The 144,179-nt window shown below is 37.1% G+C and overlaps 1 protein-coding gene across 1 annotated transcript; it reads right to left on the reverse strand.

The window, feature by feature from the left end:
* Positions 1–25,403: 25,403 nt before the first annotated feature.
* Positions 25,404–109,262, reverse strand: ELL2 (elongation factor for RNA polymerase II 2). The gene is made up of 12 exons (XM_037802061.1): positions 109,019–109,262; positions 91,996–92,043; positions 58,146–58,267; positions 53,238–53,401; positions 45,708–45,967; positions 40,687–40,811; positions 40,443–40,533; positions 37,624–38,194; positions 35,094–35,160; positions 31,382–31,553; positions 29,300–29,344; positions 25,404–29,207 (listed from the first exon to the last, which is right to left on the reverse strand). Exons 1-12 carry the CDS (start codon positions 109,163–109,165, stop codon positions 29,091–29,093), a joined length of 1,929 nt encoding a protein of 642 aa, XP_037657989.1. The 5' UTR covers positions 109,166–109,262; the 3' UTR covers positions 25,404–29,090.
* Between the last annotated feature and the right edge of the window lie 34,917 nt (positions 109,263–144,179).

A 144,179-nucleotide genomic window follows, 5' to 3' on the forward strand; every position in this document is an offset into this window, starting at 1 on the left:
AGCAGTTTATCCTAGAGATCCTAAGGTGATGGGATCTGGAGGGTAGGAGGTTGGGGCTGTCACAGCCTTTCTCCCACTCACATTTTCATCTAAAACTTGCCAGGGGAAATGTGCCCAAACTGCTTGCATGTTTTGATTTGACGAGACCACTGTGTGGTTACCCAGGATTATTTTGGCACAATTGTAATCCATGGTTCAAGCTAGGGCTGACGTCCTGTTTTGGAAACTGACAGGAGCTTTCCCCTCTGCCAGGGCTTGGGGTTTACCTTCCCTAGAGCATTGAGCAAGGACCTCATGTTTACAAAAAATCTCAGGTCCTATGATTTCTTCCTGTCAGGGCAGGAAGAGAAGGACAAGGTACATAATGTCAAGTAGATCTTGCCCCTTCTCTCTCTTTGTTCTTTCTTGCCCAGCACAAAGTTACCAAGGAAGGACTAGGTGGGCCGCTGGAGGTGGGGGGATGTATTGGTTGTTTGAGTTCTGAAAATATATCTTAAAATTCCACTGTAAATCAAATCACTATATCTTCTGCATATAGTTTTATGTTTTTCAGAATTATTCCTAAAAGCTATATATAAATTAAATTTAAAAACCTATACTACATTTCTAAATATTTTATTTATCAATATATTTATATATATTTTACTGTATACTATGTTTTAAAATTCTCCAGGGATATAGGTTTTTGTTTTTTTCCTAAGAAGTGCAGTTGTTGATTCTTTTAAATTATGTGCACTCTCCACTCAATTTATTTTTGGGAAAATTCATATTTTTTGCGTATCAAGTTGTTTTTTTTTTTTTTTTAAATCAAGTGTTCACACAGTATTTGGCAATATCAAATAGCTACTAAATCAACCGTAAATCTTCTCCAGGTTTTTCATGCACCTGGTATTGCCTCGAGCAGAAATGGTCCAGCCAATCACCAGAGCAGCCATATGCCACTTCAAATTGACTCCTGTGGATGTCTTGTTGGCAGGCTTGTCCACCTTGATGTGTAAACTGCTTCTCGTGTTTTATTGAGAACTCAAGCTCCATAGTACTTCTTGAAGAAGAACATTTTTTGTTCTTATTACACCTTCTCTGTGGTATCATCGCATAGGTCTTAAAATAAAAATATTAATGCCTGTTTTATATGGTGGGTCTTGTGGGATCTAATTAAAATATGCACATGACTTTTCTAAGAAGACATTAGAGCTTGGGGATTCTGTGATTCCTTGCATGTGTGAACAGAAAAACCATATTGGTTCCAATATATGGAACTATATATGGTTTCGTATATGAACCAATATGTATATATGGGTTCATCAACTCCATGAAAGTGAGAATTTCAAACCACAAACAAGATAAGGAACAAACGTTCATTATTTGGCCTTGAAGACTATGAAAGCACAAGGATTCTACAATTTCCTTAGGAAATTGGGGCTGTTCAAGGGTGAAACAATAGGAACTAAATGATATTTGTTAAGGCAGATTGAGGCTCAACATCCCCAAGTTTCCTGCAGGCTTTGATTCTTTGAGTCACATTGACTTTGGGTGGAAGATTCATGGGGATTAGGTGTGGGGTGGGGAGGGATGGCACAAACAAAATTATAGGACTCTAGAAAGCAAGACCTGATAATGATCTTTAGAGTCCCCACAAATCGAAAATATTAAGATATCATTCTCCTCCTGCCACTCCAACAGATATATGTATAATTTAAGATAAATACTACACAAAGCAACATCTATGTAAAAAATTCTCCCTGGAAACTACCTGGTTGATGAAAATGTTTTTAATTTTTTCCTTTCCCTTTGTGAATTGCTGCAGCCCTAAGCATGGCTCATTCTGCCTATTAGCACATCTAACAAGAGTGGACGAGATAGGGCAGGACAGCTGTGGAGGTGGTCAGTTGGAGATGTAGGTGCAAGGCTGGGGACAGCTCTAGCTAGAGGTTCAGCGCATCTGTCTTGCCAACGGCCAGAGAGAATAACGGAAAGCCCCAGCAGGAGCTCTAGAGTGCATTTCCAAATGTATAAAACAGCTCCTTGTAGGTCCTGAGTGTTGGATACTTAGTTTATGATTTGCACAGCTTCATCTTCTGGCTGGAGGCTGGAGGCAAATAGACAGCTCATTAGGAAAATAACCAAAGAGCTAAATATAATAGAGGAAGAACGTGGTAGATCCCAGACAGATGAACATGGCTCACTGCCCTTCGTGGGAGATCAGAGGCCACACCAAACCAACGCATCTGTCCCTCAAAGGTCAGTCGTCCAGGGCTGTGTCAGACCAGGAAGGGAAAGGAATTTCAAATGGCCTTTTGTGGAACACATAGAGCTCTGGTCCCTGAGATTCAAATTGGGATTTGGAAATTTGTGTAGCAACTGCCTATATACACAACATTTAGAGACCAGCCAGAGGGCCCTCCATCCTCTTTCTATTTAAAAAAAATTTTTTGTGAGGACTACAGTTTCCCTGTAGTTGGCAAAGAGATCATTAAAAAACAAATCAAACCCAAACAAAAATCCATCCCAATTGCCATATAAAATAACCAAAAGCTGACGTTATTTACTTTTTGTTTTTGCATAGGACCAAGGAATGTGATAATATTTCTTGTTGGATGTTATTATGAAAACTATATAGGAAGTGTGTTAAAACCACATTCTGGATATTATTGTTTGCATCATAAATCATAATGCCCAGTGGCAGCATGGGGAACTCATTAAATGTGTGTGTGTGTATGTGTGTGTGAGATAATCTCAAAACAAAAAAAACTAACAGATCAGCAGTAAATGTTTTTTTTATCAGAGAAGTTGTGGGTTTACACAAAAATCATGCCCATATACCATCCTATTACTAGTAACTTGCATTAGTGCGGTACATTTGTTACAACTGATGAAAGCACATTTTTGTAATTGTACTATTTACTGTAGTCCATGGTTTAGCTTAGGGTTCACTGTGTTGTACAGTTCCATGCATTATTTTAAAAAATTTTATTCTAGTAACATATATACAACCTAAAATTTCCCCTTTTAACCACATTCAAATATATAATTCAGTACTAACTACATTCACAGTGTTGTCTACCTTGACATCTAACTTTAAATGATTCTCAATTGTTTTCGATCTCTAGTTTCTTGTGTTGGAGCCTACCTTCTAGGCATATTATCTTTGTGTGTGTGTGTGTGTGTGTGTGTGTGTGTGTGTGTGTGTGTGACAGAGAGAGCTTAGAATAACTAATGATGCTTCTCTCATTTTCTTTCTTCTCTGTGTGTTAGAAACATTAGGGACTCTTTCTCAGAAAACCTAGGAATTGTGCTTATATTTACCATTTTGTTCCTGAGTCTCATTTAGTTTTCAATCATCACACAGTTCTTGTTTGTTTGCATTGCTTACTTACTTTTACTAGAGGAGCAATCTCAAGGTCCCTGTGCTCTTGAGATTTCATGTTGTGATGACAAGACCATGCTCTGGTTCCCATGCCCACTTTCTGGTCTGTGACCTCCTACTGGTACTTCTCCAAGAGTCAGCTTTTGCATCTGCTTATCTCATAGAGTTGTTACGGACATCAAACTGAATAATAACTATGAAAGCATGACTAGAATGTAAGTGATGTGCTATTATTACTGAAGTTTATATTTCATACCAAGACAAAGGAACCCTGGTAGTCATTCATTTGGCATGTTTTCTTTTTATTCCTATAATTCATTTTACATGTTTTTTCCTTCTATTCCTGTCCATGGTTGAATTTTATAAGTTTAAAATGATGTTGCCATTGTTGAGTCATGACTGAGTCAGGCATTGAGAATATGAATCAGCTGAAACTCAAGGAATAGTCATCTCAAGTCTGGTAGGACCTAACACTATGAAGTCAACTGCTGTTGGAGACAAAGAACCATCCTTCAATATAAAGTTCTAAATGACAAAGTAATAAGTACCAAAGCAAGAACTTCCAGGGCAAATAATCAGGGAACTCAATGGGCAATAAATAGAGGAATTTACGAATAGCTGCAGAGGGCAATTTTGAACCTACAGGCCTAGTAACCTATAATCATCCTTGAAGACAAGCATATCGTAATCTCAGCAAGGTGGATAAAGGAGGCCAACCAGTGAATCAAGTCTATGGTTGTGCAATGGCTTGCCTTGCAGTTCAGAAAGTTTGCTGACAATAAGCTCTCTTTCTCTCCACCCTTTCATTGAAGTTTCTTGGCCCAGGAGGTTGAACACCTGTTAGAAACCCATGTCTCAATCAAATTCCTAAGCACCAGTCATTATCATCTGCTGTGTTTCTATTATGATTGTTATGTTTATAAACCGGCAATTCAAGTTCATCCGTGAAACCCTAGTGCAGGGAGACTCAAACTTTGATTTTGAGCCATGGTTCCCTTTGGAAGTCTGGTAGAGCCTATGGATACCTTCTCAGATATTTTTAAAAGCATAAAACAGAGTATATAAGATATTATTGAAACCAATGATATTGAAGGATAGTTATCAAATACATTTTAAAATGTGTGACATAGTAACATCGATGCTTCTTTATTAGTACATTAAATAAGATCTATTGATGGGCTTAATGAGCATCATACTATCAAAGTAGTGAGGAATATGAATTGTATTTCAAAATATTGGTAAAATTGTTGGTGACAAAGTCAGAGATAACTGTTGTGGTTTGTTAACCTATCTTCATAATTGAAGGAAATGCCAAAATTCAGTTATGGGTTAACAAAAATAAAGAATTTTTTTTTTTCCCCTAGCCAAATTTATAGATCCCAGAACTCTATACAGGAAACCCTTGGGTGTCTGTGAATCCCAGGTTAAGCACTTTACCAGAGTGGCTTCTTGGCTACTGGCCCAAAGGACAGTCACATGGACTAATAAGAACATCTTCTTGTTGTATCTACTTACAAAACCCAACTTTCACAGTTCATCCCTAACTGGCAGGCTTCTGTAGTATAAGTTTAATGGTGAGAAATGAAGGTGAAATTCATTTTGGGAATTAGAGTCAATGTAATACTTGCTTTGTCGTTTTGCTAAGGTGACCAGATATCCGTACAACAGATAGTCAAGATTTTAGACCACTTTTCAAAATAAACTTTTAGAATTGTCTTGACTTCATTTTAGGGCTTCCAGGTCTCTTGAAGGAAGCTGAGACAGCTAGTACAGAAGTGGTGTAACAGCCAGATGAAGGTAAGAGAGGGCCTACATCAAGATGTGGCATGCGAGTGGGCATGGGATTGGGAGCAGGGAGAGGCAAGAAACACTGGAGCTCAGGCATGGCAATGAGCACAGGCCCAGCAGAGTTTAGCACAGCTTCATCCCCCTCAGGCCTGGGGCAGCCACAGAGTGTGGGCCAAGCAAGGCAGTTTTACCCATTTCACACTGGATACCTTTGCAACTACTTCCCCAGCATGAACTGAAATACCACATTAGTAGAAATAAAAATGCAACCTACCCTTTTGTGGTTTTGGGGAACTCGTTTTATTTTAGGGACTAAAAGGAGGCAAAGGATATAGTGATGTCCACAATTAGACAATATCTATATAGAATGTATTTTCAATAAAACAAAAGAATTTAATATCTTAGAAAAAATATGTTTTAATCTTTATGTTTTAATCTTTACAGTGTAGTTTTTAATTTTGGCATCATTTTTTAAAAAGTGACATTGCAATATATTTTTTAAAATGTGTACAATTTTTGTAGTAAATTATATTGACATAGGCCAAATTTTATAAATGTATATATATATATAGTTTTTTGTATAAGTGCTGTTTTTTAGCTAATGGCTAGGTAAAGAAGCATCACTTTTAGCAAATAAATTAAAGGGATGGTAAACTTGAAGGGATGATACCCAAGTGTTCATATTTACTTACTTGTTCCTGAGTCAAATACAGAGCATTTCCAGACAAATGTCTAAGGGCACTACACATGCTTTGATAAAGGTTGAGTCAAAGCTTGATGAGGGAACTGCTATGAATAAAAAAAAAATAGGAATTCAAATTGTGTTGTAGGCTTAGGAAATGTGGAAATGAGATCGTATCAGAGAACAACAAATTTACTTTTACTTTTGAAAATAACCACTTTTCTGAAATTGTAAATAACATATAATACAGCTGGTGGAAAATACTCAGGCTGATGATCAGCCACACTCAATACCACTTCCTGAGCTCGCCTGAAGTGACACTGGCTTGTGGAACTCTCATTTTCTAGTCCCTCTCACAGAAGTTTGATGATGACAAGTCCCAGCCATGGGTTTATCCAGGGATGTAGTTTAAAATTGAACTATGGGAAATACACCACTACAAAGATTCCCTAGAATTCATCTTTGCAGTGTTTTAAATGGAACTGTGTAACATTCGGGGTCCCTTGCTTCCGTGAAGAATTCATTCCCTGCTTTTCTTTATAGGAAGCCATTTCTTTCCTGGAACATTTAGAAAATGGCACACAGCGATCTGGGAGCTGTAGGAGGATTAAGAATGACCTTTAGCTGAGGAGACCTGCAGCACATCCCAGGAGATTCTGACCTATTTTCTTTTTATATGTATAAAGTTGCACCTCTAAGGAAAATGCTGGCAAGGTTCCAAGCCAGCCTTCAAGCAGATGCTAAATATTCTCAGAGAACAGCCTTTAATCAGTAGATAAATTGTCTAAAAACACATCAAGGTAAATCCCGGGTCAAATTTGCTAAAGGCGCTCCCATTCAAAGTGGGGCTGGGATTTTTTTTAAAGGAGGGGACAAAAGGTAAGGTTGTATATTGTGGCAACACTTGTTTCTTACACCTGTTTATTATGCAACAGGTTGCAGAGCACTTTCACATCAATTGTTTCATTTGATTTTTTTTTTTTTTTTGGCCATAAGTTTAATAGAGCAATGATATAGTTATTAAGAGTTACACAGTTATATAATAGACATAATTAACAAGGGGGAAGAACACTCTTTTTTTATTCTCTTCCTGTGTGTTAAATAGTTAATACAGCAGATGTAGCAATTGAGGGATAAATCATGTTCCACAAATAGATTTATTTGGAAAGAAAATAAACATTGATGGAGTATCTATTATGAAACAGGCTTTGTGCAGGAATCTTGACATGCATTATCCTACTTGATCCTTATAACAGATTGGTGGTATTAGAAATCTTACAGAAGAAAAAAACCCTGAAGTTCAGAGAGGAGTGGTTTCACTAAGGGCACACAGAGAGTTAAACCTGTGTTTGCGTAACTCCAAAGTCCATTGTCTTGCCACCATACCACCCTACCTCAAGTAATTTACAATGAATATTGCTTGTCATTTCTTCTCTTCCTTTTTGAATTTGTCATCCTTTCAACTCTTTTCTTAATTCTCTGTAGCACCTTTCATCATCAGCATCATAAGAATGGTGATCATATGGTTACTTCTAGATTTGTCTTCTTACTCATGTTATAACCAGATGTTTCTTGAAAGTAGGTTTTGAGGCTTACTCATTTTTATAGATAGCTGCATATAAGTAGTGTCATCTTACATGCTGACTGACATCTAATATCTACTCCATAATGTTTTTGAATGGAACTAAGTGAAGCAAAATTTTCACAATTAAGGGAACCCATAAACTAGAGAGTTAAAAGAATAATATTCTAGTTAAAAGGTGGTAGTGTAAAGTTATTTTTTCTTTACCTCCTTCCATGAAAACTACCAAAGTTATTTTTAAAAGGATGAAATTTTGATATGAAAAATTCATCCACAATGAAACCGGGGAAATAACTAAAATCTCAGATAACATTATCTGCCAATTATGGTCAATCTCAGCCAAGTCAAGAGAGGCTATAGAAAGCTAAAACACATTCTAAATTACAAGTAGGATACAGATTTCTCTGAAACTAAGCAATAAAAGGAGCCCAAGTTATGTTCTTTTACTTAGAACATGGATTGAGTTTGTAGATGGGACAAGGAGAAACATAGAACATCCCTCTGTGGGCTTGTTCTACATTGCACAGTAGAGAGGATGACCAGATAGGTGGAAGGAAGTTATTGGGCAGGACAGTTATATTCCCTGAAAATAGAATTCCTATGCAGGAGATGAGGCAGAGAGGATGAAAAAGGGGAAATGGCAACTAAGTGGTTGATCAGATTCAAACAAGTCACTATAAATACACATTAAATGGCCATATAAAAGTTTATTGAGTTGGGAGTCTCCACCATGTTCCTTACTGGCATCTTGCCTGGGAGCGCCATTGACTTGAGAGGTCACAGCCTATGGCAGATGTGGCTAAAACTATTCTGAGCAATCAGACTCAATTTGATGCCTACATCTGCCCCAGCTCACCCCTGGCTCTTCTCCATAATTTATAAACAAATACAAGCCAGAGAGAACCACCTCCCTCCAGATCTGAGAGAGTCTATGTTTTCATGTAGACTTAGGCATATCAACAACATCCAAAGCAAATTAAAAAAAAAAAAAAGAGGAAAGAAATGCAACAATCAAAAGGCAGATGAAGAATAATACTTCTAAGAATTATTCCAGCAAATCAAAGAATTTCAGATGTATATTTGCTTACATTCTGAAAGGATTTAAAAAATATACATAGTCTTTGAAAAAAGAATTTAAAAGTGAGCTATAAGAAATCAAAGAAGAAAAGGCAAAAGAAGATAAAGTGAGCTAAAAGAGCTGATGAATGAAATTGAAGATAATAAAACCAAATAGAAAGGAAAATGACATTAGAACAGTTATTGTTGAAAACATGTTTGGTGATACAGAGGTCAGACTAGAGAGAATTAAATAGAGGTTAAAGGATTATAAAAATGAAATTAAGGAGAGCAAAGACAGCATTATAGACATCCAACAGTCAGCCGGCATATGGAATAATAGGTGTCCCTGAAGTAGAGAAAAAAACAAATGGAACAGGAAAAAAGAAATGTCAGGAATAGAAAAAACTCCACTGCAATAAAGGATGATCTGACTTGGCAGATTAAAAGAGATTTCAGGGAAAAAAAATACAACTGATCATGGAATGATCAATACGAAGACACATAATCCCAATGGACATCTAGATATAAAAAGCAAGTTTCCTATAAGTGGGGGACAAAGAATAGGCTGGCCTCAGATTTCTCAACAGAGATATTCAATTAGAGTAACAAGTAAACATCAAAATCTAGTTAACTAAGAGATAAGTAAAAATAAAGCCTCAGAAAAGGGAAGGCTCAGTGTTAGAGACTGGGGAAGAGACTTAATCCATTTAAGTATAACACTAAATTAAATGCACACAAAATTATAGTCAAAGAACAGAATTTAACTATTATAAATCCTAAACATATAAATGTACAATATAATATAAACATGTAATATAGCATAATATAATAGTCAAGATTGTGGGTAGAGAAACGGAAAATTAGCTTGTTTTCTTCTCACCTCATTTACCGCATGGAGCCAATAGGGACCATCAAAAGTTGAACTAAAGAAACAAAATTTACTTACTCACTTTTAGAAATTAATCATGTACAATATTTCAAAATTTTGTATTTGTTATGATTTCTGAACAGCCTCTAAACATCTTTGTATTTTATGGTTTTCTTAAACTTTGCAAGGATTTGATGAGTTAGGCAAGGTAAAGTAGAGATTGTGAACAGGGATAGTTATTAAAAGTTAAACCATTCAATTAAGAAGAGAACCTATCTGTCTATTGTTGGTAATTTCCAGTTTTTTACCCTTAGGAATAATCTGAATCTCAATCAGGAGTGATTAAATTGTGAAATTATGATATAAATAAAGGAATATCTTGCAGCTATTAAAAAGAATGAAATAACTCGATATGTACTAACAGGGAATAATGTTCAAGAAATGTTGTTAAATAAAAAATTTAAATGACAGATCTATAGTTTATCCCTAACAACAACAACAAAAAACTTGTGCATGGATATATTTTATATGCATATATGTATATATATATGTTTGTATAAACATAAGAAAGGATAAACATAAACTTCTTAGTGGGTCCCTCTGGAGTGTAGGGTTAGTGATAACAGGGGCATATATTTTTACTTTATTTACTGCTATACTATTTGAAATTTTTGCAAAGAGCAGAAATGAATTTTTTTAACAGAAGATAAAGAGATATTTTCTATTCTATTCTATTCTATTCTATTCTATTCTATTCTATTCTATTCTATTCTATTCTGCATCATCAAAACAATCATGGTCAGTGAGTTAGAAATATAATCTGGTGAAACTGGTTTGTTTATATCAAAGCATTTTTAAAGGATTTTGTTTATTTATTTTTAATTCAATTTTATTGATATATATTCACATACCATACAGTCATCCAAAGTGTACAATTGTTCACAGTACCATTATGTAGTTGTACATTCTTCACAATTAATTTTTGAACATTTTCATTACCACAAAAATAATATAATAAGAAGAGTAAAAATTAAAGTAAAAAAGAACACCCCAAGCATCCCATCCCTCCATCCCTCCCTATTATTCATTTACTTTTTGTCCCCAGTTTTCTACTCATCTGTCCATACACTGGATAAAGGGAGTGTGAGCCACAAGGTTTTCACAATCACCTGGTCACACCATGTAAGCTATAAAGTGACACAATTGTCTTCAAGAACCAAGGCTCCTGGGTTGCAGTTCAACAGTTTCAGGTATTTCCTTCTAGCTATTCCAATACACTAAAAACTAAAAAGGGATATCTATATAATGCATAAGAATAACTTCCAGGATGTCCTCTCAACTCCATTTGAAATCTCTCAGCCACAGAAACTTTATTTTCTTTCATTTCTCTTGGTAGTCCCCAGTGCTTGTGGGAATATCAGTAATTCCCCAGGTGGGGAAGTTTAATATTTCCACATTTTTTCCCCAGTCCCTGAAGGGGGCTTTGCTAATACATGTTTATTCTTTACCCAGATTACTCTGGGATGTATCAGGGCTTCACAGTAACCTGTACAAACTGACCAGATCTCACTCCCTATTCAAAGTTTCATGTAATTATGGCATTTGAATAAACTGACCATACAAGTTGAATTATGTAATGTGCTATAGAAAATAAAGATTTTGCACCAAACAAACATCACTTCCTTTGGTCGCACACAGAAGTTGAAGTTTTAAAACACCATTAATATTATTCCTTACCCTTTAGTCTGATTTACCTTAGTCCTAACCAAGTCCATTTCGTTCATATCTCTGAAGTCTGATTTCTTTTTCAGCATCTTTAACATTTGCTGAATGGGGTAATGTGACATTCATAGCGGTCTAATTCTAGATCTGAGTCTCAGGTGTCATGTCACACAGATACCAGAAGTTCCAAGGACTGACCCAGTTATACACAAAGAGCTCAGCATCTCAGAATTTAGAAATAATCATTACAACTCAGGAATAGATGTAACTACTGAAAGAGCTTATAACCTAGGCACCTTCCCCTGATAACCTGTGCTCTCAAATTCAATTCTCAGAGTTTGCACATTATAGTTAGTCCATATTAATGAGGCATTATAATGTTTGTCTTTTCCTTTCTGGTTTATTTCACTCAACATACTGTTCTTAAGTTTCATTCACCTAGTTGCATGACTCACAATTTCATTCCTTCTTGTAGCCATGCAATATTCCATTGTATGTGTACACTACGGTTCACTGTTCCATTTATCAGTCGAAGTACCCTTAGGCCACCTAAATCCATTGTGAATTGTGACTACTACAACCATAAACCCCATTGTGCAAGTGTCCATTCTTGTCCCTGTTCTCAGTTCTTTCAAGTATATACCCAATAACAGGGTTGCAGGACCATATGGCAACCCCATACCTAGCTTCCTGTGGAACCACTATGCTGCCCTCCAGATGGGCTGTACCAGTCTACTTCCCCACCACAAGTGATTAGGTACATCCCTCTCTCCACATTTTCTCCAGCACTTGTACACCTCTATTTATTTTTTGAACAGTTTTATTCACATACCATACATTCCTTCCTAAGTAAACAATCAAAGATTCCTGGTATATTATGCATTCACCACCAAAATCTGTAAGAGGACATTTCCTTTTCTTCTGTGAAGAAGGAGGAAGAGGAGAAAATAGAAAAAAGAAAAAAGTAAAAGAAAAAAAATGACTAAAAAAAAGAAAAGATAAAATAAAAATAAAATAAAAGACAGTATAAAGGTCAGACAACAACAGCAATGCGAAGAATCCCATACCCTTCCCTTATATCCCCCTCTTATAGACATTTAGCTTTGGTATATTGCCTTTGTTACATTAATGGAAGCATATTAAAATGTTACTGTTAACTAAAGAGTTTAGTTTGCATTGGTTGGATTTTTTTCCCCAATACCATCCCATTCTCAACACCTTGCAAAGCTGACATTCATTTGTTCTCCCTCATGTAATAACATTCTTATATTTGTATGTTTAAACACATGCATTGACCATTCTAGGTGTCCCTGAGTTATATAGTGCCAGCCTTTATCTTCTATCTTTCCTTCTGGTGTCATACATACACCTAATCTTCCTCTTTCAACCATACTCACAGTCATTTTTGTTCAGTGTACTTACAGTATTGTGCTACCATCACACAGTATTGTGCTACCCATTTCTGGATCAATACAATCAATCCTCTTGAACATTCTATACTCCTTCAGCATTAAATGCCCTATCTCCTGATATCTTCACTTCTACATTCTTCTCCTAACATCTCTCTCCTGTCTTTTCCTATCTCTCTGTAGATTCCCTTTAGTATTTTGTGTAGAGGAGGTCTCCTGTTCACAAACTCTTACAGTGTCTGTTTATCTGCAAATATTTTAAACTCTCCCTCAGTTTTGAAGAAGAATTTTGCCAGATATAGGATTCTTGGTTGGCAATTTTTCTCTTTCAGTATCTCGAATATATCATACCACTGCCTTCTCACCTCCATGGTTTCTGCTGAGAGATCTGCACTTAGTCTTATCAAGTTTCCCTTGTATGTGATGGATTGCCTTTCTCTTGCTGCTTTCAGAATTCTCTCTTTGTCTTTGATATTTGAATATTTGATTAGTAAGTGTCTTGGAGTAGGTCTATTTGGATCAGTTCTGCTTGGGGTGTGCTGTGCTTCTTGGACCTGTAATTTTATGTCTTTCATAAGAGTCAGGAAATTTTCATTGATTATTTCCTTTGTTATTCTTTCTGCCCCTTTGCCCTTCTCTTCTCCTTCTGGGACACTTATGACATGTATATTTTGTGCTTCATGTTGTCATTCAGTTCCCTGAGACCCTGATTATATTTTTCCATTCTTTTCCCTATCTGTTCTTTTGTGTGTAGGATTTCAGATGTCCTGTCCTCTGGTTCACTGATCCTGTCTTCTGCCTCTCCAAGTCTGCTGTCATATGTCTCCATTGTGTTTTTCATCTCTTCTATTGTGCTTTTCATTACCATAAGTTCTGCTATTTGTTTCTTCAAGTTTGTGAATTCTTCCTTATGCTCACCCAGTGTCGTCTGTATATCCTTCAACACTTTTGTCACATTTTCTTTCAACTCATTGATTTGTTTTAGAAGATTTGTTTGAACATCTTTAATTAGCTGTTTCAACTCCTGAATCTCAGTTGACGTGTTATAGTTTGTTTCTTTGACTGGGCCATATCATTGTGTTCCCTGGTGTGGCTTATGATTTTTTTGCAGTCTAGGCATCTAAATTTCTTGATTAGTTTATTCTGGAGGTTGTTTTCTCTCTTTTGCTTAGGGTTTTCTTGTTGGTTGCCTTTGATCTCTTTCTTTTCTTTGTTTCTCTCATTTGCCAGTTGTCAGATTGGCTCTGCCTCCCAGTTTTCCCCCCAAAATCAGATGCCCACCATGGCCTGCCACAAGGATGGGAGATAGGCACTGGGCACCCCAGTAAGTTCACTGTGTGTGGTAATATAGATCTGCTGGCTTCCAGTGGTGCTCTGTTTTTTGCTGACCAGCAAGACCTGGGTTTATTTTAGAAAACTGCTTTAATAGTTGGGTCTTCCATATTTCCCAGCCAAAACAGGGCTGGGTTTCCATACAGGGCATGTAGACCAACTCGTGTCATCCTAAGAAAGGGTCTGGAACATCTTTTTAAAAGTGTTTCAGTTCCTTTGCACCTTCTGGACTATCCAGCATATAGCATTGTTCAGTAACTTGATCGTCCTCAGAAATGGCTTTGCCTGAGCACAGGCTGTGTCTGCACAGGTGAGCTGGAACTGTGGGATTCCTATGCCCTCACTTTGCTGGCAAAAATCTGGCCCTATGTGGGGCTCCACCTGTGGCAAAGTACTCCCTCAGCTGACCCAGTACTCCAGCTGTCCCCAAGACAAGGAAATGGTTGCCAGCTACTGTGTCCCTCAGGGGTGGGGGAAGGGCTTTCAGACTCAGGGCTGGAAACACAGTCTCTGCCAACATTTTCTCAGTCTCTTTGTCCCTCACTGATGTGGGCCTTTAAAATGTCCTCCCCTGTTCCCCAGGTCTTTGAATGGTGGGGGTATGTCACACTGCTGTGAGAGATTTTATAGCTGTGTCCATGGTGGGAGGGGTCCCATCTGCTGATTCCATGCCTTTCCCACACTGAGACTGAGTGTGTGGGAGAAGAGAGGGCTGGCTGGTCTTGGACAGAAGATTCCTAACTGATATTTCTTCTCTTTCTCTAATTTGGCATTGCAGGGTCCTTCTCTAGTCTATATCTTCCTCCAGAGTTTCAAACAATTAAGAATTGCCCTTTTTTAATTGAATCTTTGGAGAGAAGTTTTCAGTAGGTGTTTACATTGCCATGTTGATGACATCTCAAAGCTATATAACTTTAACTTCTAAAAGAGAGGTAGGTGGTAATAAATACTATTGAGTCATAAATCTATTAAAACAATGATAAACTAATCAAGAAATTTAGATGCCTAGGCTGCAAAAAATCACTATCTACAGTTGTGAGGAGGTTAGAAAGAACCAACAGAAAGCCCAATTACAAATGAGCACAAAACTTAAGTTTTGAGCTTCCTGGCGAACAAGCAAACAACATAGCATTGTGGACTACAAAGTTCTCCTTATCTATTTGAAGAAACACACAGGTTAGCCAGGAGAAATAAACTTTCTCCCGCAGCATAAACTCTAAGAAAACTTTATTACATGGACTTTAAAGGATGGTGGATAACAAAGTGTTGTTGAAAAGAATTATACAAGAAACAAGAAATGTTTCCCATATGGCCTTTTCTTATAGGGACTGTGGTTCTACAGAGGATACAGAGAAGGCTTAAGAGGTGAGATAGCAGAGCAGAGGTTGATAGCATTCTAGTGAAATGAATTGCTTCAGAAATAATTTTTAGCATAAAATCTAAAGCAGTATTTTCAAAATGTGTGTTCTTGGAATATCGATTCTACGAGAGACTCTGATAGAATGGACATACCATGTACTCTACTCCCTCTTGGAGAACACATTGACATATTAAAGGCCCTAAAAAGTTAACTTTGTTAAATCTAGCATTTTCCAAATGTATTTAGCCACAGAATTCTTTTTGATTAATGCTGACAAACATTACCCAGCATCTATGTTCCAGAGAGTATACTTTGGGAGATGCCAAAGTCTTACCTAGAACTGTGAGCCTCACCCTTCACCACTCATATGAATAACGTGGTGAACTTTTAAAACATATGTAGGCCCTGTCCCAAGAGATTCTGGTTCAATTGGTCTGGGTGGGGGCCGGGGCACCCAAAGGTTCAAAAACTCCCCAGGTGATTGTAATGAACAGAGAGTGTTGAGAACCCAAACCTTTGAATATGCATCAGTATCAGCTGGAGGGCTTGTTAAAACTCAAATTGCTGAGTCCCACCCTCTAAATTTCAGATTTAGTAGGGCTGAGATGGGGCTGAGAATTTGTATTGCTAACAAATCCCCAGGTGACCGCTGATGCTGCTGGTCAGTGGACAGATTTTAGGAACTACAGCTTTGAGGAGCAATTGCTAACATGGCCCAGAGGTTATTCTTGTTGAACATCAGTATCAGTTATCTTGACCTGGTCTTTGAATGGTGTCCAATCATCTCAATTCAGAGTGAAGAACAGGACAAAAGTGCAGCATGGTGCAGATTTCCTTTTGTTCTTGGCAGAAAGGCTATCCACATGCTGCAGCTATCAGGAATGCAAGCAGTAATGAGCATACTTTGCACTGACAGGTAGAAATTTAGATGGATGCATCCCACCTCTGGGCAGAATACAGGGGGAGGGAGGGTTACAGTGGTGGATGGGAGCCTGGGAGGGCCAAAAGCGATCTGTGGAGTGGCCCGAACTCAAGATGGTCTTAGCAGAAAGGGAGGCATTTTCATAGCAGATTGGGGTGTTTACCTGGTTGCCTGGGCAATGAGGAGGAAAACCTAACTCAGAGCACAGGTAGGGGAGTGGAAATTTTACCTCCTGTACAAGGGGATTTATTTCACTCCTATAGGAAACACTACATTTCAAGGAGGCAGAATGTGAGTGGGCTATGAGAAGATGTTGCCGGGCCTCCTCAGTCACCAGGTAAATCTTGGGGATTAGCACTAAGTCAGAGAAATTGAGCCCTTGAAGCATGCTGGCAGGAAGTGGGGTACAGTAGAGTGACAAGACTTGCATTCTTGTCCTAGTGCTGACATCCTGTGACCCATCTGGACCTCTTTCTTCCTGGCAAGTTGTTTTATCTCATGCAAAAAAGGGTTTACAAGGGAGGATCAGTTGAGAACATGGTGAAAATGTTTGGAAAAGGCACAAAGTGTTGGGCTTCCCTAATTTTACTCATTTTCTTTCCTAGAAAGTCCCCCTCTTCAGCTTCTTTCTACTACTCCTCTTGTTTTGATTTCTTGATTGCCCACCCAGAATCTTGTTCGAGTAGTACACACAGATCCTTTCCTGGCTGCTGACAACAGGGAAAGCTGGTTGGCAATTTTAATATGCAAAGGCTTCCTTTTTTCCTTTTCTTTAGAGAAACTGCCTCTGAGTGGTAGGGTTCTCTTAGGTGGCCTAGACTTCCTGCTCTAACCTAAGAAACCTCCACCAGCAGAGGGTACCTGCCCATCCTGGTTCTCTGTGCACTCATTATGCACCAGCCTCCATCTCCTAGAAGGCAGAGGGCTCTAAAATTCCTGGGAGACTCGCTACTGCTTCCTCCCCGTGTCAGACTTTCCCCTGTGAAAGCACATGGACGGGTTTGAGAACCACTGGCCAAAACAATTTTATCTTGCTATTTTGGAAACTTTCCTCAGAACTTATTAGCAACATCAGAAGGCCACCAGATAAGAAACTTGAGTACCAAAATGCCTCTGATAAGGCAAAAAAAAAAATCTGAAAAGTCTGAATCTGAGAAGGGAACCAGAAATGTTGAGATAGGACAAGCAGCAATCCAGGGGAACAAGTTCAACAACAAAAAATCATGACCCTAAATGGTTTTTATTAATGAGAAGCTAGTAGGATAAACATAAATATACATTCAATAAGTGCTAAATGCCTTCTTGTCTCAGAGCCTTTCCAACATCTCTTTTCCTGGTACTCTCTCCTCTCAATCCACCCCCACTCATCATTTAAGGATTAGCTCACCGGACACCTCCCTAGGGAGGCTTTACCCCATTCCCTCACTGGGCCACAGCCCTTTACTAGTCATTCTCACAGATGCCCTTCTAATCTGCAGCATTTACCACAATTGTGGTCAAATAATTTGTGGAATTCATGTTTGTCTTGTTCAAGGGTATATTCCCACTCCTTAGCACAATGCCTAGGTGTGCATAAATATTTGTTAAATGAATGGATGCATGCTATGAATGAGGAACTCACAAACAGGACCCTTCCTGTCAGCTTTCGTTGAAGGCACAAGACAAAATGTATTCAGGTGCTGAAGCACATACTCAGGTCTCAGGACTTGCAGAGGAGGTATTTAAAAAGAAAAAGCAAAACAGTTTCTCTCCTTAACTCCTTGTTCCTCTCGCTGGTATAAGAGGTTGAAGTTGAAGTCTGCTGATGTCTGAAACCAAAGGGTTTTTATGGAGTGTTGATGTGATTAGCCCCTCCCACAAGGCTAATAAGAGCCTTGTTTATGACTGGGGTGGGAGGGTGGGTAAGGACCAGATATAACACCTCTATTTGGCATTTTGGCTCTGGTCATTCTAAAATGGGCCCTAAGCTACCAGCTTCTTGCCTGAAGCAGCCTGGGGTGTGCTACTGGGGGCAGATGCTGAGGGGCTCTGCAAGGGTCAGCCAACGGAAAGGCCCTCCAACAGCCTGAGAGGCTGGGGGAGCCCAGAAGGGCATTGGCCAAGGCACCCAGGATGGGCTCTGACAAAGCCCAGATTTCAGAGTTGTTGGTCAAATAAGACCTTTCCTGCTTCTCATCTCTTCTCTCTACTCTGTTCCTTCAACCCTGGGGAAACCAGAGGCAGCTGAGTAGTGGGAAGAGGGGGAGGACGGAAAGAAGCACTTGGCTTCCAGCCAAAAGCAGTCCCCAACTTAAAGAGAAGAGAAACTTTGATTATTAAATTATTAATGACAGGCATAACTTGGCAATATTGTGGGTTCAGCTCCAGACCACTGCAATAAAGTGAATATTGTAATAAAGCGAGTCATACAGATTTTTTGGTTTCCCAGTGCATATAAAAGTTATGTTTACAGTATACTGTAGTCTATTAAATGTGCCATAGCATTATGTCTAAAAAATTGTATACCTTAATTTAAAAATACTTTATTGCTAAAAAATGCTAACTATCATCTGAGACTTCACTGAGTTGTAATCTTTTGCTGGTGGAGGGTCTTGCCTTGATGTTGACGGTTGCTGACTGATCAGGATGGTGGTTGCTGAAGGTTGGAGTGGCGGTGGCAATTTCTTAAAATAAGAAAACAATGAAGTTTGCCACATTGATTGACTCTTCCTTTCATGAAAGATTTTTCTGTAGAATGTGATTCTGTTTGGTAGCATTTTACCCATGGTAGAACTTCTTTCAAAATTGGAGTCAAATCCTCTTCAACCCTGTCACTGCTTTAACAACTCTGTTTATGTAATATTCTAAATCCTTTGTGGTCATTTCAACAATGTTCATAGCATCTTCATCAGGAGTAGTTCCCACCTCAATAAGGCACTTTCTTTGCTCATCTATAAGAAGCAACTCTTCATCCATTCAAGTTTTATCATGAGATTGCAGCAATTCAGTCACATTTTCGGGCTATACTTCTGATTCTAGTTCTCTTGCTATTTCCACAGCTGCAGTGACTTCTTCCACTGAAGTCTTGAGCTTCTCACAGTCATTCATGAAGGTTGGAATCAACTTCTTCCAAACTTCTAACTTTGATATTTTGACCCCCTAAGAATCTCAAATGTTCTTAATGGCATCTAGAATTATGAATCCTTTCCAGAAGGTTTTTAATTTACTGTGCCCAGATCCATCAGAGAAATCAGTATCTATGGCAGCTATAGCCTTATGAAATGTATTTCTTAAATAAGACTTGAAAGTCAAAGTTGCTTCTTGATCCATGGGCTGCAGAATGGATAGTGTGTTAGCAGGCATGGAAACATTAATCCCACTATACATCTCTATCAGCACTCTTGGGTGACCAGGTGCATTGTTAATATTTTGAAAGGAGTCTTTTTTTCTGAGCAGGAGGTCTCAACATTGGCTTAAAATATTCAGTAAACCATTTTGTAAACAGATGTGCTGTCATCCAGGCTTGGTTGTTTCATTTATAGAGCACAGGCTGAGTATATTTTGCATAATTCTTAAGAGTCCTAGGATTTTTGGAATGGTAAATGAGTATTGGCTTCAACTTAAGGTCACCAGCTGCATTAGCCCCTAAAAAGAGATTCAGTATGTCATTTGAAGCTTTGAAGCCAGGCATTGACTTCTGTCTAGCTAAGAAAGTCCTAGATGGCATCTTCTTCCAATCTAAGGCTGTTTCATCTACAGTGAAAATCTGTTAAGTGTGGCCACCTTTATCAATTATCTTAGCTAGATCTTCTGGATAACTTGCTGCAGCTTCTGCATCAGCACTTGCTGCTTCACCTTGCACTTTTATGTTATAGAGATGGCTTCTTTCTTTAAATTTCATAAACCAACCTCTGCTAGCTTCAAACTTTTCTCCTGCAACTTTCTCATCTCTCTTAGCCTTCATAAAGTTGAAGAGAGTTAGAGCCTTGTTCTGGATTATGCTTTGGCTTAAGGGAATGTTGTGGCTGGTTTGCTCTTCTATACAGACCACTAAAATTCTCTCCCTATCAGCAATAAGGCTGTTTCACTTTCTTAACATTCATGTGTTCACTAGACTAGCACTTTTAATTTTCTTCAAGAACTTTTCCTTTGCATTCACAACTTGGCTAATTGTTTGGTGCAAGAGGCCTGGCTTTTAACCTATCTTAGCTTTTGACATGCCTTGCTCACTAAGCTTAATCATTTCTAGCATTGATTTCAAGTGAAAGATGCGTGAGTTTTCCTTTCACTTGAACACTTAGAGGCCATTGCAGGGTTATTAATTGGCCTAATTTCAATGTTTTTGTGTCTCAGTGAACAGGGAGCCCTGAGGAGAGGGAGAGAGATGGGGAACAGCCAGTCAGTAGAGCAGTCAGAACACACACAACATTTATCCATTAAGTTCACCATGTTATATGTATATGGTTCATGGCACCCCAAAGCAATTACAATAGTAACATCAAAGATCACTGATCATAGATCACCACAACAGATGTAATAATGAAAAAGTGTGAAATATTGACTGAATACCAAAATGTGACATAGAGACACGAAGTGAGCACATGTTGTTGGAAAAATGGCACTGACAGAATTGCTCGATGCAGGGTTGCAATGAACCTTCAATTTGTAAAAAATACAGTATCTGCAAAGCACAATAAAGTGAAGTGCAATAAAACAAGGCATGCCTGTACTGAAATGAGACCCACAGTAAAAGTGACCACAGGACTCATCATCTAAGAGTAGCTGTCTTGAGGAATTATGGGACCAGCCAGAGATTTCATCCCTGAGGCCAGAGAGGTAAGTTCCCAAAGTGAGTTTGCAAGGGCAAATGTTAGAACAAATCGTGATGCTTTATGATTTTGCCCCATCTATTCCTTCTAGTTCAATCAACAGTCTTTATTTAATCCTCACATAACCATGCCGTGTAGGTGTTATCCTCATTATTGGAATTGATAGGAGGAAGGACCAAGGGTTTGGATGTGTTGCCCTGGGTCACAGGTTGGTGAGTCCCAGAACTCAGGGCTCAAATCCAAGGTGTAGGGCTCCATGTTCCATTCTTTCGCTCTCTATACCACAAAGCATTTTCAGTTTTACTTCCCAAACTTTTCATGCCGTGCTTGTAGGACTGTGGGTCTGAACGGGCCTTCTCACTGCTTATGAACCAAGTTATCTTTAGCGAAACACAGGGGAAAATGGTAAGATGTGTACATTAACAGAAAGAAGCCAGGCAAAAATAGTTCATTCAGGCAAGAAGAGTGAGTAAAGAGAAGGAAGGAGCAGGTGGGGTGGTGATAATTGGCTACCACAGCAGTAAAGACTTGTCAGCAGGGGCAGAGATAGGGGAAGGAAGGATGAGAGTGGATAGGAAAGTGGCTTTGCCAGCAGTCCCCAGTGTCCCCTTATAGTTGTTCTCAGCTGCAGAGTTCTGTAGCTCAGGTGGCCCTGAGACCCCTGGAGACCCTCTTGGCACTTCTCTGACAAGGCTGACTTAAACGAACTCCATCCTTGGGAGGAGAAGGAAAGCTTACAGATGTAAGAGGGAGTCATTTTCACTGCAGCCTTTTCCCCCAAAGCATTTTACCTGTACTTAACCATGTCAATCTCCTATAGTAACTAGGTGGCAAGAGGACTTATGCTTACAGACAAAAAGGCTCTTTTAAAAACTCTCCGCCATGAGCCAACTGGAAAAGAAAATTAATAGAGAAAATATTAAAAGTTAAGATCAAGTTTGGAACAAATGCATCAGCACTATGTGTAAGTTACTGGTAGTCATAATGCTAAGAGAAGTGTCAAAAGATTCAGAGAGAAAACTTATTTCAAAAAGCAACCAGAAGCAGGGCCTTAAAAATGTTCTGGGTTGTGTCTACCCACCATGGGAGCTCAATTGCTGTTATGCAAAAATCTAAATTAACCCAATTGGGTGTATAGTTCTGGTTGGCTGTTTATCAGTTATACTGCTGCAAAACTTTCCATGTCCAAATAAAAGAAATAAACAAGAATAAACATAGAAAACTTGTGCCAGTTATTACTCTACATATGTGTTTCCACAACAACCTTATGAGGTAGATGCTATTCCCTTCATGGATGGGAAACCAAGGGGCAGAGGGGTTTAGAAACTCGCCCACGGTCTACACTTTGTGAGTAGCAAACTACTACTAAATTCCAGTCGGGCCGTCTGGCTCCACTGTATTCTTAGCCACTCCATGCCACGGCCTGTGGTATGACGCATCTTGTTTGGCACTTTTAGCATTCCCCATCTTTGTATTATTTTCCAGTAGTGGCCGCTGGGCAGTTCTCAGCCTCTACCTAGTAAAAGTGTGTAAACTCCTGGTGTTTCGTCCTTCTCTGCCATGGGCTGTCACTTAAACACCTTCATTTCATCACCTTTAAAATGAAGGCAATTGATCTGGATGCTGTTGACGGGCTCTGCTAGCTCTATCATTATAGGAATCCCAACGTCCTTCAATTAGTCTCCAAGTGTGTATTGCTTGTAAGGTTATAAAAGTGCTAGGCATAAAGCAGTAAACACACATGAATAAAAACACATGTTGTATTAAAAGAAATGTCAGGCTAGAGATGCTTCGAATGAAGATGGAAAAATCATGCACAATATTATTATTCAGACTGCTGCTCTCAACCACGTCGTTGAGAAGGGAGAGTAAAACTACTGAAAAAGTATATTAATAGGAAATAAAATCAGAGCTTACTGTAAGTTATGATAAACAATGGAAGTAACTTTTTTTAAAACATTTCATTTCATATTCCAAACTATTATAGATACTGTTTAGATGCTTAAATCCTAGAGGTGACTCGAGGAGTGAATGCCAATGTTCGAAAGAGATGTTCCCTTTGTAGATGCCCAGTTTGTCAATAAAGGCAAAAAGACCCCAAAGTGGAGACAGTCTGCCATGGGCCTGCTGGTAACTAGTTCCTAAATCATTACTTTGGGGAGATAAGGCAGCAAGGCACATGAAACTAAATTGATATAGTAGGCTCTTGCAGTAATTCAAATCCTGTCATCTGCATTTTGCTATAACATTTGAATAGTTTGCCTCATTTATTCTTTCAATAAGTTATAATTGAGCACCTTCTATATGCCAGGCATTAGCTTAAGGAACTGGGAACACTGATAAATAAGATAGCCTCTACCCTCATGGTACTGATTTAATTACAATGCAATTAGTATTTAATTATAATTGCAATAAATGCCATGAAGGAATAGTGTAAAATGGAAGAGAGCATATACCAGGATGACTCGAGTTAGTCTGGGAGGTTAGGGAAGGCTTCCTTAAGGAAGTGATGTTTATGCTTAAGATGAGAAGGAATTAGCTAACTGAGGAAGTGGTGGAACTGGTGGTATAGAGGAAACAGCTAAGTAAGGCTACAGGATAGGAGGTGCAAGGGGCACTGGAGAACCTGAAGTAAGGTCTGTGTGACTGGTGGGAAGAGTGGGTGTGGCATGGAATGAGACTGGTAAGGTAGATCATGCTGCCTGTCTACACCACAATGGAATTCTGTAAGCCCATCTAGAAACATGAAGTACAGAAGGGCAGTCAGCCATTGCTCTAGAAGGTCCAGATTTGGAACTTAAACATGGTGGCTAGCTAATTATGTGGGCTCATCTTTAGGAAGCACTCTCCTGTGTTTTATAGACCTAGACATGGAATTCTTATTGTCCATCTACAAGTGTCCACATTGTACCAAGTAACTAGTTATAGTAAGCAAAACCGGTCTGGCCAGCCCAGTTGATTAGGCAGGCCGGAGTTGAAAATGACACATCTCCACCATCACACATAATCGTCTTGACCCCAACTTGAGAGAATTAGGCAATCATAAAAATGTCAGCGCCACCTGCTGCACTGCCAGCCTTCCATCCCAGACTTGGAAAGGTAAAACCAGTAGAGCAGGTATGTGTAAGTCTAGCGTTTAATAAAACAAATTCCAAGTACCCCACCTTGAAACCTCAAGCCTTTCTCTGCCTTTGCCCCCTTTGCAATCACTCAAAATGGACTCATTCTCACCTGGAAAATAACTCACCAACAAACTGTCCCTATTGCGTTTGGCAGATAATCCCTAATTTAAATATTGTGTATTCATGGATTGCAAAGTGCCTTATAAACAATAATTAAACCTCTTCCATATCCTAGTAAGGGGGCATAAATTCACTTTACAGCTGAGGAAAGAGTCAAGGTAAAAGACATTTACAATGCCCAAAGTCTGGTGGGTGGAGGGACTGGGGAATACTGCCAGTACAATGACATTTCAGAACTTTATCCTTCTTTGAAACTCCTCACAAAACTAACCACACTCCAGGGTCACTGCTGGCAAAAATCATTCTGTTTTTTTAATATCTATGCTTAACTGAGGCTTTCTTCCTTCCTCTTACATTATTTCTTTAGAAAACTTTTACAATCTGGTGGTTAAGGATTCAGCTAGTAAATCATTTGTATGTCTAATTCAGACTGGATGGATACCCCATTAGAGATGAAGCCTGTTACCAAGATAGCCTTAAATATTAACAGAAACTATGTGATCACAAAACTGTGCTCCTTCTCTTACCTCTACTTGCCCTGGCCCAATTCCTTTCAAATACTCCATTGTCAAGACTCCATATGTTAGAAAATAAAGGCAACATAAGAGAAAACAAATCTTTTTTAGAGTCATAAAATTTTTCTCAAAAACAGAAGTATTCTAGCCTCTCTTCAAATTTATTCTATCATTTCTGACAAAATTAACTCACTGAGAATAATCCACTAGACATCAACCCCATCCCCCACATTCTAGTCTCCTTTGAAGCAAAAGAGTTTGTCTAGCCTGTTGGTGTCTAGCCTACAAAGGGACAATTACTCTTATCCCAAATAGATGCAAACACACGGGGGGCAGTATGGAGTGGTTAACAACAAGGATGCTGGAATCTGGCTTTCCAGGCTCTACCATTTACTAGGTGTGTGAGGGTCAAGTTTCTTAACTTCTCTAAGCCTCAGTTAATTCACCTGTAACACGGGGATAACAGGGGTGTGGTGAGGAGAGATGGACGATGCAGGTAAAGCATGTAACATGGAGGAAACCCTCAATAGATGGTAACTATGATCATTGCTCCCCTAGTAGATGATGCCTCTGGAGGGCATGCCCTACACTTACGAAACAGGCAGGGTCCTAGAGTCACCAAGTAATATCTCTGTTCTAGGAGGATTCTTTACATTAGGGTATCAGAGAGCACTTTGTCATTTTTTTTTTTTTTAAAGACAAAATTAAGTGCCTTGAAATGAGACAAAGGAAAAACAAGTACCAGAATTGCAAAGTTAACATTTTTATTGAACTGAAGTTGGTGTAGAACAACAGGGGGCACCATGGCTGCTGATCTCAGTAGCAACTGATAAACCCCTGTGACATTTTACCTTTGAGAGTCCTAACATGGTTTGGGTGGAACAACTGAGAAACAGCATAGATTTTTTTTAACACTTGAAAATATTTAGAAATGAGCCTCACAGCCTTGTTCAGTTTTCAGGTTACAAAGAACATTGATAATATCATCTATTGCCTTCCTTTAGTAGTGTCAGTTAATAGCCTCCCCCAAAACGTTCCCATCTGGTACACATAAGAAAAGGATTTAGTAACACTTAGGCAAGTAATAAATTGTAAGAACTTTAAAAGTAGTACAGGCAATATGCCAAGCATACATGACTCCACACTTACACTGCTAGAAAGACAATGAACTGGCTAACGAGTTTCCATCAAGTTCTAGAAGCAAAGAATGCATTAATGGGGAGGGTAAGGCAACCAAGTAGAGTATGAACAGATGGATCATTTTTGTCTAAACCTCATTTCAAAACCTTGCTATGCAAGTAGGCATTTGTTTTACACAATAAGGTGAAACACTTTAAGGGAAAAGAGAACTCCTATAAAGGTTACAAGATCAACCAGAGATGAAGGAAAATTAATACTGAATTTATATAGTCAATGCATGTAGCAATGATATAACTGACCACACCAATTACTTTTGAGAGAGCAAGTACTGAACATCTACCATTACTTAAACAGTTGAACGTTAACCCATCTACTAAATTATTCCAAGGGAAACACATAACTAACAAGATAGGAAATGAAATTGTCACTTAAAAACCAAAACCATATCTAGTTAATGTTATTCTAGTTTGTTTAAAATCAGCTGAATAAAATTATGGGTGTTGGTAAAACTCTTCAAGAGTGCTTCAATTTATTTAAATGAAATGTGGTGATAAAACAACACAGTTCATTCTCTAATCTTGACACTGCTGTCTTACTGGTTCTCTCAAAAAAAACCTAAGTAAATACTGCAGAATAACTGATACTAAGTGGCCACCCATTCCTGCAGCAACCATTTGAGAGAATATAAAAATCTTGCAGTAGGACATGAATAATAATTATAAATATTTTAATAGGATTATGCCCATCTTCAAAAAGGGATGTAGCCTTGAGTAACAGCAGATTCAGAGATGTACAACTCTCAAATTTGCAACTGATGGACAGACACAATTTTGCAAGGATCTGCCCTATGTATATAACAAACATCCAAATTAAGGCTTTTACAGGTAGGTGGTCAAGTCTACGGGTGTGCAATGCTGGATTTCCAAAAAGCATCTCCAGATTTCATTGTTACCCAACTTGTAAACTAGAAGATGTGCTGATGTAGATGGGTAGGAGCTTCAAGGGCTAACAATGAACCAACTGGAAGGCTTGTTTGTAAACAGGATCTGAAATAAAAGTTGGCAGTGAAACAACTGAGGGGGTGCCCCACATCATGCAGAGGGATGGGCTTTTACAAGAACAAAAAGTCAATAGCTGAACTTCGGTTCTCAAGATTTAGAGACTTTAAGGTTTAGAGCTACATACAAGCCAGTGGTTCTCACACTTCAGCTTGCAAAAGACACCTAGAGGATACTTGTGAAAATGCAGATACCTAGGTCTTATACCCAGAGATTCTAATTCAGGTGATGCAAGTGGTCCAAGCACCTGCTTTTGAGAAACATTGCTCATAGCAAATAGCAGCAAACAGTCTTTGATTAAAAAGCCAAGATGTCCAAGAAATTACACCAATGAGGTCATTACCTACCTATAAACCCTTCAGGAGACTCCACCATAATAATGTGAGGACCACACTTATCCCTGATTAGATTTTCTTTTCTGTCTTTTTCAACTGAAAGTTTGAAATCAATTAACATTTAATAATGATTGTACCAATTCTGAGGTAAAAGGAAGAGCACCAGGGATCTTAATTCAAAAATAACAAAATTCCCTAGGAGGTCCATGCTACATAGAAATTAAATTTTACCTGCAGTAATGTTATAGAGCTGTAGTGCAAAGGGTCTTGTTTCAGTCTTTGTATACTCTGTATACTTTTACTGTATGATCTAATCTTTCCAGTTAATGTTCCAAAGAGAAAACATAATCTACATACTCTCTCAGGTTTTTAGATACCAACATTTTCTGGTTTACAGTGATACACAACAAAGTTATTAATTTATTTATTTTTGGATGTTGGAGACAAACATCTTTATTAAAGATACTACCAAAAATTTGGCAAACATTTCAAAACAGATTTGTAAACATAATGCTTCCCTTTTCAACTGGCAGCACTTTGAAAAGACAATACGATAAGACAACACAACTTGAATTAACATTAGTTCAAAATCCTTACATTTTTGACCATATAACTTATGTTCCCACATGATAAAACAAGTGATAGTTTAAATCAAAGTCAACAGATAAACTCCGTGAAATGAAAGTTTGTGCTGTTTGATGAATCACAGTATGTTATGGTTAAATATATCTGTTCTTTTTAATATTCCTGGCACCCAGGATGAAAAAAAATCTTTAAATATACATTTCATGTAGGTAATAGCTTCTTTGCATATCTCTCTTCAAAAAATACTTTATAGCAGTATATAAATAGGTTACCTACACATTTAATTTTATAATTTTGTCCCAAAACTATAGATCTGTTTCATTTTCATAACATATCGATTTTGCCCAACATTAATAAAGCTGACAAACTGTTGAAATGGAAATGCTTTTGTCTTCCACAATAGAAGTAGCAATTTGACAGAAAAAAAAAAAACCTACAGTAACACTCGTCAGTTGTTTAACCTGAGCGTTTGGCCTACTAAGAGTAGCAGCTTTTTTTCCCTTCATGCATGCTCACATCCACACAACCTCTGCACACACACAGTTCGAGCACACGCTTCAGACGCTGGTAGGCCACAGTGTGCTTCCCATTGCTCTAATCAAGTGGGAAGCAGTGTAGCTAATGACTAACCACACTATGTACACAACTAGCAAACACCTTAAGGCAACCATTGCAATGGGGGGTTAACTTGTAGGGCAGATTTACTGTTCTAGATCAAGTCAGCCTGTATATACATATGTGTATGTGTATCTATATACGTACATACACACTTTTCTATTTCTTAACCCTCCAAAACAATGTTTTAATTTTTTTTTTGTATTTTGTGCAAATTTCTAAATATTCTACCACTTAAGGCAAAGAGTTTGCATTAAGAAAGGTCAGAAAATAGGCTTATGTTTATCCAAAAGCATTTCACCTTGCACATCACTTTTTTTTTAAGCACACAACTTTGAAGTGTGGACACTGGGTCCCTAATATTTAAAAAAGTCATTTCTAAAGACAAACACAAGTTTCTGAGGAAAAAAAATGATGTGAAGTATAGATATTGGATTTCCAATATCTATCTAAAAAAATCATTTCTTATTGACAAACAGAAGTCTTGAGGGGAAAAAGGGACCAGAAAAAGCAGCTTCAAAATTGCAAAGAAGCAAAGTAAAGTGAGGAAAAAAAAAAAAAAAAAAAAAAGAACTCAAGTTTACTAATACTGAAACTTTCAACAGGCAAAGTTTCATCTTTTTAGAATCTTAGAGCAACTCATTTGGAATTTTAAATAAATAAGCTTAAGTTTATTCACATCTTCTGGTCCCAGCAGAGTTTTAGTGCCATGACTCTGCTTGCTGTTGGTCAAATTCACCTATTAGTCTTTTGATGTGAGCCAGCTTGTTATGAAGATACTCGCATCTATATTTTTCTTCATGGTAATTGGGACTAGACTGTGGATGGAAAAAAACAGTGGAGAATTAGATTGAAGAATTTTTAACACTTCCCAATTACAGGTCACAAAACCAACAGTCATGATACCTACCTGCTTGATCTTCTGATATTCTTGTAAAACTTCTTCATGAACATTCTACAAAATTAAAGACGAGAAATCAGAAGAGAATGAGTTCTTTTTTGGGGGCATGGCATGAAAATAGCTAACACATTTGGCAAGGGTGTGGGAAATGTTGATCGTGGGAATGTAAAGTGATACAATCTTCATAAAAGACAATTTGGCAACAGCATCAAAACAGCAAATGCAAAACTGACTCAGAAATTCTATTTATCCTACAGGTTTACTTGCACATGAGTGAAATGATGCATGTCAAGGTTACTTGCTACAGAAAAAAACATTAAACAAAATCTAAATGTCTATCAACCAATACAAAGAAATACTAAGCAGCCATTGGAAAAGGGGGAAGTGCTTTATGTACTGATAAAATTCTCTAAGAATATACTATGTTGTTTTGAGAAAAAAGCAAAGTACAGTTTGATACCAGTTGTTTAAAGGGAGTAACTATAATACTAATATGTTCTAAGAATTTCATTGCTTCTAAGATGTACCCTTCTTCCCATGTTAATGAAATTAGGATAAATAATGGTATATCATAGTTTAACTTACTGGAACATAAGACAATGGTGCATTTTATAATTTAAGACAGTGTCCAATTAAATATGTATATATGTGAATTTTCTTGTGTATATTTATACACACACACACACACACACACACACACACCACCACATCTCTAAAAGAATACATTGGAAACTGGTAATACTGATTGCCTGCAGGGAGGGAAATCTGGTGGCTAGGGGAAAGGAGCTAACTCTATGTACCAGGCACCAGGCACAGTTTTAAGTACTTTACATATGTTAGTATTTATTCCACACAGAATCTCTGTGATCACCCCATTTTATGGATGAGGAATTTGAGGTAGAGAGGAGTTAAGTAACTTGCCAAAGGTCACACAAATATTCACCAGGAAACAAACCCAGACAGTCTGGCTCCAGAGCCTGCTCTTAATCATTAAGCAATTCTTGGAATTTCATTTTAGCTTAAATATAATCATGTATACTGGTAAACAACTATATAGAAAAAAATAAACCCCAAACCACCTTATAACTGACCTCCTGCACCCCCAGATACCAATTCCTTTGGCAAAGTCTTCTATAACTAACTCCAGACAGCTTGTTTAAAAGATTAAGTGCCACTAACATAAGACAAAATGAATTTCTAAGACACAGATTCTCTCAATCTGTTTTTTTCATTGTGGGAAAACCCGTCCATTCTCTCACATGGGTCTTGTCAGAACAATGGTATGGGGCCTGGAGAGAGGTACCATCTAAGGCTGTGAAAGAGACAAAGTTATCAGGCCTATTCAAGGAGGGAAATATTCACTTATATCAACTCTTTTGCTAAGAACTATGAAAAAATTTCCTCAGCATAAAATCAGGAGGCAGGTCAGGCATCTAGTGCTCTTCATCAGCTACACTAATATTACCACTTAAAGTAGGAACTGAAAACAGATTAATAACAGTTATTAAATAAATAATAGGCTCTGGGAACAGCTGGAAGGATCAAGCCTATCTTCACCCAAACCCAAACCTCTGTGGTATTAAGCCCCGTTTATGTCTTTTGCCTATGTCTTCTCTATTCCATGCCAGACTGAGGTTTTTAAAAAAATCATTTTATTTATTTACTTGAATTAATACAGATTGTTGGGGAACAACACCAGAATAAGGAGCTGCAGTCTGAGTTGAGTTGGCAGCAGAAGTAAATATTAGGTTTGGTGAATCCCAAGATAAAACTTTTCTTCTTCTGTTTAGTTGTGTTTGGTATTTTTGTCAATACATTATATATGATGCTATAACGGCACAAAATATTTTCACACTTGAGTTTTTTCCACTGGTAGAAACACAGGTAAACTATGTTTGTTTTTATTTTCAAGAACTATTTCAATAAGTAAATTTCCTAACCAATTTTAAATTAAGGCCAAAGCAGCAGAGAAGCTGGTCTGAGAGAGGACTTGCTCTAAAGGTGCCACTGGGATGGCTGGAGATGGGTGGGGTAGGGAAAAAAAGAAAGTAAAATATGAAAGTGAGTTGATCTAGGAACAAATGCATTTACCTGATACTCCTTTGAGCCTGGAGAAAGGCGCTTTCGTTGTGCATCCAGTTTGATAAATCTGCTAGCTACAGTCTCCATCCTGGCATGCAAGGCCCTGTACTCATCATATTCAGCATTGAAGTCATCCTTGTAATTCTGGCGTTGCTCATAGGAGACAATAGCAATATATTTTCTAATAAGAAAGAGTTAAAAGAGAAAAGATAAATGGAGAGCACCTACAGAGTACACAAGACTGCATGGGTCAGAGATTTAAACCAAATATTTAGAAGCTATATCCAGGCATTTAACACCAGTATTTAATGCCTCTCTGCCACTGGTTTGCTGCCATGTCCCTTCTGAAAAGTACTACTTCAAAGACCTCCCAGGTGAAATTATCACACACATTATTGAACTAATGAGCTTCAATAAAGGAGAGTAGTAAATGTTAAAAAAGATGTGATAATAGAATCAAAGTGCATCTACCTAAAAAGAAAATAACACTTAAATACATCTAGCCTCTTAAACCTTTCTCTATCTGAAATAATTCACTACTACACTAAGGGCAGAAGCCAACCCAACTGTCACATCCAGACAGGACGACTGCATGAGTAACATGAAACCAGGAGAAAGTCACGTAGTCACTAAGTGCTGAAGTCAAAGCTCTCTCTGGACCTGCTGCTTTATCAGAGGGTGTCTGTCCTTTGGCCTTTGAGACCTCTGCCAGCATTAGTCTTGGATGTAGTGCCTTGGGTTTACTTCCTCTATCCTTTCCTTACATTTCTGACAAGGCAAATATAAAAGATATAAAAGGGGACTTGTTTATAATCTCCTAAAATTAGAGTCAGACCACAAAAAGTGTGCATTTTTCTAGTTCTTTTCAAACACTTAAAATGTCATCCTATGTGTAATGGAAAGCCAGTGTTGTGTGATTAGTCTAATTTAGTTTTGTAACAAAATGACAAAATTCTGTCATTTTTACTGGGGTGTGAAGACAGTCAGGGACCTGTTGAATGAAGTCCATTTCCCAGAACATCAGTTTATTCAGTGGTAAGTAAATCAAAATGACTTTTTAATATTAAAACAAACATTATTTGCTTATGTATCCGGTCACTGAGATCATATCAGGGCCTGGGGCCTGGTTCTTTGCACTCTGTGCTTCTGTCACAGAGGGCAAAATTTCCTTGACTTTTTGAGATTAAAAACTGAGAATTTCAAAGCAATTTCAGGCAGGTGGCAGGAGATTTGGGATGTTCCCCTGGAGGTACACATATATTCTTCACTGTAGTAAGAGACACACAGAGCAGAAATCATCATGGAGTTCAGTTCTCTCCAAAATGGTCTTATGTTATCTTGCCAATTTGGTCTAAATTGCTGTTCCACAGCTGCCTAGTTGCAAATGTGAGAAAAGCGATGCAGTGAGCATATTTAATGCCTTTGTTAATATTTTTATTCATGCTGAGTTAGACAGTATGGAAGTTTAATTTTCTTAGTGAAATTGAGACAGTGGTGGTATGCTGATTTAAAGCTTTTCTGCTGTTGTCTTAGCTGTGAAAGGAACACTGCCAACCAAGCCACAAATCAGTCTTCTCTACACATGGCTGTCTTGACTGTGCAACCAAGGGGAGCCCAGGGGAAAAAAGAGGTTTCTGGGGAAAAGCAAATATAAGCAAAATGGCTGAACCAATTTTGAAACAGATTTCATTTGATACATAAAATATTTATCCCACTCTCAAAATTATACTGGTGCAAGTCCATACCAGCAGCATTTTATTTTATTAGAGAATAAAGTACCAAACTGACACAACAGTTGTACTACTATTATAGAAGACTATTTGGTTATACTGGCATTCTAACTAAAAGCATTGCACTATTTTTAACAAAAATTGTTATGCCTGTTAACATAGCAATGGAATAAAATTTTAAACAGTTTGGAGAATTCAGAAGGCCAAGTAACAAAAGTATTCTTATTATATAAAAATTAGGAATATTGTGGTTAAGTATGAATTATTCAGATGTTGATCAAGTTTTATGCCCTTTTGGTTTTCTTATGAAGCAACTTAAGTTCAGGACTTTTGGAGATTTTTTGAAAATTTATGCTTTCTCACCATTTTTAGAAAATTTGATATATGTAAGACTTAGTTTTTGTTTTATTTAAATAAATTAAGGAAACATATTAAGAAAATGTTTGAAACATAGCCAGTCACATAGTTTATGTTCTTTAGTGATTTTTAAGAGTTAGAAACAAGATAAACATACAGAAACGCACTTAGGCAGATGTGGCAATCATCCTTAAATCAGTAACTTATTTATTTATTTTTTAAATATAGAATTAACAGATTAAGTTGGCAAAACACTGCAAGCTTTTTAGGCAACTTAAAATAATACCAATAAAAGCAGCCTGAATCCATAGGGCAAAAGGTTAGAATTATTTTTTAGTATCTCTACATATTTTATTGTATATAAAAGTAAACACTATTACAAAAAAGATGAATTCAAAATTCATCACAAGAAAATGAGAGCACAGTAGTGATGGTAGTTGTTTGAGGGGGCTTTCAAAAGGCTTTTAGGAAATGGGTTTACCAGTGGAGAAGCGAGCCTTCTCAGCAGAGGGGCCAGGTGCTGTCGCTCCACACCTGGATGCAGACAACTGACCCTACCTAGGCCAATGCAGTGGGGAGCTGCTTTTCAAGCCCCTTTCCCCACAGAACTCTCAACCATATACTACCACAGATGAGAGAGTCATCAGCATGTTTTTTTGGATTTTTTTTAGTTAAGAGACGGTAACCAGTATTATGGTTTCATACCATTTCATCTCCCAATAAACATAGATTTCACACTACTGTTAAGCAAAGTAACATGTTTTAAGAATGAAACTGTTCTCTACCCTGGGAACAAGCATTTCATGGGACATGGAAAGCTAAACATCATAGTTTAACTTTGTCCAACATGAGATGTTCAAGCAGCCCAGATTCCATTTTCTGTTCTATGTTCTATTTATTTTGCACATTTGTTCATTTTCAGAGCTATCTGCAGTCAGATCTGTTTGCTCTTCAGTCTCCATTTTTCCAGGTTCTTGCAACTTAATTATTTTCTTCTTACAGAAGCCTTTGATTCTGCAAAAAAGCTAGAATTATGTGTCTAAGTTATAATTTCTGTGATAACCAGTTACAAAATGTCCCCAGCTTAGCATTTGGCAACTTGTTGTCATAACAGGAAAAATATTATAATTAGTACTAAATTGAAATGATCAAATTTTACTATTCTCTCCTCTTAAAATTAACTTAAGGGCAGAGTTTTATTTAAATAAATATATCAATATATCTCTACTTTGTATTAACTGCAGATATTCAAGCACTTAGTAATAAATTGTCCCATGGGGGTGGGGGAGGGTGGTAAGTGAATGACTGCATTGATAAGACTGTCAGCTTTGAAGAGTCAGATCCCTGAAATCTTATAATCAAATACTTGGCCTGACCAGGGAACAAAGGACACGCTTCTCTATACTTAAAGGCTAACAAACACAGCTCTGAGCAGGGGCAGGCACAACCTGCTCAGACAGAAAAGGGTGGATTTGGGACCAGCAGGCTTAATGGCAGCCTTTCAATTGCAGGGGTGGTTCCAGCACTCCATTTCTGGATCTTCTTACTTTTCTGATTTGCAAATTATGAAAAAAAATTTTGCAAACTTTCTAAAATTAAACAGTTCTTTCCCACTGGCAGACATCTAAACTTACATCAAATAATCTGGGAGTTCAATTGTTGAAGAAGGCTCCATAGAGGCAGTGCAACTCTCTTTAACTCCTACAAAGAAAAAAAAAAACAAAAACTGTGTTAATCAACCATTATAAAGTGCCTATAATTTAAAAATAGATCAGAAACATCTGGAACATTTTTCCTCAAAGTCTATTCTTCCATCTCAAAAAAGCAACAGTGAGCAAGGAATACAATTGAACACGAACAATAGAGGCCCTATGACCAGCGCCAGCAGAACCGAGGCCAGGCATTTAAAGCACCCTGACTACTGCAGCGTCTGCACAATAAAGGAATTCCATCTTAACCCAAGGTCAATCTTCTATTCTTTCAACAATAACTGTGGCATCTGCCCAGCAATTCAAAGACTGTGGTGGCAGATGCAGCCTGACAATGGGAAATACAAATTTTACATCAACATCTACTTTTCATGGGATTCAAACAAGGCAGATGAGACAATAAAATCAGGTAGCAGACTGCTTCCGTCACTATATTTTGCTGCTACCTTTTTAGTATGCAGACAGTGGGAATGGGTAGGAAGTTTTCCCACTGGTTTAAAATCATTTAAAATAAGGTATCATTGAAACCTGATTAACACTCCTCTAATCTCTAGCCCTCATAATACTAAACACAGATTTTTAAAAAGGGTAAGAAATAATGTGCCACTCATTCAGGACTAGGCTGTTAAAGTGTGTAAAGTCCCTCAGGTACTCCATTTGTTTGAATGCACCATTTTCAGAGGGTGTATAGTTAGACATTTTATTAAGGTAATTTTTTATCATTCAAAATAGAGTTAAACTAATAAATCAAATGCTAACCCTGCCTGCTGGCAAAAGGCACATGGTCACTATAAAACAAAAGTAAATATTTAATAATTTCTCATTTTAACATGTAAAGAACACAAAACACAAATTATACACAAAACAAATTATACAGACTCTGTGGGTTTATTGTCCACCTGTATATATTTGACTCAGGCTTGGAAAAAAAAGCATGTTTTTACAACAGTTTAAAGGAAATGGCATCAAGAGCAGGTGACCTGGCAGCCCCTTTGCCCCAGATTCCAGGTAAGTTGCACACAGATGCAGGGGGTGTGGGTCTGAATCTATCCTCGGTTTGCTCTAATCTCAGCTGACTTTGAAGAATCCAGTTCTCCAGGCACTAGCCTTTGAATCAGGATCACTCTCTGAGGATGGGAAGCATAGAGAGTGGAGTAAACCCAGAAACCTGGCTTATGAATTCTACTATGGGGTGTTGCTATCTCAGGCCTATAAATTCAAGTACAACCAGTGTCTGATGGAAAGAATTTACACCTACGTCTTGGATCATTATATTGTATTATATTGATATAAATATATCAACAGATAAACTTTAACATTGCAATTTACCCAGTCCAGATCAATTGTACTAGTCTACTATTCCTTTTTCAGAAGTAGTACTAAAAGAAAACAATCAAAGCTTCTTTTAGATGGCAAAAAACGAGTAATTAAATCTAAGGATTAGAGACTTTCAGTGTTACGGGCAAAATACAGAAAGCAACATTCATTAAAACTATTTATTAAAGTACTTTTTTCTAAATTGTTTTTTACTGGGGAATTTTGTCTTAGTTATGCTAGTTTTAAAATGGACAGCAATGTTAAATGATGGATTTGGATCTTTTATGTGCTGGCATATGAAACATTAAGCTTTAAAGGACAATTTTTTATTTAAATGAAAAAAATCTAATTTTGTCATTAGCAGGCTTTAGAGAGCAGTATACCTCAGGAAAAGTAGTCCTACTGATAAGCTTCTCTTTAGAGGTAAAAAATTATTTTAAGCTTTTTTTTGGAATCTAGATATTTGGTTTTTAAGCTTTCTAAAGCCAGGAATGGTTAATTTTACTAATAACAATTGACAATAGTTTACTGTAGGACTCTCAAAATTGAAATAAAAATCCTTAAGATCTAACAAGCTAAGAGCCAAGAGTCTTTCAAACTACAAATTGCTTTCACTCTGAACGAAGATGATGTTATGCTTCCGCAAATGTAATTTTACCTTGCCTGTTTTATAAAGAATTTGACATTTCCCCAGTGCTAATATTAATTAAAGCAAGAGTGACACTGTTTCTTTGGGAAAGAAGGAAATAAGTATTTTTATTGCTAATGGTGTGTCTGGTTAAATCAGTCCAAGAATGCCATATGATATTAGGTCATGCTGAGGTTGCACAATATAACAGTTCAGGCTTCTCAAAGGGGGTCTCTGGAGGATGACAGGGTCATTTTCAAATGTCTTCTTTTTATTAACAAATTTGGAAACCATGTTTAAGAGTTGGCTAAAAAGAGACTGAAAATGATTTCGAAAATACAAGACAATATCTGTTCAAAAGCACAGTACTAAGAATAGTAACTAAATAAAAGGTCATCTGGAAAAAAAGCATTAATAATTATAAACAGAATAATTTCAAACTCATGATAGTATGCTCTTCCACATCATTTAACACATGGAGTCAGTTTTCTTACAAATATAAAATAATACCTTCATTGGAATTTGGACTGGAGTTATTTAGCTTGGCAATTTCCTCTTCTCTTTTAAGGTCCTCCTCCTTTTCCTCAGCAGTCTCAATGTCATGCTTTTTTATTTGGTCCTTTTCCTTGTGTTTTTTAGATTTCTTTTTGGACTTTTTGTGAGATATTGAATGGTTTTCTTCCATAGGCTTTGGACACTTTAGTAGAACTGAACCAGGGGGTAAGGTTTCCAGGGAAGTCCTAGAGGTATATTTGTCTTGTTGGTCCTCATAGATACTACCGTTTTGACTAAAACTGTCAACAGGTAGGTCTTGAGTCCCCCGGCCTTCTGGAGTGCTAGGGGAATTGGAGTTAGAAATTACAGTCTGAGGAGGATTTGAGACGGGCAGGTGGGTTGAAGGCAGCGGTGGAGCGGTGGGGATGGCAGCAGCTGCAGAGGGCAGTGGGAGACCCGCAGCAGACTTTTCACTGGTGGGATTCAAATGATCATTTAATGTTGGTGGTACTCTATTTGTCAGGTGAGATATTCGAGCTTTTTTATTCATTAAAGGATCAATGAAATCGGAATCCAAAAGTCGTTTCTGGAAGTACAAAGAAGAAAAATGTGAGTTGGTATGCACTAAAACTCAATAACTTCGATATATGGGTGACTGGTTAACATGTGAACAACTGAGTAACCTTGCCCATACTTAAATCTATTACCAGGGCTGTGTTAAAGCAAAACCTAAAAATAAATAAATAAATAAATAAATAAATAAATAAATTTTCATGTCTAATGTCAAAAAGCAAAATTTGGCAAATATTTATTTCTTGGAGTACTTACTCAATGCTGTCTGATCATACTACCTCAACCTAAGCTCCTAGCCAGACTGTGCCAATCTATACCACTCAGAAGGGTATTAAATAGAGGTGGCCACCCTCCTCTGCTGGCTACGGTTGACCTAGATATATTAATTAAGAAAGAGGAGGCAATTTGTACAATTTCATTCTGGGAGAACTAACAAGGGTAGGTAAAGGGCAATAAACCTATACATGTTTAATCTCCTCTAATGTGCTGAAATGTTCCAGTTATGAATATTTGAGTTGTTGCTTATTATTTCTGCTGTCCTAGAATGGGAACAGCCAGCACTTTCAGAGTAATTTCTCTAAGTATCTCTGTCATTATTGAAATGCTATTTAATATTTTTTTTTCCCCTTAAATATCACTTCACCAGAACTGAAGATGTCTTGATAACTCGTCCATTAAAAATGATGTGGAATTACTATTTCAGAATTGGAAAAACTCATGCTAATACCAGCCCAATATAGCAATAATAATAGCATTTAAATTGAAAAGGAAATTCAGATATTTGAAAAGTCTAAAACAGAAAATGTAATACTGTGGCTTATACTTTAGTTTGAAAGAAAATAATAGTTAACTCAATTCTGGTTTCGATTTAGCACCATTTATTTGGCACTCAGTACATAATCAGATCAGTATATAAGTACCTTCATAATAGCTGGGATTAAAAGTAAGACTTCTTAAATACCTGAAACTATCAAACCCCAACCCAGTAGCCTTGACTCTTGAAGACGATTGTATAACAATGTAGATTACAAGGGGTGACAGTGTGATCGTGAAAACCTTGTGGCTCACACTCCTTTATCCAGTGCATGGACGGATGAGCAGAAAAATGGGGACAAAAACTAAACGAAAAATAGGGTGGGGTTGGGGGGATGATTTGGGTGCTCTCTTTTTTACTTTTATTTTTTATTCTTATTCTGTTTCTTTCTGGTGTAAGGAAAATGTTCAAAAATAGATTATGGTGATGAATGCATAACTATATGATAGTACTGTGAAGAGTTAACTGTACACATGGATGATTGTATGGTATGTGAATATGTGTATGGTATGTGAATATAAAACTTAATTAAAAAAAAAGTATGACTTCTGCAGACAATGTACATTCAAGAACTGAATTGATTTTTTTCTGCTCCCCCTCTGTTGTTCATAATAGGTTTCTAACATTTTCTAATGGTCATGAAGGCCAGGATGATAATCTTAGAATACAACAACTAATATGTGAACAAGCCCTTTCCCCAGACATGCTTATGTTTCTCCACACTTCTGTCTGCTTCTCTCTAATTCTTGGAAGGAGGAGGCATCAGGAGAAGTGCTAGGAATGAGGAAATCTGTCCCATGGTCAGTCCAAAAGATCCAGGAGATGGAGAGAGTTTCAAGGCTGTCAGGGATGTCTGAGAAGCAGGTAGACTTGTATTCTAATACTGCCCAGGATTTCCACACCTTTTCCCAGGATGGGTTGACTCTCTTGGAAGAACGGATTGGGGGTATTCTGACTGGGATCTAATTGAAACATGCTTTAGGAAAACATCTAGGAAAATGGCGTAGTTTTGTGTGTGTGTGTGTGTGTGTGTGTGTGTGTGTTTGCTCACTGCAAATACATTTTTCACCAAGAATATTTTTCTGGAACATGTTTCAGATAAAATAAAAATCTTCAATTTTCCAAATAATGTGACGGTCATGAGACTGGGTAAGTCTTCCAGTTAGTGACCAAATGGAAAATTAGATAATCTTACAACAAAAGATAAACTTTATAAATGGGAAAACAAGGTACACATTAAATACTTTGAGGAGCAGTGCTGTGTAGTGGAAAGAGTTCTGGGCTGGAAGCCAAGAGACCTGGATTCTAGACCAAGCTCTGCCACTAACTAGCTATGTGACTGGGGGCAAACTGGGTTTCGTTTCCTTCACTTATAAATCAGGGGGCATGACCCTAAAAGACACCTAGGTCTATTTCAGGTCTAAGATTCTATAATTTTATGAAATACCTGAGAAGGAGAAGATGCAGCGTTTCTACTAGAACATAAGGGAGATTCTGAACGGCTGGTGCCAGCAGCATTCTGAGATGGATTTAGTTTTCTGTAAAGGATACACATATTCCAAAGTTATGGAGAGAATTTTAAGGTGTTCATGAAAGAAGGCTTACCCTTGTGTCTCTTTCCCACCTCAACACTAAAATAACAGTGAGACTAAAACAATTTGCATCATTTTTAAAGAAAAAAAAGAACCTACCTAGAGAGCACTGACTCCAATGACCGTCTGTCTATTTCACTGTATCCAGGCCAGTCCCTTTGAAGCTCTTTAAAAACATAATCCTTTAAAGTATATGAGAGATCCTTAGGATTCAGATTGGCTACCTGGTACATGATGTAAAAACAGATCATTAGATCTTTCTGTTAACCATTTCCTAACCTACAACAACCTTTTGGAGTTACACTGAAAATAACTATACCAATTGGTCCTAAAAGAACTGCTAATTTTGTATAGGCCAGATTTCAGTAAATGGCATTTAACTTCATTCTGGGAACTGAAACTTTATATATATATTTTTTTCCCAAATTAGAAAAAAAGTGGAGGAAAATGTCTTTTTCCCCTAGGCAAAAGAATCTAAAACAGCTGTTATCAATATCATTTCCTTGTGGTCATTAACTCAGTTTCTTTTGAAAGAGTTAAAACAAAAATCCTTGATCACTCGTATTAAGTAGAAACTAAACAGTGCCAAATGTTGGGTTACAAACTTTTCTTTCAGTTTTCAATAGAAATTATCCCCATAAAGAGCATCAATTTTGATAACCTAAGTCTGCCATTTTCTTGCAAAGCCAAGCTTGCTCCTTGTACCAGCCAGTTCTCCCAAAAAACCTAAACACAAACCAAAAGAACCACCCCCCAAAACTGTTATTAGTCAGCAAGATTATTCCCAAGTGTAATAGTTTCTTATCCCTTAACTACAATTCTTAGATTGTCCAGGCTTAGATTCTATTAACTACACAAATGATGGCTTCACATGCCAAACCAGAAGTAATTTCTAAGGCTAGAAGAAAGGTATTCCTGTCTGTGACTTTTTACTGGAATGGTCTTCTTAATGACTATATTTCTTTCTGTGTCTTTTTAAAAACTATCAAATATATCATGATAGTTTATGCTTTTCTTACAGCTCAGCTGAATACTACTCTAACATTAAAATTGTTATTAAGTAGAAAATGGTATGTTTATATTAATATTCAAATTTGCAAATAAATTAATATAAAAGATAAAACCACACTCGTCAAAATGGAAAAAATACAAACTCTTAGATTTCTATTACCCTTGGCACAACTCATACTAATACCCTATATCAATTCCTTCTCTAGGCTTCTGTAATATAGCACATTCTCCTGGTTTTCCTCTTCCTCCCTCAGGACCTTTCTTTCTTAAATCTCCTTTGCTAACTTCCCTAAATGCTGAGTGCTCAGGGCCAGTCTTCTTCCTGTTTTCTTTATTATCCTCACCTCCTCCTAAGATTATCTCATTCATCACTAAGGCTCTCAATATCTAATATATATGCTGCTAATTCCTAAATTTGTAACTCCAGCCACAACTGTCCATGGAACACTAGACCCTTATATGTAACAACCTATTGAACACGTATCTCCATTTGGATTTGTCTAATAGACATCTTCCAAAAAGAATGTATGTAAGGCTTCCTGATTTCCCCCATAAATCTGTGTCTCCTCCTTTCCTCTCCACCTCAGTCAATGGCTCAATATCCATTTAGTTGCTCTGGCCAAAAATCTAGACATAATCAAAGATTCCATTCTTCCTCTAACACCCTCTCTACATCCAGTCCATTAGCAAGTCTCGCAACAAAATATACTCCTGATGTGATAAACCTTCTCTACTATTCCCACCAGGTTCAACCACTAGTACTTCTCACCTGGACTTCTATAATAGATTCTTCTAAGTTATATTGTTTTTCTATTCTTGCCTCCTAGATCCATTCCTGCCACAGGAGTCTGAGTGATATTATTAAAGGTATAAATCAGATTACATCATACCCTTGCTTTAAACTCTAAAATGGAGGGCATATGAAAACTCTACACTATCTGCATTTTTCCATAATGTACAACTGCTCTAAAAAATAAAAAAAATCAATACATAGGATTGGCAAGGCTTACCTTCCCTATTTCCTACCGTACCCAGAGAAAAACCAGGGCCTCTGCATTGCCCAACTCCAGAGGGTTATTCATATCCATTCACTTAATATTTATTAAGCACTTACTTTGTGACAGGCACTGTTCTAGCAGCCTAGCATACATAAGTGGACAAAATAGGCAAAGATGCCTCCCATGTGGGGTTTATGTTGCAGACTGGAACTGTGCAGTGTACAGCCTGTGTAGCTGTACATGATCTACAAGGTGGCCCTGGAGAAACCCCAACCCTGGGATATGCCTCCTACCCAAAGAGCAAGGACAGAGTTCATGATACTCTCCAGGCCTGAAAGCAACAGTAGACTATGGACCAACCTGCAGACAAACAAATAAACAAACAGAACTCTACAGTGATTTCCCATCATATTCAAAATAATCAGAAATGATTTCCCATCATATTCAAAATAAAATCCAAACTTCTTGCCCATGACCTAAAACGTGTCCTCTGTGATTTGGCCTCTGCTGCCCTTTCCTCTGCTGCTTTCTCTCCTGAACATACCAAACCTTCCCTTTATCCTAGCCTTCACAAGTTCTGAGTCATCTTCTTGGCTTTTCCTCATCATTTCAGTTAAAATATAATCATCTGACAAAGAGGTTCCCTGACCTCCCACTCAAGGTAGCTGTTCCCCAACCCAGCACCTTCCAAATCTCCACTCTATTCCAATACTGTGTTTTATTTTCTTCACAACAGTTTTGTCTACCTGAAATTATTTCATAGAATAAACTCCATGAAGACAGAGATTGTCTGTCAGGCTCACTTTGGTACTCCAGCATTTATAACAGTAACTGGTACATTCTAGGTACTTACAAACAGCATTCAAATGAATGAATATTAAGCACAAGTCAAATATCAAAATGTTAAGCTTGAGAAGAATATTATTCAGCTTTTTCTAGTTGTTTTCTTATTTATTTCTTCTAAGAAAATGGTTATTTAAAGAACAAGGACAATTTTAGAAATACATGCCAATTTAATAAGCCAAATTTTCTGGGAGATTTTAGGCATTTTTTAATGTAGGTACAATCTTTCAAGTTTTACTGTGAGCCAACACCTTAGTTATTTTGAAACCCTATTAATTAGGTGAATTAATGTTCACAGTGTGCTGAAAACTAATGTACAAATAAATCAGCAAATACTTATATGGCACAGGGAAAGCAGGAGTGATCATTTTAGGTAACTTATCTGTCAACTAATTTCTCTGGGACACAGCAATCAATTTTTGGATGATTTGTGTACCTTGCTGCTCTTATTCTCTCTCTCTCTCTCTCTCTCACGCCTTCTTTTGGTCAGTTTCTTTGGAACACAACTCATCTTATTTTCCTTGTTAGCTCCTTGTTAGGAATGTTCAAGAAAGGCAGCTCATGGATAATTGGTTTAAGTTCTGAATGTGTCTCTCTTATCTTCCTCGTGAGGACTAAATAAGATAATGCAGGTAAAATGCCCAGCACAGTGCCTGGCACATAGTAAGTGCTCAAAAAATGGTAAATGTTATTAGCCCTTCTACCTATGTTTCACCAGGCCAGTGGTTTTCAACCCATATTACATATTAGAATCACCTGAGGAGGATTTAAAATATTGACGTCCAGGCCCTGCCTTCAGATACTTGCATTCTGTTGGTCTTGGGGTGGAGTCTAGGCACTGGCACTTTTGAAAAGCTTCCCAGGAGATTCTAACGTGTAGTGTGAATGAGTCCACAACCCAGATTCTACCAAATGATCAACACCTAATGACGTTCATGGCTCTCTTGCTCAGGGGTTTAGTATACTTATATTTTTAGATATGAATGTCTTTACACATGTACATAATTACATAACTATTGCTATATTCAGTGGTAGCCTCTGTGTGAACTGCTTCTGTCATCATTCTGCCCTCTCCATCCTCTATCCAAGGAGGGAATTCACAACCTTTCTAAAGATTCAGTCACCAAATATTTTATGATTTGTAACATGACAAATATACAACTGAACATATACACACACCCTCAACACCTCATTCATTCTTTTATCCTGTCCCTTGGGCTCTAAAAACTGCTATGTGACATATGAATTTAAATTAAGTGTTTCCAAAAAGTGTTCAAATGATTTAATAAGCTCCTTGAGATGGCTTGAGATACCATGGGGAATGGCTAACCCATAACTGGAAATTAAGGTTTTTATTCTTTTACAACATAGAGCATGTCTTGAATGTAAGAGATAATGGATGAAAAAAATAGACTTAAAATGCCATTCATTGTATAGGAAGAAAACCTGCATGTCTTTTAAAATTTAAATGAGGAAATTTAAGAACAACTTCGGAAATGTTACAGCTTTATAAAAAAATAGAGATAGCACACCCATTTATGGCAGATCTGAATGCTAAGCAACAAGTATTACCTTAAGTCAGTATGAAAAATATAGGAAGCTACAGTCTGACAAACCACTGACTTTAATAAAATCAATGACCTACTTATGAACTGAAGCTTGTGATCATAAAATAACTGATCACATCTGATCATTTACACATTCATATCCTTGAAAGCAGACACAAGTGACTGATCTTGGCACATCCAGTGGCAGAAAAAAGGCAGAGCAATAGGGTCAATAAGAGTAGGCAGGGCAAGACACATTTTAAACTGTTTAGTAGGTAAAAGTATTCTAGCTATATCAAACCAAAATCTGATACAATATATTGCAACATTGCACCTTAAAAAACCCAGCAAAAATTAAGGCATTAGTTGAGGTGATTTCAGGCTAAAAACAGACGATAAAAACTTCTTGCCTACTTTTATGGGATGTCAAAGCAAATTTTGTTTAGTCTGAATGAAGAAAATGACTTGAAACATTTACTTAATTTTTTTCATTAATGTGTCAGAAGGCTAACTTATTTTCATGCATGCTTAAAATATGTGTAATTTTAATTAAATGGTTAAAACAAGATGATTTAACTGAACATGTAGGAGTTATATGCCATCAATTAAAATGATCTTAAAATTTCTCTATTTCAATAAGTATAACAAAAGCAAGATGCTTTCTTAAATGAATTTCTAAACTTGAAGGGAAGTGGAAGGACCTCTCTCCAATTGTCTTCACCTGTTGCAGAATTGCTCCGAGGGAGTTCTTGTCTTTTTGATTGACGCCATCTTTCTGCAATCTAGCAAGCAGCTCAGGTTTCTTGTAGGCCTTCAGTGCCAGTAAGTGAATCACCCTGTCCCTGTATGGCCGTTGAGAAACACTGCTGCTGCTGTGTGTCTTTCGAATTGTACTTGCAGGGTTCATGGGAGTTGACCTTTTCCTCTCAGGCACTGCATCTGAAACAGCTTGAGGTGCTTTCCGAATTTGCACTCTTTTCCCTAAAGTTCAGTGGAAACAACATTGTTATAGGTTTCTGGGTTACAATACAATGAACATCTTAGCTGCAAGCAGGGGAGTCAGGCATAATTTGAGTCAATGTTCACTAGGGCTTCTACTAGTGATATTCCTTTAACAGGCCATAACAAATTTTAAGAGTGAAAAAAAAAAAAACCTCCAGAAAACAAAACCACACACGACCACCAAACAATGCATCTCAGAGCGCCAAACAGATCTCTCCTCCTCATGACTACACAGGCGAGTTAGAGAAATGGAAAATGGTAAAACGGTGGCTTTTTCCCATTTCTACACAGGCCAGTGCCATTCATGTTTTGACTTAACACTGACATTTGGAAAGTGGCTATTTCTAGAAAATGTAGTAGGCTGAAATGAACAGGATATTATGTGTATGGGCAATTCTATCAGGGCATGGCTGGTCGCTGATGACAACTAGTAACAATTCCCTGTTGAAGGAACAGAAATTAGAATGAAACTGTACAAGAACCTCACTCTGTGATTCCTGAGGTGGGATCAAACAGATCATTTACTACATTCTAAGTCCCCAACTCTATATCCTCTGAGTTAAAGCAGGGAAACAACTGGTAATGATAGCTAATGCAGGGCAACTACATTAGGAACAAGAGTAGCAACTTGAAACAGTGACTAAGTAAAGCATTTCAAAGTGCTGTGATCGTGAGTGAAAACAGATCAATTAGGCAGAAGAGTGCTGAATAGTAATTCTGTCCATGTTGGGCTCCTGAGGCCTGGCCGGAGGGGCTATTTATTCTGATACAACTCTACCCAGAGTAAGGGAGATCGGATGAATGCTTTCAGAAAATCTCCACCAGTTTTTATGTTTCATTACTATCTGCGCATATCAGATCAAAATATTGTACGACAAAGTCAGTCAACATTAAGGGGAGAACTGCCTAATGAAAAGAAAAAGTATTAAATTAAGGTACAATTAGACTTTTGAAGGAAGATTTAAATCTGATTTCTGTATTTTTCTTAATTTGGAGTCAGCTGGATCAATCTTAGATAGGATGGGAACTAATATTTATTATATGGACTTTCTATGTGGGTAGCACTGTGCTATGAGCTTTAAATACATTATCTCATTAAGTCTCACAACAACCTGGAGGAAGACATTGTCCCCACTTTACACATGAGAAAACTGAGGCTTTCAGTGGTATACACGATAACAGTAAAGTGCTCGTTTAGCGTCTGTAAGGTTCTGTGATCAGTACATGAATTTTCCTACTTGTACTTCTTTGCATGTGGGAAAGGTTTTATGAAAAAATGTCTAATGTCTGTTGTTGCTTCATTTTAGGCGGTACGCTCAGCGAGGGTACCATGGTACACCATTGTCTACCAAGAGACCTTGAATCAGTATTTGATGACTAAGGGAATGATAGCAAGAGAGCAAATAATTACAGGAGCAGGAATCAACCCGGTCCATTCATATTTTCCTACATCATCAGGCCGCCAGATTCTGAAGACACATTGAAATCTCTAACATGGCAAGTGCAAACCTCCTAATTCACTATTTCCAATCACAACAGTTCACAAGAGTAATATTCCTTGAAATTTTATTAGGAATTCATGAAGAAAAAAATAGGATTCAGGATCACAAAAATTTAGGAAATAGTATAAATTCCACACTCCTCTTCCCCTTGCCCAGTCTTGCAAAAAAGAAACCTATCTAACTCTTTCTACCCAAATTGGCTGACTGTGAAGTCCCCTCTCTTCCTCTCTTTTGGGGGAGAGGGATGGGCAGAGAATACATTTTAGCTAAACTCATACACACCATGACTAGCTATTTGGGATGAATGCAAGCCAACAAGGAAGGCCAATAAAAATAAAAAAACAGAAAATGTCAGTACTGCCATTGTGTTCCAGGCTGCCCCACCTCCTCTGTTAACTTTGATCCTTGGCCTCAGGAGCGCTCCAGGATCTCCTGGGTTTATCTTTCCCCTCCTGAAGCAGGCATGTGGCAACAAATAAGGGGGGCTAACTTTGTCCTTAAGAAGGGTATAAGTATGTCTGACATGAGATTAGATCTGTCAGGAATAGGACAGGGTTGGAATTTTACCAGAGGCCTAATGTTAGGCTGTCATCTCCCCATGAATCCCCATACCCCCAAAATACCTACTTCAACGTTACCTCATTTTTCTTTTAAACAGCCAGGCACAGGATAACCCATTTCTTTCAAATGCTGAAAGAGCAATCCAGCCACACTGAGCCACTGACTTCTACTCAAAGATCACTTGCTCGCCCTGTCCCTATCCCTTTTGTGCCTATTCAAACAGAAAGGAGTCCTCAGTTTTAAGGACAGACAGGCTAAAGATGAAGAAAACATCAGTGACAGAAAATATTTACAGAAATGGGATGCTAAAGAAAAAAGCAAAGCAGGAAAATATCTGGTTCAAAGGAGCAGAAAAAAGAATTTTAATTTTATTTTTGCTTCAGAAAAGTCCTTTTAATAAAGCCTATGGGGGAACCTAATTTTCTTCCCAGTCCCAACTGCTAATCAATTCCCTGGGCTCCTTATATAAACAGCAGCAGTGAGTCCGACGGGGTTGGGTAATCTAAGACTACATCAGAATCGTTGTTTCATAACAAGGAGTCCACTTCTAGCTTCTGCATTTACTATGTAATGGTCAAAGTATTTATTCCTCAGCCTAATGTATCCTAGTAGACAATCTGATAGGGAGGTGTTTTAATTTATTTATTTTTACTTTATTTATCAAAAAATTTAAAAAAAATCAATTCAAACAAAACAAAACAAAGGAATAAGAAAAACAAATAATTGCTTCCAACATGTCCCTACCCAACCCCAAGAAAATTAACCAACCATAACAAAAGAAAGGAATAAAAAAACAAATAACCTAAAATAACTACATTTCTGTGAACTTGTTCCTACCATAACCCCCAGGAATTAATAAACCAAGTCATTCGTGAGCATTCCCATAACATTGTTTACCCTCCATAATTTATCTCTTCTTATTAGTTATCATCCCCCCTTCACTATTTGCTGTCTATCTCTAGGTCCCCTACATTCTACAATATAAACCATTTATTTTACATCTCTCACAGAGTTCACATTAGTGGTAACAATACCTCTCTTTTTGTGTCTGGCTTATTTCATTCAGCATTATGTCTTCAAGGCTCAAGGGAGGTGTTTAAACAGTACAACAGAAAAGACAGTGGCGACTGCAGCCCTCTTCTGCAGTTGTTTGTCTAGAAGCCCTGGCAACACTGACCCAAGGCTTTTTTTTTTTAATCTTCATTTTATTGAGATATATTCACATACCACGCAGTCATACAAAACAAATCGTACATTTGATTGTTCACAGTCCCATTACATAGTTGTACATTCATCACCTGAATCAATCCCTGACACCTTCATTAGCACACACATAAAAATAACAAGAATAATAATTAAAGTGAAAAAGAGCAATTGAAGTAAAAAAAGAACACTGGGTACCTTTGTCTGTTTGTTTCCTTCCCCTATTTTTCTACTCATCCATCCATAAACTAGACAAAGTGGAGTGTGGTCCTTATGGCTTTCCCAATCCCATTGTCACCCCTCATAAGCTACATTTTTATACAATTGTCTTCGAGATTCATGGGTTCTGGGTTGTAGTTTGATAGTTTCAGGTATCCACCACCAGCTACCCCAATTCTTTAGAACCTAAAAAGGGTTGTCTAAAGTGTGCGTAAGAGTGCCCACCAGAGTGACCTCTCGGCTCCTTTTGGAATCTCTCTGCCACTGAAGCTTATTTCATTTCCTTTCACATCCCCCTTTTCTGACCCAAGGCTTTAAAAACACTTAGAGGGCCATGACAATGACATGGTTCTATCATGCTTAAGTACACAATCTAATGAAGTGGATTCACCTTCAACATTTATCATTTACGATCTCTTTTTCAAAAGGTTTCCTATCAAAATATATACCTACAGAAGTCACAAACTGTTAAAACTATGTAAGACCTTAGATACTATCTAGTTCAAATATCCCTTATTTTATATTTGAGAAAACTGAGGTCCATAGATATTAAATGATTTGTCTAAGGTCACTCAAGTATGTGCTAACTCATAAATAAGTAGGATACAGGCAGAGGATAGGAAAATAGGAAACAAAATCCTAGAAATTAGATTGGTTGGGTTATTTTACAGACTCAAATAAATATTAGCACATACAAAATTCTGAAATTCAATGAAATTTCAGAATTTAGGTAAGCAGTGAGCGGATCTCAAACACTGCAGTGGTAATTAGTGATAACTTTTTTTTTTTTTTTTAACAAAGGGGAGCCATTATAACCATATAACAATACTCACCACTGAAACAAATGTCATAAATACAAGTAGAAATATTGCAGAAGAAATAATAATAATGTTTTCTGGGTTAAAATCTCTTCTGCTCCTTTCCAGGCAAAATAGCTTTTGCGTTTTTCAGCTCACAAGAGGGTTGCAAAAGATCATATTCCTGGGTGACCGCACCAGCCAATTCCTAGGAGCACCATCTACATTTCCTCAAGCTGGGCTTGTGCCCTAGTACAGTGGTCAGGGACCTGGGCTGGCCCCCACAATGGGACCAGTACTGTTCCTATTTGTCCTCCATCTAGGCTGACTTCATTGAAAGAAACCTTGTTCTGTAGGTACCTCTAAGCCGGCATAGGTGAGCTTTTAGTTTCATTTTATATGATATATTCAGTTATGAACTAAAGATATACTTCCTACTATATTAAGAAAAGGACACAACTTGTTAATGAGGTCATACACAAATTATTTGCTACTTGCTGAGATTAACAACTTGATATGAAAAATGGAGATGATAATCATAATCTACCTTGCAGGGTGATTGTGAGATTTAGATGAGTAACTGCGTATGAAGTGTCAAACAGTACCTTACACACAGCAAGCACTCAACACATGCTATGTAATATTAGTATTGAAGGGCAACTGATCAGCATCTTAAAGAACTGAAAGAGTCAGATAGTTTAGAGACATTGAAAAACAGCAGGAAGATACAAACTGAGTTGCTTAGAACAAAACATATGGTAAAGAACTGGCAATGGATAAGGTTCAAAGAAAAAGATCAAAGCATGATATAACAAAGTACAGTAAAAAATCAGAAACAAACAACAGAAAAGCCAATCAGAATACTAAAGCCTTTTGCTCCCTGTATTTAGAATTCGTCAGACTTTTATTAAGAGTAGCATGTCCAGTTTTGAACTGAGGTGAAGAACTGGAGAGATTCCAGAGTACAGTAATAAAAATAATTAAAGGGTTGGGATACAGGCCACATTAAGAAAAGTTAAAAGGAGCTAGGATTATTTGGCCTAGAGAATAAAAGGCTGAGGAGGTTAATGACAAGATTTAAAACCAGAGAAGAACACTGCGCTGGGATGGTAAGTGCTGGGATGGTAGACGGCCAGGGTGCTAAGGACAAAACAAAGAGGAAATGGCTAAATAGAGCACTTTGGCTGGAAGAAATCACTTCCTGCAGGGCTCAGAGTGGGGAACCTATGTGTGGAGAGATGGTGGCCAGCTTTTCTCAGAATGACAGATGCAATTTGGTTCAGAATTAGACTAGATGATCTCAAATTTTCTGTGGCCGAAGAGTCTTCACCTCCAAAATGCCTATAAAAATTATTTGTACCATTAAGGGGTGTATGGTCTGTGGGATTCTGAGTGTTGAAAAGTCTGTTGTGTAAGCTACAAACGAACTGTAACTGACCCTATCAAAATAAACAAAAACACATGAACATAGGGGACAACCAAAGATCATTCAGTGGAAAAGTGTAGTAATCATCATTGATTTTCAAGCTTTGGAATAAATCAAGGTGAGTGTTTACAGCTAGCTGTACTGGAGGGGAAAAAAATAATTTTGATGGCTTTAGTTTTCCATTCTTTTATCAAACATACCAATTTTGCTTCACTGTTTATAAAACGGTATGCTAGCCAGAGTGAAAAAATACTCTCAAAGCAACAAGAATAGATTATAATTCATAATTTGTACTTAAGTGTAAGTGCAGCAGGTCTTGTGCCTTTTAAAAACAATCTGAGATTTAACCTACTAGTATAGAAAGTTACTTAAATTACTTGTGAGGGTAAAGGAGAAAGAAAGGTTGGAAGTTGTTACCTCACTTAGCAGGAAAGGGAAGGTGAAAATTCTCACTGCTGGTACCTTGCTGGGCAGGGAACTGAACCCCATGGGTACAGATACCTGGGGAAGCCATGAATTGTTGTTAAACCAAACTAAATGTAACTAAGCTAAGTATCAAGTCCCAGGGGAGCATTGGCTTTATTCAAAAGAAATCTTTATTAAAGACACTAGTGAAGCTTCTCAAAGCTGAATGTATCATATGTGGATCAGCAACAGAAAAACAAGGTAGAATTGTACCAGCCCATGCAATGATATTGGTTAAGTGGTTTGGTTCTTCAAGGGACTGTTTTGAGAGCAAAGTAATACACCCTTACATCATTTACTACACAGTGACTTCTGTTATTAAAGTGACCAAAACCTCATCCTCAACTCTTGATAATTCTATTACTGTTAATAGTCACTGTAAATTTCTCCTTAAAATATGAAGGAAAGACTTATCCTGCTGTTTTTCTCACTTCCCTTCAAAATGATGGATATTTAAGTGAACTGATGATCAAGATGATGGGAGGAAGGGTGGGCTCAAATCAATGGGTGGATAAGGATGAGGGTCTATAAATGACATCACAATTGAGAAGCCAAAGACGCATCATTCTAATACTCTGTTATAAGCACATTTTATACTTTTGCAATAAAAATTACTTGTAAAAAATCCTCTGAAATTATAAGCAAAACCTGCAACAATAAGGTTTTCAACTCATATATATCCTACTAATTTTACTGTAAAAATAACCCTACGAAAGTGCAAAACAAGAACCATACCATCCATTATTGAAATTACATCACCCAGTGAGAAAGAAAACAGAATGGTACCACTGTTACACTTCTTCTAGTAATGTGACCAGATCCCAATATTGTAAAATAATAACAAAAGCCAACAAAAGAGTCAAGATTTAGGAAAGAAGTAAACCTTTAAATCTATTCAGCAACTTATCAGTAGTCCAAAGAGAACAAATGACTAATTTTCTTTTACCGTATTATTCAAAATGTTCTGAAAGCTAATTTCTGTGTTTTTATTAACAGAAATGTTACTGGTATTTACCTACAGTGATCTTGAATTATCCCAATGAATCAGCGAGAGGAAGAAAGAAATATATACAAACCTACATATGGTCCACCAGGTTTGATAACTTTTGTGCTACGGTTGCGGGATTCCTCCTCTGCCTGGGTCATTCTTTCTCGTGTCATCTGGTACGAGTCATTTGTTGCACAAACTGTTATTTTATCTTGTATAAATCCCAGGCAATTGAGCTGGGAGGCTCCAGAGCTGTCAAGTAAGACAGTGCCTTTGTTAGAGGTGACCCTCATTTTGTACAGTAAAGGCAATCAAGAACTGTATAATCTTAAAATCAGCAGCCCAAAGAGATGTTTACAATCCTAAAATAACTAACAATCTTTAAATAATAGACTATTTAAAATATTTAAGCTTCTCTTCCTTTTTTCATATTGCATTTTTTTCATATTCTGAACAGAATGGGTGATATGAGCTCTTAAAGACCAAAGCCCCAATGGGCACTGCAGTTGTACTTTCATTTGACAGTCAACTCTTTTTAACAACTACCTACCACTCATATGAGTAATGTTTAAAAATTTACTTTTAGTGGAACCACAGCATGCATGCTTTAGAACTGACTAGAATAAACAGACCCACTACAATTCTTTTTATTTTAATTATTTAAGGATTAATTTTAAAGCTAAAATACTGACAAACATTATGGCTTACTTAAGTATTATTACTCCAAAGTTCATAAAAATTGTTGAATATGCTACTTTATTAAATATTTATATAAGATATTAAAGAAAATACTGAGGAAAAATACTGAGCAAGATATGTTTGCAGAAATATTTTTAAAAAACTTTTATTTAAACAATCATGAATATTAATATTGATCTCAAAGATGGCTTTATTTCAAATATGTTAAAATTGGGGAAACATGGTAGCAGTCATAATGTATTTCAAAAAGAAATTACTATGGCCTTAAAACAGACTAGAATATATAAAAGTAATGAAAATACCATTACTGCTCTGATACTTTTATTTCCAAACTTAACTGGAAGCAGCTTTGTTATTATTCTAAGAACTAAGAGTTTAAAACATTTTTGGAAATTGCTAATAACTTGTCTTTACAAAAGCATTTTTTTTTTTTTTTTTAAAATCAGTTCATTTACTACATAAATATATATTGGGCAGGGATTCAAGCCAGGCAATGTGCAAGGCACAGAGGCTACGGCAAGGACTAAGACACATTGGTCTCTACCTCAAGGAGCCCTCTGGTTAATGGTTTACAAGAACAGAAAAACTGGAAAGTACAACACAGTGGGATAATGCCATGGCAGGAGGAGTTCAGGAGGGCAGGGGCCCACCCAGGAAGGGTGCCTCACCTGGACCTGTGGGGGGTGGGGTGGGGGGGCAGAGGCCGTCCAGAGGAAATGTTGCTCAAGCTGATCTAGATTGATAACTGGGCAAGTGGGAGGAAATTAAAAAAAGGTGTTCTAGGAGAATAACCAACCTGTGTAGACTTGGGGGGTAGAGGGGGAAGCAGGAGGGGAAGGGGAAGGTTCTCAGTTTGGCCAAAAAGAGTTGGAAAGAGATGAGGCTGGGTAGGAATGAGAAGCCCATCACACAGGGCATTGCAGGTCATATGATGACCTGAAAACAGGGAAGAAGATATTTATTTGTATTGTAGAAAGATCAATCTGGATGGAGAATAAATCAGGGGACTTGGACGTGGGGCAAGAATGAAAGCAAGGAGGCCAGTGAAGAGCTTGAAGGATTCTAGGTGAGAAGCTATGAATAGAATCAGGGTAAGGCAGAATAGTAGAAACATTCCAGAGATAGGGAGGAGGATGAACTGACAGGATTTGGTCAGTGACTGGCTGTAAGGGGAACGGTGGAGGAAAGTTAAAGATGATGACCAAGTTACGAGGTATGTGGAGCTGCTGTTTATTGAACACTGGACATAGGAAGAAGGGCAGGTTAGGGTAGGGTTGGGAGAGAGGAAATGAATTCAGTGTTGGACATGGTGACTTTGAAAGACTGGGAAGAGAAGAGGTCTCAGGCTTCTTTAAGCAACAGACAAAAGAAAAGAAGACCACAAGAGACTGAAAAGGCACAGACAAAGGGATAGGAGGGAAACCAGAAGAGTAGTGTGTCATGGAAGCTACTGGAATAAAATGCTTCAAGAAGCAGAGAATGGTCAACTGTGTTAAATATTGGCAACAAGTAAATAATAACGAGGGACCTATAAGTATCCACTGGATTCAAAGCCATGGAGGTCATTGGTCACCTTGGCAGAGCAGTTTCAGTGGAATGGTGGGAAATGAAGCTAGATTTTGGGTCAAGAAATCAGTGCAAGAGAACTTATTTGTTATTATTATTTTTTTAATGAAACAGCCTTGAGTATGTTTAATGCTGAAAAACAGTGAAAGAGGGTAAGGAGGAAGGGAGGGAGCAAGAGAAGGAGAGTTGGTTAAGACTCGGGGGAAGAGGGATGGACTAAGTGGTGGGAGGAAAAGAGCAGTACAGTGAAGATCTGGTGGCAGGAAGTTTGTTTTCCAACATCTCTCCATATTATTTACTTAGTAATTTACATAGTGAGAACAAGCTCATATCCTATTGCCAATCACGATGGAGTTACTGCTTATACCACTCAAGGTGAGACAACAGATCTTTATGTGAAAAAAATAATGGAGTTAAACATAGGCGAAAAGGTATTCTCCAGATTCTCTGCTCACTCCTTCTCAACTGAGTTACCTTAAAAGTTTAAAACTTTTAACAAATATATGGAAATTTTCCATTAGTTTCTCTCTAACCTAGCTCACTGTTTCCTATACTTGAGTGTGCTTTACTGTACAGGATTGTATGTCCCAAACTATGTATTTTCATGAAGCCTGTGAATAGGCAGATTTAAGGGAGTTTTGAAAGGTAATTTTGACTATATGGGATTTCCTCCAGTTTACATATGAGAAAAGTGAGGTTCCAGAAGGCTAAAAAAAAGATAAGAAAGGAAGTAGTTTATATGTATTTTTTGAACATCTATTTATTGAATACCTTTTTGAACTCAGACAGCATGTTTAGACTAGAAAAAAGGCATAAAAACGTCCCTGCTCTTGAGAGCTTGCATTATTCTTGGAGAGACATGATCCACAGGTAAAACTTAAAAGTTAAATTGAATAGAAAAGATAGAGCCAGATTATGGAAAGGTTTTCTGCCAGGCTGAGAAATGAAAATTTGAGTGCTTTGATTTTATAGTGGCTGGTTCTGACATATTTAAATATATACCCATACCACAGCATTTTATAAAGCACTGTAGATCATACCAAGGGTTTACTAATGTATTTGCTCCAATTTTCTCACAATAACTGTTTCTTTTCTCTTGCTGCATCATGTATAGTTTTGTAAGTGACCTTAAATCCTTCTCCAAACACATGGGGGTAGAAATAGATACAAAAGTTATTTATGATGTCAGGGTGAAACCATATTACCTGATGATGATATGACTGGTTTCGAGAAGGGGATTAAGTTTCTTAATAACATTCCTAAGAGGATATAGTTCAATTTGATGTAAAATGTTTTCACTATATAAAATAACTATTTAAAGATAAACATTACAAGTGATAACACTACAATAAGAAATTGATATGCCCTGTGATGTGTAAAGAATATTGGAGAATATTAGGAGAACAAAATTCTCATTCAGCCCTGGCATTGCTATCAATAATACTTTCTACAGTGGTGGAAATGGTCCAAATCTGTGCTGTTCACTATCATAGCCACTAGCCCCATGTGGTTATTGAGCCTGAGAAATGTGGATAATATGAAGAACTGAATTTTAAATTTTATTTAAATTTAATTAATTGAAATTTAAATAGCCATATGTAGCTAGTAGCTATTGTAGTAGACAGGGTAGAGAATACTATATAATCTATAATATGTGCAATTTATACCAAAAATATAAATGGAAGGGAAGAGGGACAATTTTATTTCAGAAAGCAAAATTAAAATAAAAATCATTTTAGAAAGCAAAATGGCAGTTAAAGTAAATGAAACAAAAAGTTATTTAGTCACCATAAATGGGAAGAGACAGTGAAGTGTTTTATTTTGCATTTCTGCCTCCTATGCCCACTTGAAACAGCTTTCTTTTCCTCTTTCTCCCATGCACAGTAAATGCTTACACAGTTTCAAATACTGAACAGATAAGAGATATAGAGATGGATGGGCCTGGGTACTTTGGACCAATGTCAAAGAGCACACACTGAGGAAATCAGGCGGCCCACCCTTGGAGGTTGGGGGCTCCAAGACCTTGTCTCCATCCATGGGCAGAACAAACTACCCCTACTCAAGGGGCCTATTCTTTAATCAGAAACAACCACAGCAAAGAAAATGAAACAAGCAGCTTATTGTTTATGGAGGACCTAAGTAGATAAGGGTTCCATGGTACATGGGCTGTGGGTGTCTTCTTGTCTTCCTCCCTCTTTTTTTTTTTTTTTTCAATTTAAATTTTAAATCAGGAGTGGCAAAGAAGGAAATACTATCCTGGGGTTTATTCTTCATGGAATAAAAATTTTAAAAAACATCTACCTTAAGACAAGGCTTGCACAAGGAAGGAGGACAGGACATGCAAAATATATGTACTTTTCTCCTTTACTTTCAAGCGTGAGCCTCGAATATGCTGTAAGGCACTTTTATTTAAAGGCAGTGGATAAAACCTTTAAAAAAATCCTCAAACTTGTTTAAAACAAAACAAAACAAAACATGTTTCATAGGTAAAATATCTTCTGCACCTTTAAAGACCCTTAAGACAGGAATCTTAAAATTTTTTATATCTTATTCCACAGTGACAAATATAATTTATAGCACAATGATGTTCAATATTTTTCAAATAAATAAATGAACTTTGCAAATTCAATACATAAGTATTTATGGAATGACTACTATGCATTTTTTTTTAATTTAAAAAATTCTCAAATAAAAATTATTTTTCTTTCTTCATACCTTGAAAACTACTTACCTGGAGAATGTTTGCTGGATGCAATCAAAGCTGCCTTGAGGGTTGTCCTTTCCCACATTTGACAGATAGAAGTTAAAGTTATGTACTTCATTGTGGGGATCACTTTTGGGAATTTTGACAAGCTAAAAGGTGGGGGGAGAGGAGAAAATATTTCAAATTATAAATTTACAATAGAATGATCTAATGACGGACTCGTTTTTTAAGTGACTTTCATTTTATACCCAAGTCCTCTTGATATACATCTTTAGGGCATTTAAATCACCAAATAATTCAAGCTTGCCTATAATTCACCACATTCTTATTCTTCCACCCTGAACAGTCAGTAATCACTTCTTCTCACCCTCTTCATTTCAAACTGGAAAATGACTGCAGTTTTCATGGAAGAGTTATTAGTGAATTTGCTAAAAAGCTCTTCCTCTTCTAAGATATTCAAGTCCTGTCTTTGGCCCACACAACACCCTGCTGAGTTGCCTCTAAATATTTAAGTAGTCTCTGAGCTAGAGTCCATATCTTATTATGCTTGCTTATTTTATATATATTTAATAAAATACATATTTTTAATTTAACTCTTGCTTCTTTGAGTAATATTTTTGGAAAAAAAAAAAAAAAAGACTAGCTGCATCAACTGCAGCATAAGTTTAAGGTTGTAATTGTAATCACAGCCAAAATACAGCTGGGTCATTTCTCTGGGCCCTTTGATTCATTCATTCATTTTTTGTTTACAAAACCAGTCAGTAGCCTAGAGAGATAATTTTGCAGGGCTGAGCCCCAGGCAGTGCTGTGGAACAGGCAGATGTTTTCTATTTTCTTACACAAAGGTCTGGTTTCCCTTCTAGATGGGAAGCACATAACAGAAGGGACAAAATGACTGAATCTGTACCCAGCACATGGCAGGAACTCAATAAATATCTGTGAACAAATGCCTTTCAACTGCTCCACCTTTTCCATATCCCAGGACCTTTCTTGGGTCTGCAGGGGTCACGGCAGTGTAGGTAGACTGTGATGGTTAATTTCATGTGTTAACTTCAGTAGATTATGGTGTCCAGTTATTTGGTCAGGCAAGCACTGGCCTGATTGTTACCGTGAGGGAGTTTTGTGGGTTTAAAGCATTAGTCAGTTGACTGCATGGATGATTACAACTATAATCAACAAAAGAGGCTGCCTTCAGCAATGAGAGGAGTCTCATTCAATCAGGTGAAGGCATTAAAGGGAGAACTGATGATTTCAGCAGTCAGAGAAGAATTTTTATCTCTACTTTAGCCAGCCAGCTTTTCCTGGGAAATGCATCGAAACTTTCATAGCATTCACAACTTGAGGCTTGAAAAGGACAAAAAGTATGACTTTCTACCCAAAACACAGTCTTAGTTTTTGATTTAGTAAGCACGTAGGTGGGGGAGAAATGTTGTACAACCCTCATTCTTCTCCCCCCAAATCTGTTCTTTCAATTATTGGAATATTAAGACTCAGAGCTAACAAGCATGTATGACCCCTGCTCTGCTCTGCAGGACACCCTGCTCAATCTAAAAGACTCCCAATCCTTGAGCTACAAAAAAAGAAATTAGATCCATCAATTCATACCTCTCTCCACCCCCCACCCCCCAAAAAAGTAAAATACGGTAAGTAGAGGGACAATTTACAATTCCTGGCACAGAGCAGACATGCAATAAATGTTTGTTGAAGTAGTGAATGAACAAGGAAGAGAAAAAAGAAAGCAAAGAAAAACATCTTTTCAAAGGAGATTAGGACGATTCATCATAGAAAGCTTGAAAGGTCAAATTTCACCAAATATCCCGAGATAATTTTTCATAGCGCCTCCATCATCCATGAGTTTAAACTATCCTTGCCTCCCTATTTTAAATTAGTCTCAATTCCTAGAGTAACATGTTTCTACATTCATTATCTATTTTGTAAATAATAACTATTTTGGCCCCTAAAGTTACCCTTTTATTTCCAAAAATCTTTTCTAGTTCTAAAATGCTGGAATTTTGTGAACAAGTCTTAATTTATGTCTGTAAGTACTCATCAAATTATCTTAAGCAGGTGTGCAAATTTAACACCTAACAGTTATGAAGTAAAATTGAATGTTTTCCTTTCTAATCATATAGAAATCAGGAAGAGCAGGAATGCTTACACTAGACACAAGGAAACAAAGTCCATCTGCAGCAGGTGTAATAGCACTCACTGACATCTGCTTGGTTTTTCTGAGGTAGAAGGGTTCTGCTGACAGAGAAGGGATGTGCATTGTGGTCTAAAGCCCCCTTAAGGCCTAAGACAGAGGTGGCCAGCTAGGAAAGGTATGGACACCTGAAAGGACCCCTTCCCCAGTCAGGACTCACTTAACTTCCACCCATCTCCCCACTCCTAAACTTCAGCTCCTCACTACCCCACCCCCATCCCCCACTACCCAATCCAGACCTGCAGAACCTGGTTGGGGAGATATTTTACATTCGTTGAAGTCTCATCTCCATGGCAGCTTCTAGTCCCAATTTAGGCCTAGATCTTCCTTCCTATGCAACTCAGGTTTGGGAAATCACAGTACTTTACCAACCAGAGTATGGAAGACTGAACTTTAGGGAGGTTCTAAATTTAATTATTATTAAAAAGTAGAATCATAGTGTTTTTTTCTATTTTTCAAGAGTAGAGTCTGCACACAAACAAATTCTGAAATGTGCAATATTCTTTCACTGAAAAATTTTAACTTAATTACTTGAGTCCTTAAGCTTGGATGTCAACGTACTAAACCACTATTAAACAGGGTATTAAAGGAACATTCTTAAGAACACTTTGTATTACTTAAACATAAATTCTTCCTTTCTCACCCTCCAAATAGTGATTATTTTTAAGTAATAGTCACATTTTTAAGATGAAAAATTTATCTCCCTATATATATTTTTTTGTTTTAGCTTTTAAAACACACACAATTAGAAATTAGAGTCTTGTCTAAATTTGAAGGGCTCAATGACAAAATGTCTTGTATGAACTAACTGCTGTACACACCCCTCAAAGTATTAGAGTCTGGCCTGATGGTGGGCACAGAAGACTTTCATATTCTTGTTTTTTGAAGACTTCCATATTCGTGTTTTTAAAAAGTTTCTTGAAAAGAAAGAAAGCTACAATCACTTAAAAGAAAAAAAAAAAAAAAGATACATGATCATGACCAGAATAGGAAAGAATCAGATTAAAAAGAAACAAAGAAAAAGTTAAAAAATAAAAAAAAGCATAGACGACCTATGCTATATACCCACTGAAGTGTTCTGAAGGCTGTTACACATAGATTACAACGGTGGTTCTCAATAAGGGGTGATTTTGTTCCCCAGGATACATTTGGTATGGGAGGGTGCTGTGGGAGACCAGAGATACTGCTGCAAACACTACAGAACTCAGGACATCCCATACAAAAAAGAATTATCTAGTCTAAAGTGTCAGTTGTAGTGAGGTTGAGAAACTTTGGACTAGAAATACAGGTAAGTTAGTCCCTTAGAAGAGAGGCCAGAGACTCTTAAAAAGCCAATGAAGACGTGGAGGGAAAAAAAGGCTTTCTTAAAAGAAATAAAAGTATTCCTTTTATAGCAAATAAAAGGAGTCATTTTAACTTATTTGAAACACTTTTTCAGGAGACACTGAAAAGTAATTAAAATAAAAGCATATGAACCAAACTTAGAGTATATTTAGCCATAGAGACAATGTGAAGATTAAGTAACTACTGCAAATTGATTTCTGCAACTTCTCCTGAAGATCACAAAACCAAGAAATAAACAAATGGCTTAATGGGAGTTGAAATAAAAATTCTTCTTTTGGAATGCCTATTCTGGATATCAATTTAAAAAAGGAGGTCTTCAAAAGATACTACTGCTATGAATACACTTACAAATTGAGAAAGGATCATTTGATGATGAGGAAAGTGAATCTTTGTAGAGCGATATTCTCCAAAAATTCTGTTCCCCTGGCATATTCTAAAAACTTCATTGGCAGTAACAATTAGAAAACACTAAAATAATTTTCAGCTTTCTTTTTTAAAAATACAGAGCACTTCTTAATTGGAGAGTGCTTTATAAAAATTTATTTTTTTATTAGAGAAGTTGTAGGTTTACAGAAAAACCATGCAGAAAATTCAGAGTTCCCATACACTACCCCCCGCCCCACCTCCACAGTTTTCCTTATTATTAACACTTTGGATTAGTGTGATACTTTTGTTACAACTGATGAAATATTATTATAACCATACTATTAACTACAGTCCATAGTTTACATTAGGGTTCACTGTTTATGTTATACAGTCCTATGGTTTATTTTAAAATTTATTCTAGTGACCTATATATAACCTAAAATTTCCCCTTTAAAATTCAAATATATAATGCAGTGGTGTCAATTACATTCTTAATGTTATGCTACCATCACCCCATGGAGAGTGCTTTTAATCCCTACCCCTCCTTCCTTATTCTTACATATACCACATAACCCGATAAGATTCTCAGGACTGACTATCAGTGCCAGACAACCTTTGTCCTCAGTTCTGTGGAAGAAAGGTAGTATGATGAGTAGTGATGGCAGGACTCCTCAACAATCTCTTCTAACCACTTGTAACACTTTGTGGGTGTGTGCATGTGAGTAGTATGCAGAGAAGGGCAGGCACCAGGGCAAATCATTCATTTCAGGACCCAAGGGTGAATCTTGATGCATATCCCAGTATTTTTTCCAACTGTGGGGCTGGGATGGGGGGTAGGATTTGGGATGATAGAGGGAACATGGAGTCCTCCAGACCAATCTGAACTTCTACAACACCTTTCCTCAGCAGTTTTCAGTTAAGTAGCAATACGGAGAGGTACACCCCGAGACAACCTCAGGCATTTCCTGTAAAAGATTTTAAAGGAAGATGTCCCAGGCAATTGCAATATCTTTAAAATTTCAAAAAAGTAAGTTACACAGTCTATAGATTTAGTATAACTCAAATTATAGTCTATAGATTTAGTATATCTAATTTATAATAGTACAAATTAGAAAGTTTATTTGTATCAACATCCAAATATACTCTTAAGAATTAAATGGATAGGCAAAGTAGCACTACTGTTTATAGCTGGTAAATCTGCATAACAGTTCGCCCCATGGATAACAAAGTAGGAACCTAATAGAAAAAGCAGACTGTACATGACAATTAGGGTAGGCAGGAAGGGGAAGGGGGCTTCAGAACTAAACTGTGTGTCCTCAGAGCATACCACCGCCTATGAAACTGTTTAAGATCATAAGTTAAAGTGGTCCTAAAAGAACTCTTCTGACCTAGAGCCATTCAGAGAGCTCATTTCCAAGGAACTTGTGGACACTCATTCCTTCCCTCCCTGATATATAGGAGCCTATTCCACAGCTTGTCTAGATAGTGAAATGGAACTCATTTTCTTCTAGAATGGTTATAAAGCATTTTCTTATAAAGTTGTCTTGAATTTGTGGAATTGAGGGAGAGGGAAGTAAAAATGTATTGACTTATTGGTGGGCCTAGGATCAGCTTCTGGAGACTGGACTAATCACAGTGGGAAAATAGATTCTGAGGTTAATTTAGAAACAATCTTGGAAGAGCATCCCTTTGCAAGATAGAAACTTTTCAATTTTAATTATAGTGAGTATTTTAAATATAGTATAATATAGTATTTTAATTTCCTATAGGTCAGTGGAAAATATTTAGGGACCCATGGTGTACTTGAAATGTTTCACTAAACGCCTTGAGAATGAAATATTATTTTAAAAGTATTGAAGAATATGTTTCCAAACAGTTTCTTATCAAGAGAAACGATATAAAATATACCACCATGTTCTGGACATCTGGAAAAGTAGATTTTAATTTTCATTCCAAAAATGAGAGACAGAAAATCAAAGGTTTAGGACCACAATCCACAGCCCTCCTCCCAAACTCCAGTCTGTCTTTGATAAAAAGCTACAAAGAAAAAGTTTCAGGAAACTTTCAGACATTTTTAATTAACATAAACGCTGTATACTGAGTATGTATAAGTCAAAGCTTCTAATTATTCTGAGCTTCAAGCTAAGGTATAAGGCAATGGTAGACGGTTTGAAAGGTCATTTCAACACCAAGCCATGGACCTATTTAGATAAATATTTAGGGCAGAAGCACAATGTGCACACTGCTGCAACACTGTCATACATGTATGCCAACATCTGCTTAAAATCTGTTTGTACCTTTACTGCAGAGGTTTCCTACACCCATGTCATATACTTTCTACTCAGTATTGAAATAAAGGCACACACTAGATTAACAAGACTGGTCATCTGTAAAAAATATATTTATATAAAATTAAAAATAAACTAAAATTTATTTTACATGCTGTGTTCTTTTGGGGGTATTACAAATCATTTAAACTTGCAGCATCATGGTTCCATATGACAAATCCTGGTCCTTAAAGCAAACCATAAGGCTGGGAGGGTCTCTGAGATCATCTCTTTTCTTCGTTTTATAGATTAAGAATAGAGAAAGGCTCAGTGACTTGCTTAAGGTTATGATCTCATTTAAAATTGCAATCCCTTCACTCCCACCCCACTTCTTTGTTCCACGTTTGGCTAGACCACTTCTACATTGTAATACTTACATATTATGTTTATTGTCTGTTTCCTCCACTAGAATATAAGCTCTGCAAGGACAGAGGCTTTTGTCTATTAGTTCCTTGAATATACTGCCAGCATCTTGAATAGTGCATGGCACAGAGAAGTCACTCAATACATGTGGGTTGAATGAGTGAAAATGTTGATCAGTGCCTGAGCCAAGACTAGAACTGAAATGTCTGCTTCCTTTCCACCAGCATTTCCAAATCATGTTGAAAAGGATCCTTATGTGAAAACAGCGTTCTACCCTCAAACAAACCTCGGAAATGCCAGGTTAAACAAAATGAGTTTCTTTGCTGTTGGCCCTTTCATACTGAATAGTTGTTTCCCAATTTTTATGACATCAGAACCACCCCCTTTATCCCTCCAGTATCTCAGGAGGTCCGCCTGCCTCTAACATTATTTGACTACCAATTGTATTATCTGACTATATATAGACTATATCTTAGCTTGGATATAGATAAGAATTGTTGCAAACATTTAAATACTAGAATCACCTGTTCTCAAATTCTTTCCAGAATTTGTGATTCTGTGATTTCCTAACAATCTAGAAAATTTATTTTAGACAGAGAAATGTATTTGCATGTACTAGCCAGGCTCCAGAGTTTAGGGGCAGAATAAAGAATCAGAATAGAAAACGGAAACTTCAACCTGAAACCCACAAGCCCTGTTTTTCAAAGTAGAGCTGCAGTTATGGCAGTTGTGTTAACCTTCAGTAACATTATGGGTTTAGAGATTAAAAAAAAAAAGAAAAAGGCTCTCAGATCAGCTCAGATGTGTAAACCAGTGCTGGAGCATGGGGAAGTAGGGAGGGGAGGGTATATTTTACTGGCAATAGAAAAAGCTAGATATTATATTAGAAAAATCAATAAGAGCTAAATATTGCTACTGACAGGGAAGGAAAGGGGGTGGGTAGCATCCAATCCATGCTAGGAACAACTGAAATTTCCACACGATAGACACTTTACTGAGGAAAGTAGTGCAAAATGCCAAATTTACCCAGCACAGAGAGAAATATTGGCAGTTATCCAAAAAATTCAGGCCACGTAGCAATTAACATGAATAATTCAGGACAAAATTAGTCCATTTGTTTCCTTGAATTCTTCCCCTTTAGCAAGATGTATATTAAAGAAGGAAAAATATAAAGTAGAATAGCTTTCCCTGCTACTCTTCTTGCAGCACATCTAGATCCAGTATCAGAATTTTTTTAAATAGTTCTGGATTAAAGGCTAGAGCAAGCCCATACTGAGCTTTCCTCATTCTTTAACTTCTGTGGGATAAAGAGTTATCAGAAAAATCATTATGTTAAATGTATGACCATTTCAAGAAAAAAAATCATGATGGCAGCACTGCAAAACTAATTTTAATTGAAAGAAAGTACTAATTGTTAACTAATTGTTAATTAAATACACCCAAGTTGCTATACTATTGAAAAAATTTAAAAAATTGTTGAGTCATTTTTAGCTCTCGTAATATGGTTTCTCCTAATGGGAAGTCAGCCTTCTAAATGTTGGTGTGCTCACTAAGATGGCATTGATTGACTCACTCATTCATTTAATCAATTAATTCCACACATTTCTACAAATATTAACTGAGCGTCCACTGTGGCAGGCACTGTCCTAGGTTTCTGTCATACGTTAACGAACAAAATCGACAAAGATCCCTGCCTTTGTGGCACATCTGTATAGAAATCCAGGAGTGAAATAATGGAGGCTTGAACCAGGAGATGTGGAGAAGTGGGTGGAATTGGGATGTATTTTGTAGGTAGAGGCAGCAGGATTCCTAGACGTACTGAATGTGAGAAATGAAAGAAAGGAGGAATCAAGGATGACTCAAAGGTATTCTGGTCTGGAGGAAAAGAATGGAGTTGCGTGTGTTTATGTATATGGACCCATAAACACACACACACACATACATATAGTTTCTTGAATATGATGAGTACCTTAATGAAACTGAATCCATTAACTAGCTAAGTACACCTAATATTAAATACAAGTGACCAACATTTGGTTTCACCAGCTAAAAAGGGAACTTCAACGTGAGTTTTGTTATGACTCATTTTGAAGCTTCATTGCCAAAAATTATTTAGAATAATCCAGGTGGCTGGGTGTAGTTGTTGTACTTGGGTATTTCCAGGAAAAGGGGAGGGGGATAGAAGTTGTTGGCAGGGGAAAGATGCAAATAGCAGATACTAGAGATGCTACATCTGGGAGAAGACAGACTAACTATGGAGCATAAAATAAAAGAAAATTTGTATTTAAAAATGAATGCAAAATTTAGCCAGATGCCCAAGTTGTTTTGGGAAGAACAGTGAGCGAACCATCAAGAGAATGTGAAAAGTTTGTTTAAAATGTAGTCATGACTCGATTGTATAATAATGTAGATTACAAGGGGTGACAATGTGATTGTGAAGGCCTTGTGGATCACACTCCCTTTGCCTAGTGTGTGGATGGATGGATAGAAAAGTGGGGATAAAAACTAAATGACAAATAGGGTGAGATGAGGGGGATGGTTTGGGTGTTCTTTTTTCACTTTTATTTTTTATTCTTATTCTGATTCTTTCTGATATAAGGAAAATGTTCAGAAATAGATTGTGGTGATGAACGCATAACTATATGATCATACTGTGAACAGTTAATTGTATACCATGGATGACTGTATAGTATGTGAATATATTTCAATAAAACTGAATATAAAAAAAAGTAAACAATATAAACATTCCATGTAATAAAAATTGTGAAATGAAATATAAGAACTATATATGGTTCATTGTACAACTCATCTAAGACACAAATCAAGATTGTCAGTAAAATGTGTAAGACATTATACCATATGATTATGAAAAACAGCAAATCTTGCATCCCTATATTGATATCAAACTGAACATTAACAAAAGAAAAAAAATAAAGATAGATCAGGGTGATCAATGAACAACTATATGATGGTAATGTGATCAACTGTATATTCTGGATGCTTGTATGGTGTGTGAAAAATCTTGTTTAAAAAAAGTAAATGAACAATGGGGGGAGAAGGGGAATGGCATGTTTTGGATGTTTTTTTATTTTATTCTTTGGAGTAATGAAAATGTTCAAAGTTTGATTGTGGTGATGAAAGCACAACTATATGACAGTACAGTGAACAACTGATTGTACACTGAATGATTGTATGTTATTTGATTATATCTCAATAAAATTGCATTAAAAAATTCAAACAAACAATAAAAAATGTAGTCATGACTGGGCTAAGCCACAAGTCATTCTTTGGCAGCAAAAATTTAAACTTCCTATTGAGTTCAGTAATTCCTATCATAAAGCTGCACTTTATTTTTATCAACCCAGTCCCTTTCAAAATTTAAATATATGTCATAGAATCAATGTTTATATAGCAATAAACTAAACTATCATCTTATCCCTAAATTTTTCGGCCCTCCCACACCGTCTATCTCCCAGTTAATAAACCACCATTCATCTAGTTGCTGCAGTTACTGACATTCTGGGTAGTCAACTTTGACTCTTCTTTTCCACCATCCCACATCCCTCAACATCCACATTCACAAGACCTACTGTTTTTACCTCCTAAATAATTTCTCAAATATATGTCCTCATTTCCATCCTCTAAAGCCTTTTATCTTTCAACCTCTACTTTTGCCCCTTATAGATTCCATCCTTTGATCATTCAGCTGCCAAAACTTTTCACATAAAATGCCAATCTGAGCATGTCAGTCCCAAGTGTTATTCATATCTTCATGGCTCAATATCACTTCTCTACCGTATAGTCTAAGCACCTTAATAAAATATATAAGACTCTTTCCAAGACAGACCAGTACCCTGGTTACTAAGCCAGTTAACCGGGCCTCACTCTTCCTGTATTTTATGTTCCAGCAGCAACATTGTGCCACTGGGCACTAGAACACACCATGCTGTATCCCTACTTTTTGTCTTGGTTCATGCTACCTTATCTGTTATTTAAGATTCAGCCCAGGAACCCTTCCCTTTGGGGAGCCTTTCCTTCCTCAGTGGATTAAAAACCCCTTCTCTGGGTCCTCATAGTTTTTTGGGCTTTCCACTATTGCTGCCTTCACTACACTGTGTGCTGAATAATTTCTTATGTGTCTTTCTCCCACACCAGACAGTGAGTTCTTTGAGGATTAGGACTATGGTCTTACTCACTTTCATATGTATCTGGTACACAGTGGAGTAGAGACCTAATAAATATTTGTTGGATTCATCTGAAGAAGCTGTAACTAGATTTAATTCACTCAGAAGTCATCTTATGCCAGGGATACTCAAAAATTAGAAATGCATCTAAATAGATCACTTAAGAGTCTGAAGAAAACCAGAGTTCCCCAGAGCAGGCAAAAATAAATATCAAAATGAAAGGAGGGGGAAAAAAAAAACCCACATAACTCCTTGCTATGTGGTAGAAACGTTAGGATAAGTTTCTGACCTTTCTTGTGCTATGTTTAGCTCTAAAACCTAAGCCAAGTGGCTTCCTTGGTTTGAGGACCTTAGATTTATATTATACATTTTCTTTTTTTAAAGTATCTTCATCGTTACTGAGAATACTCACAGAATATTCTGGTCTCACCAAATTCCATCTGAAAATGTGACCAACCCTCTTTAAAACCACTTTGTATTTTAAAGGACCTAAAGAGAGACTACACACAGACTAAATTCTAAACTTAGGGATTCTCCTGGTAAAGTAGGAAGCAGAACTTTGTTTAAAAAAAAAAAAAATGGTTTCTCGGAAACAAAGCCCTAAACCTGAATTCTTCAATGAAAAAAAATCCTAAATTTGAATGTCAGCTTCCAAGTCATTGCCAGTCTTCTCTCCTTGCTTTTCTGGACTTCTTGAGGAAAGTTCTTTATGCATTATGCTAGGAGGAACTGCTGGTGAAACACAGGTGGACCAGAATTCATGAATGGCAGCCAGTAACAGATGTGTAAATCTAGGGGAGAGACTGGTACTTGACAGATGTTGAATCCTCAAGATTAAAAGAAGTTGCTGAAAGTGGCCCAGGTCCTAGATTTTTTCCTAAACACATGGGTTTCACCCCAATGCAATCAATGTTATCATGAAAACTTGGTAAGAAAATAAACAATATTTAAGTAAGAAGAATATTTCCACACCGATTTGAAAGTATATTAAACTCTTAATTCTCTGTTTTCAACATCAATAGTTTTCAAACTTCTTCTTTTTTTAGGCTATGGAAACCTTTTTTCAAGATAAATCTTACAGGGGAAACCACTGTGTATTATTACAGATAGAGTTGGAGCTGCTCTGGTTAAGTAAAGAGGCGACATGGGACTGGGACTGCTGAGGCAGCCACTGTGGTAACATCACAAAATCCTTGGGCTCTGGGGACCAAAGACACAAAGCCTTGGCCTCTACAGTAAGAAAGGAGAAACTTAAACAAGATGCACAACAGTAAAGGATATTGTTTTATTAATTAAAATTTAGTTACATATTAAATAAATGACAATTACAAATTAGTGTATACAAAATATACACCCTTATGTGCCACTTTTTAATGGAGTTAGTGCCAACTATTGAAGTATATCAAAGATGGGTAAATGGTGTCTTGCCGCTTTATTCTCTTTCCCTTTTTAAAACGTTTTCTTTAGCAGTTTCTTTCTAGTTCTAAATGTTTTCTTTCCAGTTCTAAACTGGGTCTCCCTCAATGGTTTGAGGAAAAAAGATGAGCACTTCTCTTTTATATACAGATGCCCAAACAGATTACATCTACTGCCCTAGATAGATTATAGGCTCTGGAGCAAAACTGTCCAGTTTCTAACCCTTGCCCCAGAAACTACCATCTGTGTTACCTTGGGCAAGTAACTTAACCTCATTAGTCCTCAGTCTCCTCATCAGTAAAATGTAGATAATGTTATTACTCAACACATACGATTGTTGTGAAGTTTAAAGAGATAACTGATCTAATGTGCTTGGCACAATGCCCAGCACAGAGTTATGTACCAAAAACTGCTATGATGATGAAAGGACAATATTGCGGAGCTCTCACTCAGATTTCAGCTTGATTCAAGCACACACATGTCTTCCTTAGCAGAAGGAATATCAATGACAGGTTTGCTTTTTAAAGTAATTTCCAAATGGTGAAGGACTGGTAATAAGCCCCCTGTGGATAATCAAAAGTTGACCATACTTATTCTGAAGCCCTGTTGTTTACCAAAAGTAAGGGGCTAGAGGAAAATTTAAGTGCTAGCCTAAGTGGAAGCAGAAAGAGCAATCTGGGAAAACAAACAAGCAAAAAGACCAGCAATATTTCTAATTGTCCCAAACTCAAAATACAGAGATAAAGTGCAAGAAAGAATCAGCCACAACAGGTGTACATGGAAAGAAGAAAAATTACAGATGCCTGCTGCTACTCTAGAAGGATAGCAAACATTGCTTTCCCAAGTGTCTTATCCATAAAAAAAATAGGCTGCCTTCAGAGCCCCAGGGCACTCCAGATACTAGATACAGCACAACAAAGAAACAAAGAAAATAGAATTAAGGGTTCTCATGGGAACCACAACTTTATGACTTTAAAGCATTCAATCTTCATAAATGCAAACGTTTTTGTGTTTTTTTTCCTGTGTCATAGCTATAGGTAGCACCCGAAAATGCATAAAAACTTACAGGATTTTAATTTTTATAGATCTCTTTCCAAATATCTATTCTGAAAACACATTCCTAAGGTAGAGGTCTAGTCCACACAATTTATTTCTATTTCAACTTCCATTAGTCAAGTTGACTAAATTTTCTTCAAGTCTATAGGGGAAGTAAAGTATTTCTGATATTACATGTACAAGTCTATTGATATAAACAGTGCAATGAGAGCTAGATTAGAAACTGCAGTTCTAATTTCTAAGGGACATGGCAGGTCTGATGTAAATAAGAGGGCCTGTCAAGTCTCTTAGGTAAATTGATTTATGATTTATGATTAAGAAATACAGGACTAAAAAGATGTTTGAGGATGGTATGACAGGGCTATTACAAAGCCATCACACCTGTGCCTTCACATAGAGAAAGAGACAAGTTTTCACAAAGAGAAAAATTTACATATGGATAGTTAAGGCAATCACTTTTTTGGGTAATTTATATCACAAAACTTCGGTTTGATTATCTTCTAAATAGTTACCTAATTTTGCTATAAGGCAGAACTATATACCACAGGGTCCCCCTTCATTAGAAGTTTTTAATGTTCTTTTAGGAAAACAGGTATCTAAAGATGAGGGTGGAAACTCAAAAGCACTAAATTATTAGGAACATAAGGGGAAAGAGAAATGGCAAAATAGCAAAATGTGTAAAAAGTTAAGAGAAATAGAATTATTTCAAAGCAAGTCCATAAGTAAATAAATAAAAACCTTTCCCCGCTATATAGGGAAAATTACAAATAATATTTTTAAAAAAATGAAAAACTCAAGACTACTCCTAGCAATATTAGAAGGAGACTTCTAATATGATACTTTATGATATCTTACATTATTGCACTGTTTTACCCATGCCAGACATTGTCAAGCAAATCACATGATCAACAAACAGTAAAGTAGTCAATTCAGAAATAGGCTTTAAAATCCTGGCTTCCCTACAAAGAAAATATGAAATACTGTACACCAAAATGACATTGCTGGTAATTTGCTAATTACATTATATTTGTGTATCTCTATTTCCCAACTGTTCTGTAAACACAAAAGAAGGTATTAGAAATGCCATGTTTAAATATGACAAGAATCTGGAAGAAAGGCTTAATATTAAAGGTGTTTTTTTTTACAAAGAAAAAAAAAATAGGCCAACAAGAAAAATAAAGAAGGCAAGTCTTGAGAAGTTATCTACAGCTAGACACCAGCTAGTATCTTGCTTGTCAACTACTTAATAGAGTTGCTTTGTCATCTATCAGTGGAGAAAGTTTTCTCCCTGTCTGTGATCTTTCTTCCAAATGGAAGATACAGGCCGAGTTGCTGGTGTTATCAAAAGCGTGGGAGGAGAGGCCACTTTCCTTGCAAAGTTAACACTTGACATTTTGGCACAGCAGTTTTGTGAAGTGCCCAGGGAAAGAGTTCAATCTAGAAGGGACAGGTTGGAGAGAATGTGCAGTAGGTTGAATTTCGAAAGATAAGTTCTTAGGAGGCCTCAGGTAATAAAACATGGAACGCAAAACAGAACTGATTAAGGGGAACCAAATTGGGTTTAGGTCCACAGTAATAGAGCCTTGGTACTTAAGCAGCCAGGAGAAAAGGGCAATCATAATTTTATAAGACTTAAAAAGCTTCAAGTAAATAAATCATGTTGGGGGTATCTTATTTTAGAGTTAGAATATAAGGTAGAGCCATATTTATGAATGTAGTAATACTTTATAATCAATACTAAGCTATTATCTCTTATGACTAATCTGAATTTTTTGTAGTTTTCTCAGCACATTCATTTCTATTAGGCTGCCATTGTTCTTAATTAGCATTGAATGTTTTGTGTTGGTAATTCATTAAAGGCAGCCATCACAGACAAGGGAGGAAGGGACTTGAGAGTGTTCCGTTTCCACTGAACAGTAAGATGATGCTGATCTTTACATCCACAGCTATTTGAAAGTTTTATATTTGGCTATAAAAGAAAAACTTCCTGCTAGGGATGCTCGTGTTTTGCTTTTGTTTTGTTTTATTGAAGATAGCGTTCTGTGTCTTCCCTAGAGAACTTAAGAATGGGATAACATGAATCTAGGATTAATTCTGGATAAAGTCTTATTATTTTAGTTTCTGAACAGTAGCAATAATATTATATCTGCTCCTCTCTTCTCCCTTCTGTCTGCTTTTCCTTACCACAGGTAAGCACTCTTCCAACTTTTGTGGGTGTCATTCCTCTTCTAAAAATAATTTTAATTAATGTATGTATAACTACACAATATATTGCTTGATTTTTTCCCTTATTAAAATTAAAAAAAAAAATCTCATACTGTTTGTAGCTTTCTGCCCAATTAGGGTTTTTCCCTGCCGTGCTGTATAGAGCTATAATTCTGTTTCCCATTGTCGTAATATTCTACTGAATGAATATATCACAATACATTCATTTCTATTAGGCTGCCATTGTTCTTAACTAGCATAAACAAAATCTGCCAAAAGGAGCTTCAAATTCTCTAAATATTAGTAATTAAAAGTAACAACATTCATAATTTAAGTATTAATATGCAAACTCCGTATTTTTAACAACTAAAAAAAAATAACAATTGTAAATGTAGCTCCATACCAGAATTCATCTTTAAAACACCTTTTCTTCTCATTACTGGGTTTCTAGGTATAATTAACCCCCCAAAATGCCCTTTGGAGTTGCTTCTTGAAAACTCTTTTGTTGTAGATCTCCATTGCCAATGCCTCCTGGACAGCTCCATCTTGATCAAATGAGGTGCAGGGTATTAAACGAACACCTCACATACAGAATGTCCCAAACCAAACGCACTCATGTGTCCTGCCCCAACCTGCTCTTTTATCTATTTCAGATCTTGAATGGCTTCATTATCCAACTAAATGCTCAAGTCATAAATAATCATTCGAGACACCTCTCTATCCTTCCTTTCCATATATAAGGAAACTAAGTCAAGGTAATCACAGCATGTTAAAATGCAAATCTGGCCACACAACTCCCTGGCTAAATTTTTAAAATAGATGATAATTTTCTGCAACATTTTTAAAAACCACAGATGGTTTAGAATTAGAAAGTCATTAAATTAATTTAGTGGATTATGACCAGGATTCTTTTAAAATAAAATAGAAAATAGAGTACACTGATGAAGTGAGGGTAAATATTGTGTTGTGAAACTTTTGTTTCAGCTGTGTGAATGTGTACACATATATGTGTAAAATGTCACAATGTAAAATGTTTTTTCTTACTGTGGATTGTTTTTAAACATGTTTGAAAGCCACTGATCTATTGCAGTGGTTTTCTCCCAGTTGGGAGGTCAGAGGTCCCACTGAGAATCTGATGAAAGTTATGTGCCTTCTCATTAGAAAAGAATGTATAAATGCTTATATTCTTATTACTTTTTTATTATAGTGAACTTAAGTTATCATAAGAAAACCTGGGGGGAAATATTTAAAAGTACAGATTTCCAGACTCCCACCCTAGATTTCCAGGGAAATTCTATAAATAAGAAGCACAGATCTCCAAGGTGAAATTCCCACTCCTTAAGGAGGTGGGAACATTTGCGATACCCATCTATCCCTTTGCTCATATTTCACTATATGCCTGAAAACCATTTTCCCTCTTCTTTGATCAGACGTCTCCCAATGATCCTTCAAATGGCAGTTCAAACATTACTGCTTCTCTTGAGGCCTCTCCTTATTAGTTGAGGAGGTGTTCAATAAATGTTTATGTAAATGTGAGAATGAATAAAATGTTCATTCAGCATTTTTTATAGGGAGGTGGATCAGTGAAGTGACAAGAACAGGCTTTGGAATCAGACGCCTAGAGTTGAGTGCAGGCTCCCTTGCTACTAATTATGTGAGCTTCAACAAGTAATTTAGCTTCAGAGCTGTAGTTTACACATCAGCAAAATGGGAGTATCTGCTTCATAGCATCACTGTTGAGAATTAAAGGAGAAGAATATATGTAAAGTGCTTAGGAAGGAATCTTAACATGTGGTAAGCATTCAATACATTTCAGATGTAATTAATGAAAAATAATTGGAATATGTAAAACATAGAATAGACAATTGTGGATTTTATTAATATTAGTACAAATTATTTATAACATTTTAGTTATAGGGATTTGATAATTCTTAGCCTGACAAAGGCAAATTCAATAGCCTCAAAGCATGTCTGAGGATTTTTTTAAGTCCTTAAGTTAGCAAAATGCTATTCTTCTAAATAATGTTTTCAAAACATTAAACATAATACAATTACTATTTTATAAATAAATGTATTTAGCTCAATGAAAAATATAAGAATATTTTAATATCATACTCTTGTCCCTTCCAGTTTAATCACAATTCAAGAATGGCTACAAAAATATAGCTTCCTTGTAAATTCTCCACATTAACATATAGAGCTAAAAAGCCAGCAAGTCAAGGATGTGGTTGTCAAAGAAAACTTTTGAAAAGATTCTATTTAGGCAAAATATTATTATAAGAACTGTCTAAATACCTCCACTATATTCCTATAGTTCACTGAATCAAAGTTGCAAGAAATTAAAAGCCAATCCATTTTATGTACCACTACAAAATATAAAATGCTGACAAAATGACAATACTAAGATGCCAAAGATGTTAAAACAAACAAAACAAAACAAACTTGTAATTAATGGCATATAGTATTAGTTTGTTGTGTTAAATATTGTTTGGACATTTCCTGCTAAGATATTTTTTCTTGCTTTAAATTTTGCCTCTTCTTTTACTAAAGCCCTTAGAAGTACATCCTATGTGTCTAGGATAGGGTGTGAACATTGAAAAAGGTAATAGATAAATTGAAGTAATGTTCATGGTTCAAATTTAGGGAATGATTTATCTATAATAACCATGAAGCATCACAGATTGGTAAAAGATTATTTTCCAAGCTAAAATAAGTAAGCATTATCAAAGTAACATTGTCTGCAACACAGATGACTCAATTTCACAAGTTTCGGATTTTGGTGGGAAACAAAAAAAGAAAAGCCATCAGTGGCAGATTTTATTGACAAATAGGTAATGGCAGTTAGAAACAGCTGGCATTTCAAAGTCATATTTACTTTTGTCTACTCATGTCTACTGTGGTGCATATAGACTGCATTCATAAGTGCTGGCTGAATGAAGAAAGTAGACTTAATTCATTGCTAAGAAAACAATTTATGGTATTTGTGGCAGCTTCAGATTTCAGTCAAAGTTCCCAGATTTCAAATGTGATTGAGTTTGGTGAAGAATAAAGCAAGATGATTTTGCTTTCAACACATCTGTGCTCACATATTGGGGGGCTTATCCTGCTGCAGCCCAAATTGGTGGCTGTGTGAAGCAACAGTCAGCGAGATAGTTTCCTTAGGCACTACAAACCTGACAGAGTCAAAGTCACCCTTCCACCCTCTACTACTCAGAGCTCTTCAATTAATGGCAGAGTAGGTCTGGATCTGGTCTCCTTTGCATGGTGTGTCTACAGCGGTGTCTATAGTGGTACATGGCTGTGGTGTGAACACAGGAATGGTGAGGTAACTCACTGCTGCCTGTTTAGAAATCCTGCATCTAGTCCTTATCCAGAGCGAAAAGGTGATGGCAGTGAATAGAGACATAAAATAGAGTGGTCAATTTACAATAGCTTCAAAATATGATTCATCTCAAGTACTGTTTGAGAATTGTGAGTCTCCAGAATGTCAGCACACACCTCTGAGGAAATGAGATTAAAAATATATATACCAAAGTCAAATATATTTTTAAAAATTAGGCAATTTATGATTTTATTAATACCTTAGTAAATTAGCATGTGGTTAAAAAGTTGTAATTCAATGCAAATATTAAAATAGAACTACCATTACCAGTGGATATAATTTTAACATCCTTCTAGTATTAGTTACATTGAGAGCCAAGTGTACAAAGATAGCCATTAGTCAGCAACCTTCTAAACAGACTGACCAAATACAACCATTGGCAAAACCAGTGGGCCTGATAAACTGAAAATGGCAGATGGGAAAAGTCAGAGTGAAGGCATATCATCTAAAAAGGAATGGCAGCTTTGGGAATTTATTTTTTATCTTTGCTGCTTGCTTCAAGCTGACAGTTAACTCTCTTTCTCAAGTACCTAGGTAAGTTTGGGAAGGGCAGACCATGGGGAGCCTTTTCAGACCAGTTGAGATTCCCTAATAGTTTCAAATAATGTTAATGTGGTTTTTCAGATCCAATTTTCTCTCCAGTCCCCCAAAATAAAATAAATAAATAACAAGGTATTTCTGAATGCTTTGCTAAGTTTGGGAGTTAAAAAAAAGAAAGAAAAAGTCAATCCGATCTTCTTTAGGTTAATGACTGTACTCTAAGAGTTTTATAAGACCATTCAAGCTTTTAAAGTTACCAGTTAAATGCCTATTGAACCTTTAGAAGGTCACTGTGCCTTTTTGGAGGGTATACATTTAAAACTTCTTTGGTTGAGCTCTGCAAATAAACACACTACCTCTCCCCTACATGGGACATGACTCCCAGGGGTGTAAGTCTCCCTGGCAACACGGACATGACTACCAGGGATGAGCATGGCCCTGACATTGTGGGTTTGAGGATACCTTCTTGACCAAAAGGGGGGAAAGAAATGAAAGAAAATAAAGTTTCAGTGGCTAAGAGATTTCAAATAGAATAGAGAGTTCATTCTGGAGGTTATTCTGATGCATTATATAGATATTCCTTTTTAGTTTCTAGTGTATTAGAATAACTAGAAGGTAATACTTGAATCCGTTGAACTGTAATCCAATAGACTTGATCTCGATGATGATTGTATAACTACATGGCTTTTATCATGGGACCGTGTGATTGTGAAAACCTTGTGACTGACACTCCCTTTATCCAGTGTATGGAGAGATGAGTAGTAAAATAAAGACAAAATATATATAAATAATTGGGGGGGGGGGTTAAGGGGTACAGGATGTTCTGGGTGTTCTTTTTCAATTTTTTATTTTTATTTTTTTCTTTATTTTGGAGTAATGAAAATGTTCTAAAATTGACTGTGGCATGAATACACAACTATATGATGATACTACGAGCACTGATTGTATACTTTGGATGGAATATATGGTATGTGAATATATATCTCAATAAAATTGAATTAAAAAAAAGTTGTTTGGCTGGCTATCCCTTGTACATTCTTGGGAAAGTGTTTGTGACTCAGTGTTTCACAAGAGACACTACATGGTACTTATAGAAAATATTTTCTATTTTCAGTCTTCTTCTTAAAAATTATTCCTAAAAATTACATATACAAAACTAACTACTATTTTCTAAAGTCTCTGTGACTGTTGAGCGTAAAAGTAAGCAATTAAACTACAAGGAATTTTGGAACAGCATTCTCTCATACCAAATACTGAGTTAATACTGGTGTCTGGAATCCAGTATATTGTAACAAAGTTAATGTTGTTTCTCATTGCCCTGGAGCAATCATTTTCTGGATATGAGTCCCTGAGGCTATAGGCAAATCCACACTGTGAGGTCGCCGCATACCAGCAGATGTGGCCATTATTTGCTGTGAAAACCTTGCCATTTCAGATTTTATCTGAACTATAAACATACCACAGATCTACTGTTACGTGTGCATGAGTATGTGTGCGTGTGCACACATAATTCTTAATCGGCCTTCCAGAATTTTGCAAGCCCATCAGCAAGATATAATATTTTGCATCTATGAAAATCCCTGTTTAAAACACTGCTTCATACCAATCAGAAATACACGATCCACCTTGTTCCTGACAGTCCTCTATTTCTACAGAAGTTTTAAGTGGAGGGTTTTGGATAACTTCTACAGCATTAATTCTTTGCTGGGTATTGGTCAGTATGTGTTGGATTCAGTTCCCTGTGGACAGAAACCATGTCTTATCCATCCCTGTATCTGTGAACACTAAGCACCTAGCAAAGTACTTGACATCAGTAAGAACTAAAGAAAACGTTTGTTCAATGAATAAGAAATAAACAGAATAAATTAAGCTAATAGGACATTCACTAATTAGTTTATTGTGAAGAAAAGTTATGTTAGTGGATAAATTTACATTAGTAGCAACTGTGATTACATGGATATTGAGTTAACTTGCTCCCAGACTCTCATCTTTTCAAGTTGTGCAGTACAGCAGGGAGAACTAGTATGAAGACTTAGATTGTAGTTACAATTTTGCCTCAATCAGCTGTTTGACTTTAGACAAGCATAAAAAATAGAGTTTCATTTATAAAATACCACTAGAACATAAATCTTTGGAAAATTTTCCTGCCATCTTTTAGTATCTGGTTAAAAAAGAGACATTTATCCTGATTTTTATAAAAATTACTAGATGATGAAGAAGTAGCTTTTGGAAACCAGGTACATTATACCAATGCACTCCTTTAAATGTTGTAACTTGAGCATTTCAATACAGTAACCTATATGATTCTCACCAGCTACCCTTTCTTTTATACATATTGCTGAATATTACAAATTAATAACTCCAATAAACCCTTAGTTATGTGTATCCTGGATATGGAGTAGAATTGGGAGGATAATTAGTTGGCCCACTTGTTTTTGTTTCTGTTTTTATTAAAGAAATTCTGGGTTTGGAGAAAAATCATGCATAAAATATAGATTTTCATATATGACTTTATTATCAACACCTTGCATTAGTTTGGGACATTTATTACAACTGATGAAAGCACATTTTTATAAATTGTACTATTAATTATACATTCCATGGTTTAACTTATGGTTCACTGTGCTGTGAAGTTCCATGGATACTTTTTTTTTTTATTCTAGTAACATACAACCTAAATCTCCCCCTTTCACCATATTCTAATACATGATTCAGGGTTATCAAATACATTCACAATGCTGTGCTACCATCACCACCATCCATTACCAGAACTTTCCCATCAACCCAAACAGAAACTCTGTACAATTTAAACAATGTTAACTCCTTATTTCCTACCTCTTCCCTATCAGCTAGTAACCTATATTCTAGATTCTGACTCGGTGAGTTGGCTTATTCTAATTATTTCATATCAGTGACATTAAACAAAATTTGTCCTTTTCTGTCTGGCTTATTTCACTCAACATGATGTCTTCAAGGATCAACCAGGTTGTCATATGTATCAGAACTTCATTCTTTTTATGGCTGTATGATACTATATTGTGTGTAAATACCACACATACTGTTTTTATTTTATTGCTTGATGGATACTTGGGTTGCTTCCATCTTTTGGCAATTGTGAATAATGTCACTATGAACATTGGTGTGCAAATGTGTGAGTCCTTACTTTCAATTCTTTTGGGTGCATACACAGAACTAGGATTGCCAGTCATTTGATAATTCTATACTTAACTTTCTGAGGATCTGCCAAATTGGCTTCCAAAGTGGTTGCACCATTTTACATTGCCACCAGCAATGATGCTCCACAGCCTCCTCTCAACACTTGTAATTTTCTTTTTTTAAAATAGTAGCCATTCTAGTGAGTGAGAAATGGTATCTCATTGTGGTTTTGATCTGCATTTCCCTGATGGCTAATGATGCTGAGCATCTTTTCATGTGCTTTTTGGCCATATGTATATCTTTCTTTGGGGAAATGACTATCTAAACCTTTTACCCATTTTAAAAATTGGGCTGTCTTTTTCTTTCTGAGTTGAAGGATTTCTTTATATATTCTGGATATTAAACCCTTACTGGATACGTGATTTCCAAATATTTCCTCCCATTGTGTAGGTTGTCATTTTATTTTCAAGATAAAGTCCTTCAAGGAACAAAAGTTTTTAATTTTGATGAGGTCCCATTTATCTATTTTTCTTTTGTTGCTTGTGCTTTGTATGTAAAACCTAAGAAACACTGCCTAACACAAGGTGCTGAAGAAGCTTCCCTATGTTTTCTTCTAGGAACTTCATAATTCTATGAAACTTATATTAAGGTCTTTGATCTATTTTGAGTTCATTTTTTGTATATGGTGTGAGGCGGGGGTCCCTCCTTTTTTTTCATAAATTGAGATCCAGTATCCCAGCACCATTTGTCGAAGAGACTATTCTTTCCCAATTGAGTGGTCTTTGCCACCTTGTCAAAAATCAGTTGGCCATAAATGTGAGGGTTGATTTCTGAACTCTCAATTTGATCCCACAGACCTATGTGTCTGTCTTTATACCGGTATCATGATGTTTTAATTACTGTGGCTTTGCAATAAGTTTTAAGATGGAGAAATATGAGTACTCCAACTTCATTCTCCTTTTTCAAGGTGGCTTTAGCTATTCGGGGCCCCTTCTCCTTCCATATAAATTTGATGACTGGCTTTTCCATTTCAGCAAAGATTATTAGAATTTACACTGGGAGTGCATGGAATCTATAAATCACGTTGGGTAGAATTGATATCTTAACAATATTTAGTCTTCAATCCATAAACATGGAATGCCTTTCCATTTATTTAGGTCTTCTTTGATTACTTTTAACAACGTTTTGTAGTTTTCTGTACAAGTCCTTTATATCCTTGGTACATATCTATTATGTACTCCATAAAAATATCCTTTATATTCTTAGATATTTGATTCTTTTAGTTGCTATTATAAATAGGATTTTTTCTTGACTTCTTCTGATTGCAAATTACTAGTGTATAAAAACACTACTGATTTTTGGATGTTGATTTTCTACCCCACCACTTTACTGAATTCATTTATTTGGGCTTTTTGTGGATTTTTCAGGTATTTCTGTATATAGGATCATGTCATCTGCAAACAGGGAAGGTTTTACTTCTTCCTTTCCAATTTGGATGACTTTTATTTCCTTTTCTTGCCTAATTGCACTTGCTAGAACTTCCAGTACAATAGTTGTTGAATGACAGTGCTGCCAGTGGGAATCTTGTTCCTCATCTTGGAGGTAAAGCTTTTAGTCTTTCACCCTTGAGTCTGAGGTTAGCTGTGGGTTTTTCATACACGCCTTTTATCATGTTGAAGAGGTTTCCTTCTATTTCTTGTTTTCTACTTTCTTTTATCAAGAAGGTGCTACATTTTGCCAAATGCCTTTTCTGTGTCAACTGAGATGAGCAAGTGTTTTTTTTTGATTCATTCTGTTAACATGATGTATTACACAAATTGATTTTTTCTTCTGTTGATCCACCCTTGCATAATCAGGATGAATCCTACTTGATCATGATGTATAATTCTTTTAATTAGCTGTTGGATTTAGTTTGAAAGTATTTTCTTGGGGATTTTTGAATCTATTGTCATAAGAGATATTAATCTATAATTTTCTTTTCTTGTGGTATCCTTATCTGGCTTTGGTATGAAGGTGATATGGGCCTTGTAGAATGAATTTCATTCACTTTTTGGAAGACTCTTCAATTGTCTGGAAGATCTTGAGCAGGACTGGAGTTAAGTATTTGGGAATTGTGCTGGTTTGAATCTGTTATGTACCCCATAAAAAGCCATGTTCTTTAATGCAATCTTGTGGGTGGGACTTTTTTGATTAGGTTTTTCCATGGAGATGAGACCCATCCAATTAAGGGTGGGATCTTTGATTAGATTGTTTGCATGGAGGTGTGACCCTGACGATTCAAGGTGGGTCTTAATTAGTTCACTGGAGTCCTTATGAAAGTTCAATAGTCAACACACACCCAGATGTTTGGAGACGCTAAGCTAAAGAGATGAAGCCCAGAGGTTGCCCCAGAGAAGCTAAGAGAGGACCCTCAGACACTTACAGAGAAACGCCCTGGGAGAACAAGCAAGGATGCACAGAAGCTAAGAGAGAGAAGCTAAGAGAGACAGAAGCCCAGAGGCATTTTGGAAAAAAACATTTTGAAACCAGAACCTGGGAGCAAAGGATCAGCAGATGCCAGCCACATGCTTTCCCAGCTGACAGACATGTTCTAGATGCCACTGGCCTTTCTTTAGTCAAAGTATGCTCTTGTTGATGCTTTAGTTTGGACACTTTTATGGCCTTAGAACTGTAAATTTCTAACCTAATAAATCCACTTTATAAAAGCCAATCCATTTCTGGTATTCTGCATAACGGCAGCTTTAGCAAACCAGAACAGGGATGTCTGGTAAAATTCCTCCATGAAGCCATCTTATTATGGGCTTTTCTTTGTTGGGAGTTTTCTGGTTATTGATTCAATCTCTTTACTAGCTATTGGTTTGAAATCTTCTATTTTTTCTTGAGTAAGCGAAGGTAATTTGTATGTTTCTAGGAATTTGTCTACTTCACCTAGGTTATCTAATTTGTTGGTATATAGTTGCTCATGGTATCCTCTTATAGTCCTTTTCATTTCAGTGGGGTTGGAAGTAGTCTTCCTTTTCATTTCTGATTTTAGTTATCTGTGTCCTCTATTTTTCTTTGTTAGTCTATCTAAAGGTTTGCCAGTTTTATTGATGTTTTCAAAGAACCAAATTTTAGTTATGTTGATTCTTTCTATTGTTTTTTAATTCTCTGTTTCATTTATCTCCACTGTAATCTTTGTTGATTTCCTTCCTTCTTACTTTGGGTTTAGTTTGCTCTTCTTTTTATAGTTCTTCCAGTTTTGATGTTAAGTGTCTGATTTGACATCTTTTTTTTAATGTAAGCATTTAGAGCTATAAATTTCCCTCCCAGCACTGCCTTTGATTCCATAAGTTTTGGTATGTTGTACTTTCATTTCCATTTACCTTGAAGATATTTCCTAATTTCCCTTATGATTTCTTCTTTGGACCACTAGTTGTATAAAAATAGGTTGTTTAATTTCCACATATTTGTGAATTTTTCCATTCCTCCCTCAGTTATTGATTTCTAGCTTCATTCCATTGTGGTTGGAGAAGATACATTGTAGTATTTCAATATCTTTTAATTTATTGAGACTTATTCTGTGACCTAACATATGGTCTATCTTGGAGAATGATCCATGGGGACCTGAGAATTTGTGCATTCTTTTGTTGCTGGGTGAAGTGTTCTGTTATGTCTGTTAGGTCTAGTGGCTTTAGAGTATCTTTCAAGTGTTGTACTTCTTTTTTAATCTATTGACTAGATGTTCTATCCATTACTGAGAGTGGTCGCGTTAAAGTCTCCTGTAGAATCATCACTTTCTTCCTTTAAATCCATCAGTATCTGTTTCATATATTTTGTGGCTCTGCTGTTAGGTGCATATACATTTATAATTGTTTGTCTTCATGTTCAATTGACCCCTTTACCAGTATATGATGACCTTCTTTGTCCCTTGTTACAATTTTTTTACTTAAAGTCTGTTTTTCTTTTTTATATTAGTATAGCCACCCCACCTCTCATTTCTTTGTTACCTGCATGATATTTTTTTTTTCCATTCTTTCACTATCCACCAACTTAGGCCTTTAAATTTGAGTTGCTTGTAAACAGCATATATTTGGGTTATGCTTTTTAATTCAATTTTCCAATCCCTGACTTTTGACTGGAGAGTTCAATGTATTTACAATTAAGGTAATTATTGATAATGTAGGACTTTATTCTAACAGTGTGCTATTTAGTCTGTCTAAGTTTTGGCTTCCTTTGGCCCTCAATTCTTCAGTTAATGTATACTTTCATATTTATTTGATTTTTTTTTGTATTGTACTATATTGAAATTTTTCTCATTTTTATCTGGATATATTTTTTGCATATTTTCTTTGTGATTACCATGGGGTTAAAATTTATCACCCTAAATACATAATAATTATGTTTGATTTGACCAACTTAACTTCCATAGCATTCACATATACTATTCTTATATCTCTACATCCCCAACTTTTGTTTGTTACAAATTATATCCTTGTACATTGTATGTCCATTTGCATTTTAGCACCATTAAGAAGAAGTGTAGTTAAATACCAAGAAGTACAATAAAATAGTACTGGCATTTATGTTTATGTTTACTCAAACGGTGACATTTACCAGAGGTCTTTATTTCTTTATGCCGTTTTGAAACATTGTCTAGTGCGTTTTCCTTTTAGGCTAAAGAACTCCCTTTAGAATTGACTGTAAGGCAGGCCTAGTGGTAATAAACTCCTTCAGCTTTTGTTTATCTGGAAATGTCTTAATCTTTCTCTCATGCTTGAAAGTCTCACCAGTTATAAAATTCCTGGTTGGCAATCGTTTTCTTTCAGCAGTTTAATTATCTCAACCTACTGCCTTCTTGCCTCCATGGTTTCTGATGAGAAATTGGGACTTAATCTAATTGGGACTCCCTTGTATATCACATATTGCTTTTCTCTTGCAGCTCTGAGAATGCTCTCCTTGCCTTTGCATTTGACAATTGGATTAGTATGTGGCAGGACATTTTTTCTTCAAGTTTATCCTGTGTGGTGTTCTCTGGGCTTTAGGTATGTGTACACTCACATCTTTTGATAAGTTTGGGAGGTTTTCTGTCATCATTTCTTTGAGTATTCCTTCTGGCCCTTTCTCTTTTTGTCTCTTTCTGGCACTCTCATAATGCACACATTGGTACTCCTGATGATGTCCCAGAGGTTTCTTAGGTTATTTTTGCTTTTTTGTAATTTTTTTTTTCTTTCTGCTCTTTCAACCTGATTCTTATGAATTGTCTTGTCTTTGAGTTAGTTGATTCTTTCTTCTGCCAGTTCCAAGCAGCTGTTGAAAACCTCACAGAAATTTTTCATTTCAGTTATTTTGGTCTTCAGCTCCAGTAGTTATGTTGGATTCCTTTTTAACATTTCTATCTCTTTATTGAGATTTTCCTATTGTTCATTCATTGTTTTCCTGATAACCTTTAGTTCTTTCTCTGTATTTTCCTTTATCTTCTTCAGCACATCAGACAACATTTTTTAAAAGCCTTTGTCCGGTTTGTCAACAGTTAGTCTTCTTGGTTGATGTTTTCTGGATTTTTATCCTTTTCTTTTGGGTGGGCTATCATTTTCTGTTTCTCCCTCTCTCTTTTTTTATCTTGTAATCCTTTATAGCACACTACACATTTTAATGTTTTAAAATGTTAACTCTGGGATTTATTCCCTGTGGTGTCTGTTTCTTGATTTGTAATTGGCTGGAGACATGAATATTCTTGAGTATCAGGAGCTAACAAATCCAAGCAAATCTAAGCAAAAAACACCTTTCACTATCTTTGCAAATTGGCTTTGCATTGGCTGGGGCTCTCTGTCAGAATTCAGCCTCCTATCTGGAGAGTCTGCCTAAGGCAAATGCAAAGTACAGGGTCCTCTCAGTCTTCTCTGGGCCTGTGCCCTGTGCTGGGCTTGTGCTTGCTAGTGGCCTTAGGAGTTCCCTGTTTACAGGATTTTCAGTAGCCTTGCTACTTCTCAGGAGGCAGATATTCTCCCTCTTCTTGATGTCCACTGCCAGACTTAAAGCAGGTAAACCTTTGTCCCAGGCCATCTGCCTCAATTGTTTCTTACACTGTATTCAGTTTGCTAAAGCTGCCAGAATCCAAAACACCATGGATTGGCTTTTTATAAAGAGGGTTTATTAGGTTACAGTAAACCCAATAAAAGTACCCAAAACTAAGGCATCAAAAAGAGGATCCCTTCACCGAAGAAAGGCTGATGGCGTTTGGGGTTTCTCTGTTAGCTGGGAAGGCACATGGTGACGTCTGCTGGTCCTTCTCTTTCAGGCTCCAGTTTCAAAATGGCTTTCTCCAGAATGTCTGGGCATTTTCTCTCTAAGCATCTCTGAGTTCTCATTTAGCTTCTCTGGAACAAACTATGGGCTTTATCTCTTAGCTTAGCATCTCCAAATACTTTCTGTCTGCATCTCCAACCATCTGGATCTGTGTAAGCTCCTGAGCTCTCTTAAGGACTCCAGTAAACTAATCAAGACCCACCTTGACTAGGCAGGGTGTGCTAGTTTGGATGTATTATATCTCCCAAAAAGCCATGTTCTTTAATGCAGTCTTGTGGTGACAGATGTATTAGTGGTGATTAGGTTGGAATCCTTTGAGTGTTTCCATGGAGATGCAATTCAATCAACTGTGAGTGAACCATTTGATTGGATTATTTCCAAGGAGATATGGGCCCCACCCATTCAAGGTGGGCCTTGATTTAATCACTGGAGCCCTACAAAAGAACTCACAAACAGAAGGACCTCAGAGCAGCTGAGAGTGACATTTTGGAGATGGCTGCTGGAAGATGACTTTTGCTGATATTTTGGAGATGCTAGCCCAGAGTTTGCTCCAGAGAAGCTAAGAGAGGACAAATGCCCCAAAAGCAACATTTTGAAGAACACACAGTAGCTGAGATTGGAGCTAGAACACAACCTGGGATCAGCAGATGCCAGCCATGTACCTTCTCAGCTAACAGAGGTTTTCCGGATGCTATTGGCCTTCCTTTGGTGAAGGTATACTCATGTTGATGCCTTAATTTGGACATTTTCATGGCCTTCAGACTGTAAATTTGTAACCAAATAAGTTCCCTTTATAAAAGCCAATCCATTTCTGGTATTTTGCATAACAGCAGCATTAGTAAACTAGAACACAGGGTCACACCTCCATGGAAATAAACTAATCAAAAGGTCTCACCCACAGTTGGGTGGGTCAGATCTCCATAGAAACAATCTAATCAAAAGATCCCACCATAGTAAATCTGCACCCAAAAGACTGGATTAAAAGAACATGGCTTTTCTGGGGGACATAGATTCAAACCAGCACACACTGCTTTCATGTTGTCTCAAACTGCTTTTGCCTGGAGGACAAATTCTGGGAGGGGAAACATGAGTTTCCCAGTTAGTCTTTACCAGAAGGAACAAGGTCAGGAACACACAAAAGGAGCACTGGCTGGCTCCAAACTGCCAAGGGGAGGGCATGGGGGACAGGTGAGGAAGAAGCCAGGAGCTTCTTCCACGACTCCCCAAAGCTGTGCTTTCTTAAGTCTGTCCCTGTGCAGCAAATGCAGTCCTTCAAGTGTCCTCTTCAGACCTGAGGGAGCATATTGTCACTGTTTTTCCAACCCGGGGCAGATTGGAAACAAGGGCTCTTCTTAAAGCCAGCTCTCTTGTGATCCAAAGTAGCTAATGAAAAGCAGTGATCTGCAATCCCACCCCTGGATCTTGTGGAAGTGAATTTTTATGTCCTTCTCTGGCACCAGCAAGCTATGCCAGGGCCTGGACTCCAGTGCTGCCTGCCACCTTAGTGGGGGATGGGTGCCAGAAAATGCAATTTACTGGTATTTACTGTAATTTACCAGCTTCTTTCTCCAACTCTGCCCTGGATGCTGTACAGTGATCTACTGGACTCTCAGATTTCAAAAGTTGTTTTAGACAGTCCCTGCCTGATTAATAGTTGTTCTGATGGAGGGACTGATTTCTGGAGCTTCCTACTCTACCATCGTCCCCTGGTTGACCCGCTCTTCAGAATCAACAAGGCATCTTGGGTAGTTTATTCAACTCCTGATACTCATGAGTTTACAAATCAGAACCAATTGCTCCCATAGTCATTTCCTTATCTTTCTGAATTGGGAAATTGCCTTTTGATGATCATCCAGTTTTCTGAGCACCCTCTTACACTAAGGGAAAGGAGTGGGATGAAGTGTGGAAGACACATAAATTTTTTTATGCTATAAAAGCCGATATCTAATTGTGATGATAAAAATCCAGGTAATCAGTGGTTCTCAGGATTTTCACTCATTAATAGCATATTGCTATTTTGTTTACTGTTCCAGTCAGCATTTATTTAGAAGAAATTTTCAACGTAAGAGAACATGTACAAGCACAAAAGTAAATATGCTTAAAAGCTAACCTGCCAAGACCCAAATTCTGGCCTTCCAAAGACATTACTGAGGAAACAAATATCCTATAATTAGTAACAAGAACAGCATAACCATGCAGTGCTTGGCTTGGGTCTCATCAGGGAAACGGGAAATATTGTAACACTGTGGGCTCATTTTAAAAATATATTTTAACAGTGGTTTAGTTGTGCTTCAAATATGTCTATATATTACACTATCATGATATTAATGTACATTTTTCAATCAAGTTTGATATAAAGACTCTAAATGTGTTAAGTATTTGTTAAGAAAGGATTTGCCAAGTCCTTTCTAGGAAAATTTTTAAGGTTTCCGAAACACAATTATATTTACAAAGAATAAAATTTCTCATTAAGGAAAAATCATCTTTTGTGAGAAACATAAATTTAAACCTTCCAATTTAAAGCTATGTGGTAGAGAACCCAGATGCTCAGAGAAAGCCACTGGAATCAGAAGCTGAAAGCAATGAAACCCAGGAGAGAAGGATCAGCATACGTCAGCCATGTGTCTTGCTATCTGACACAGCAACCCCATATGCCAGAAGCCTTTCTTTAGAGAACGTATTCTCTTGTTGATGCCTTAATTTGGATATGTTCACAGCCTTATAATTGTAACTTGTAACTTAATAAATCCCCATTGTTAAAAGCCAACCCATTTCTGGTATATTGCATTCCAGCAGCTTTAGCAAACCGAAACAAGCTGTAAACATTTTCCACATAGGAAAACTCTGTAAGCATACTATTTTTGGAGAGCTTTTAAAGCAATCAGCACAGACAATGTTAAATGATCATGGCTCTCAAGAAAGACAGAGGAGCACTGTACAGAAGACCCTCACATCTGTGGTTCTGTGTATTCCCTGTGGGTTGTGCCAACCCACTCTCTCCCCGTAATGATTCTTTGTTTTACTAAGTCCCAAAGGGCTGAGAGCTCTGCAAAGGGGGGTGGGGAGATAAAATGCAGCTGCAGACTTTGAAACAATGCTGAGTCCATATTTTTGTTCCCAGTTAGAATAATGAAAAGGGGACAGGGATGGAGGTTGAAGAGAGAGTACCCAGAATAAGCAAGGTAGGGACAAACATCCCATAGCTTTCATCTCTAGCAACCCCACCCTAATCTACTCTATCAAATCCAATAGCCACTCATTTAACAAGTTTATCTGTTAAAATTCAAAAACTCACTAAAATTTACAGCTATCAGCCATTTATATCTAAATAACATCGTTTATCACTGAACTGTACTGAGGCAAGAAATGGAGCTGGGGCAAGAGAGCTGTGGAGGAGATGGGAGAGGAATTCAGAAAGGGAAGCCCAAGGTTTCAGATATAATCTGCCTGCTTGTGATTGTGCTTAGTGTCTGGGGGCTACTGGTATGCCGGGGAAAACCAAACTTCTAAGACTGCTAAAAGATGCAAGTGTCTGAATTGAGAGTTTAGAAGTCTGCATATATTGGTTCCCCATCATTTAGCCTTTCTGTTTAGCCTGGAGTGAGTCCTGTATTCTCATTTTCCTTTCCCTGGTATCCCAACCCGGAGAAAGAAGCAACTCCAGAATGAGGTGGCAGCCCTACAGCTGCCAGTGAGAGAAAAGCAGCTCAGACCTTACTGTCTTCCCCTAAGTCTCCCAGATAATTCTTTACTGAAAATCCATGGAGTCCTCCCAGGCCCATTAACTCAGGCTTGCCTCATTTGCATCCCTTTGGATATTATTGATGTCATTAAAATTTGCAAGAAAACTCAAGAAGTCTTAAGTAAACAACCAAAACCAGCTCCTTAAATATAGAATCAGCACATACTAAAGACTGCCTAAAAAGCTATAAAACAAAGCTTTCAGAAGAATGCTTGTTCCAGTTAGGATCTCATTCGTAAATACTCAGTTGCTGAGGAAAAAAAGGACTTCATTGTAAAGCTGTCATGTAGAAGGCAAAGGTTCTGACATCCACACACAAACATCTCCTTCAAGTTAATATTACACAACAGATTTAGAAGTGATCTTAGTCCATGTTGAATGATATAATTAATCTCTTTACTCTTGAAATGTTTTCAAGTTATAAAGCTTAGAAAGATTTTATTTATTTACATTGACACAGTTGCATTCTATGACATAACTAGACAAGAATTCACCAGTATGTAGATTTATAATAATCAGGAGCATCAGCCTTGCCTCTCAGCTTGCCTCTTCTCTATAGCTCTAAAATCCATTTACAGATTTTCCTAATCTCCATACTACAACCAGTACATAAAACAGAGAAATGTATAGTAATTTGAGGGAAACAAAAAAGAATGAATCTACTGTTATTTTATTAATAATAAATAGTAATAATGTTTAAAACCTAATACTACACTACTTCTGTAAAGTTAATCATCTATATTATAAACACAAAAGTCATAGGTTCATTTTATTAGGAGTCATTGCTTATTTTGCTTCTAAATGCAGCAATTAAATAGGCACAGAAAACTTTGTTTATTCTGTACACCAGAAAAACTCAATTTTCTCCACACATTTCATTTTCTAGTATGTACAATTAAAAAATTAGGCGTACAGGCAGCAAAATTTTGTTAATAATAACAATCACATAATCATAACCTGCCTGAAATTCATAATTCCTTATGGGATGTTTAGTTGTTGTAACCAAAATGTAATTCTCACGATATCTTGATGTATGTTATACTTCAATAAAAAGGTCCAAACTACAAGTACCCATGATTTGAAACAAACAAACCAATGCTCTCAATATCAAAGTATATTTTATTTTTTAAAGAAATCAAAAGAAGATAATTCAAATGTCTTAATCAAAGATGTCATATACATGTAGTACAAAGTATGACTGACATTAAATTAAGAGGCACAAGTAAAAACAAATTTAAAAAGTTAAATATGAAAAATTTATAAAAGATCATTAGATTTTCTTGCTAAATCCATAAGAGTACTCACCCCTTGGAGCCCTTGGAACTGAATTGAAGGTCGAAAAGGAATTAAATTCTATTAAGAGAAACAGAAGAAACAAATGGTTAAACTTTGGTTACTGTGATAAAGAACAGACTGAAGTTTAAATCTGCATTTGGTCAGCACTATGTGAAAATATATTTTCATTATATAGTTACTTTTACATGTCATTATATTAAGATGCATTGATAAACAATATCACACTGTTTAAGTTTCTCTAAATCACACAACCCAAAGGTTATCTCTTAGCAGTGAAGCAAATCATGTTTTTGAAAATGGCAGGCATGATTTGGTATAAAAGATTGGTACATTAATTCAATTTTTACATGAAAAATACATATTCTTCCTTAGTTTCCTGATATGTTTTTGTGGGGATAGGGGAAAGGAAGCAATAATTGGAAGAACTCAGCAAAACTAACAGGTTGCTAGAAATACAAAATCAAAAAACTTGAGAATGAACTACAGCTTTCCATTTTCTTAAATTGTACCAGAGATTGGTTTTTAGTTGAGGGTCAAACAGTTAACCAATTTTTTCAAAAGATTCTCACCAGGAGAATACAATTTCTAGAACAATGTTTTATTATGAGCTTTGTCCTCTTCATAACTTCAGTATTTTATCAGAGTTGTGCATTTAGAAGAAAAGCTATAATTGTAAATATCTGCTATAGTCTCAGGCATGATTTCCTACATCCAAAGTCACCAGTATGTTTTTCTGTAGAAATGCTTTTACAAATTGGTAACAGAAATTCATGGAGAGATCAGATTTAGATAATGTATCTTAGAAACACTTTAGCTTATGAACTATTCTTCACACCCTGATTTCCAAGTCCAAATGCACAAAAACAAAAACAGTGGTTTCTGGTCCTTATTTCTACCCAAATAAAAATACAGATATATCTATACTGTATGCCCCTCCCCTATGTCACAGCTCATTACCCACTATTTCCAGTCACTTAGCAAAACTTCTCAGCAGACCTAAAAATTTACTAATGAGGTTTATAAAAACTAGAGAAAACATTACAATGGATAATGTTATCATTGTTCTATCACCATACAAGGATCATTTAACTTTAGACTTATCAGCAAAATCAAATTACTTTTGGGTGGACAAATTCACTTCTTGGTATGGGACAAGTGGGTTTAAAATAAAGAAAGATAAAAAAGATAGTGCTTGAATTTTAAAACCCATTTTTTTAGTAGTGATCCCTTATAATTCATGGTCTTTTTGTGAAAATATTAAATAGATTAACCTTCCTTAGGGGAGAAAACCCCACCCCAAACTACGTTCCATGGGGTAGTTTGAAGTAATGAAATCTTGCTTGCAGGAGTCCTGGGGAGCCCCTTTTTCTGTGGTAGTAGGATAGCACTGCAAGTTAGGTAACAAAGATCCTAAGTTCCAGCTTTCACAATATCTCAATCAGCCCTGTTTCCTGAATCTCCCTTCAAATCAAAAACAAGGAGCATCTGCTCTATGGCTCGTTACACTTCCCTCTTTGACTCCTTGCCACCCAGAGACTGTGTTCAGTTCACCAATGGAATTTGAAATTCTGTCTACATCAAGACGATCAATTCTTCTTGAGCATACAATGTAAACTTTTCTCAATTTTCAAACTGGTGACCTCTTTACTGGATATTACTTCTTCCTTATTATTACAGACATCAATCCTTCACGCTCAACCTCCCATCTCTTTCATCAGGCCTTTCATTTTAAAAGTCAGTGCCCTTCCCTTTTCTCTTTCTAGATCTACTTCCTCTGGGAAGTTCATGGTACCTGCTTGGAGATGACACCAAAATTACTCTCCATTCCTTGACTACTTCCCACTGCCTTTAGGACATTTTGCATTAGAAACTCTCCACAGCAAAACATGGCAATCACAAAACTAACTTCCCATCTCCCTCCACCTCTCCCAATCAACCGGGCACCTTTTCACTACTTTTCTGGCAATGGCACATCTATCTTGGTTCTTTCTCCAGGTTCAAAACCTTAGACTTAATTTATAGACTCTTCTCCCTGCTCTCCCCCCATCATATTTGTCAATTACATGTCACTAGAATCACAGAACTCAGAAGAGATTTTAGAGGTAATATAAATTAATGCTCACCTACCTGGCCCCAACTCCCCTTAGAGGCCATGGGTTCCACTAATATCTAAGCCGGAACCAAAACACAGGACTCAATTCTCCTATTTTGCCATGCTGCTTTTCTTCTACTACCTTGTGTTTCACACACATCTGCTATGGGAGACACAAGAGCCTTGGCCCCTAATCCCTCATGTCAGAGAGTTTATACTCCAGTTGGGGAGAATTTGAAAATGATTAAATACTAGGCTGATTATTACTGGGAGGTACAGTAAGAATTCTCAAAAAGAAGAGAATGAATTACAATAAATACTAGAAAAGTCAAAATGCTTATGGAAAAGGTGGATATCTTGAGCAGCAATTTAGAAAAACAAACTCCAGGGGGTAGGGAATGCCCTGAGCAAAAAAAGCAAGTAGACAGGAATAAGCACTATGTGGGCAGAGGGCAGGTCTGTGTGCATGTGTGCAGAGTACTTTCACACTTGAAATACAACATAAAGGAGGAGAACTGGACCTGGAGACTCCTACCCAATCTTTCCTTGTCCTCACCATCTGTTTTCATTTTAAATTTCTATACATTAAAGGACAGGGCAGTAATTAATTTCAGACATCAGGATTTCATGACTGTTCAAAAAGTTTACTGCCCTGTGAAAGCACCCTGCTTCACTCCTCTCCATTATGACCTCCTTATCCCCCAATATTCTGGATAGCCTTTAAGTCTGGCCTTTGACAGAATAAACAGTTGGAAGCTCTTCTAATTTTCTGAATAAGTTGCTGAAAGAAGTGTTTCTCTTGCAGTCACATGTAAGATGGATGGAGGGTAGGGCAAGTACTAGGGAAAAGGATTAGAGAACTGCTCCAGGGGATGCTTTAGAAATACTCTGGAGCTGCTGATAAAGGCCTAAATTAGTATGACTGTATCTGGAGCAAACAGAAGGTGGACCTAGCAGACATTCCCAAGGAAGAATGATGATAACATGTGCTGAAAGCTTGAATATCAGGCACCAATGAGAAACGAAGCCAAGAGGGCTGCAAGGCTCATCAATTCAGGCCAGTTTGTCAGACTCCCTTCAAATTAAGCTCTTACTCTTTACTTGGAGAGCGCCTGGCCCATTTCAGGCCCTAGTCACCTTATACACAGATAGAGGCCTTCCTTCTATTCCTTCCAGTTGCTGCTCCTGGTTCAAATAGCTAGCAGAACCTCTCCCAAACACCACTCTCAGTGTGTCACACAAACCACAGTGGGTTCCTTCCCACTGTTCATAAAAGCAAAGCAAACAGACCCCCCATCGACAGGATGAACCGATTTCATCTTCCACTTCCTCCCAACTGTAGCTCAGCCATGTTAACTTTTTAAAATTTTGTACTGTAAATACTTTCTTCCCTATTTCTGCCCCCTTCCTGTTCCTTCAACCTGGCATACCTTCCCAAACACTATTTTGCCAATCTATACTTATCACTCATTTAACAAGTATTTATTACAAGTATTTACTTACATTGTGCTCAGATAAAAAAGTACTGTAAAGTCATTTTAGATATGTTCTCTTTATTATACACTACTATATACATTGTCAACTTAAACAGATTACTACAGAGTTATACAGGCAAAACAATATGTGCTATGCTTTACATCTATTTAAGGGACTTTCAGTAGTAATTTTGATCCTATTACAATTTCTGCTTTAAGGCTTGAATTGAGAACTTAAACTCCAGATATGCTTACAGTTCTACTGTCTCTATTGCTTGACTCCTTGACAAAAACGATAAATTTTATTTACATAGGTTTGTAATGTACAGAGCATTTTTAGAACCATTGTCTCAAGTCTCTCAAAACCAACCCTAGGTGGTAGGAAGGCAACATTATCTCTCATTTCAAGGGAAGAATAAATAACAAGGCTCCAAGAGGTGAAGCTCAATATCCCAGAACTAGTGATCAGCACAGCTATACCTCAAATCCAGCCTTCTGAACTCCAAATATAGTTCTTTCCTTCCCTTCCCTCTAATACATAACCCCCTTAGTAGTAAACATTTAAAAGAGCCTAAATGCCCGTTCAGTTCTTCTGGCATTTTGTTTCCAACAAAAAATGAGTTTAATAAAATTGTTATAATTTCCAAAGTTCAGTTTTTGATTAAATAAAAACAAAAAACTTTTAGTTGTTTGCTATTAACAACTACATAGAAGGAATTTTGCACTATTTTTCATTAAAAATAATAAAAACCCTCATCCATCAAATAGCTGTGTTCACTGTTACTTTAAAACTCCTTTAAGATATCTGACAACCTAGACAAATATCTGAAAAAACTCAAATGCTTTATTGATTTTTAATGCCAATTTTAGACAGGAAGATATTACTAGACTATAGTTCTCGAATGCTTCAAAAATGCAACAGGAGGAGACAGCTAGAACTTTACATCACATATACATCTGACCACTGCATTAATGGGATAGCTGTCAGGACTAATAAGTTCTAAACGTCAACACCGTTAAAAGTAAACGTCTCAAGCATATTATTTTCTTGTCAAAATGTTTTTTAGCCTAAGTTTAACTGCACAAAAGTGACCCTGACTCACTGTATCTTAAAACAAAACAAAACAAAACAAAAAAAAAGCAGGTCAATTTTAAAAGATAATATAATTGTAAGTGGCCAAATATGATACAGCATGATTTAAAATGTTCAAGTTAATAAGGACCTCAACTTTTGATTTTTAGCTTTAATTAAATTAAACATTTGCACCAAGTAGCTGTTTAGAAAATCAAGCAACTCCAGAGTTTAGCTGAACAGTATTTGAACTATAAGTAAGACAGTGATCTGGTATCTACATCCGGCCCAGAAACACAAAAGCAGATTGGAATTGGCTAGGGAAACTCCTTTTGCCAAATGTTTTAACAACCTGATGAAGATTCTGTTAAATTCTGAACAGTTTCACCATTTTAGAGTTCTACCTCTTATGAAAAATGTAGGGCATTCTTAAGTGAAGACTATAAGTATAAACAATACTAAAACATACACAGGTTTTGTTATATTCCTGACATCTGCCAAAACAAGCCAACGCTACTGCAACAAAAACTGCTCTATGACCAAAGAAATCTATGTGCACTTACTTCCAGGGACCATTCCTCACAACATATTGGGGCTACAAAAGTAATATGGATATGTCAATGCAATTTCTGACATGATTCCTTTAGGGTGGAAGAGGAGGAGCAAAGCTCATGTTTTTTGGCATTGAATAAAAGAAAGTTACTTATCCTACAAAGGTTGTTATAACCACCACTTGACTATTTACATATTGCTTATCCATTCAAGCAAATTAAATCTATGGTTACTTTTTCCCATCAACCACCATAGTATTTACGAATATATGAATATGAAAAAGAGCATTCTGAGTCTAGAAAAGAGTAATTTCTCTAAAATATACATTATATAGGTCTTTCTAACTTTATTCTCTAAGGTGCCCCTTCTGAATCCATTACGGAAATTTGATTCTTGAAATAATTTTCAATTATTTAATTCAAAATTAATTCTTGAATTATTTAAGAATTCTTGAGTTATTCTTAACCTATTTATTGAATGCTTAAAATGTGTTAGGCTATATTGACTTTTACTCTCAGAGAGCCCTAAAAACACTCTTATGGTATAGACACTGTTATTCCCATTTCTCAGGCAGACTCTTGAGAAATAAAGGGAGTGAAATAAAGAGTTATGTTTGGATATGGTAAGTTTAGGATGCCATTACCTAATGTTTACACAGCCAAGTGACCTGGGATTCAAACTGGCCTGATTCACTTTAAGAAATGTGCGCTTACGCATTATTTTACATAGTTAACTTCTTTCCTGATCCTCCTTAATAACAGTTATATACAATTTGAGCATTCGAAAGCTTGAGAACCAAGAACTGATAGCAAATCACTTTTTTGTTTTGCATTATAGTTTAAGGAAAATATCAGGCACTTGAAGGATTTGGTTTCACTTGTGTAAGTACTTAGTAAAAAGTAAATATGAAAAAAAAAAGTAGACGTGATTTTCCTGGGACACAGCCTGCATAAAACAGATCATCTTTCTTTCCTAAAAGAGGCACTATACCACTTTAAGAACTTGTGGCATTTTTTATTTTAAAAAGTCATTTTATTCTTAGTTTTTCATAATATCACCAAACCAAAGAATATTTAATAATTATATTTTAAGCAAAGAATATCTAATAATTATATTTTAACCACCTTAATACAAATCATCTAAAGTAGGAAATGGCACAAGGAACTGGACAGTTGATCTTGAAGAAAAAAATGTATTCCACTCTTGTCAAAAGACAGTAATATGCTTAAAATGATAGCATGAGTGTGAAATTTAGAGATAATACAAAACTACTTTAACAAATGGTATCCCCTTCTTCACCCCAAACTTTTTATTAGATTCCAAAAAGAGACTCCCCAAGCTTCATAAAATCTACTTTCTTGCTTTGTGATACTCAATCCAATCTTACAGACAGAAGAAATTCTTTTCTGCAGATTTGGAAGAACCAAATTCAAGAGCATATGGAGTAAAGATTCATTTCTTTCTAGCCAGCATAGCATAGAAAAGAGTGAAACATAAGAGGGATTACCAAAAAAGTAGGAAGAGGAGGTCAAAACCCAATCTATTTAACACAACTCTTGTTTTGAAAGGTAGCATCTTATTATAGAGGCCAAATTTTAAAAATTCATTGTTGTCTTAAAAATCTTAGGATTTCAAACAGCTCTTAAAGGAACATGAAAGCCAAACTGAACAACTTGCTTTAAAAAGTTAGTTACTGCGAACCAGCCTTTAAATCAACCACACTTACAGCATATTTTCTCATTTTTTTTCCAAGAAAGAGCTCAATGTGGGGTAACTTTATAACTGAATATTAACCTTAAATGTCAAACCTAACCGTAAACGTGGTAACAAGATCTCTAGAACTGAAATATAGGGAGAAGTGGTGAAATATGATTGGATCACGAGATGGAAATTATTTTTAAAATATTGGAAATCGATAAAATGAAGCAGCTAGATACTTTTACAAAAGGGAGCCATTGGAGGGCTTGAAACATGATCATACTTAAAGTTTTAAAAATGTTTAAAAAGAAAAATCATTCTGGCTGCTAGGTAGAGAATGGATTATGGAGGGAAGAGTAGAAGCTTGGTGCCCAGTTGGGAGCCACTGAAGTGCTCCTGGAGGCTGGGACTGAAGTGGTGGTAGTGGATGGAGTTAGATTTGAATGAAGATTGGATGAATACTGACAGGACTTGCTGATGGATCAATATGCCAAGAAAAGAAGAGAAAAACCAAGGACTACCAGTCAATTACTAGGCAATTGGTGGAGAGAGCTCTACCCTTGAATAGGCTCACTTGTTTAGGGAAAAGTCTTCTAGCCAAGGTTACCTCTATGTGGAATACACAGGCAGTTGTAGGTTTGGGAAGTGAAATAAAGAGTTATGTTTGGATGTGGTTTGCTTTTTAAGTTTCCATGAAGAGATGACGTGTTGGAAACAAGTGCCTGGAGTTGGGGAAAGGACAGAGCTGGAGACAAATATCCAGGAATCATTAATACATAGGCAGCATTTAAATCTATAGGACTAGAGCTCATCTAAAGAGAGTGAATAAAGAGAAGGGAGGAAGGATCTCCAACAGCTGGAGGCTAGTCACACAGAGGACAGACAACAAATGAGACTGAGAAGGAATGGGCAGGAATGTAGCAGTAAAATCACGGAAGAATTTCTAATAGAAAGGAGTGGTCAATAGGATGGAATGCTGCTGAGGTCAGATAAGATAGGAACAGAGAAATGACTGCTGGACTTGGCAACAAGAGATCTTGTCAGGTGTAATCAAAGGGGTGTGGTGGAGAAAGAAGCCCAGTTGCAGTGGGCCAAGCAGAGGATGGAAGTGAAAAAGCAGACACTATTTGCACATCCTCAGAAATGACCCATCTTTCTTTTGGTGTCCCCCTTTGAACACAGACTTCATTGCATTTATTTTTTCATGTCTCCCTACTTTTACTCAAACACAAACACTTTCTTGATGTCAGGGACCAACAATGACTTATTTAGCTTTATTTCTCCAATACCTAGTTGCATGCTTGACATATAACTGAAAACTAGAAAATATTTGCTCAGTGAATAAATTAATATTTGGTAGTTGTAATTCTGACTACTATCTCTTAATATTTTGTTAAAGAAAAATATCTTAAGATACTCAACTTTTACTACATGGACTCCTTTTCTGATCCTCTGAGGCATCTTTGTTTTCAATAATGGAAACCAAAGCAATAATACTAATGAAATATTATCATAAAACATGCCAATACTTAGGTTTCCAGGTAAACATATTTAGGTCCTAAGGTGTCTTAATGAATCTAGTAAACGCAAGCTACCATGTGGCTTGTCTTCCTTGAAGTATGTGTGCATGTGTGTCTGTCAAACAGTTTTTGACAAGCCTGGTCCCACCCTCAAACAGGCTAACTTGTTTAGTGTCCAAGTCTTCTAGCCAAGATTATCTACATGGACCATGAACCAAGTACCCATAACTAGTCCCACTACATTGTGTATGTATGCTTAATGCACTCATGATTCATTTTGTTTTGTTTTTCACAAGGAAACTGTCAAATAAAAGAGAAATATGGGAATCAAAACACAAAAACAGAAATAGAGGTAATCTGGAAAAAGTGAAAACACTGATCCTTTCAAGGCCTTTTAAGGATTATGCTATTTCAAAATAGCAAAATGTAAATCCAGGTACATTATACAGAGTTACTTAATTTTTCAAATATTACTAGGGACAGAAACCACAGAAGGTCTGAATTTCATGATAAAATCTTATTAGATTTTCAAATTATCATCTGTGCTCTATGATGGCCTTAGGGGCAATTTATAGAGAAGGCTACTTCAATAAAAAGTCTTTAAAAATACAAACAAAATAAAAAAGCCCTACTTAAAACCAAAATTCCTTCCACCTAACAGTTTCAATTTCCCCTAAAACATCAACAATTCCCCAAATTTCCATCCAAATGAAAGAGTTTATATAAGATATATAAGCAATATAGCATTGCTTGAGTCTAGTCTCAGTTTCCCAAATATACTTCTCAAACATAAAACATCCAGTCAAACCTATGTCTCTTGATCTCCAGACAAAAAAGACACAGTAAATAGTCACCAAAATGGTACTTGTCACCTTTATTTTCCTCACCTCCACCCCCCTCTCACAACTGTTTATTTTTTTAACTAGAGAAGTTGTGGGTTTACAGAACAATCACGCAAAAATTATAGGATTTCCATACACCACCCCACCACCAACACTTGCATTGGTGTGAAAAATTTGTTACAATTGATGACAACACTTTTTTTTAGTAGTTCTACTATTTTTTTTAATTCATTTTTATTGAGATATATTCACAAACCATGCAGTCATACAAAGCATACATTCAATTGTTCAAGGTACCATTATATAGTTGTACGTTCATCACCAAAGTTAATTTTTGAACATTTTCATTACCACACACACAAAAATAAGAATAAAAATTAAAGTGAAAAAGAACAATTAAAGTAAAAAAGAACACTGGGTGCCCCCTTTTTTTTTAAGCCCCCATTTTCCCACTCATTCATGCTTACACTGGACAAAGGGGAGTGTGTTCCATATGGCTTTCCCAATCACATTGTCACCCCTCATAAGCTACATTTTTATACAATTGTCTTCAAGATTCATGGGTTCTGGATTGTAGTTTGATAGTTTCAGGTATTTATTGCTAGCTATTTCAATTAATTAGAACCTAAAAAGGATTGCCTATATTGTGCATAAGAGTGTCCACCAGAGTAACCTCTCAGCTCTTTTTCTACTATTTTTTCAAACAGTAGTTACATTTGTTACAATTGATGAACGATTATTAAAGTAGTGCTATTACTGTTGTCCATTGTTTACGTGGAGGTATTTTTTCCCCATATTCCTGACCTATTATTATTATTTTCTCATGCATCACAACTGCTTCTCATCTCTTTTCTATTAAGGTTATTCTTCCTAGTCCCTCTGGCTAGAAATCTCAATTCAACCCTCCACCTTTAAAACCTGCTGTTAAATTCTACAGATTCTATCTGTAGAATTCTACATATTTTATAGATTCTATCTTGTCACCTGCCATCATCCTAGATAAACCTCAATCACCTCTGTTTTGGAACACACACTTCTTTCTAACTTTTTTTCCTTCCAGATTCATCTTATATTCATCCTACACATTAAGGCCAGTATAATCCTAAAGCATAGCTCAAATCACCTTAATTTCTAGTCAGTGTCTCCCCAGTGTTGACAGAATAAAATCCAAACTCAGTGAGGTAATCAACCTGTTCCAACCTGCCTTTCCTCTCTTAAACCCAACTATATTCTCCTCTTGCACTTTAGATTAAGCAGAACAGTTTTCCTGGTGATTCTAAGAACCTGCCCTAGTTTTTCTACCATCGCCCTTTCCCTGTCCATGCCATTCTCTCTGCCAGAGATGTGGTACCCCATCCAGCAACCTCTGCCTGCTAAAATCCTTTAAGATCCAAAGAACTTTTTTTAGATCAACAGAAAGGATCTCCAATAAGGAAAGAAACTCATGCCATTTGGCTAACAATATAGTTAGTGTAAAACTAGCAGCCAATTGCCCTGACTTAAGAATTCAATTCAAGGTGCTTATTTGCTTCATGAATCTTCAAGGAGTTTATGGTCTAATTAATAAGATACTGATTCTCTCTTCTTATATATTAAATCGCCAGCCACAGAAATGCTAGATTTGGCCTTTCTTGGCAAAGTATTATTGGATGTCCTTAAACCAGTTCTTCCTGAAGATTTACATGGCTTGCAAGTAATGCCATAATGCCACAATGGAAAAGATTAAAAAGAGAAAGAGGTGGAGAGAGGAAGGGAGGAGGGGAGGGGGAGAGGGGGAAAGGGAGACAAAAGGAGAGAGGGGAAGAGAGGAAGAGGGGAAAGGGGGAGGGGGAGAGACCAAAAAGAAGGAAAAAACCCACAATTTTTCCTGGTGAATTTCACCTGAATTATGCCACATTTTTCAGCTTCAATTTGGCTGTGGAGACACAGTAATCAATTTATCAGATCTGCTTTTCTAGATTTTTGCATAAGTTATGGGAAATACTTATGAAGTTGAGGTATGCAGGACAGTCACATGTGGGGTTATATAAATGCTGTTTTTTGAAAGCCACATGAACAATATTTTTTTATTCTAAAACTTATCCTAAATGCAGAAATGCTCACAATATCATATTTTAGGGACATCTCAAACAGTCCAAATACATTTGGACAAAACTGGCAAACAAATGGGCTAGATTCCGGTGCCAGGCTCCTGAGTCTCTATGTGGCAGAGAAAAGGATCACTGCAAACTGTTAAAAATGAACCAATTCTGGTTTGGCTGAAATTCTTATTTTCCTCTCTCTACTAGCTTTATCACAAATTACCTAATAAATGCTATGAGCACAGCTTCCTTAAATTTTTTACAAGTACAAATGGAGCAAATGGAAATGATGGATCTGGTGGTTGTCCTCGGTAAGCTTTTCTGTAAATCATTCCAAGAATTCTACACCCCTTTCCTTTTAAATTCTTTTCTTGAACATGCTCCAGTCCTTCACATATGTTCTTTCTTTCTCCTTCCAATTCTAGTGCCAACCTTCCCTGTTTATCATTTTGGGCAATCTGGCTACTGCTTTTCACTGGGAGGGGCACCCTTCTTTGTGTTGAACACCTGATTATTTGAATCAACTTTTCAAACACTCTCTGCAACACGGGCCATGAACTTAACTTTACTTGTTAAAAAGCATATAATTCAGACTAAAAATGGGTCTAAATTAAGTCAGTAAGACTAACTTATTTAAACTAAACCTGGCTATATTTTTGAAGCATAATAAAGTAATCTGCTAATGCAAACCTCATTGTTTTATTTAATAAATATGTTCTGAGTGCTGATGGATGGTAGTGGCAGCTCTGTGTTGGGAGGTTTGGATGCTCAAGTGCTGCATTAAGTATAAATGTAGGGTGTCCTGTATTTATAAGTCAGATTATTGAAAATAGTATCACACACATACACATATGTGCAAAATTGTCTGGAGGCAAGAAGAAAATGGGATAAGGAAAAAGCAGGGTGTACATATTTTCAGTGCCTCTTAAAACCACAAGGAATCAAATGCTGAGAAGTTCACCTTAGCAAGGCTAAGGTGAGGAAATCACCTACCGCATGACCTGTGGGCTCAGTGATAAAAAGACCAGGTAACATATTAGAGGACTACTATAAGGAGAGTAACTTTGGAGGCTTAAATAAAACCTTACGCTTTGATTGAAAATAACAGTATCTGGTAATACAGAAAGAGACTGAGTTCCTCATACAAAATTAAATGTAAGTATATTTGTACACATATTCAAAACAACTTACATTTTCCTAGAAGACACAAATTAAGGCAGGAAAATTTTTTCAAGTCCATAATTGGAGTTGACAAGAGAGTATGTTAACAGAATCCTATTTAAAGGCATCTTCTTTCTGATCTTCAGGGATAGATAATGAACAGCCCCTGGCCTAAATACCACTATACACAAGCCTTTTATTCAACAGTCGGGTACACATAATATTATTCAAGCCATCACCTTTGAAACTTTGAAAAAAACATTTTTAAAAACTTAACTGACAGGCTCAGCAATGACAGAATCTGAAAACAATATTTCAATAAGATCTGTTACTACAAATGAATTACCCAAATGTCTAAATAAAGCTAGTAATATTATGAGGAAATTAGCTAAAACATGATATTTTAGAATTTTGGGGTTTTAATTTTAAATATAATTTTAGGATACATTTGGGAGAAATATGTAATTACAGTAATATATGTTCATTTAAAATATTTAGAGCTTATGTAGACATGATCACAAGACACTCATTTACAATGATTATAAAGTTGTAATTTGTGATTTTATTTCTTTATTTAGTAATCTGTCCACTCATACAAAATTATCTACAGTTCAAAAAAAAAAAAAAAAGTAGCTTGGCAATATATCCTAGACATCTGTATTAGATGTCTGAACTTAGTCTACAAATCATGAAAATAATTTTCCAGTTAACATTTTTTATACGTAATCAATTTGAAACCATTTCCATATTGTGATTTAAGAAACTGTGATTTAAGAAACCAAGATCTCAGAATTTTCAGTGATTCTGTTTTCATGAACTCTAATAATTTAGTTTATCTACTCAATTGTATCTAAAGAACTTCTCTATTCTGCCTAAATCGCAGCTTCCTAAAATTCCTAAATTCACCTCCCTGAAACCTTAGACCAAGTGGATTAATTTAGAATAGTTATGCCAATGGATAAAATAATCTGGATGAAAAAGAACTCTCTCTGATATTTAATTTAGGAAATTAACCTCTTGAAATTTCTGGCTCTTAGAAAGTCATTAGAAGAGGAGGAACAGAAATCATCACCTTGCGCAGGCCAAAGTGACCTGGAAACTGCTTGTCATCAAGCATCAAGCATCCCATATGAGCAAGGAATGGTAAAGGCAGTTTTGTATGGGAAATTAAAACCATTTTTTTTCCCCAGAGAGAACAGACTTGACCACCAGAAACTTCCTCCCAATTAGCCAACACATTTCAAAACAGCAGCTACAATTTAAAGTCATGAGCCCTACTTCTGATGAGAGGATTATGAAAAAGATCAAATAAATATTATTTTACTAGAGGATAAAAGCTCAACTGTCCATGGGGGAGCCCCGTCTGGCCTGAGCTGGGAGGAAGGGCACTGAGGTCACATTTGTGAGAGACTTTAGCTGAACACTATGGAGGATCCTGCAATACCAACAGTACAGTTCCCAAAAGGTCCCTCACTTCTGTTTCTTCAGTCTCTTCCCACTTTTCCACCCACTAGCGACAGTCTTACGTCAATCCCTATTTTGTGGCTGAGGTGACAGTGAAGCCTCAGGACAGGAGCTGGTTAGGTCAGGATCAAGGCAGTCTCCTGTTGCAAAGCACAATCAGCATATTTTCTCCCCCTCCTTTTGCATACCACCACTTCTACTATCAGCTTTACAAGAGAAAAGGAATCTCATACACTCAGTCTACCTGGCCTCACATTCAGAAAGGTAGGGGGACTTGGAAAAATTTTCTCCCTTTCCCATCTCTGCTTAGATAGAGGCCTATTAATTTGTTTTCACAGAGATGGAAAAAGTCAGTAACGGCATTAATAGGCAATAGAAGCAAACAGGAGCAAACAAAGCTACTGTCTTCCATAGCTTTGACTAAAAAAAAAAAAAAACAATAAAAAATAAAAAATAAAAAAAATCAGGAACTGAGTAGGAAGTTGGGAGAGAAAGTTGGAGAATATTTGAACTCCTTCCTCCTGGAAAACACTAGTACATAAATATAGGAGCTTTTGAAGCAAATGCAATCCAACCTTAATCCCAAACCTGCCAACACTATGGTGTAGGAGGTAGAAATGAAGGCCACACAAACAGCAGGCTCCCAGCAATCATGCACATCAGCAGGCACCGGGGGCCTGACACCTTACTGCTCCCTGGGAACCACCATCCCCCTTCCCTGGGTCTCCTCCCTCCATTCCTTCTTTGCCAGGTGTACAATGTCTGTCAATTTCACTGTAAACTACTGTTCAGTTTGCCTGTTGCTCTCCCAAGATGGCTTACTGACCTACTGTTCCCAGAGATGCCTCTCCCCACTCTCTGTGTCAGTCTTTCTGCACTCCCTGGCTCTGTTTCTGACTGTGGGTTGACCTCTTCTCCTGGCTTATTCCTCTCCAGGGCTCTACGTGTTTTTATCTTTCCCTGACCTACCTTCTTCCCATTGTCATTCCTTCCTATGCCCTCCTTTTAGAACAGGCAAGCTTATCTCTCCATCTTGCCTGGCTAAGTTTCTCTCCAGTGTCTGCCTCTGTCCCTCTGCCTGCCTATCTGGCTTTCCCCATATGGGCCTCCCACTTGATGCTGGTGCGGGTCTCCTTTGCCAGTGCACCTGCCTAGTAGCTACTGACACATGCAGTTTTGTATTTGTGTGCCCTTGTATCCCTACTAAGTGTACACCAACCTTCTGTCCATATGTGAGTCTCCTTCTCCTGGGGATTTCATTATGTGAGAAGGTCTCTTTCTCCCTGTGCATGTATTCCCTCCCCCATTCCATGCAAAAGTCTGTTTCTCACCATGTTTCTCTGGTGCACATACACATGCACTCTGGCATGTACATCTACATGTCCCGCCAACTCTGTGGATGCCCTTCTGAGAGCATGCACACATCTATGAGTGTCTCCTGTTCTATTTATACATACTTTATAATATGGGTTCATGTACTTCTTGCGGTATGCACAACTGTGTCTCTGTACACTTATTTGAGGTAGGGGAGGCTCTCTGAATAGTCTAGGTTTGCCCCAGTTTAAATGCTCCCGGTGAACTAGGGTTCACACCACTCCTGCGGCTCTGCCTTGGACTCTTACGTCTTCCCTCTATGCATTTAAAGTGCCTGGCACTAGTGGGAGCTCAACAGATGTTAATTCTTTTCTCCACTTTTATCTGGATAACTATGACAGTCTGTGTCTGGGTGACTCTCTGCTTCTCTGTGGCTGTCCTATGAGACCACTTGGAGTGTGTTTCCCTGGTATGGACTGGACGATTTGTCAGGATGCCCTGTAAGTTATATCTTCCTCCTTTTTCTCTCCTCTAGGAGTAAAATGTTACCCGTCTGCCATATGGTATGCCCCTTTCCTTATGCAATGTGTCCACTCCTGTCTTCCATAACCACACAATACTGCATGTCCATAAATGGCCTCCCCGTGCACTCTGGTCAGAGCGCTTCTTGTCATTCTCTTCCACTTCCCCCCCTCTCCCCCACGTGAAAATGCATTCCTGGGTCTGTCCTCCAATTGCGGCGTCCTCCCCCTGTACTGTCTCTCCAGAACGCGGAGTGAGAAACAATCAGCGGGTCTCTCTGCCTGGATACGGTATACCCTCCCCCGCTAGGTGTCGATGTGTCCGTGAGTCCGCCCTGTATGCAGAGCGTCTTTCGGGCATGCGAAGCACCAGCTCATTTTCTCCCCAGTACCCGAGGTCTTGCTCTTGGGTGGGCGCTGGGTGTGTGCTAGTCCTTGGGTTTCTCCTGAGTACGCGCTGTTGGTGTGTGTCCGCCCCGGATGCGAAGCGTCTCGGGGAACGCAAAGCGCCTATGTTCCGAAGTCCCTGATAGTGTGTCGCCTCCCCTCACCCCCACCCCCCATACGCGAAACGCCTCTGTCCCCATCTCTGTGAGTACACGGTGTGTCCCTCTCCATATGTGGAGCGCCTGTATCCCCAGGTCCCTGAGAATACAAGGTGCCTTCCTCTCCCCTCAATCACGGAGCCCCTGAGTTCCGGTCTCCGCGAGTACTTCGTACGTTACCGGGTAAGCAGGGTGCGGGGGTCACCCTCTTTGCGGGTCCATGGTGCCTATCTGTTACCCCCAAACGCGGCCCGTCTGTGTCCGCGAGCCCTTTTCGGGTCTTTACTGGTAAACTGCACGCGCCCCCCTCCCCCGCCGTGGGCACAGCGGTCATCTAACTTGTCTCTGTGCATCCCTCCCTTCTTGGGGCAGAAGAGCCAGGAAACCCGGGGGCGCCGTCGGAAAGTCCCACAGCGGGGGCACAGCGGAGCTACCACTGAGGGAGTCTTGGCCCCGCCGCCAGGGGCCGCCCGCCAGCCCGCCAGCCTCCCAACGCCCCGGCTCCCGGCTGGCCCCGGACGGCGGCGTCAGCGACCCTGCTCGGCTCGGCCCAGCCCTGTCGCCGTGGGCACTGACGGCCGCCAGCGACTGCTCCGCGGGCCCCACGCCAGTACCCAGGGCACCCGGAGGCGCGGCAGGGCGGTGAGGGGCGCCCTCTCCATCCCCGAGTCCGGCCGGTCGACCGGCCCGCTCACCTTGTGACTCTGGTAGGTCTCGAGAGCCCGGATCGCCGTCTCGGTGAGCTTCACATGAAGTACGGTGATGTTGTCTTGCCCCAGCCGCCCGCACGACAGTCCGTAGCGCTGCTCCTCCCGCAGGCCCGCCGCCCCCCCCGCCGCCATCTTAGACTCCCCGGGGTGCCGCCGCCGACGCCGCTCCGGCGCTAGCCTCTACTGCGGCCGCGGCTGCTCGGGCTTCTGCAGCCGCCGCCACAGCTACGGCCATCCCGCTGCTGACGTACTGTCATATACTGCGCGTAGCCAGACTTGGAGCTTTCACGGCCGCCACCCGCCCCACCCTCCGGCCCCCGCGCCCCGCCCCAGGCTCGCCTCATTGGCCCCGTTGCCCTCAGGACCGCCCTCATTGGCCGCCCTCCACTCTCACGGGGGCGGGGCCCAAAGTCGCTGGAGTTTTGCTCTCCGGACGGGACGTCCGAGAGGTGAGAGGCTGACATCAAGGTGACGCGCCAATTTAATTACAACTGACGTCACGTCTGGTCGTCTTGGCTTGCTGGCCGCGATTGGCCAGGCTGGTTTGGGGATCCGATGCTAATTGGGTGTCCAGGTTGCCTGGTCTGGTTATCTGGAGTTGGAGCCCCGCCCCATGGGGGGATAGTTGTGAAGAGTTGGGAGAACAGAGGAGAGTCCTTTTTGTCGCTGTTGGTCCATGGGGAGGAGGACTCCCCACCCCAAATGTGTGAGGAGTTGAAGGCTCCACGGCTGCTGATAAGATGGTGGAGCTTGGTGTGTGAGCCTGAGGGAGAACGCAGTAGGCGCAGTCACTGGAGATCCCTCTCCCCAAAGCTGAGGTTAATACTGCCTGTAGTTGAGCAGATGGGATTGGAGGAGACTCCTTCCTTGGCCATTTAACTCTAAACTTGAAGTAAGTGGGTCAACGTAAAAGTTTAGGCGTTGTATTAGATTTTGTGTAGCGTCTTAAACACAAAACGGACCCTATGGTTTCACTGTCTTTGGTGTGGGCATAAAATTGAACTTAAAGGCCTTACCTACACCATTCCCTGTTGTAAAAACATTTTATTCCCCTGAGCTCACCGTAGGGTCAGGGTTGTGCCCTTTTATGGGGCATGGAGAGCCACTCTTGATTGGGTGGTTATCTCCTTTCAAAGGACCGTAGAATTGGCTTTGACCCAAATTAGAAGACACATGGACATCTCTCATCCCCCGTTCTGTTTGTGTTCTGTCTAGTTTGACAGGGATGTGGGAAAATCTAGCTAATGTTTAAGGCTATTGAGGCGAAGTGGAGAAGGTCTGGCATATTTTCCATTCCTCATGCTGCTTCCTGTGTGTAGCTAAGGAAGGGAGCATAATCAAGAGCTCTCTTCAAGCGTGGATAGAGTGACAGATGGGCTCTGGGTCAGAAGAAAATGAATTAATTAACTGGGTGTTTCTCATAAAACACCAGATAAAAAGAAACTATTGAAAGGATTGAAATCATTGAAAGTTAACAAGAATTATTATTTTTTGAGATGTGAGATGCTTGTTTTCCCTCAGTTTATAAAACCGTGTTGCTTTCAAGGATTCCCCAGAAAAAATGTATAGGTATTTATGCAGTATTTCCCACTCTTTTAAATGGGCTACACTGTAATTTTCTAGGAAGGCCCAAGTGGGTGATCCACCACCTGAATAAATCCCTACTCCAGCCTTCAGGTACACTACTTCTTGATTCAGACCTTTAAGAATTGTTTTGTGTGTTATGTGAATAACAGAACTAATTTTCCTTCCATTGAATGTGGGTTAAGTGGAAACACCTGTATTAAGTGTTGTCCTCACTAGAGAGCAGTTTTTAAACTGACTTAATCTCAGTTCACTAGAATGGGCTAGTTGTTAAGATATGATTAGCACTTGTTAATTCTGTTTACTTTAGTGTTACCACAGTAAAAGTAAAATTATCTTAAATTTATTACATAGGGAAATAAAGGCAATCACAAAAAATTGGATTAAGAAATTTACTTTTAGAAGGAAAACAGAGACTGTATTACTTTTATTTAGCAGCCTTCCAAAAATAAAGATCTTATTCAAATAGTTCATCTCTAAATGAATTATAGTCTAAAGATCATCCTATATTTGAATTATTGATTTTTTGTTGTTGTTGTTTTACAAGGAAGGACTGACCACATATCTAGTACCTTAATACTATTTGATAGGTAGGTTTGACCAGAACAAGTAAAACCTGTATCCCACAGCTTTTCTGGTGAAGGTGGGTAAATTCCCCACCTACGTGCCATCTTAACTTGGTCTCCTCTTACTCAGAACTTCTGATGACATCCAACCAAGGAGGGAGGGCAAGAGGGTAGGGGACGGAAAGGAGGGTGGTTTTCACTGTTGTTTTCAAATGTCTGATCTGCAGCCCCTTACTAGTAATTGATATTTTTTTCGTAACTGTAGTAGGGAAATTTCTCTCATACACTAATTAGTAGGTAACATAGTTTTTTAGTGGGTAATATATTATTGTCATGAGTTAAAGTTTTTTTTTTTTATTTTCCCCCTTAATTGTTGAATGCCAACAAAGTATAAGATGCTATAGGAAATTTAAAAAATAAACTGTATACTCTCTTAAAGGAAATTTCTGTTTAAATGGGGTGGATGAACCAAAACACTGAAAGCAAAGCAGTTAGAGAATTTAGTAAATTCTAACTAGGGTGGTTGTGTTGATAAGCTCAGAAATTCAAAGAGAGGAGAAGTCAGGAGGTTTTGTGGAGGTGGCAGAACTTGAACATCCCTTGAGAGAAGAGTACATTCTAAATAAATGGAAGTGGTATAGATGGAGACAAGCCAGCTAAAAATGATCTTAATGATCACTCTAGCTGAAACCGTTCATTTTATAAATGAGGAAACAAGACTCAGTTAGTTTAAAAGCAACCTACCTAACCTATTACAACCAGGAGAGGCAGGGTCTGAAAAGGTCTTTAAACGTCCTTCAAGTCACTATATACACTGAGTAGCTATTGTTTGGATTTAATAACTGAGAAGAAATATACTGGGCTATGATAGCCCAGTGCAGGAAAAAGGCAAAAAGGAAGTAATCTGACACAGGACCTGCTTCTTCTATAATGTCCGTTGGATGGTACAGAGGATGTTGAATGGTGCAAGGCCTTCACTTGTCTTCAGATGTCCAGTTACTCTCATTTCTGGTTACTGCATATTTAATGACCATTTCTTCTGCTTTGGTGCTTAGGTCACCAAATCAGATGCTTTCAGGGACCATTGGGTACCAAAAATAAGTAAAACAGCCAGACACAATGAAACAGGGACTGAAGGTGTTGGACTGTGGCAAATTGAGGGTGAGTGCTTATTTAAAGGGGTTAGTGGTTTTTTGGTCTAGCTAATGGTTGTCAGGTGAACATGCAGGGGCCCAGTGTTGCCAGATTTTCTAATTTTTCAGGAAAAGCTAAAAACCCAGATTTTTTTGTGAACTTCTTGATTTTTTTCCTTGTCTAATTTTTATTTTTTTATTTTTATTTCTTGTTGTCTAATTCAGTTTTTTTAATAAATATTTTGTAGACATTAGAAAGTATTTAGGCCAGAGTTAACCCACAGATTTTTAGTTTTCAGCCTCTTTAGTGATTGCCAGTGCAGAGGAAGGCCATTCTGTCTTGGCCCTGTCTTAGCAGTTTTGTGAGTTATTTCCTGAAGCCACCTATATGAGAAATTACATTAATGTCTTTAATATATAAGGGAATGGCTTTTGTTATAAAAAGAGAACTCAGAACCTTTGGAGTTATGGCAGAGAGGCTCTCTGGATGAAGAATTTCTAGGCCGGGAGGGGTAAGTATAATTTTTCTCCTTGGTTCTCCTTGATGCCTTCTACCTCTTTACTGAGTTTGAACCTCAGCATTATTCTGCCCTCCTTTTGAGACTTTGGCCCAGCCCTACACAAAAATCTCCTTCCCTTTGGCACATCTGGAATAGTAGCTTGATGTATTGAGAAGAATTTTACTAAATGTTCATAGACAATAATGAAATGCCTGCAGGAAGGATATACATATTTTTTTCCTAAACACAAATTTTAAGCCAAACAATTATTATTGTAGCAAATGTGATTATTTTTTTTACCCCACTTGAGCATAAGAAATATCATACTTCATTCTTATTATTGTCATTATTGTTAAATCAAGTTCTGAGCCCCCAAACCCATTATTTGGTAAAACATTAAATCCACAGGTAATACAAAGGTCCTAGAACATATGAGGAGAGCTTTTTGTCTACAACTATCACTGCTGATGTAATCCATTAGAGACTCAAGAATTTCTTGGAGTAGGATGAAATCTAGATGGAAGGAACTAGGGGACCTGAATTGAAGCTGTGATTACATAGCAAACATACTGTTTGTTTTTTTTTAAAGATTGTATATTTATGTGGGTGTGAAATTGAGGGTGGCAATGATGAGGATTATGGGAAGGGAGGCTGAGGTCCTCCCTAACCACAATTTGGTACCAAAATGTATATGATGGTGGTCCAAGCCCAAATGATTTCCTGGGGTTTTGCTGGACTGGAAGCCTTGGAGCACATGGTCCAGCCTCCCTAGGTGTGCCTTCTCTAGAGTCCTGCCACTTTCCTGAAAGGCCATAGGGTTTGGGTAGTATCCTTCATGGAATTGGCAGCCTCTGTGCCTTCCCGGTCTTGGGAAAAGCTGTCTCAGCTCAGGACTTGCTCCACTAAACTCTGTGAGTCTCCAGTTTCTTCTTCTAGTACAGACTGGTTCTTTTCAAAATCTGATCTGAGAGTAAGGAAAACACCCCCCTTCCTCCCTAATCCCTGTTCATATCCCTTCTTGACTCTTGGTGAGGCTGAGTAGCTGCTAGGTGGGTAGGGCTATTTCTCATTCTTTCAGATTTATCAAAACAAAACAAATCCGTACTCGAGCCTCCTAAAATGGAGATGCGCAGTCTTCACTAATACCTTTCTAAAGGACTTCCTTCCTTTTCTGTTTCTTGCCTTTCCCTACTTGAAGAGCAGTCTAGGAAGTTGTATGCCCTTTGAAACCCCAAAAGACTCAGGTTCAATTCTCTAGCACACCTAGAAAATCATCCCCTCCTCCCCTGATTGAGGGAAATGCCCTGTCCACAACTGATTGACTGAAATGTGATAACTGAACCCCACATACTTGTGGAGAGCATTTTATGGTCTTATTTTTGGGATTCTTTCTCCTAACAGCCCTTTCTCCACTCTTGGTATCAGGAATGGCGTTGTAGAAGTCTACTCATTACTAGTTCACAATGTAATAATACTTAATGATCACAGTAACCACATGCAAGAATTGCACAATATAGTGACCCTTTCCCTGTAGTGTCCCTTCCTCATGACAATTGTTTTGATGGCTTTTCAGCATAGTGCAAAGTGCCCTGCAAAGTGTCAAATAAGCTCTGAGAAGGAGAAAGGTGGTAAAGATTGGCTCACAACTCTTACTGTTTCCATGCTGTTTTGCGCTGAAAACTATTTCAGAATAAGCTGAGGATTTTGGAAGACTGGTGGTGGTGGTGGGGGAGTCTGATCAGCTTTTTAACTTTTCAACACGCTAATAGTGGGCCAAATGCCATGAACATCGAGAACACTGTTGATAATTAATAATAGCTTATTCCTGGTGGTTTTTTGCATTTTAACAGCAATTAAGCTACATTTTCTCTTTGAATATTCTCAATAACTCTATGAGGTAACCATTGTTTTATACTTGTGTTACCTTTGAGGAAACTGAGTCCCAGAGAGTCTCTATGTCACCCAACTGTAAGTGACAGAGCCTGGCCAAAATCTAAGATTTCCTTTTCCAACTCTAGTACTTCTACTTTTGAATATGACACTAAATGCTGAGGAATTATACTGATTTGTTTCAGGTAGTCACACTGAAACTAATAAAGAAACGGTTGGTTCTACTTCCTTGGGCAGATTGGAGATTGGTTTTGTTGCTGGTTTTGCAAGCAAGCCTTAAGTCATTTGAATCACCCCCTCTGTACTCACACCAAATAGCTTTCTAAATATTAAGGCAAATAAAATGATTGATTCACCTTCGGTTTATTTTAGCTAGTGTACTGACTTTAGTGATTTATGAAAGCTAATTCTATTTTTATGTGTGGTATATATAATTTGTGATATATAAGAACCCTTGTTATAACAAATGTGCATAATGTTTTTGTGTCCATTTGAAAAGACTCAGATTATAATTTTAAATTACTATAAAGATTTACAGTTCTTATATTTTTGCCTTTATTGCATGTTATTCATATCTGTGATTTATTTGTTAATGAGCCTTTGGTCAAAATCACAATCCCCAATAATTTCACTGTTCCCATGAGAAAATACTTCTCACTTTATGATATGGTTTTCAGACATATTATCATAAAAAAAATGGAGAATAAATTTTTATACATATGAACACATAAGCCTTTTGCGTTTTGAGTTAGAAAGTTGGAATTGCATTTTGTTCTCAATCAGCCATTTATTCAAATATCATATTTGTCATCATTGATCTTGTTGGTGTATCTCTTATAGCCTACTATTTGGGGAGCTATTGCTGCTGCTTTGGGTTTTGGAAAATTGAGAACCAACATGACCCGTGTTTGTTAGAATATATACAGAATTAGAAAGAAGGTAGCTTAGTAGGGTAATAAAATATGAAGAAAAGGCATATGAAGTGAAAAGCAGCACAGGGGCACTACTTCAGTGATCTAGGAGTTCTGGATTGCTAGAATGTTTTCAGCTCAGGGTGTTGGGAAAAGCTTCATGGGAGAATTAGCATTGGATTGCAAGGGTTTGTAGCTGTGATAATGGGGGTATTCAAACATCCTAGGCTTAGGGATCCTGTATGTAGTGGTTTGCTATCACAAACCAGTAATCTAGCTAAACTGGCTTCTAGAGCACATGAAGGAGGTTGGGACAGATGGAGTCAGAAAGATGGGGTGGGGACAGATTGTAAAGAAAGCTTTCAATATCCAAGTAAGGAGTGTGGGCTTTATCTCTGAGCAATGGGGAGCCATTGAAGCCTTCAGACCAAGAAGTAGTAATGTCTAACTCATATGTTAGGACTATCCAGGTGACAGAAGTATGAGGAATGGATTTGACTGGGGGGATACTGCAAAAATGGAGCTGAATTAGGCACAAAGCAATACCCTGTGCTAGGGTATTGATAACAGGCATTGATAACAGAAGAAGTGAACATGAGGAACCAAAAATGACTACTAGCTTCAAGTTTGTTTTATAAGATATAGGATTGATATTAAAAGAAATGAAGAAATCAGGAGAAGAAGGTAGTTTAGGTTTGAGGCATTGGTGAAATGTATGAGTAAAAATATTTGGCAGCTATTTGGAAATGTGTATCGTAGGCCTCAGAGTCCATCCCAATGGGACAATAGTAGGAACTGTAGAATTGGACAAATTTTCTGAGGGAGGTAATGAGGAAACAGGAGGAGAAGGGAAAGAACCAAGAAGTATTCCCTAACCCCACCTCTACCCTCAGGGCTTTACACCCCTTTCCCATTTAGGGTCCTGGCTATGGTGGGCCACTGTTACTGACTGGGGTTTCTTATATCTGAATTGTGTGAATGACTGACTGTGTGTCCCTGTGTGTATATTTTCAAGATTTTTCCGGTAGTATCATTACTCTCAGTCACTCGCATTCAAACGTGTTTTTTTTTTTTTGAAGTAGGAGAAAAAGAGGTGGAATTAATAGCTGCTTCTTAGACATTGTACTTATTTGGTGCACACTCATAGCGATTCATTGACCTTGGTTAGTGGATCCATTGGGTATGTTATGGCAGTAAGTAGGTGGCCAGTTATTGTTATAGGCAGTAATTGAGGAGCCTGAAAGCTCTTTGAACTGGAAAGTACAGGGAACAGTAGAGATCATTGGAGAGAGTCAGGGAGAACAATGATCAGAGGAGGCTGTGCTTTGTTGGGGAGTTTGAAATAGGGTAGTAACAGTAGCAATAAAGGGACAATGTGAAGTTTAAATGATAATTTGAAAAAGTATTTACTAGAAGATCATTGCTATTGATAGTAGCCACTTTCTTTCCAAATATAGTTCGCTGGATGAACATTGAATATTTCCATCCTAAGTAGATCAAAATTTCAGTTCAATCCCAGGGAATATTATGTAATTTGTCTCAAAAGGCTGATATCGTTGCCTAGTTCTGAAAATGATGACAGCACCTTCAAATTGTTGTAACAGATTATTTTACTGATGACTAACAGAAATGTGTGTTTGATAATCTGTAATCTGATCTTGGAAGCAGGTTCATTAACTGAGATTAAGAACTGCTGTTTGTTTCTGATTCTGACCTCTAGTCCTTGCCTTGAATAAACCTCTTCTATTATGTATAAAATGATTCTGGATAATTCCAAGTGTTTCAATTGTGGCATTTCTCTTCAATATTTTGCAACTGAACATATAAAATATATAAAAAATATAATGTGTGACTTGATTTACTTGCAAAAGCAGTTTGACCTCTAACAGAGATACCCATGTTTCTTAAAAACAACAGCAGTCCGGACTGTTAATGATCTGTTATGACTCTGTGATCCCTGATGAAAATACTGGTACTGGAGTCAGCAGATTGTTTTAAGCTTCAATAGTATAGAAAGCCAAGCAGCATGATTTAGATTTGTCAACATGTTGAAAAATCTTGTATTTTTCTGGCAAGAAGAAATCTGTCCTATGTAGATTTTGATTTGGTCAGTGCCTTTGCTTCATTTTCTGATTCTTGAAGCTTTTTCAAAAATGTTTCTATCTTCTGATTTTAGAATTAACCTATTTTTTACACACTGGTATTTAGGTTTGAACAAATCAATTAAGTGTTTTTTTAAATACTTAACAAAAAGAAACATGGCCTTGGAGATTTACTTTAAAAATAGGAAGTTTGCAGAAAGTTTTTTGATTTGCAATAATTATCCAAGAAAGTTTACTGTAAAATATTCAAGCGTTAACTCAGAATAAACTTTTTAAGATTTATATTTTAATTTACTTAAGGTACACTTTACTCTTTTTGGTGCTTGGTTCTATATATTTGACAAACAAAACTGTACTATCACCCCTGAATATCCCCTTGTGCTGCCACTTTGTAGTCAATCCCTCTGCTCCAATGTCCTTAATCCCTGGCACCCACCAATCTATTCTCCAGCCCTATTGTTTTGCCTTTTCCTAAATATCATTTAAGTGCAATCATATAGCATGTAGCCTTTTGAGTTTGGCTTCTTTCACTTAGTGTAATGCATTTGGGATTCATCCATGTTGTCACATGTATCTGTAATTTGTTCCTTTTTATTGCTGAATAAGATCCCACAGTATGGGTGTTCCACAGTTGATCCAGTTACCAGTTGAAGCTCATTTGCACTGGGTCCAGTTTTCTGTGATTATAAATAAAGCTGCTATAAACATTCACAAATGGGTTTTGTGTGAATGTAAGTTTTCAGTTCTCTTGGGCAAATACCTAGAAGTGGAATTATTGGGTCTAGTAAGTATATATTTAACTTTATAGTGAACTGCCAAACTGTTTTCCAAAGTGGCTGTGCCATTTTGCATTTGAGAGTTCCAATTTCTCTGCATCATTGTCAGCACTTGATATTGTTGGGTTTTTTTTTAGCCATTTTAAAAGTCATATAGTAGATTTCATTGTGGCTTAATTTGCATTTTCCTAATGATAATGATGTAGAGTACCTTTTCACATGCTTATATACCATCTGTATATCTTTGTTGAAATGTCTGCTCATCTCTTTTGCTCATTTCTAAAAAAACTGGATTGTTTTCTTATTGTTGAAGTTTGAGAATTATTTACTGGATGCAAGTTCTTTGTCAAATATGTGATTTGCAAACATTTTTCCCAGTCTGTGCCTTGTTATTTCATTTTCCTAAACTGTCTTTTGCAGAACAAGCGTTTTTAATTTTGGTCAAGAACAGTTTATCAATTTTTCTTTTATGGATAGCATTTTTGGTGTCATATCTAAGAAGTCTTTATTTAACTCAAGGTCACAAAGATTTTCCCATACGTTTTTGTCTAAGTGTTTTAGGTTTTACATTTAATTAAGTCTGTGATCCATTTTGAGTTAGTTTTTGTATAATGTGTGAGGTATATGTCTAGGTTCATCTTTTTTTACATATGGATGTCCAGTTGTTCTAGCACCATTTGTTTAAAAGACTCTTTTCTCCATTGAATTGCCTTTGCACCTATGTCAAAAATCAATTGACTGATGCAACAAAACAAAACAAAACAAAACAAAACAAAAAATCAGTTGACCATATTTGTGTGCATCTGTTTTTGGATTCTTTATTCTGTTTCATTGATCTATGTGTCTGTCTTTTCACCAATACCATACTATCATGATTATTGTAACTTAGAATTAACTGTCGCAAATCCCTGCTAGAAAGAAGCAAGTTCTCTGCAACACTTTAGTCAATTTCCTTTTCAATCTTTTTATTGAAGCAAATGCACTATTTCTAACAATTTTTAGTATCTTCCATCTTAATTCATCTTATATTTTGATTATAAACTCAAAATAGGCTTTAGCCATATTTCTTATTTCCCCTTCCTGCATAGAAAAAGACTCTACTTCAAAATAACAATCCTGTGGACTATGGCATTTTAATTTGTGCTTTCTCTGTATCAAGGTCAAAATGCAAAAATTTGCACAAAAGCCATCCACTAAACTACCATCTGCAGAAATTCCCTTGACAAACTTCCCTAGGAGCTGTCTCCTTTCACAGGCCCCACCACTCTCCTGAGCTGCCTGGACAGTGGTGACATCTTACCACTCATCGATAACCAGCTTCCTGTCTGGTGGAGTGGCAGTTGGTAGAAACCAGCTGTTATGATTCATCCCATTCTAAGATTTCTGCCTTTTGAGAAGTGATACTAATAGAACAAGGCTGAATGGTGTCTGATTGGGAGAACTTTTTTTATGAAAGAGGTTTGATTTCTGGTGCCTGAGCAATTGAACTTTTTATTTTTTAACAGGTACATTCCAATTCTGTTTCAGTTTGAGCTCAGTAGACAGATAAATGTTTTCATCAAGTATTTGTACCAGCTGATATTTCTTCCTGAAAAACAAACAAGCATGGAAATGTCTGTGAAAAAGGTTCTTGCACTACCAAGCCTTTAATAGCTTTCTGGCTTCTGGCATTTTCTAAAACACAAAAAACTTCCTGCCCAGGATGGGACTTATTAGTTTGGATTTGGTGAAAAATTTCTTGAGTCCCTGAAGGGATAGCTTTACATACTATTTTGAGGACACAGCCTTTCTCTTGGACTGCTGAAGCCAATTTCATCCTGTTTTTGTTATATTGTTAGCTCTGATAAGCTTATGAATATTGGCTGAAAACAGAATATTTATTAGGGGATGCAGACAGTTTTCAACCATAAGACCAAGCTGTTTTATCAGTCAGTCAGTAAATACACTGAAAAGAACAATAAAATAAATATAAAATTTTAAATATTGATAAGGGAAAGGTGTAATGGTTTCTATGAATCACCCCAAATTAACATCATCTTTACTTTAGAGAAGAGTGAGAGCATGACAAGGAGAATGACAGTGATTAAGTTTAGGTGCCAGCAGTGTGCATGGCAAAGGAGGGGGAGACTTACCCCCAGCAGCCTCGGGATGGGCCAGATTTCCACAGCTTCATTGTAGAAATCTTTCTAGATGCAGAATCATGCCCCCAAATATAAGAAAGTCAGATTGTGACTGGAGTTTTTAAAATACTAAGAAATGCTGGTTTCCTGTAGCCAATTAAAGTTGTGCTAGAAATTCAACATTTTATAATATTTGGTAATAACAACTGATTTTTAGCTTTGAATTGGTGAGGGCAAAAGTTCTCAAACTTTAGTGTACATAAATACCACCTGGAGATCTTATTAAAATTTAGGTCCCTAGGCCTCAGCCCCCAGAGATTTGAATTTAGTAGGTCTGTGGAGTGGTCCAAGAATCTGCATTTTAACAGCAACCTCACTCATCCAACATTTTGAGGCATCTCTCCAGAGGTTGCAAAATTCTCCTAACAAATTTTAGTCTCCTTCAACTGAATTTTTTAAATACTGTTTCATTTAGCACAAATAGGTGTTGTGAAACCTAATGATGATAGAACTTCAAATTCCAAACAACTTAACAACTAGTTTAGAATACCTAGGTATGAACTAATGGATAACACACAATGAACAGTATATGCAGACTTAAGTTAGATTTCTTTCAATTAGAAGTTATTAGTTACACAATTTCCATTTCCAGGTCATCTGCACATCCATAGATGATATTAGATAAGGGAAGTAGACCAGGCATAAATGCCTAGGGAATTTCACAACGTTCTTTTATAATCATTTATTGCCTACCGTGCCCTTAATGATGTTACTCGGGATCCCATTAAGTTAGCTGTGAATATAGTAATTGGTCCCCTGACAATAGCCAGGGATGGGGGTGGGGTGTTTGCAATCCGGTGGCTCCATCCTATCCTGGTCATGCTAGAGATAGAAATCATTGCCTCTAATTTTCAAGGGCACTTCCCTTTCTGGGGACAAGGTGCACTGTGCTCCAAAGGAGATCTCTGAAAACACAGCAGGAGTCCCTAGAGAGTCCTCCTCCTCTAATTCAGGCAGGCACTCATGACCTACTTTTAAAAGTAATTTGAAAATCCCATTAAACACAAGCTATCAAAATCCAGATTTCCAACAGCTATTCTGTGGATCCAGCATTGCATCATTTCCATCAACTCACATAAACAGCTTAAAAATATTTTACACAGGATTTTCCCCTCCATTTGTTGATACTTAGGTAAGAGGAAACATTTCTAATTTCTTGACTCAAAACAACTGGACAATTGAATATGATGTAAATAGGTTCTTTCTGTAACAAAGTTGACCTGGTATTCATAGTCAGACAAAGTACTACAGCTTGCAGAATTAGAACCCCAAGCCAGAGGTTATTTTTCTCTCATTGAAACCCCTGTGCTTATGGTTCCTAATTTATGTTTGTCCTGGCTTATCAAATTTTCCACTTTTCAAGGCAAAACTTTGACAAGGCAAAGAGTTTCACAGAATCAGAGTTGAAAGTTAACTTTAAAGATCATCCAATCCCATCTCTGACCGAATTTTTGAACCTCATCTAGCTTCTATTTTAGTTCTCCCATTACGTTGTCAGCAGCTTGAGGGAGAAGGTTCCATCTTACTCATATGCATTTTTTTAATCGCCATGAGATTATGTTAATAATCAAATTCAGCTTCTTGAGGAAAGGCTTTGTTTTACATAATTGGACTAAATAAATATTCGTGAATTTGATCAAATTTGATCTCTTCCCTGTCACTGACTAGTTGTGTTGCCCTGGGCAAGTTACTTAACCATTTTGTGCCTTAGTTTTTTTCTGCAAAATGGCACTCAGTAAATGGTAGTGTGATGGTGATTATTATAATTATCATCTTTGAGAATAATACTACTGCACATGATTAATAGTTATTTATATGTCTAGACAGTAGAGACCACTAATAATAGCTGCCATATTTTAAGGACTTATGTGACTTATGTGCCCCAAACTGTACTATATGCTTTATATGATTATTTCATTTAATGTCACTAAAACCCTATGAGGTGGTTGTTACCTCACTTAACAGAGAGGGAAAGTGTGGCTTAGAGAATTTAAGTACCTAGGCTCCTAGTAACAGAGCCTTCAAGAGCTGGAAATAGAGTCTTGATTCAGGTCTTGATTTGTCTGTTCTACTTCCGTTGCTCCCTCCACATCTATGACTGTCATGCAAAACATATGGTAGGGTGTGATGGGGACTGTGGAAAACTGGAGCTCCATCTGAAAGGTTTTCTGATTTTTCAAAAGAATGTGGGAATCTGGATTTTTTATGTGATTTCATATATATGCACACATATATACGACACACACATATACACACATACATTTACACACATTTGTGTATATTTTATGTTGACAAATAATTTGAAACATTTTGAAGTACTGAATGGGCCAAATGATGCACATCTGAGAGAGGGCTGGGTTTGATGTATGGGACCCCACTTTATATCCTCTGACAGACTCTATTGGGTTTGTGACCTGTAGGAGGCCTCGTTTTGGCAGAGTACGCTTTCTTGATTGTCACCAGCAAGACAGGGTTCTGCACTATCTTAATTTAAATTGTTTTCAGTGCATCTTTTAGAAGATTCCTGTCATCTATCCTTTTGTGCCAGTGCCTGTAGCTCTCCTTAACGTCATTTTGCGTTTTCAGCTTTTATTCATTTCAATTATATCTTGTTTAGTAGAATTCTGCAGTACGAAGAACTGTTTGGCAGTATGTTAGGCTCTGGAAAGATGGTTTGCAGGGTTGTGAGAATGTGTAGCATAACATGGGTTGTATTAGGGCCTGGGTATAATCCTGCAACTGCCGCTGACTTCATTGTCTAACTAGTTTAAGTCAGTTTACCTCTCTAAGCTTCAGTTCCTCATAAGTAAAATGGAGGTGATAATAGTACCTTTGTCACAGGGTGGAGTATCAAATGCTTTAACATATGTAAAAGTCCTCAGAACAGTGATTAGTCATGAAACAGAGACCATGCCCAAGCCTCACCCTGTTATTCTGATTAAATTGATCTGGGATGGGGGTCAGGCATCTGTATATTTATAAAACTCTCTAGGTAATTCTCATGTAAAGCAAGGATTGAGAAGCACTGGACCAGATGATTCTCAAATTATAGCATAAATAATAGTGGTAGTGGCTTACAGGCTTATACTTGCTGTCCTTTCATTTTGCAGTCCAAATTCTGTCCAGAAAATACTGCTGGAAGACAAATTATACAAAAGCTGCTGAAAGTATTACAAGTTAACAGGTAGAATTACTTGTTAATACATATTGGATATGTTTTGTTATGGTAGGTTCGCCATGGTTTTAAGTTGAACTTTTTTTTTTTCCTCTGTTGAAAATATAACAAGCATGTTTTAGGCTGCCTTTACTTACTGTCCTACAACATAATATGAAAATCACTGGTAAAAAGAACTGTTGTGTCTTTCTTTATGATTCAGTTTGAAAGTCAGGATATGTCTGTTCACCTAAAACAGAAGGATAAATTAACGGGTGCTTGGGTTCTGATGAGCTGTAAACAATTGCATTATCAGGTGGTGACTTAATTACGCTATTGAATGAATTAATACACTGTAAATGTGAAATGCTCACACTCATCTTCACTTCTTCTGTCTGAACTGGTAGCAGCATCCAAAAGATCGAAGTACATTAAAAAAAAAAAATCCAAATAGTTCATATTAAAGAATAATAGATGTGAGAGACATTAGGGCCCTGTAATGTAATGTTGCCAATGTCTTCCATAATAGTTACTTCAGACAAACTGGGAAAATACAGAGAACTAGAAAGAAGAAGACCAAAATCACTTGCAATCCCACACCCTTAAAACAACTCGTACAAAAACTTTATACATGTACTGCTTCCAGCCACAATTATATGTTCATTAGATTAAAATTGGTATCATTCTATGGATGAAAACTTGCATTTATCCCATTAAACAAACTCACTGAGAGAACCTTGCAAGACAAAACAACTTTTAAGCTTTTGCTTTCTCCTCAGTTATACATGAGATATGTTAAATAATAATATTGCCAGTTTAAAATAAAGGAACTAACTAAAAGGAAGACTGTCACTGCCCAGGAGAGAGAAACAAGGTATATTATTTCTGAATATCATGATTTTTTCATTCATTAATAAGTTACTTATTGGGGAAGGGTTGAAAAATGCAAGGATTTAAAATGATTGATGGAAAAGATTTAGAATCTTAAAAATGTTTTTTAAAAGTAGAAGAAGAGTTCTGCCAATTATATCTTCCTTTTTAAAATGTAGAATATAGGGAAATGCACCTGGGTACTACTAGGCATAAACTCAAAGAATTGGGAGATCTGTGCTTACAATTCTTGGTGCTAGTTTATATTTTCCATGGTTGAAGGTCTCCTTTAAGGAGAGGGATGGACAAACAAACCTTATGTTGCTGAAGGATTCCTGGAGCCATCTTGTAACGAAGGCTGCTTTTGGTACCCTTTGGAGTTCACCATTGAGCCTATGCACCTATGTTGCACATAATGGAAGTTCATCTTTTGATTTCCAGCAGCTCTGTAAAACTGGTATTCTGGTTTGCTAATGCTGCTGTTTTGCAAAACACCAGAAATGGATTGGCATTTATATAGAGTGTTTATTTGGTTACAAAGTTACAGTCTAAGGCCATAAAGTGTCCCAGGTGAGGCATCAACAATAGGGTGCCTTCACTGGAGAAAGGCCATTGGCATTTGAAATACATTTGTTAGCTGGGAAGGCACATGGCTGGCATCTGTTGATCCTGGGTTATACTCTGGTTCTTCTCTCAGATACTGTGCGTTCTTCAAAATGTTGCTCTTGGGGCGTTTGTCCTCTCTTAGCTTCTCTGGAGCAAAAATATGCTTTCAAAGGCTGTTTCCAAAATGTCTCTGCAAGCTGCAGCAGCGAGCTCCTTCTGTCTGAGCTCTTATATAGGGCTCTAATAACCTAATCAAGGCCCAGGTTGAATGGGCGGGGCCACACCTCCACGGAAATTATCTAATCAGGTTATCACCTACAGTTGGGTGGGTCACATCTTCATGGAAACAACTCTAATCCAAAGGTTCCAACTTAATCAACACTAATACGTCTGCCCCCGCAAGATTGCATCAAAGAACATGGCTTTTTCTGGGGGACATAATATATACAAGCCGGTACAACTGGCTACATGATTTGTAGAGCCCAGTGCAAAATGAAAATGTGGGTTCCCTTGTCAAGAAAGCAGAAAAATGATGTTACAAGTACTAAAATATGTAGCTCTCTCCTTTTTTCCACCGCCTTTCTCTCAACCTGTCACAGTGTTTTTATTTGCTATCTAATGTTGTGCTTCCTCCCACATGAGTGTACTTGCTTGGCAGGGCAGAATCTCACAGGGCTGCATTCTGTGACTTGGCACCAGTTGTTGGGTTTCCCCTCCCACTAGCCACCAGACCAACTCATATCCTGGCTATCACCATGCCTCACCCTGAGACATCGCAGAGCACATTCTGACTCTTCTGCCTGTGCCCTGATCTCTCTCAGGGCCAGAGGTCAGCAGCAAGGACAGGGAGTGGACCCTGGGTTCCAGGATGCCTGGGGGGCAGGCAGCTGAGAACCCTTCCAGGGTAGTTCTGGGAAGTGGCAGGAGGTAGGCTAGCAGTGAGCTGAGACTCCAAGCCTCTAGTACATGCTTTGTGTTCCGATGGCACTTCACTTACAAAACAGAGATTCAAAGACGCAATTAAGAATTTCAAGACAGAGTCTTAAACTCCAATGGTGAGGGCGTTGGGGTGGGCTTTGAGTGCCTATATGGGTTGCATGAAACCAGCTTTGGGCCTCTGGAATAACCTTTCTGCCACTGAAATGAAGAAACTGTTTTGACAGCATGAGGGACTTAAACATCACTTTTTATTTATTGTATAGCAGTGCTTCTAAACTTTATGTGCATATGAATCATCTGGTGTTATGAAAATTCAGACTCTAATTTAGTAGGTATGGAGTGGGGCCTGAGATCCTGTATTTCTAACAAGTTCCTGGTTGATGCCAAAGCTGGTCCAGGAACCACTCTACCCGCTACACCCCTTGCTTTTTAAAATTTCAGTTTGAAATAATAGTCTCATAGGAAGTTGCAAAAATAGTATCAAGACTCCCATGTCCCCTTCATCCCAATGGTGAAATCTTCTATGTAATATAATACAGGATGTAATACAACTGTAATACAACTGTAGTACAATACTGTTAACTAGACTGCAGACCTTATTTCATTTTTACCAGTTTATTTGTGTGTGTGCATGTGTGTGTATATAGTTCTATGGAGTTTTATCCCATGTGTAGATTTGTGTAATCACCACCGCATTCAAGAAACAGAACTTCTGTTTCATCACCTCCTCCTCCAAGCATGCATACAATACATTGGGAATTCTCAATAATTAATACAGTATTCCAAACAAGGCCTGTTCTTCTCATGATGAGAATCATCTCTAGAATACAGTAAACCATGAGCATAGTAGTTCTAAGTGCACTGAAGCAGTGAGGTGAGATGAGGATTGGGACAATGATAACACTGGTAATTGGAAGGAAATACAATATTCTTTGTCCTAGTGCCATCCACTCATCCTGGAATGTGACTTGCATGACCAAGTTCAAATGCAAATTTGGGGGGATCCTTTTACTCAACAGAGCCACAATGAAAATGAGAACCAGGTACACCCAGTAGATCTTCAGTCCTCAGTTTGGAAATTGGTATATATTAATTGATAATGATAAAGTGAGATGTTTGTTATCATAATGTTCAAGGGTTTGCTAATTGCTTTATCTGTGTAGCAGACAGCATCCATACTCTAAACATCTTGTGGAACCCACTTGCCTGGTAATAAGCCTACTTTGTAATGCCACTAAAAATAAGAATTGTTACCTAAGTGAACTTTTACCCTGTTGAAAGGAAAAATATATCAGAACTTTGGTAAATATGACTCATAATTATCAGTGCCTTTTGGGGCTATACCTGTCACCCTTTCTATTCTGGTAATATAACCTTGGGGTTAAACACATTACCCTTTCACCTGTGTGACCTTGGCCAAAGGACCTAAAACTTCTTTTTCCTAGTTTCCTTGTCTGTAAATTGGAGATGAATTCAGGACCTAACTCATAGAGTTGTCATGAAGATTAAAGGATATGTACATGAAAAGCACATAAAAGAATGCTTTGAAAAAAAAGAGAGAAGCAAATAAATCAGAAATGAGAGGGGGGCATTACTACTGACCCCACAGAAATAAAAAGGATCATAAGAAGATAATATGAGCAACTGTAAGCTGACAAATTAGACAACCTAGATGAAATGGGCAAATTCCTAGAAATACATAAAGCATTTACACTGACTCTAGAAGAAACAAGTTCTCAACAGACCAACTACAAGTAAAGAGATTGAATCAGTCATCAAAAACTGCCCAATAAAGAAAAACCCAGGACCAGATGGCTTCACAGGAGAATTTTACCAATCATTCCAGGAAGAATTAATATCAGTCCTGCTCAAACTTTTACAAAATTTGAATAGGAGGGTATACTACTTAACTCATTCTCTGAGGCTAACATCACTCTAAGACCAAAGTTAGATAAAGATACTAAAAGAAAAGTACAGACCAATTTCTCTTAGGAATATAGATGCAAATATCCTCAACAAAAAAATTAGCAAATTGAATCCAACAATACATTAAAAGAATTATACACCATGATCAAATGGGTTTTATTCCAGGTATGCAAGTGTTGTTCAACATAATGTAATATACCACATTAACAAAACAAAGGGGAAAAAAACACATAATCATCTCCATTGATACAGAAGAGGCATTTGACAAAATTCATCCTTTCTTGCTAAAAACACTCAGAAAAATAGGAATAGAAGGAAACTTTCTCAACATGATAAAAGGCATATATAAAACACCCACAGCTAACATCCTACTTAATTGTGAAAGAATGAAAGCTTTCCCTCTAATCTGGAACAAGACAAGGATGCCCATTGTCACCACTGTTATTCAGTGTTGTGCTGAAAGTTCTAGCCAGAGCAGTTAGGCAAGAAAAATAAATAATGGGCATCCAAATTGGAAAAAAAGTAAATAAAGTTTTATGGTACTATTTAAAATCCTGCTGTTCGATTAGATTTTCATTCCCTCTCAGCACTGCCTTGGCTGCATCCCATTTGTTTTGATAGGTTGTGTTCTCATTTTCATTATTCTCAAGATATTTACTTATTTCCCTGGCCATTTGTTCTTTGACTCACTGATTGTTTAGGGACGTGTTCTTTAACTTCCATATATTTGTGGATTTTCCAGTTTTCTGGCTGCTATTGATTTCCAGCTTTATTCCATTAAAATCAGAGAAGATGCTTTGTATAAATTCCTTTCTAAATTTATTGAGACTTGTTTTGTGACCCAACATGTGGTTTATCCTGAAGAATGATCCATGTACACTTCAGAAGAAAGTATATCCTTCTGTTTTGGGGTGTAGTGTTCTGTATATGTCTGTTAGATCTAGTTCACTTATTATTTATCAAGTTCTCTGTTTCCTTATTGATCTTCTCTCTAGATGTTCTATCTGTTTATGAGAGTGGTGTATTGAAGTCTCCAAGTATTATTGTAGAGGTGTCTATTTCTTCCTTCAGTTTTGCCATTATTTGCCTCATGTATTTTGGGGCACCATGATTAGGTGCATAATTATGGTTGTTACTTCTTCTTGGTGGATTGCCCCTTTTACTAATATATAGTGTCCTTCTTTGTCTCTTATAACAGCTTTTGACTTAAAGTCTATTTTGTCCAATATTAGTATAGCTACTCCAGCTCTTTTTTAGTTACTGTTCGTATGGAATATCTTTTTCCATCCTTTCACTTTGAACCTATTTGCATCGTTGGGTCTAAGGAGAGTCTCTTGTAAACAACATATGGTTGGATCATACTTTTTAAAATCCATTCTGCCAATCTGTATCTTTTGATTGGGCGTTTAAACTGCTAACATTCAGTGTCATTACTGTAAAGTCAGTGCTTACTTCAGCCATTTTGTCCTTTGGTTTTTATATGCCATATATTCATTTTATCTTTCTATTCCTTTATTGCAACCTCCTTTTCTGTGTAGTTGATCTTTTCTGATGTATCTAACTGATCTCTTTCTCATTTCTGTTTCTGTATATTTAAATTATTTATTTGTGGTTACCCTGGGTTTTATGTTACACAACCTACATCTGTAACCTACAAATTTGAAAAGATACCAACTAGTTTTCAATAGCACACATGTCCTCTGTTCCCATATCCCTCTGTTTCCCCTCTTTATTTTGTTTTTGTCCTACTTTATCACTTTATATTTTGCATGTCCATTATCAGGAAATATACCTTTACTTGTTCAATTGTATTCTGATACTTATAGGTATTAAAGAGTAAAGTTGTATATTGAGGACAGAGTACTATTGGGTTTTCATTTTACCTTTTAATTACTGTGCTGGTTTGGATATATTATGTTCCCCCAAAAGAGCCATGATCTTTTAACCCAATCTTGTTGGGTGGAAACTTTTGATTGAATGTTTCCATAGGGATGTGACTCACCCAACTGTGGGTAATAACATTGATTAGATTATTTCTGTGGAGGTGTTACCCTGCTCATTCAGTGTAGGTCTTAATCAAATCACTGGAGTCCTATAAGAGCACACAGACAGAAAGAGCTCAGTGCAGCTAAGAGAGGGCAACACACCACAAGAACAGCTGAGAGAGACTTTTGGAAAGATACTTTCTGATGCTTAGAAATGCTTGGAGTTGTGGACAGAAACATGTTTTGAGGTGCTAAGCTAAGAGATGAAACCAGAGTTTGTCCCAGAGAAGCTAAGAGAGGATGCCCAGTTGCTTAGAGAGAAAGCCACTGGAATCAGAAGCTGAAAGCAATGCAAGCCAGGAACAAAGGACCAGCAGACACCAAACACATGCCTTCCCAGCTGACAGAGGTGTTCCAGATGTTATTGGCTGTTCTTTGGTGAAGGTTATCCTCTTATTGATGCCTTAGTTTGGACACTTTTGTGGCCATAGAACTGTAAATTTGTGACTTAATAAATCCCCTTTATAAAAGCCAATCCATTTCTGGTATTTTGCATAACAGCAGCATTAGCAAACTGGAACAGTTATCTTTACTGATCATCTTCATTTCGTCACACTACTCCAAGTCACTCTCTCCTGTCTTTTCCTTTCAACATGCAGAATTCCCTTTAATAATTCTTGTAGGGCAGATCTTTTGTTGATGAATTCTTTCAGTTTCTGTTTATCTGTGAATATTTTAAACTCTCTCTCATTTTGTGTGTGTTTTTTTTTCTTATTTTTCAATTTAGTTTTATTGAGAAATATTCCCATTCCATACAGTCATCCTCAGTGTACAATCAGCGGTTCATAGCACCATTATATAGTTGTGCATTCATCACCACAATCAATTACTAAATGTTTTCTTGCTCCAAGAAAAAGATAAAAAATAAGAATAAAAATAAAAGTATAAAAGAACACCCAAAACATTTCATCCTCCCATGCCACCCTATTTGTCATTTAATTTTTGTCCCCATTTTTCTACTCATCTGTCCATACACTGAATAAAGGGAGTGTGAGTCACATGGTTTTCACAACCACAAAGTTACACTGTGTAAGCTACATAGTTATACAATCTCCTTCAAGAATCAAGTTTACTGGGTTGTAGTTTGACAGTTTCAGGTATTTCCTTCTAACTATTCCAAAACACTAAAGACTAAAAAGGCTTATCTATATAGTACATAAAAATGCCCTCCAGAGTGACCTCTTGACTGATTCCATTTGAAGGCTTTCAGCCACTGAAACTTTGTTTCATTTTGCTTCCCCCTTTTGGTCGAGAAGTTTTTCTCAGTCCCACGATGCTGGGTCCAGTTTCATCTCCTAGAGTCATGTCCCAATTTGCCAGGGAGATTTACATTCCTGGGAGTCATGTCCCACATAGCGGGGAGGGCAGTGGGTTTATCTACTGAGTGGACTTAGAGAGAGAGAGGCCACATCTGAGCAACAAAAGAGGTTCTCTGGGGGAGACTCTTAGGCACAGTTTTAAGTAGGCTTAGCCTCTCCTTTGCAGTAACAAGCTTGATAAGGTCTCCCTCATTTTTGAAGAACAGTTTTACTGGATAAAGAATTATTTGCTGGCAGTTTTTCTCTTTCAGGACCTGAAATATATCATACCACTGATTTCTTGCCTCCATAGTTTCTAATGAGAATTTGGTACTTAATCTGATTGAGGATCCCTTGTATATGAGGAATCACTTTTCTTTTGCTGCTTTCAGAATTCTCTATTTATCTTTGGCATTTGACCTTCTGATTAATATGTGTATTGGGGTAGGTCTATTAGGATTTATTCTGTTTGGAGTACCCTGTACTTCTTGGACATATATATTTATGTCTTTCTTAAGAGTTAGGAAATTTTTGACTATTATTTCCTCAAATATTCTTTCTGTCCCTTTTTTCCTTCTGCTTCTGGGACACCCACGACATGTATGTGTGTCTGCTTCATGCTGTCACTCAAATCCCTCAGACATTGCTTGATGTTTTCTGTTCTTTCTCTATCTGTTCTTCTGACTGTATGATTTTGATTGTTCTATCTTTTAGTTGATTCTTTCTTCTGACTATTCAAATCTGCTGTTGTTTGCCTCTAGTGTATTTTTAATCTCTGCTATTGTGCCTTTCATCCCCAACATTTCTGTTATGTTTCTTTTTATGCTTTCTTCTTTATGCACACACATTTTCTTCTTAATATCTTTTAGTCCTTTAGCCATATTTTCCTTCATCTCCTCAATTGGGTTAGGAGATACATTTGAATATCTTTGATTCATTTTTGCAAATTTTGAGTTTCCTCTGAAGTTTTAATTTGTTCCCTTGACTGAGCCATATCTTCTTGTTTCTTTGTACAGCTTGTAATTTTTTGCTTATGTCTAGGCATCTGTTTACCTTGATGAGTTAACTCTGAAAGTTTATTTCTCCCTCTTGTATAGGGTTTTATGGTTGAGTGGCTTTGTATTAAGGCTCTTCTTTGATGCTTGGTCCAACTTATGCTAGGTCTTTAGAATAGCCTGTGTTTAACTGTTCAGATTTTCTCAGCTCTTCTTTATCTGATTCTTGCCATAGACATGTAGTGCAATTTTTAAGATTGCAATTTTGTGCAATTTGTGTCACCTCCAGGAGAAAGCTTCCTTGCCTCTGTTCCTTCTCCAGGAATCTTGATCTATTCTGTTTGTTTGTTTTTGCAAAATTTTCTCCCCAACTCCTATGATTTGTTTTTACATTCCCTCCATCACTCAGTGCCTCATTTTCCTTATACTTCAGTTCTGGAACCTGTCCTATCTTACAGCAGTTTAGTTTAACCACACACATCCCTTTTTCTTTTCTCTGTGATGCTTTTCTGCCTCCAGTTTCTTCCTCATTAGGGTATCTCACCCCCAGGGAGCCAGATGGGGTCAATCCAGAAAGTTGGGTCACTTCAGAAAAGTCCATTTTGGGTTTAGGTTGTCCAGCCAACAGAAACTGGATTGAGTGAGGGTAAACAGTTCTTGCCAATAGATCTATCATGGTCTTTCTTTCTTTCTTTTTTTATTTTTCTTTCTTCCCTTGGGACACTTTTCTATGCAGCATTCCTCAGCAGCTTGTTTTCCACCCTGGGTCCCTGCAGACTTGGGTCCCTGTGCCTGGCTTTGTGTGGGGTCCTAACTTGAAACTGCAAGTGGCTCTATTATCTTTGTCCACAGTGGGAGGGACCCAGGCTGCTGTCTCTGAGCAACTCCCAAACTGCACAGACTGAGTGATGGGTTGGGGAATGGGAATGGACCAGTGGATTGGGATGGAAATTTCCTACCTGATTTCTTTTTCTTTGATTCAGCATTCATGGAGTCCTTCTCCAGACTCTACCATCCTCCAGAATTCTAAGCAAGTGGGGTTTGTCTTTTTATTCTCAACATCTGTGGGGAGGCTTTTTCAGGGGATGCCTCATATCGCCATGTTGATAGTAAGTCAGACCTTTTGATGAAGCTACTTCATTTAAGTTGTGACCCACCTCATTCGGGATGTGTCTTAATCCTATTATTGGATTTCTTTATAAAAGAATGAAATTCAGACAAGATAGAGAAAGCCATAGGAAGCAAGAAGCTGAGATGGAACCTGAAGAGAAGAATGAGGCCAGGAGATGCTGCCACATGCCTTGCCATGTAACAAGCTAAGGTCCAAGAGTCAACAGCAGCCAGCCTCAGAATGCCAGTCTTGGCAACAAAGCATCACCTTGCTGATGCCTTGATTTGGACATTTTCCTAGCCTCAAAACAATAAGCTACTAAATTCCCATTGTTTAAGCCAACCCATTTCGTGGTATTTGCTTGAGCAGCCTAGGAAACTAAAACAACATGTAATATGTATTAAGCTAAAAATAAATATTGCTAATAAGAGAAGCCAGATCAGATTATTTGAGCATATTTTGTTTTATAGGCAGAATAGACTTGGAGGGTAGAAAGAGAGCCATTTAAAAATGTGTCAGATTTTGGAGCAATAGTTGTCTACAGGAAAAGATATCCTAGAATACAAACCTACACCCCTGCCCCGACACACATGTGCCAGAGCCTCTCTGGTAATAGGCTGATCTGATGGTATCCTTGAAATTAAACCACGAAGGCAGGAATTGTCAACACTAAGCATAGGTCTTGGCCTATGGAAGGTATTCAAGCATTCTTTGTTGAATTTATGGAAAATAGTACAGTGTTTAAATGCTATTTCACCCACTAAAACTTTTACTTCTTGTTGATGCTTTATGTTTTGCAAGATCTTAGGTGTTATTTTAATGAGTGAATTGAGAGTTATGGAATATGATTGATAGGATGCAAGTGGGTGATTTCTGGAAAAAATTAAGTAAAATGTTAGCCATCTAGTTCAGTTAGTATTCTGATCTACTTTTTAAAAACATGATACTTTTCAAACTGTTAATTAACAGTGGTTTCATATCTTAATTGTTCTGTGGTCAGAGTAAATAACCTGAAGTCCAATAGAATAACACAACAAGATAAAGAAAAATTCACTTGGAGATCAAATGTATTATAGGGAAACAGATCCTGTATTAATGAGTAATCTGATACTGAAACTCTACACGTCAGTCTAAATAGAGTCAACACTTTCCTGATAATTAGATATTGCTAATAAAGGATAATCAATAAATAATGTTTTGTTGACAACAGAGGCAATGTATGACAGAGATCCAGAAGTGAGTTACTAACTGAAATAGAGCTTCTGTTGAACACTACAGCATTGATATTAAACTTTGCTGCCCGAAACAGTAGCAGCTAGCTACATGTGGCTGCTGAGCACTTGAAATGTGACTAGTCTTAACTGAGATGGCTTTTGAAAACTTAGCTTGAAAAACAGAATGTAAACTGTTAATAATAATACTATGCCATGCCCTTACCAAAAGTGGTTCCCAAATACCTAAGTCCCTACCTGAGATTCCATAAAAGATTCACTCACTAAGTTGTATCTTTGAAAAACTTAAATCCACTGGAGTGTTCCTCTACCAGACAAGTCCTAAATCCCAGGGGCCTCTTTAAGAACAACAATCAGATGCAGCCCCTTCCCCATACTGTTGACACCCCTTTTCAATATGAACAAGTTAGGTCACTGCCTAGACATCACCAAAGATGGAGAAAGAGAGTAAATGAGAGGAAGGGGTAGCAACAAACAAGATAAGATTTGACAAAGGTCTATTAATACTGAAACTTTATGTAAATATATATGTATATATATTTGGATGCTGGGGTGTTGGAATGGCTAGAAGGAGGTAAATGATGTGGAACTGAAACCTATAGCATCCTTTGGGATTTGCTCTATAGTTACTCATTGAATTGTGCCTTGAAGGTCTTCATCTTTCTATATATACATAGTATTGCATTATAGGGAAGGGACTGAGACTGTGCAACTGTAACTCCTAATAATTTTTAAAATTACCTATATAACTGCTTGTTGAGCTGTACATTGAGAGTTGACACCTTTCTGTATGTATGCTATATTTTACAGTAATGGAAATGGCTAAAATTGTGGAACTGTGACCCATAATATTCTTTGAAATTTGCTCTTTAACAACTTGTGAAATTGTACTTTGAAAGTTATCACTGTTATATATATATGTTTATGTTCACAATAAAAAAAGACAAAAAATAATCATACTTCACAATATTAATAAAGGTTTTAATATTGATTACATGTTGAAATGATAATATTTTGACCATATTGGGATAAATAAAAAGTATTATTAAAATGAATATTACCTATTTCTTTTTATTACATGTTTATGCAATTTTATTGAGATATATTCACATAACATTTTTATTACATTTTAATGTGGTCACTGAAAAATTTTAAATTACATATGCGGCTCACATTTGTGGCTCACATTATGTTTCTATTAGACAGTGCCAGTATAGAAGGTTTGAATTAGAAGTGAGCCAGGAGTCAGAGCCCCAACTTTTTTACTTTACAGAAAGAGGAAAAAAATTCCAGAGAGGTAAGTGTTTTGCTCAAAGGCACAAACCTTGTTGGGAAGAAATGAGGACTAGAGCCTCCATCTTGTGAGTCTCTTCCTCATTTTCTTCAGCCTCACAACTGGCCCTCTAATGGGACATTTGAGGCGAGAAAAATGACTTTCTTAGTGCAATTACACCTCGGACACCATGTTTCTTTAACCTTTTATGAGATAGGCAATGCTTAAAAGAAAAAAAAAATTCTAGGAGTTGAAATAGGATTAAGAGTAGGTAAGGGTCAAAGGACATTATATTTTACATACCTCTTTGTGTTATTTTTAAACCTTGGGCATGTTATTACTAATAAGAAAGAAAGAAAAAGATGCCTGAGGGGGCTGAGTGGGGAGGAGGGGGGAAGCAGACAGATAAGGTTCAAAAGAAACCCTGGCTGAAAATTCAACTTTGGAGATATTTGAAGTGACTTATTTTACAATTACCTTCTTTTGCATCTCTCAACACCCTTGGCTAATTCTTTCTGCTCTCTTAGAGGTGTTTAACTTTTCACTTACCAAAGCAAAAATCAACTGGCACAAACTAACTTTTGTATCTGCAATTGTAGCTTGATAAACATTCGTTTTTCCTACTGTTTTTTGTAAGCAGCAAGCCTGTAAGGATGATTGGTAATTTTGTTTTAAGAAAATTCAAATTCTTCATTCTAAAGTGTGCTTGCCAACAGACTAGATATTTCTATTTGAAGCCTTTTGCTATAATCATCCTTGAGATTTTTGGTCCTGGCTTTCAGAGCTGTTGCTTCTAAAGGGAGATTCATAGAACACAAGTTCATTTTGCTTCAGAACATACACGGGCTCCTTATTGGAGCAGCTGTGCCAAATTCCTGAGTGTAGAGATGATTTCCACAGCACATTTTATAGCCACAAATCATTCCTGAGGATAATCTAAAACACAAATTATTTTTATTTTTACTCCTTCCTTGTAGGAGAGAAAGAAATACTTAGCCAGTCTGAGGAGTAATGCTTATAGCAGCATTTCCTATTTTTGTGGCAGTTTCCTTTAAACACCTGCATTGTTGACTTTCTTTCTCAGCCCCCTGAATTCAACTTAGTGGTCTTCTAACCCAGAGACAGGGATAAATGCAGGTCGCCTGTCCTTGGCAGGACTCTTAGTGCTGTGTATGGATATGGTATAAATTCCCATTAACTTTTTGTCAATATTCTCATTTTATTTCCTTAGTTCATAACTGGAAGTCATTTCAGGCCCTGTGACAAAAAATAAGCCTGTCCTTGAGACTAATGTCATCTTCTTTAACTTCTTTTTTTTTTTTATTATAATTTTTTTATTTATTTTATTTTATTTTATTTTTATTTATTTTTTTATCTTCATTTTATTGAGATATATTCACATACCACACAGTCATACAAAACAAATCGTACATTCAATTGTTCACAGTACCATTACATAGTTATACATTCATCACCTAAATCAATCCCTGACACCTTCATTAGCACACACACAAAAATAATAAGAATAATAATTAAAGTGAAAAAGAGCAATTGAAGTAAAAAAGAACACTGGGTACCTTTGTCTGTTTGTTTGTTTTTTTCCTTCCCCTCTTCTTTAACTTCTTTTGTGAGGAAAGGGCAAAAGTTCTGGAGTCTTTGAAATTAGATTTTTTTTTTTTTTTAATTTTGAGTTATTTACCAAACATGTATTCAGGTGTCTGAACCCATCTGGAAGCTGAGTAATCCCAGTCTCTTGAATTCCAAAATTTGTTTTCATTCATTTCATTATCATATTTTAAGTACCTACCATGTGTCAGAGAATGGGTACATCTTTAAAAGTAACCTTAGAAGACTGAAAAATGCTGCCCAGAGGTCTTAGGACACTAAGCATCAGAAAGAAGGAATGGAGAGGACAAAGCACAGGAGAGCTGGGCGCTCCCACCTCCAGAAATAGTGATCTGCCAAACACCTGCAGTCTTTGCCCTTGGGTTTCTTGGTCGCTCCACTAGGCTTTAAATCCTTATTCGGATCTTTCCTGACCTTTGGTCACTCACTGCTCCTACAGCTCCAGGAGCTGGGGATTTCCATATAACCCAGTACCTGGGTCCTGGTCTCAGCTCTATCACAAACAGCAGCTTTGTGATCTCACTTGAGCTCACAGTTGCCACTCCTGGCTTTGGAGTCTGATTTGCAAAACGAAGGGGTGAGACTCTTTAGCACTAAACTGTTAGCCATGGCTCAAGAGAGGAGGTTCATCACAGTTCTCTTTGGGAATTCATTCACATGGGTGGTGTTGCACAGTGGGAGTTTCAGAAATATGCCTGTCTCTGGGCTCTGCCATAGACTAATTAAATAAAAAATTCTGGGGAGTGGGGCTTCAGGAGTAATATTTTAAAAAAAGCACAATGGTAATATGCAGCCATGTGTTGAAAATCAGTGGTAGTGAAAGCATCAGACCTTGAGAGGGACAGAGGTGGGTATAAAATCCAAAATTTACCACTTATTGGTTGTAAATCCATGGACTTATCACTTAATCTTTATGAGCCTCAGCTTCCTTATTTGTAAAAATGAGGACAAAATATAACTTCCCTCAAAGGTGGATATGCAGCACATTATAGATATTCAATGAATGGTAGCTACTGAGATGAGTCTAGCTGTCCTGTCCAATATAATAGTCATTAGACCACATGACTGCTTAAATTAAAACTAAAATTAAATAAAGTAAAAATTTAGTTCCCAAGTTCAACTAGCCATATTTCAAGTGCTCAGTAGCCACATATGACTAGAGGCTACCATGTTGGACAGCATAAATGTCAAACATTTCCTTTACTGCAGAAATTTCTATAGCCTAGAAAGCACTAATCTGAGGGATCTATTTCACTAAGACCCAAATTTATTCAGAGAAAATTCTTGTTTAACTCTGTTCTGGAAAATCTTTTGCAAAAATTATTTGCTGTTTTCAGGTAAATAGCAAGCCTCTGGGCTCAAGCAGAGACGTGAAGGAAATCTAGGAGCCACGTTTTCCGGGGAAACTTTTTTTTTCCTTGTTCCTATATACCTGTAAATGAGTTTGCCTAGAAGTAAACAAGCAAGTTGGAACATTCAGTCGACTGTACAAATAATGATCTCTCCTCCCCTTTCCACCTCACCAGTTCTGAGGCCAGCCACACTTACCGTTTAGTCCATTTGTTGAAGTAGAACATTAACTTCTTGCTGCTCTCTTCGTTAATGCCACAGACAGTAAAGAGTGAAGCTGTTGGGGTTTGTGTGTGTCTGTGTGTGTGTGTGTTATAAAGTGGAAGAGGAAGGGGCAGAAGGGCAAAGAAGGGGCTGGCATTGGTAAGGGAAGTCACCAAATAAATACCTGTTGGTGGAAAAAGAATGGCCATAGATATGATATGTTTATAATTTTATCAATGGTAATGTTTATTTCAGGTATTTTGATAACTCTTCTGTTCTAAAATTTCTTTGGTATCATTTGATTTGCCCATAATGGGTAAGCACACTGGCTCTGAAGTCAGATCACCTGGGTTCAAACCACACTCCTGTAGCTGTGTGACCTTGGGCAGGCTACTTCTCTTTTCTGTCTCAGTTTCTCCACCTACAAAATGGGGATGGATAGTATCTACACCTGATGGAATTGTTACAAGGATTAAATGAAAGAATACACATAAAGTCCTTAGTATGGGGTCTACTCCAGATAAATTCTGAACGAATTTTAAGCAATTATTTAGAGAGAAAGAATATTTTACTTTTCATTAAGCAAATTATGTGATACTTTTAGTTGCAAGTATAAAATACAATCCTCACAGGTGTTTTAAATCTATTTTAAAATGTAATGCTTATCTCTGTCATACCTTTTAGAATGAGTAGGCCTCTGTTTCTCAAAGAACATTTATAGTTTCTGTGTTACATAAATGTTCCATTTGCTCTACTGTACTTGTTTAGTTAAGCACAGGCCTAGTAGCTGGGAAAGTGTCAAAGTCTGAAGAGCAAGTGTATTGTGGATACCAGCTACTGTGTGTTAAAAATTGCTAATATGCTCCCCTTAAACAAGGGAGGTAGTGGTTCTTGATGGAGAAAAGAACTGTAAGCTAATTCGCTAACTCTTGAATTCACTTTATCTTTGTTTTCTCTTCCTGCAATGATGCTTCTGTTGGCAAAGTTACTTTGCTCTTTTTTTAATCTGAAGACAGGGCATACCCTTTAGATGCATTATTATTTAGGTGGTTTGCACTCTTTTGTTTTGTTATACAGTGTTACAGTGTGACATACCTAAATAACTGAAAACTAACTCTCCAGTGAGTGGAAAGTGCTATCATTTATTTTTAGTAGGGAGGCTGAATTGGTTCATATAGCTGTTTTCCCAGCTGAAATAACATAGCAGATTGGTGCTGTTTGAACACTGTTAATTGCTGAACGTTTTTAAACTAGTAAAAAGGCCTGATTGGCTGGAATCCAAACAGTAACCCAAATAGACCACTTCTGATAAGATAAACACTCTACTAACCTTAAACAATCCTATCGGGTTAAATTACCTTCCAGTAGTAGGGAATGTTAAGCTAAAAATATATTTTTTCTATTAAGAATCACTTGAGAAAAATTTTTTTGGGATATTCAAAATGAAGTTAAAGGCCATTATGTCCAATGTATGATTTGGTAGATAATTATCAGCAATGCCTGTACTATACCGTTAGCTCATGAGAGTTGAAAAGTAAACGTGGGCCAGTTCTCAACAGAAAGTCCTGATTTGAAGTACCGTGTTGTCCCCTGCCATTTCTGTTTGGGTAACTGCATACAAACAGTAATAACTCTAACAAAGGCACAGGAGATTTTGGTGAATAAAATTAGACACATTAAATCTCAAAACTGAAACAGTCCCCTTTTTCTCAGCATTTAAAATATTCATTGGAAAAGAATTCAGTGAAAAGATTCCTTCCATTATCCAAGTATTAGAGTGTTCATTTATTAAAACTATATTTGAGGTGTTTAATTTAACAATCTTTTAATCATTTTAATTAAATATTGCTAATGTGAACTGTACCCATTCCCTTCATCCTATAAATGGAGGCTACTACACAACAAAAATGAACAGAATATGGTATCATGTCCAAAGTGTCAGGAGACGTCAGTTTTAGAGTGCTACAAACTTGCTTTGTGACCTCAGACAAATATTTAAAAATCTCTGGGCCTCCTATTGATCAAGAAATTTCAGTATCAGAAAGTACAGGGGGTAAACTAGTTTTCTAAAGTTCCTTCCAGCTCTGAAACTCAATAATAAGGTAAATTTTAATAAGACTCCAAAAAAAAAAAGTCTTAATGTTTTCTTGGCTCACTATTGAAAAATAACAAGAAGAAAGAGGAGAAAGAAAATATCTTGAGTTCTGTAATCCACCATTAAGATTAAGGTATTTTTTATCTTCTAGTCTTTTGTTCTACACTTAAAAAAAATTACAGTTGAGCTCATATAGAATATACATATCTATAAAATTATAATGTTAGAAACTATTCATAATCATTATTTTAAAACAGCTATGTCAATATAAACATTATTTTCCTACTGGTTAGATATTATCATTTTTGATATTAGAAATAATGTTTTAATGAAAATACTTGTGAACAAGGGTCACTCATCCCTCTGACTTTTATTTAATACTGTTTCCACAGGGTAGATTCCTAGAAGTGAGTCAGTCAAAGATACGAATAATTTTAAGGCTCTTGTGCATTTGCTTTCCAAAAAAAGTTGACCAAACTATGTTACCATCAAAAATATGTTACTCTATATAGTTATCTCATTTGTATATTATCCAAATTGTATACAAGAAAAGGCAGCATATATTCTTTTTTTTTCAGAGCATATTTTGTTTAGTTTATTGATTAAAATATACCCAAGAACACCAGACAGATGGTTGAATACTTAAGCTTCAGTCTTTGATAATCTAGTTGAGTAGTATGCATCAACCTTTCAATCGGGGGAAATAACTGCCTTTTATCTTATCAGCTATGGTGGTATGTTAATCAACTAACTTGTAAAGTTCTATAGACATTTTTTTTCTATAATTTAAAGGCATTTTCCGTACTACATTCTCTGGGAAGATGAAGAAAACTGATCGCCTTTCTTGTAATATTGCCGTAATTTTTTCCCCCTTGGGCTAATTTATGCAATTTTGTTAAGTTTTCCATTTGGTCATATTTAAAAAATAAAGTATTTATTTTTAATTGAGGTATAATTTATACACAGTGAAATGCACAGATCTTAAAGTTATAGGTTAACTTTATAGGTTAATGAGTTTTGAAAGATGTATACACCAATGTAACTCATACCAATCAAAATATAGAACATTTTCATCATCTTAGAAAGTTCCTTCATGATCCTTTCCAGTCAACCCCTCTTCTCCAAAGGCAACCACTATTCTGATTTCTATCACCATAAATTAGTTTTGTCTGTTTGCTAGTTTCATATAAATGGGACCATATAATATATACTCTTTTGCACTGGATTCTTTAGATCATGATCACAGTTTTGCATGTATTGGTAGTTTGTTTCTTTTTATTGTTGAGTGGTGTTCTGTTATATGAATGTATCACAATTGTTGATCCCTTCACCTGCTGATGGACATTTGGATTTTTTCCAGGTATTCTGAATAAATTCATGTACAAAAAATATATATTACTCTACAGAAAGGTGTCCATTTTACCACAACCTGGATAACATTGAATAATTTTACCAAAATTTTAATATATATTCTCCCATGTTTGGTCTTTTGGGATTTGGAATTTTGATCTAGTATGATCTATCTATCTATCTATCCATCTATCTATCTTTAATTTTATGAACATTTGAGAGCAGGTTGCACACATCATAATCCTTGAATACATAATACTTCCATGTACATTTTGTACAAATAAGAATATTCATGTATGTAATCACCTTAAGTGAAGTTGTCAAGTTAAATAAGTTTAACATTGGTATAAAGCTTACATTCTTTTTTTTTTAAATTGTATTTTAGGTTTTTTTTTCATATTTTTTTATTGTAGAGTATAACATATATACATAGAAGTGATAACTTTCCAAGTGCAATTTAAGTAGTTAGAGAGCAAATTTTGAAGATTATAGGTTATAGTTCCACAATTTCGGTTATTTACTTATTGTGAAATATAACATATAATAACAAAAAGATAATATCTTTAAAGGTATGATTTAACAAGTAGCTATGTAGGAAATTTCCAAAGTTGTTATGAGTTATAGTACCATAGTTTCAGTTATTTCCTTATTGTGAAATATGTATATAAAAAGGTGATAGCCTTCAAATTACAACTTAACAAGTAGTTACAGAACAAATTTCAAAGGATGCTATGTGTTGCGGTTCTACCATTTCCATTCTTTCTTTCTAGCTTTTCTATTACCCTAGGAACTAAGAAAAATAAAATTATATAAAGATTCGGTATTCATAATCCTTTGTTAAATTCCATCTTGTCTGTTGCTACCCGTTCCTCTAATTTAATTTCTTATGTCCCAATAATGTCCTTTTGAACCCTGTCTTCTTCATTTTTATGTCCCATCTGGTATCATGAATTGTATTTAATTGTCATTATCTCTTTAGTTTCTCTTTCTTTTTTTAAAATTGTGCAAACATATATACAACATAAATCTTCCTATCCCAACCCCTCCCAAGCACACCATTCAGTGGGATTAATCACATTCACAAAGTTGCAGTACCTTCACCACCATCCATTATTATCACTTTCCCTTCATTCCAAACAGAAACCCTACACTCATTTTGCATTAACCCCCTGCCCCATTGCCTCTGTAACCTACCCTTGGTAACCTGTACCCTCGGTGAGTTTGTATATTCTCTGATATTGTCTTTGTTGTTACTATGCGGCTTACATTTAACATCCAAAAACTATAAAATCTCATTTGCTTTGATACCAACTTAACTTCAGTAGCACACATAATCAACTACCTTTATGTAGTTCTTGTCACAAATTATGTATTTATACATTATGAGTTTAAAAACATTGATTTATCATTGCCTTTTATGCATATGCCAC

The sequence above is a fragment of the Choloepus didactylus genome, chromosome 13, assembly GCF_015220235.1.
Source record: "Choloepus didactylus isolate mChoDid1 chromosome 13, mChoDid1.pri, whole genome shotgun sequence".
Lineage (NCBI taxonomy): Eukaryota > Metazoa > Chordata > Mammalia > Pilosa > Megalonychidae > Choloepus > Choloepus didactylus.

Excerpts from the sequence above, each read along its gene's own strand:
- ELL2 (XM_037802061.1), bottom strand. The coding sequence starts at position 109,165 with ATGGCGGCGGGGGGGGCGGCGGGCCTGCGGGAGGAGCAGCGCTACGGA. Across the intron at positions 58,268-91,995 it reads AGTTCCAAGGGCTCCAAGGG|CTTGTCAAAATTCCCAAAAG; the intron begins GTGAGTACTCTT and ends CCCACCTTTTAG. Across the intron at positions 40,534-40,686 it reads TTGGAGTCAGTGCTCTCTAG|AAAACTAAATCCATCTCAGA; the intron begins GTAGGTTCTTTT and ends TATCCTTTACAG.